This window comes from Notolepis coatsorum (assembly GCF_963971535.1).
Source record: "Notolepis coatsorum genome assembly, chromosome: 11".
Lineage (NCBI taxonomy): Eukaryota > Metazoa > Chordata > Actinopteri > Aulopiformes > Paralepididae > Notolepis > Notolepis coatsorum.
This window is the reverse complement of record NC_140175.1, coordinates 93491558-93635736: the sequence shown is the minus strand read 5'-3', so window position 1 is coordinate 93635736 and position 144179 is coordinate 93491558. Positions and strand designations below refer to the sequence as shown.

The 144179-nt window shown below is 43.8% G+C and overlaps 5 protein-coding genes across 15 annotated transcripts in view; 3 read left to right on the top strand and 2 right to left on the bottom strand.

Annotated features, from left to right (window-relative positions):
• The window catches only part of LOC311237541 (prostaglandin G/H synthase 1-like), a 34693-nt gene extending 30190 nt beyond the window's left edge, over window positions 1-4503 (top strand). Inside the window, exons 10-11 of the mRNA XM_084325483.1 lie at window positions 2952-3099; window positions 3660-4503. Of these exons, the coding sequence (XP_084181609.1) occupies window positions 2952-3099; window positions 3660-4021 (510 nt within the window). The 3' untranslated portion in view covers window positions 4022-4503. The remainder of the gene's footprint in view (window positions 1-2951; window positions 3100-3659) is intronic.
• Window positions 4504-9188: 4685 nt separating this feature from the next.
• On the top strand, window positions 9189-17056 carry pdcl (phosducin-like). The gene is made up of 4 exons (XM_084324048.1): window positions 9189-9271; window positions 11055-11242; window positions 12428-12609; window positions 15823-17056. Exons 2-4 carry the CDS (start codon window positions 11068-11070, stop codon window positions 16384-16386), a joined length of 921 nt encoding a protein of 306 aa, XP_084180174.1. The 5' UTR covers window positions 9189-9271; window positions 11055-11067; the 3' UTR covers window positions 16387-17056.
• A 9612-nt stretch (window positions 17057-26668) lies between these two features.
• rpl28 (ribosomal protein L28) lies at window positions 26669-32662 on the bottom strand. 2 transcript variants are annotated; one of them, XM_084324706.1, is made up of 5 exons: window positions 32623-32662; window positions 32044-32134; window positions 31710-31833; window positions 28031-28149; window positions 26669-26808 (listed from the first exon to the last, which is right to left on the bottom strand). In XM_084324706.1, the coding sequence occupies exons 2-5, from the start codon at window positions 32122-32124 to the stop codon at window positions 26719-26721; spliced, it is 414 nt and encodes a 137-aa protein (XP_084180832.1). In that variant the 5' UTR covers window positions 32125-32134; window positions 32623-32662; the 3' UTR covers window positions 26669-26718. The 2 variants fall into 2 exon arrangements, with proteins under 2 accessions (XP_084180832.1, XP_084180833.1); XM_084324707.1 differs by lacking the exon at window positions 32623-32662 and adding an exon at window positions 32539-32562.
• Window positions 32663-32961: 299 nt separating this feature from the next.
• LOC311237536 (uncharacterized protein) lies at window positions 32962-46607 on the top strand. Its single transcript, XM_084325478.1, has 6 exons — window positions 32962-33419; window positions 35513-35627; window positions 36449-36561; window positions 36744-36843; window positions 40212-40327; window positions 45356-46607. The coding sequence occupies exons 1-6, from the start codon at window positions 33329-33331 to the stop codon at window positions 45457-45459; spliced, it is 639 nt and encodes a 212-aa protein (XP_084181604.1). The 5' UTR covers window positions 32962-33328; the 3' UTR covers window positions 45460-46607.
• A 148-nt stretch (window positions 46608-46755) lies between these two features.
• sec16a (SEC16 homolog A, endoplasmic reticulum export factor) lies at window positions 46756-103923 on the bottom strand. Of its 10 annotated transcripts, none has more exons than XM_084325468.1 (31): window positions 103888-103923; window positions 97771-101446; window positions 97445-97593; window positions 97013-97098; window positions 96108-96348; window positions 94984-95191; window positions 90342-90525; window positions 86648-86790; window positions 85805-85866; window positions 84116-84254; window positions 81496-81738; window positions 79937-80034; window positions 79758-79839; window positions 78049-78166; window positions 71622-71733; window positions 70887-70992; window positions 70572-70712; window positions 69159-69272; window positions 67640-67841; window positions 66770-67302; window positions 66537-66584; window positions 64904-65077; window positions 63294-63377; window positions 63079-63135; window positions 61599-61707; window positions 59721-59843; window positions 58766-58854; window positions 52044-52115; window positions 51019-51078; window positions 49669-49737; window positions 46756-48173 (listed from the first exon to the last, which is right to left on the bottom strand). In XM_084325468.1, the coding sequence occupies exons 2-31, from the start codon at window positions 101371-101373 to the stop codon at window positions 48093-48095; spliced, it is 7530 nt and encodes a 2509-aa protein (XP_084181594.1). In that variant the 5' UTR covers window positions 101374-101446; window positions 103888-103923; the 3' UTR covers window positions 46756-48092. The 10 variants fall into 10 exon arrangements, with proteins under 10 accessions (XP_084181594.1, XP_084181599.1, XP_084181598.1 ...); XM_084325473.1 differs by having other exon boundaries at window positions 51040-51078; XM_084325472.1 differs by having other exon boundaries at window positions 58766-58848.
• Window positions 103924-144179: the final 40256 nt, after the last annotated feature.

Here is a 144179-nt window from a genome sequence, read left to right as displayed (position 1 = left end):
GTGGTATATGATGGAAGATACGAAAGTCAATGCTTGAAGGAAAATGGACTTCGGAAATCTGTTTTTTATTTACTGTTCTGTAAAAGTCTTGTCAAATGTAATGTTTTATGTTTTGTGTGGACCCCAGGAAGACTAGTTGTTGTCATGCAACAGCTAATGGGGATCCTAATAAACTCAGAAACATTCTAAAGCCAGCGCAGTGGTCACAATGCACAGTCGGACCTACCTGTTGTATAATGTACAATATACATCGTGTCAGTGTGTTTACCCAGGAGGAGTTTCATTTCAAACCTTTACTTCAACTTGTGAGACACTGAGGTTACCCTCATTTACAGCGGCGATGAGCTTACAAAACAAGACAATTTATCAGCAATTTCATACATATAGGCACAATAAATAAGAATAAACAATCAAAGAAATCAGCTACAACAGTTACAAGTCGACACACACAGTGGTCGGAGATCATACTTTCAAATGCAGCAAAGGAAGGAAGAAACTTCAGCTTCAGAGTCAGTTGGAGGGCGTTCCAAGTTCAAGTTTCTCAAGTTTCTTTATTAGTTGTCATACAGAAGTACAGAATACTTTTATACAAAATGCTTCTTTCTGTTACGCTCCAGAGACTGTGCTAGACACAAATAGATAAGTATAAAATAAAATAAGTATAGCAAGTAAAAAATAGAAGTCACGTACGTGGACACAAGTGTTCAGTATGTACATATGTAAAATGTTCAATGCAGAGTAGAAGTAACTGAGTTACCATACAATATACTAATATACAATATACTATATAGTGCAAAGCAGAAATGGGATGAGGTACAATTTAGGTACAATTTACAGTAAGGTGTAATGAGGTATGGGTTGTAGTGCAAATTCTTTACCAATAAATATAAAGTGTGTTTAGGTGTTGTAAAGTGGGTGCTGCAGTGAGTTGTTTTTTTAAAGTGAGTGTGTGCGTGTGGATGTGTGTGCTGTGAGTGCATTTGATGGTTGTTACATAGTGTTATTGTTCGTTGAGCATCCTGATGGCCTGGGGATAGAAGCTTCTTCTGAGTCTTTCTGTGCTTGCCATGAGGTGTTGGAAGCATCAAAGGAAAGATTTGAACAAGTAAAATAGGTTCCAAGATTCCAGGGGCACGTCGTAATTTTTTTTATCTGAATATATACTATGAATAAGAATAAAAGTAAACAGTATACACAAGGTACCCTAACTGGCATGATATACGTCATAAGTTGTAATCCGTGCAGGTTTTTGTGATTAAAGGGTGTGTTCACATCTGAAAGTCCAGGGATAGTCCGGACTTTCTAATTTGTTTACAAATTAGATCCGCACCAAATGTGAAAATGATACATTGTTTAATTTTGGTCTGCGTTCACACTACCCTGTTTGGTGCGGATCTAATTTGTAAACAAAGGACATGCTGTCGCATCTATTGGACTAGTCTATAGCACTCACAAACGTAATCAGTTGCCGGCAGCGTAATGAGAGAGATACTATTATGAGCACGGGCCGGCGCTAGTCGACTAGAGAGGAGAGGAGAGGAGAGGAGAGGAGAGGAGAGGAGAGGAGAGGAGAGGAGAGGAGTGGAGAGGAGAGGAGAGGAAGGAGAGAGAGAGAGAGAGAGAGAGAGAGAGAGAGAGAGAGAGAGAGAGAGAGAGAGACCTTTCCTTCCTGCGTAAGCTTTTTTTTTCTTTATCTGAGAGAATGTCCGCGAATGTCCTCCTCACGCAGGAGAAAGTTTGGGGGTCCGCGCGCGGCGCGAGTCTAGAGTAGAGAGAGAGAGAGGAAGAGAGAGACTGCGTCTAGAGAGGAGAGAGAGAGAGGGAGGAAGAGAGAGACTGTCCGCGTGCGGCGCCAGTCTAGAGAGGAGTAGGCTACTTTGCTTCCTGGATTAGGTACTATAGTTCGATTGAAACTAACCGAGTCCCAACTTTTCAAGAGGACCATGGTTCGGTTGTTTGGTCCTCATTATAGTTCGGTTTGCGTTCATACCTGTACAAACCAAACGGACTATCGATCTAAAGGGACCATGGTCCACTTAAAGGGACCATGGTCCACTTAAAGTGGACCAAACAGAGTAGGTGTGAACGCGCCCTAGTGGGTCAGACATTCCTAATAGTTCTCCAGCTGCTGGCAGCAGTCCATGCCCACAGTTGTGGAGCGTGATGATGGCTGCTGGCACAAAGGACTGGTCAAGGTGATTTGTGGTGGTTATTGGAGTGTCGGGGGCTATCGGTGAGGGGGTAACATGATTTCAGGGGCTAATCCTGTGTCCCACAGACAGGGGTGTAAAGTACTTGAGTAATTGTACTTCGTTACTTTTTTGGGGGATTTGTGCTTTACTCAAGTATTATTAGGTTTGTATACTTGTAATTTTACTCAATTACATTTCAGAGAAAAAATACATACTTTTTACTCCTTACATTTAAAATGCAGACCTACAAAGTACAAAGTACAAATCTTGCAGGTCCATTTATTTGAATAGTATATTTGTTTATCTGGCCGAACTAACGTTAACGCTATTAATCCTGCGGTCGCACTTTATTTTAAAACCGCCAATCAAATCCCCATCAATGGAAAATGAACCCGCCCACACCCATGCTGATTGGTCCTTGTGCAAGACTAGAAAGCAGGGATCTTTGATTAAACACCTGCTATCAGAAGAATAGACAGTCAGAGTGACAAGCTACAGAAGGTGGCCACAAACGATAGTACGAGTGATGAAGAGGACGAAACAGAACCTTTCATTGCCCCGGAATAAAAAAAAAAAAAAAAAAGTTTTTACTTTTACCTTTTGGTACTTAAGTACATTTAAAAGTAGAAACTTTTAAACTTTTACTCAAGTGTGTTTTTAGCCAGATACTCTGACTTTTACTTGAGTAAGATTTTGAGACGGTACCCCTACTTTCACTTAAGTATAATTTCTGAGTACTTTTTACACCCCTGCCCACAGATAGGCGGAGGTCGTAACATCCACGCCGTGGTGACCAAGATCGCCGTGGGGGCGATCAAGGAGTCCCGGCAGCTCCGCGTGGCGCCCTTCAACGAGTACAGGAAGCGCTTCAACCTGCAGCCGTACTCGTCGTTCAGACAGTTCACAGGTAGGAGCGGAGAGCACGCATGCTCAAACACAAGACGCGTTCAAACATCTCGTTTTGATGTTTTCAGCAGGTACATGGGAAAAACCTCAGAGTATACATTCCTGGAATGATTGGCCTCAACTCACGTTTCGGATGGTTTCGCTAAAAGGAAAAAAAAAGGACCACGCTGTATAACATCAACAGTGGGTGAAGAAATGAAAGCTACAGCAAGTGTACCGTGTCGGTCAAGATGTAGCTGATGAGGACGGTTAAACTCTATTTTCTCGCTGCGGTGTGTCGCCATGGTGACGCGGCTGACATAAGCACATTCCCAGAGGTTGTTGTAATAATGTCATCGACAGATGCAGAGCTCTACTCTTACTGTAGTTTCAACAGTTTAAAACCTTTTTTATTTTATTTATAATCAAGTCCATATGGAGAGACTCCTGCTAACAGGTCCCTGCGGTCGTGTACAGACAGTACTGTTGACACACGCTGTAGGCTGTTTACATTAGTCAGTTGCTAGGGGTCTTAGGTTACATCCGCCCCCTCCTTCTGATGCTTATCTGCTGCTGTTGCAGGTGAGGAGGAGATCGCCGGCGAACTGGAGGAGATGTACGGAGATATCGACGCTCTGGAGTTCTACCCCGCCCTGCTCCTGGAGAGGACGCGCCCGGGGGCCATATTCGGCGAGAGCATGGTGGAGATGGGCGCCCCCTTCTCACTCAAAGGCCTGCTGGGGAACCCCATATGCTCCCCGGAGTACTGGAAGCCCAGCACCTTCGGCGGCCAAGTGGGCTTCGATATAGTCAACTCTGCCACGCTGAAGAAGCTGGTCTGTCTCAACAGCAGGACGTGTCCTTACGTGGCTTTCAGTGTCCCGGCAGAGGAGCCCAACCAGAGAGGGACGGATTCCAATGAAGGCGGGAGCGACGAGCTGTGATGAGGACACATTCTCCAACAACTGGACAACCCCCCCCCCCCCCGATGATGGTGGAGTAGATTGATCTGCTGCTAATCGTTTCTATGTTTACAGAGAACCTCGTAGGGGCAGAATGTCTCGCTGCCTCTGCTTGTTGGCAGAACACTGAGGATTCACAGTTGACTGAAACATCGGTGTGAAATTGGACACACACTCACACACTCCTACACACACTCACACACATACACATGCACGCACGCACACACACACACACACGCACACTAGATGTTTTATGTTTACATAAATCACTAATCTGAGATATCTGGGAATATTATGTGCTCAACTGATAACAGGTTGGTGCATGTCATAATTTTGCATCGGACTACATTAACAATGGCAGATACAACACACTCTCTCTCTCACACACACACACACACAGTCACACACTCTCACACACACACACACACACACACACACACACACACACACAGACAGAAAGTAAACAGTAATAGGACGTATTAATGAAGACAAACATTTGATTTATTGAAATATATTACTGTATGATACTATGTGCTTGAAGACAGAGAGTCTTAAAGAGTACTAAAGTGGTGTATACACTGCTGCCCCCGTTAAAATGTCTATACTTTCTGTATTACTCACATTTCTTTATGAAGAATATGGGAAGAAGATAGCAAACAGTGATTGGAATTATTCCCTCATCTGTTTTATCCAATTAAAAAGACATAAATACAGAAAGCTTCGGGCTGTTATTGTGGAAGGGAAGTGTACGTAAGATTGGTGCCTGTTGTTCTATACATCTGATATGACTCTACTCCTTATCACAGTGTTTATCTTAGCATGAGAGAGAGAGAGAGAGAGAGAGAGAGAGAGAGAGAGAGAGAGAGAGAGAGAGGGGGGGGGAGACTCAGCAGGATGTGTAGTTTCTGAAAAGAAAAGTGGGATTCAATGTAAGATGAGAACTTGGTACTTTTCGGAAAACTACAAGAGAAAAATGCGACAATGAGGCCATGTTCACACTGCAGGCAAGATTGTCTTAAAAAATGTTGCTCATAGAATAGAAATCCTTTAATAATCCTGAGGGAAATTCGGCACTACAGATCGCTCACATTGAACAACAATAAACATTTAAGTAGTCAATAGGACTAAAATAGGAATAAGAATATAATAATATTAAAAATATGAATAAAATAGAATAAAGAATAAAATACGTTCCGGGATATACATTCTGGTATGTATATACATTCTAAAATCTTAAATATACAACTATCCAGACAAAAATATACAGAATTATACAGTAAAATGTACAGTAATAAGTGTGAAAATGTAAAGTGACAAGTGACCAGGAAGACTTTGCCAGGCTGTACTGTCACCCTGTGCTCAGTGATGAAGTGAGGCACCGTGATGCATTATTATAGGGTCTGATGGCTATCGGAATGAAGGACTTCCTGTGCCGTTCAGTGTTAGATCTAGGGAGTCTTAGTCTTAACACTGAGCGTGCTCCTTCTATCAGCCAAGTCTGTGTATAGTGGGTGGGAGGGGTTGTCCATGATGGCGTGGAGCTTAGCAAGGCTCCTCCTCTCCGCCACCACTGATAGAGAGTCCAGCTCCACCCCTACCACGTTACTGGCCTTCCTGACCAGCTTTTCCAGCCTGTTTGTGTCCCCCGCTTTCAGTCATATATGACTCAGATCTGATTTTAACAGTGTGAGCAGGACAAATTACATGGAATCTGATCTTTTCAATTCTGATTTGGGCCTCTTTCACATGTGGTCCTAAATCAGATACAGGTCTGATCTTTGCAATGTGACCTCAGTCTGAACAGACTTTTACATCACTCTAGATTGACATTTGTCACTTTTCTTTTTTACGTCCATCTTCTTTATTGTTCATTTGCGCCAGTTCGGGAGTGTGGCAAGTTCCCACTGGAATCTGATATTGGCCACATTTTTTTTTAAATAACGTGAACAGCCAAACAAAATAAATCTGATCTGAGCATTAAATCAAAATTGAGCACTCAAACGTGCAGTGTGAACATAGCCGATCTTACCTTACTGAGCAGGATTCCTGTTTTACCCAGTGAGCCAAATCATTATTTGACCTTCTTGGCTACCTCTCATTCCACATATCAGTTGTTCACTACTGCCATCTAGTGGAACATATGGGAGTTGCAGCAGATGGTAGCTAACTGTTGCCCACAGGATCACTTCCGGTTTAGCGATTTTACCCTCAAAATAAAAGGGCGAGAAAACTCCGTTTCTACAATAAAATGTGTAGAGGCAGAAACCGACTTGGTGGATTTATATATTATTATATTATTATTTATATATATATTATATTATATATATATATTAGAACCTTTAGACTGTCTTATTGTTAGAACCTTTAGACTGTTTGGCCACTAGAGGGCTCACCACCCATTGCAGCCCACTCCTATAAATGGCCAAGGTGATCAACGGAATCTTATGCACCTGCGGAGGACTTACCTTCAAACGCTGTCTCACTGTTGGAACTGTTTCACTGTTTTACTGTTGGAACTTGGAACCGACCACGGAGCAACTGACGACTGTTCTGTGTAACCTTTAATTCACTATCACTTACATTTGGACAACAATAAACCCTGTAAACCGAACCGGCGGCAACTTTGGACATTCAACTCATTTAACATCAACAACTTTGGTACAGTGTGAAAAGGCAATAGCGGGTGCATCGTGGACGCCACTACAAAATGTAAAGCAGTAATCTAACAGACGCAACAGATGAACATCAGAACACTAAGTGGAACATCAAGTTTAATATTTGAATGAAAAGTGGGCAGTAGAACAAAATACTAAGTATTGATTGATTGATTGAAAACTTTATTAACAGATTGCAGAGTGGGTACAATACAGTACAGCTCAATACACACAATTGTTAAGGGGATGCAGACCAGAGAAAGACTTTCGTCTTGTTTACATCAGGGTCCCCCATTTTCAATTCATCAGGACATATATGACATACAGATAGACAGTACTGCTACATCTATACATTTATGACATACCAGATTTGCAAATACAGCACTGTTTGTGATACAAAAAGAGTCAAGAAAAGGGAGTATATACATTTGACATAGAAACTGTACATTGGAGGAGGTTGGGTGGGTTTGTGTTGGGGGGATTGGGTACATTGGGATATTGACAACCATACTGGGTAATTTACATTGGAGGTGGTTGGGGGGTGGGGGGGAGAAACACTGTATAAACAAGCAAAACTGTACATTGGGGGGGACGGGACACTGTACAAACAAGCAAAATTGTACATTGGAATATTGACAACCATACTAGGTAAATTACTGTAGATTGGAGGGGGTTGGGTTAGGACATTTACAGGGGCCAGTTTCGAATTGCAGTCTCCCGTAGGTGTCCCTTGAGAGTGGTTTTGAAAGTGGGTAGTGATTCACATTCCTTTACAGCTTTGGGTAGGGCGTTCCACATTGATGTGGCATAATTGCTAAACGTGTTTAGTCCCTTGTTTGAGCCGAATCTGGGTTTAACATGATTTGTGGAGCTCCCTCTGGTGTTGTGATCGTGGTATTCACTGACCTTTGGGAAGTATTTTGACATGTACATGGGTACCTTGGTCGTGTAGTGTATCTTGTAGACCAGGCCCATTGCAAGTTGCTGTACTCTGTCGTCTACTCTAAGCCATCCTAGGTTGTCAAAGTGGGCAGGGGTGAGGTGGGTTCTAGGAGTAAGGTCAAGCAGTAGTCTGACCAGTTTGTTTTGAGATGTTTGTAATTTTGTTTTTAGCGCCTTTGAGGTGCTTTGGTACCATGAGGTGCAAGCATAGTCGTAGTACCCTTGAATGAGTGCTCCTGCCAGAGTCTTCAGGGTATTCTTGTTTACCAGAGAGGAGATCCGGTACAAGAATCGAGTTCGTTGGTTGACTTTTTTTTATTACATTGGATGCCATTTTGTCACAGGAGAGATTAGCCTCTAGGATGGAACCCAGGTAGGTAATTTCATCTTTCCTTGTGTGACAATATTGTCACTCACTGTAACTGAGAAGTAGATGGTTGGCATTTGGTTGGTATCAAAAACAGTACTGTATTTGTAAATCTGGTATGTCATAAATGTGTAGCAGTAGGCCTACTGTCTTATCTGTATGTCATGTATGTCATATGTTATGATGAATTGAAAATGGGGGACCCTGATGTAAACAAGACGAAAGTCTTTCTCTGGTCTGCATCCCCGGCCTTAACAATTGTGTGTATTGAGCTGTACTGTATTGTACCCATTCTGCAATCTGTTAATACAAATGTCAATCAATCAATCAATCAATCAATCAATTTCTCGTCTACAGGGCTTTTCTCGCTTTCCACATGATCACACTCAGACCAGTGAAACAGGCCAATTTCAAAGCTCTGTAAAAAATTTGTAAAAGTTGTTGATACATATATATATTTTTTTATCTCACGGGAAACTGCTGTTTAGGGCATATTCGTGGGAAATGCTGTTTAAAGAAAATACAACTGTAAGCCTATACTCCCAGTGAAATAGGCCAATTTGACCAATTATTTTTAATTAGGTGAGATACGTTCATACACCTCTAAGGTATCACCTTTAATTTGTTTCTTTGTTATTTTTCTATTGTTTCATTGTGCAAATAAATAAACAAAAGAAAAATAACAAAGAAACAAATTAAACAAAATATGCAGGTGAGACCTTCTTAGAGGTGTATATGAACGTATCTCACCTAATACACAATTCAAGCAATAATAATACAATAATCACTATTTAAATGCAGTGTGTGTGTGTGTGTGTGTGTGCGCGCGTCATCAACGCAACCTTTTTGTCCTTTACTTGACCACAAGTAAGCAATATAAAAGTAATATATAAAATACAGTAACAAATAAAATAAACATGATGCAGTATGCTAAGGTGTGGTAAAATCCATGCTAGACCCATATACAGTACTCCACTCACAAACCAATTGACCTATAACAACCGATATATAAACACATATGTATACACACATACCTAAAGTATAATGAGTATAATTAATATTGAGTATAAAAAAAAACAGGAATGGTTTTAACTTGATCTTAAATATTTGCAGATGGCAGTGGTTCACTACTGCCATCTCGTGGTGTGTATGGGAGTTGCAGCAGACTGTCGGCAACATTAGGACTGCGGAGCGGCGCTGTGGCAGTGAGTTTTAGGAAGCGCCGTGGGTTGTGAGCTCGGCAGGCAAGCTGGTGATACAACAATTAAGGTAAGAAAAACTAACGAATTTAACTATCAGAATGAATGTTGTTGAAATGCAACTATTCAAAAACAATATAGCGGTTTACATTTAATCCACGGGCACTCGATTGAAGGTTAATATGATGTGCTTGTTTTACACCATGGAGCTAACGCGAGAAGCTAACGTCAGTCGCTAGCTTGGAAATCATCATGTCAGCAGCTTGAGCTCAGCTCGGCCCAGTGAACTAACTAGCTAAGTGGATTATTGTCTTCTTCTATATCCACTTGTAGTGGAATCATCTCTAACCAGTTAGCTAACTGTTATCAATCATCTGAGGAGAAGCGAACGTTTGCTCGCTTCTTTCGCTGACGTTACTGGGGTCCGAAAGATGTTAGCGTCAAGAAGACAGTGCTGCTGCTAACGTTGTGTTCCTAGCTTACTCGTATTCCCCCAGTTCACTTCACAATGACTTCAACACTAACTTAGTAGTGAGAATACATTTAACGTTGCTAGGCCTCGGCCCTACGTTAGAACACGTTGTTTTATTAACCTTGATGTCCTTGCTGTCAGAGAGAATAACGAATATTATGATGAATAAAAAATGGGGGACCCTGATGTAAACAAGACGAACGTCTTTCTCTGGTCTGCATCCCCTTAACAATTGTATGTATTTAGCTGTACTGTACTGTACCCATTCTGCAATCTGTTAATAAAGTTTTCGATCAATCAGAGACACCACCTTAACTTGTTATTAGACAGACCAGACGTGAAGGGGAAAACGGCTCTAGGCTGTGCTCTCTCTCTCTCTGTCCCACATGAGCCCATCTTCACATGGAGCTGAGTGTCAGCCCCCCACTGACTCCCACTTTCTCCAGACCTCTCTCTCCATCTGTGCTGCTAATGGATTATGCTGCAAAAAGACTCAATGGATCCAGCTTTAGCCCTAGGCTAGAGAGCTAAAGCCTTTCTGACCTGATACACTTGCTGATGTGTAGTTCTCCCATTTTATGATAAACCCTTTTGTCCTCGTAGTATGTATGCTTGACTTGGCTAACCCGTTCTATAGGTCATTCATTATGTGGGGGAAATTGAGTTTAATCTGGGAAGATTGAATTGGTTTTAATCTACCGGATTTGCCAATTTGCTATCGATGTAGCAGGTGGCTCATTGTCTACGAATGAACTAATACAGATTTATGCAAATTATGATGTAAAGTGCTTTTGTTGTCATTTGGTTGGTTACTGTGTGTGCGTGTGTGTGTGTCAAAGGTTGGTGGTTTGCTTCTGCATGGTCATTTGTGGGATTAACAGCAGTTGATAGTATTGGGGGATTATATAACACACAGGGCCTCTTCTCAGTGTAAAAGAGGAAACAGGCTAGAGACAAAAAAGCAAACGCAATAGTGGAGCATACAGCATAACCTATATAGATGGGGCTTTGAGGTAACAACGAATATGATATTATACAGGTTTTTGCAATACGGTTGTCCATACTGTATATTTGTAAGTAAAAAAAAAATCCTTGTAGCATTATTTTTTAAATATGATTTTGAATGAAATAGCACCATGGCAGTTGTATTACAAGATGACCTAAAAAGTTAAATACTGTTATATTATCAAAACTAAGAAACATATTCTGATATCATATCTTTAATTACTCTACAGCCATACCTAGATATTTCAGTAATACCCAGTAGAGCCCTTAAGGTTGTGTGTTTGAGAGAGAGAAACTTGTGTTGTACGAGCTGCAGCAGTCCTGTGAGAGAGAGAGAGAGGTTGTTTTTGAACACTGCACTCCCATTCACCCCCAGGTGAGCAGTAGTCATGACGACACTAGACGACAAGCTCCTGGGGGAGAAGCTGCAATATTACTACAGCAGCAGTGAGGATGAGGGCAGTGACGATGAGGACGAGGAGGGGGAGACCAAGACCATTCGCGACGGTGACCTCCCCGCGCCCGAGGTGGAGTACAGCGCCGACGGCAGCGCCGTCAACACTGGTAGGTAACGTTAGTGAACACAAGTGTGTGTGTGTGTGTGTGTATAACAAACACAAAGGCCTTCATCAAACCTCACACGTTCATTTCCATACCAGCCATTATATTACTAGGTTATTATTGCCCGTGACCAAGGCACGACATCAAGCATACAAGACGATAACAGCAATACTAATATGCTGTATATACAATGCAGATGCATCTTGGACGTTAGTGCATACCTTTTCTAAAAAATATTATTACACAAACCTATAGTCACGCACCACACACACGCACACAAGGTTGTTCTGAGTCTCTCTGTGCTTGCCATGAGACTCCAGTATCACTTGCCTGACCGCAGCAGTTCAAAGAGGCAGTTGTTTGGGTGGCTGGAGTCTTTGATAATTCTCTTAGCCTTACCCATGCACCGCTTGTTGTAAATGTCCTGGAGAGTGGGAAGCCCCCCTCCAATTGTGCGTTCGGCTGAACGGGCCACTCTCTGTAGTCTGCTAACGATTGGTGACGTTACTCTGTATCAGTCGATACTCCCAAGTTCAGGACTCAGAATTGACCCATCTCAAACCGCCCCCTTTTCTTGATCCTCCAATCACAACCATTGTTTTCCCTCGGACAAGAATAGTGGAAAGCGTTTGTGATTGGTCAATGGGTATCCATCAGCTGGTAAAAGTATTTATAGTTTTCCACCACAGACGTCTTGGCAGGCGAACAGGTGACTGATCAAATGATAACAGACGATTATATCAATATGTTGCCGATGAGCCGCCGTGTGGCATCGCGGCCATCATTTGGTGCGCGTGACGCGTCAGGAGAATACCACGGACATCTGTATGCATGGTAGTTTCACTGTGAGACACTTTGACTCATTGGACTACATTATATTGATCTATTATTAAAGAGATTTGCACTACATTCATACCTCATTTGCACCTTACCTCAAAGTTTTGTACCTCATTTTCTGCATTGTGACCTCACTGTTTACTCACTGTACTTGTATTGTACCTAGGTTGTACTTTAGATTGTATATTGTACTGTATATATTGTAGTATATTGTATATTCCTCTTTACTTACTTTTTTACTGTATGAAGCACACTCTCAGGGGCTCATACAGAACCGAGCATTTCACCGTAAAGTACGCGTATTCTATTGTGATCATTAACAAACAAACTTGAACTTGGTTTTCCACGCAGGACCCAAGGGGGTGATCAATGACTGGAGGAAGTACAAGCAGCTGGAGGTGGAGCAGCGGGCGGAGCAGAAGAGGGAGATGGAGCGGCTGATCAAGAAGCTGTCCATGACCTGCCGCTCCGACCTGGACCTGGAGACGGACAAGAACAAGCAGAAGGAGCTGCAGGACAAGATCAAAGGCAAAGTGAGTGGGGGTGGGACTTAAAAAAAGACAAGACGACACTGATTTACAGGCACACGTTTGGAACGTAAATGCATTTAAAGGCCCAGTCAGTGAAACAAATGTAAACAAATGGGTGCCCCCCCCCCCTCATCGTCAGAAATGACAATGACTGAGCTCTCAATACGAGTACTAACACTAGACAATACAAGTACTAACACTAGACAATACAAGTACTAACACTAGACAATACAAGTACTAACACTAGACAATACGAGTACTAACACTAGACAATACAAGTACTAACACTAGACAATACAAGTACTAACACTAGACAATACAAGTACTAACACTAGACAATACAAGTACTAACACTAGACAATACGAGTACTAACACTAGACAATACAAGTACTAACACTAGACAATACGAGTACTAACACTAGACAATACAAGTACTAACACTAGACAATACGAGTACTAACACTAGACAATACGAGTACTAACACTAGACAATACAAGTACTAACACTAGACAATACGAGTACTAACACTAGACAATACAAGTACTAACACTAGACAATACAAGTACTAACACTAGACAATACGAGTACTAACACTAGACAATACGAGTACTAACACTAGACAATACGAGTACTAACACTAGACAATACAAGTACTAACACTAGACAATACGAGTACTAACACTAGACAATACAAGTACTAACACTAGACAATACAAGTACTAACACTAGACAATACAAGTACTAACACTAGAGACAATACAAGTACTAACACTAGACAATACAAGTACTAACACTAGACAATACAAGTACTAACACTAGACAATACGAGTACTAACACTAGACAATACAAGTACTAACACTAGACAATACGAGTACTAACACTAGACAATACAAGTACTAACACTAGACAATACAAGTACTAACACTAGACAATACAAGTACTAACACTAGAGACAATACAAGTACTAACACTAGACAATACAAATACTAACACTAGACAATACAAGTACTAACACTAGAGACAATACAAGTACTAACACTAGAGACAATACAAGTACTAACACTAGACAAATGCTAACACTAGACAAAGATACAAGTACTAACCCTAGACAAAGATACAACTACTATCACTAGACAAAGATACAAGTACTAACATCTAACATTAGACAACAGGTACTAACACTAGTGGCGGCGTGGCTCAGGGGTAGAGCGGGTCGTCCAATGATCGAAGGGTTGGTGGTTCGAATCCCGCTCAAGCCCATGTCCATCCCATTGCCGTTGTGTCCTTGGGCAAGACACTTAACCTACTTGCCTCGTATGAATGTGTATGCATGTGAATGAATGTTGGTGGTGGTCGGAGGGGCCAAAGGCGATGATTATTCGCCACGCTTCCGTGAGTCTGCCTCAGGGCAGCTCTGGCTGCAATTGTAGCTTACCACCACCGGTATGACTGTGTATGAACGAATAATGGACTCTGTAAGTGCTCTGGGGTCACTGGGGTGTCACGAATAGCGCTATATAAATCCAATCCATTATTATTATTATTACAAAGATACAAGTACTAACAGTAAAAGGGACCTATAGTCTAATGGGTATACAACAGGTTAAGGAAGTTCCAAATAGCTTATTTTCCCTCTGCAGATCACTCGTCTAGAATGCATGTGATATTGTAGAAAGAAAAGGACTTTAACAGACTGTATTTTAAAACAAATGTAATGTGGTCCACTGTTAGCCATAGTCTCCCCCCACATTTAAATGCACAACCACCGAGGAAGATTTGATATTATGTCATGCTAATGGTAAATTCTAAAGAGGTGCCCCAATACCAATTGATTCAGAAACAATAGAATTTCATTACATTTCAAAAAGAGTTACTTTATTATGTGAACCAGCTGATCTGGGAACTTCTCAAATGTAGTAATTCATGACGACTAGTTTTTGTCTATTATAAATATCGTTGGGAACAGGTTTGTCAAAAATGTGTTGACTGTCTGTAGCAAAGCTGGCAGTTTGTAATTAGTATTATCTTCATTGACATCAAAGAGTCACCACTCTGAAGATATCTTTCCAAGATTCTGCTGTCAACTCTGTATGATGTACTATAGCAGCGGTTCTCAAACTACGGGTCGTGACCCAAAGTGGGGTCGTGGGTAGGTGACAGTGGGGTCGGGTCGCTCATTGGCTAAATTGATTTATAATAATAATAATGTTCTGGCAACACATTTTGGCTAAATATGCCTTGTTTTATAAATGTGTATTGATAACATAGTGCTGTAATACAATTTTCTAATCAATATGCATGATCAAGTTCAACAACGTGTGCTTTTATTTTGATATTCCTTAATTCCACGTTGAAATTACGCAATACATTAAGTGTGGGGTCGCAAAAAAAATCCTTAATAAAATGGGGTCGTGGTATAAAAAAGTTTGAGAACCCCTGTACTATAGCATGTATTATAGTGCTGTATAGACGGTATATATCCATTTATATTTACAGCATAATATATCCATATCTGTCTGAATATACCTGCATATAATCCTTGTATATACCTACTTATACACCTGCCTATAACTATAACCCATACAACTCTGCATGATAGCATGTACAACATAATGCTCTATATACCGTGTATATATATATTTTTTATTTTTATTTTTTATTCTTACCGTACCTTTTTACATATCTGTAGATATTGTATCTGTACATATTCTTTATCTACTCTTACTAATTACGCTGCTGGCCACTGTATGACTTACTACCGTAGTGTCTTTCCTGTATCGCTACATATTAATGCTACAACTCTGTACATAAATTTGATGAGCACTCTTACTCAGTAGTACTGATTTATATAATGTTATACCCAGTTTAATCACCTGTACATTGTATATTACTATTGCACTTTACTGTTACATTTGCACTCTGGTTGGATGCCAAACTCCTTTTCGTTGTACTGTACTTGCGCTGTGTGGCGGCCCCCACTCTGCCTGCTTATTGGTGAGTCTGCTGCCTCGTCAGCCCAATTAGACTCACCTGGGCAGTGAGAGCTGCCTGTATAGATGTGTCCCTCGTTAACCTTCTCTCTCGGCTTCTCCATCTCCTATGAACAGGTTATCCACCACCCATTGAATGATAATATTCCTACTAACTTACACCACACTTAAATACATTTTAATCTAATCGTCTCCGCGTGTGCCTCCTCCTCCCGTCCTCAAGATGACCCTGCAGGAGTACAACATGCTCCAGGAGGACGAGGACGACGAGGACTTCCTCCAGCACTACCGCATGCAGCGCATCGAGGAGATGCGCCGCCAGCTGTGCCGGGGCAAGCGCTTCGAGTGCGTCTACGAGCTGAGCGGCGGCGAGGAGTTCCTGGAGGCGCTGGACTCGGAGGACCCGAGCACGCTGGTGGTGATCCACATCCACGAGCCGGACATCCCGGGCTGCGACGCCATGCGCGGCAGCCTGCTCTGCCTGGCCCAGGAGTACCCGCTGGTCAAGTTCTGCGGCGTGCGCAGCACGGCCATCAGCACCAGCGCCCTGTTCCGGGGCGGCGCCCTGCCCGCCCTGCTGGTGTACAAGGCGGGGGACCTGATCGGGAACTTTGTGCGCGTCACGGACCAGCTGGGCGAAGACTTCTTCGCCGTGGACCTGGAGGCCCTGCTGCAGGAGTACGGCCTGCTGCCCGACAAGCCCGTCCTCGTCAACAAGACCATCCGCAACGGAGCCATCGTGCAGCACACGCAGAGCGACGACGACTCTGACCTCGACATAGACTAGACACAGATATGTACTGCACTAGATATGTACTGCAGTGCACACACACTCACACACACACACAACACTCTGCATGGACTAGAGCCCCTTTTATACACATACATAGTGATGACTAATTGAACCATGACTGAATAACTGCATGTGGTTACTCACACTGCATCATACAAATGACTATAAAATAGACCCGGACACACACACACACACACTATGAGACATAAACCACCACCCCTTTGGTCTGGACCTCCACATTCCATAGTAACCACAAGTTATATATATTTAACGAATAATGTGCTTCTACATATCCCCCCCCCCTCCCTAGCTTAATTTAACTAGCAACATGAATGAACCAAGATCGAGGACCTATCATTTTGTTATGTACCATGAGGATTATGCAGACATTACCTAGTTTAGTAAGTTATGTTTGAGCTTCGTCTGTGTGTATTTATTCTTTAATTGTGTAAAAAAAGAAAAAGGAAAAAAAAAGAAACATTGTTCTGTTTCAGTGTCTGGTTTTTCATGCATGTTCACAATCGTAACTATATTCCACTCTGTAGAAGCGTACACTTCTGCCCAAACTTTGAGATAGTTTTATACCTTTTTATATGTGTTTTGACCAGTTCAAACCTGGTTCCGATAACAGCGGAGAAAATAAAGGAGCTTTGATTTGACTTATCATCTGCCTCATCTTTCTGGGGTGTGGAAGGCGGGAGTCTTGCTTCTAAGTAGGGGTGTAACAATGCATCGATCCTAAGGTGACGATTCAACTGCATCGATTTGAAAATGTTAGAATTGATTAGAATAATTTATTGAATTCCTTTTTTTAATAGGTCGATTTATTTTATTTACCTATAGTCCATTCATGCTGAGTGAGTTCCCCCAGCCACATTTGTGCATTCAACATTTTTGGGGGAATTAACTGATCGAAAATGTGTCTAATCGAATCGTGGTCAAATGAAGAGATTTCATGATTCATTGAATTGTATCGAATTGAATCATTGTGGGGTCCGTCAAATATTTACTAGTGGTGGGACTCGATTAAAAATTGTAATTGAATTAATTCAAGACTTTATAGTTAATTAATCGCATATCAATATTTTATGCGAAAAGCAAAAATGTCTATTCAAATGAATTTTGGTATACGAGTGACTCAATGAATATACATTATACATACGTTTAAGCAGCAAAATCCTGTTTTAGCTACTACACAGACTAACAATGCAATTTTTAACAGTGCAGCAATTTTAGGAATAATATATATATATAGCGCAAAGGACCTTTTGTAAACTCAAGCACTTTCGAGGTAAAAGTAAAACGCAGTACATTCCAGAACAGTTGACCATTGGGGGGAAAAAAAACTCTTCATTGATCTCGATTTCTCTTATTTAAATTTTCTTTATGAACAAACCAGACTAAGAAAAAAAGTAATTTGTGATTTATTATACTTTATACTTATAGCACATGCATGAGTCTGGTCTCCATAACATTCTTACACAAAGAAAAATCATCATGCGTTTAAATGCATCAATTTTTTTTACTTTTAATTCTTTCTGTAGTTAATTAATCGAAATTAATGTGATAAAGTCCCAGGCCTAATATTTACACCCCTACTTCTAAGGGATGGAAATTTCAAAAGGCAATGTTTGTTCGACCTTTTTAAGACTACTGGTCAAGATCAAGTAAGCATTATATATCTGTGTTGTCATGAGAGTTTGCCACATTCCTGTTTGAATTGTGCAATTCAGATTTTATTCAAAGAACACACAGTATTGCTCATGGCCGCTACAGCAGTTGGTGAGTACTGGTATTTTCAGAGAACATCATAGTTTTGCTCCTTCCTTGGTCTTACAAACTGGACCACTGGTAGTTTTTGAGATGATGAATTAATCACAACAGAAGATAATGTTACACTTTAAAATTGTCTGCCTCTTTAAGAAAATGAAAATGTCTTTCACTTGGAGAATCTCAATGGTCACAATATAAACAATCTCAATGGTCACAATATAAACAATCTCAATGGTCACAATATAAACAATCTCAATGGTCACAATAACTGGAAACGCATGCAAATTTCCCTTAGGAGTCACCAAAAATAAAACTCAATGCAAATAGAAATATGGATAATTTCTTCTCAACAATCACCATTATAGTTTTTATATGAAGAACTGTTTATCGGTGTAGTAAATCAATGAAAAAAAATCTAGCCTGCATCACCCATTTTAAAATGTCATAATTCTGTGATTCAATTCAAGTGATTCCCTGAATCGACTGAACCAAATCATAGAATGTTATTAGCTATGTTTCTTTTTTAAAGGGCAGCAGAGGTGGGCAAATCAGGGGGCTGGATCCAGGCTTCCCAGAACCTGAAAATAAGCAATAAAACTACAGTCACCACTTTCAGAAAGTATAGAACTAGCAGTCTGTACATTAACCTTTCCGATGATACATCAGTGTCGACCGGTTCCCCCGGCCCAGATGGTGAGCAGGTCAATTTGTCCAATCTAGCCCACATCAATAATCAGTGCACAGTAGCAGGGACACACAGGGCCTGTCCTAATGCTTATAAGAGGATCAAGACCTACATGCTTTGAATCGATACAGCCCAGCAGTTATCCCTATTGGTCACAATATGGCAACTTTACTTTGACTGACGGGTCGATTGACATAATAGATCATGAGTATAGCCGTAACAAGTTTGTATTCAATATTAGATTATAGCCCCGATTGGCTGTGAAGTGGACCCCAGGCTAATGTAAGCAGGCCACCAGGAGCAGGATGAGATGGGGCACCAGCGGTAATAGAAGAGCTGTCTGTTGGTGGAGGGGACGGGCTGAGCTGTGGGGGTGATGTCCACAGAGAGCCCGCTCCAACAGCAGATGAGTCTCTGCACTGACGCCTGCTGGAGGGAGAGGAAGAACAATATCAGCCTTTTATTTCCTGCTAGCGGCCTAGACAAGGGCCGGGCAATACAGAAGAAATTGTAACACAGTGATGATGAATAAGTACCTATAGGAACTAATGAGAAACAATGTTAACAAACTGTTTATTAACCAACGTTAATAGACGTCAGTCTTAAGACCTGACGACTCAGTGCAGGGAAATCCTTCCAGAATGGCTTCTACTTCGCCTCTCAATGACATGTCCAGTGAATAGAGATCCATTTGACTCAAATCCCATGTTCACTGTCGCATAAAACGGCATGGTAATGTGAAGCGCGACTTCAAAACCAACATTGTAATTATCAAACTCCCTCGGGATATTTCAATCAATTCAGTTAATGTGTTTGATATAATTAGTTTAGAACACAGAATTAAATGGCACGGCTCCCTCCTATCTGTCCGAGCTCCTGCACCGCCACACCCCCCACCGATCCCTCAGATCAGCTGACCAGATGCTATTGGTGGTACGCAGAACCAGGCTCAAGACTAGGGGAGACAGAGCTTTCTCCACCGCAGCGCCTAGACTGTGGAACAGCCTCCCCCTCAGCGTACGGGCCGCCCAGACCGTACAGGCTTTTAAATCACTCTTGAAAACCTACCTGTTCTCCTTGGCCTTCCCCCCTACTTAACCACCACTAGACCCCTGGCCCTTCTATCCTCTTTGTTTTACTGTGTCCTACCAGTTTTTATTACTTTCATTGCTTTATTATGTTTTTAATCCTATATCTTGCACCATATTGTTTTGTTTTTGTTGCTTTCATTGCTTTGCTATGTTTTTTTTCTTCTTTCTTTTAATCTTATACCTTGCCTCACACTATTTTGTTTTTATCAACTTGCTTGTGAAGCACTTTGGTGTCAGCTGCCGCTGCTTGGAAATGTGCTATACAAATAAAACTGACTTGACTTGACTTGTAGCACGACACAATCTCATCACAATACGATCCAAATGACAGACGTTAATAGTGAATTATTGCCCAGCCATAGTCCTCGTCAGAGTGAGGCTGCTGCAAATAGAGGTAGAGAGGCCTATAGCTGCTACTGCAGTGGAGTTGATGAACACAAACATTTGGTTCCCCCGGTTGTCTGGCATCAGCCCTCAGGCCCTGAACACGACCTTTACTGACCCGACTCTGACTCATGTGGGGTTTCAGATCAATGGCAGCTAATACTAGTACGGCCTCTGCTCTTTATTTCCTATGGGCTATTTATCTCATATTATTTCTATATTCAGTTAATTACATTGTTTACACTTTTTCCTTGTATTTTTATATTCAGATAAAATTGTATTGCCTATATTTATTACCCTGCCCATACCTGTACCTCCCCTCCCCCCTCCCCCATGCTGCTATGATGCCCAAATTTCCCCCCAAGGGGATCAATAAAGGAACATCTTATCTCATCTTATCAAATCAGTGTAGTCTGCTGGAAGCTACTGTAGAGTCGCATCTGGTATCTGTGTCGTGTGAATGAGTTCGATTCAATGTGTTCCACTTGCAGAGGAGGGTGGGGAGGTGAATGGAGGGCATACAGTAAGTAGAGATGGATGGATGGGTGTGTGTTCAAGTTTCATGTTTTGTTTGATTTGTCACGTAAGTGACATGCTTGGTTCTGTATGAGCCCCTGAGAATGTGCTTCATACAGTCCCAACACTATACAATATACAACTAAAGTACAATGAAGTAAAAATAAAGTAAAAATGCAGATAATGAGGTACAAAAATTCTAATTTCTTTTGTACATGCAAAATGCAAATCTTTTTGTAATAAATAGATACAATGTGCTGTTGAATGAATGAATGACTTTATTTGACAATATAAAAAATAAACATGTGACAGAAGAGCACAGTCGGGATATACTGCCATTGTGGTCCTTGTAGGGGGGTGGGGGAATGTGATGCTTAACACATGCATCATACAACACGAGACATCACAACACATCACATATACCATTTAACATTTATATACATACAGACTCATACAACATGCAAGGGTGCCTTAAGCTAAGTGTCTAGGTATAGTCCCTTTTGAGCCATGTCTTCAGGCTGGACTTGAATCTAACGGCACTGTCTATGGTTTTCAGTTCACTGGGCAGACTATTCCAATAGACAGCTGCTGAATATAAAAATGACTCCTTCCCCATACAGCTCCTGAATCTGACTGGCACAAAGTCAGTTGAGCTGCGCCTTGTTTGGTAAGCATGGGTGTCTCTGATACGGTTGAAGTAATTGTTAAAGTACACTGGCACTACCCCATGCACTATTCTGTGAACTAGGCACATCCCTATCTGGTTTACTCTGTCTTCCACCTTAAGCCATCTCATGACCTCAAAGTGAGATGGGTCAAGGTGGGTTCGAGCAGGTAGCCTTAGTATTACCCTGATTAGCTTGTTTTGTGATGTCTGTAGTTGTGTGTGTGTGTCTGTCTCCGGGTCTATTTTGTAGTCATTTATGATGCAGTGTGAGTAAAGTGTCTAAAGCGAGTGTGTGTGTGTATGTGTGTGTGTGGTGGGGGGGGGGGGGGGGGTACCCACCGAGCTCTGACCATTCCTCCCACAGGTGTTGTACCTCCTCGTTATGATGCTCATGGTGTTCATGATGATCTGGGTCTGAACAAAAAAAAACACAGAATAACTCGACTGTATCTTAGCAAGTCTTATTTTTAAGACTTCTGAATGAAATAGAACACGATTTAATTTCTTGATATTTAACAGTTGCACGTTGTCACGTCACTAAATCGGTGCATGTTAAATTAGGTGTTAGACGGGACAAGAAGGGGGGGGGACTACTGTTGGAGAGGGGAACGTTAAAGGAACACGCCAACATTTTTGTAAATTAGCTTACCGTATTCTCCAGAGAGAGACAAGAAGATAGATACCAGTTTCCTCTCTGTGCGTTCAGCCGAAAGCTATCTGGCTGCATGTTAGCCTAGCTTACCACAATGAATGGAAGCGGACATGACCGGTTAGCCTTCGGGAGAAGTGTTAGTTGGACAATGCCTAGGCTAACCGGTCATGTCCGCTTCCATTCATTGTGCTAAGCTAGGCTAACGTGCAGCCAGATAGCTTTCTACTGAACGCACAGAGAGGAAACTGGTATCTATCTTCTTGTCTCTCTCTGGAGAAGACGGTAAGCTGATTTCCCAAAATGTTGGCGTGCTCCTTTAACTAAACGGGTCCCGACAGGCGGGGAAGACACGGAATAAACATGAGTCACACGACAGCAGGGGAAGGATTATTAAGAGAAAACAGATGGAACACGAACAGGAAATGAAAGAAAATTCTTAGAAAAAAGGAGAGCAAATATTCTCCATGCATGTGACCCAGCCATGTAGTAATTATGACCCCATTGTTGTACAAAAACCACACATCATAAACACCACCGCAAAATGCTCCCATACTTGAATGTGTCAATGATTAAGTATTTGGTGAATTGAGGCCCTATTCTTCACACCAAAATTGGATAATCACACTGGATTGCATTAATTGAAAAGTAGGCGGGACTAGCGATTGGCAAATCAGGGTCTGGGTGGAGGCAAACAATTTTGCATAATCATCCCAGTTTAGTTTAGTTTTTTTTATACACCTTGTGAATGATCAGCAACCATAAGAAAACTACGTCTTTAAGAAAGGTCATTCAGAAAGGTCATTCCTACGATCCTTGCTTATTTTATAATTATAGTTGTACTCAATTCTGTGGACAAACATATTATTTTCATGACCTGGCATCCAAGGTAATAAAAAAAGTCAACCAACGAACTCGATTCTTGTACCGGATCTCCTCTCTGGTAAACAAGAATACCCTGAAGACTCTGGCAGGAGCACTCATTCAAGGGTACTACGACTATGCTTGCACCTCATAGTACCAAAGCACCTCAAAGGCGCTAAAAACTAAATTACAAACATCTCAAAACAAACTGGCCAGACTACACTACACGACCAAGGTACCCATGTACATGTCAAAATACTTCCCAAAGGTCAGTGAAGACCACGACCACAACACCAGAGGGAGCTCCACAAATCATGTTAAACCCAGATTCGGCTCAAACAAGGGACTAAACACGTTTCGCAATTATGCCACATCAATGTGGAACGCCCTACCCAAAGCTGTAAAGGAATATGAATCACTACCCACTTTCAAAACCACTCTCAAAGAACACCTACGGGAGACTGCAATTCAAAACTGGCCCCTGTAAATGTCCTAACCCAACCCCCTCCAATGTACAGTAAATTACCAAGTATGGTTTTGTCAATATTCCAATGTACAGTTTTGTACAGTGTCCCCCACCCACCCCTCCTACCCAACCCCCCCCACCCAACCACCTCCAATATACAGTCCCCCCCCCACCCCACCTACCCAACCTCCTCCAATGTACAGTTTCTACATCAAATGTATGCTCTCTTTTCTAGACTCTTTTTGTATCACAAACAGTACTGTATTTGCAAATCTGGTATGTCATAAATGTATAGATGTAGCAGTACTGTCTATCTGTATGTCGTGTTTGTCAAATATGTTATGATGAATTGAAAATGGGGGACCCTGATGTAAACAAGATGAAAGTCTTTCTCTGGTCTGCATCCCCTTGACAATTGTATGTATTGAGCTGTACTGTACTGTACCCATTCTGCAATCTGTTAATAAAGTTTTCAATCAATCAATCAAACCCCCAGGTTGAGAACATATTACAACTGTCTCCCAAATCCAAAAACGAGTGCTAATACTCAAATTTGTGATGTTGTCAGGTATAAAGACGAAAGCTGCTCCATACATAGACAATGAATTGTGAAGGATGAATGAATGAAAGATTTTTATTTTCGAACAAGTATAAAAACAAAAGTATATCTGTTAATTTGACATATACAAAAGATAATAAGAAAATACAACAAAAAGAGAAACAGATAAACAAATCAGTTTACCCTGTTCGAAAAAGGAGTAGGAACTATACTTTTTAAAATTCCTACCACTTTTTAACTATCACAAATTATAATTTTATCTATTGTTAATTATATGTATAAACGCTGTATCTATATACAATCCAATACATTTATATAAATATACCTATAAATATGTTATATATAATATATATATATACTAAATAAATACCATATAATATACATAATTTCTTCTATTTTTTAAGAATAAATAGGATAGTGTCACTGAGAACACAATATATTATATACAGATACATGTTCTGCCTCAGAACTAAGAACACTGCTGTAGAATGAAGCTCATTTGGGTATAAAAAATAATAAAAACATCAGTTTTCATTCATTGTCTATAGAGCAGCTTTCTGGCTTTGGGGGAGAGAGTTGCTCATGTTTACAAATATTGATTTAACTTTCCTAGACCATGCAAATAACATACTGCAACTTGTTAATTTGAGCGGTGTTCCCCTTTAAAGACAAATTAAGAGAGATACAAGGTTGAAAGTGTTGAGTACCGTTTGCGTGGTGCCAGAGCATCCGTTTCAGTTCCCTGAGGGCCTCGGTGAGGTTCTCCAGCTGGTCGTGGAGGTGGATGTTCTCCTCTATCAAGGCATGGATGGTATCCTGGAGCTCAAAGCCCCGGCTTCCTGTGGCCAACAGGACCAGGAGGACCAACAGCACCGGCCTGAACCCCCCCATAGCAGGCGCAGCGTATACAGCCTCAAACATGAGAAAAAAGCCACCACCACATCCTCACCGAGACCAAAACGTCAGGTACATCTGATGAATCAAATCCCTTTGTGGAAGTGCTGCCTCTCACCAAAGACATGATATATAATGGATTATTTATCAGCTTAACTGGGGGAGGGGGCTGGCAACAGCATATTTTTTTTTTAATCCGGTGGAGAGATGCCAATAGGCTACTTTAACACAAATCAATCCCATCTTTCCCCACCAGTGAGCACAGCTTGTGACCGCAGCACAGGAAATGAAGCTCGATTCATTTAGCTGTGATCTGCACCGGATAATTATATACTGTGAATTCATACAGCAGATAAACCACAAAAACTGAGATTTGCGTGCACTGTTCACATCAATGCAATAAGATTTGCAACATTTTAAGTGTCAAAACACAATTTGCGTGCAACAAGAGGGGTGTAGGTAATTATTATTAATGATCTACAACCCATTTCAGTCAAGTACTGCTGTGGAATATTCAGAGAGATAGAAACAGTCCAGTCAGGTCCCAAACAATGTATCTTGTTGTCGTTTTAAAACTATTATGAGACAGGTATGGCCAGAAGCAGGGGTGTAAAGTACTTGAGTAATTGTACTTCTTTACAATACTTAAGTACTGTTTTTGGGGATTTGTACTTTACTAGGTTTGTAGTCAATTACATTCGAGAAAAAATATATACTTTTTACTTACATTTAAAATGCAGACCTACAAAGTACAAATCTCGCAGGTCCAACCATTTTAATTAGTATATTTGTTTCTCTGGCCAAACTAACGTTAACGTTATTAATCCTGCGGCCGCTCTTTATTTAAAAACAGCCAATCAAATCCCCATCAATGGAAAATTAACCCGTCCATACACATGCTGATTGGTCCTTGTGCAAGACTAGAAAGCGGGGATCTGATTAAACACCTGCTATCAGAACAATTACTTTAGTACGATTTTGAGACGGTACCCATACTTTCACTTAAGTATAATTTCTGGGTACTTTTTACACCCCTGGCCAGAAGTGACGCCACTGGCATGTTTTAAAACTATGACAGGTATGGCCAGAAGTGACGCCACTGCCATGTTCCTGATGCCGGTGAAATGCCTTCAGCTCTCAGCAAAAACACCACTTTGGTGCATCAGCCAGGATTGTGTTTTTTTTTCTCCTCAAAAGGGCATACAGGCAGCAAAGTGAGTACAACTATCATGCCTGTTGTGGTACCTTGTGTATACCGTTTACTTTTTCTCATAGTATATTCAAAATTCTTTATTGCATATATTTATTGTAACATATAACTGATAGGGCACATATGCACTTTAGATAATTTTTCTAATAATCATATTGCCTATATTTATGTCTTTCTAGTATTACTCTGCCCATACCTGTACCTCCCCTCCCCCCACCCATGCTGCTATGACACCTGAATTTCCCCCAAGGGGATCAATAAAGGAATATCTTGAGCTCAACTTAAAGCTGATCACAATTTACATTTGATAGAAATCACTTCTACCATAGCGCAGAGAGCATTTCACGAAGTTATTATCCAGACTTGGAAAATCCTAATAACTACAGAAACCTCAGTCAGCAGTCATGACTGCAGAGTATGAGCATCGATTATCAAGTGTAATTTTACCCAATCGTTAAGACTTGCAGAGCACTCTAGAAATATTATCCAAAAATTATTAAAGACGCATAACAATGTGGTGTTATCGCAAACAAAACTGTTTATTTATTTATCATAACTATGCATCAGATTATGCCGTCTTGGCAGCCCTGGCGCGCTTCTTCCTGATCACGACGGGCTTCTGGCTCTTCAGGATGGCACTGACACGACGCAGAGCAGCCTGGGGAAACACATGGCAGTCAGTTAACTCAGTACAAAGAACATTACTGGCAGGGTTGGGTACCGTTCACATTTGACCTGATACCAGTTCCTGGAATTTGATATCGGTACCTTTTTCTCAAAGCAAAGAATGAAATTTCAGTCCAAACTTCTCAATTTCAACATTGTTATTTATTTATAACTTTGTTATAACACACTACACAAAATAAATCGCATGATCATGTATTACATTATCTGGCCATCCTCAGTAAATATCAAATTCCTCTGACCTCGTCTGTTCTTTCTAAAGACCCAAGAGATAGGACAGTAATATTATATATACACACACATTTGTGGAAAAGGTTCCCTCTTCTTGTCTACTATATTACTCTTGTACTTTATACTAAACATGTAAAGGTAGCTACATTTTGTACCAATTGATCTAGCATGAATCGGTACTCTCTTGTACCGATGTAATTCAGTTGGTACCCTTAAAAGTAGAGTTCGGTACCCAACCCTAATTACAGGGTCATAAGAATCGCCTTACGACACAGTGCCGTTAAGTCCGTAGATAGCAGAACTGGCCCAAGACATTAATTAGAGTGTATTAAAAGGACCACACAAGTCTTTTTGACTTGTAGGTTCCAAGTCATCCTCCTTGCGATACAAAAAACACATCGAGGCAAGAATGACTTCGAACCCACATGACAAAATGTCTGGTACGGTCCTTTAACACTTTGAATGCCATCCACAAGGTCTCGTATTTACCCCCCGCGTGTTGAATGACCACTGCTCACGATTTTATTTTTATTTTTTATTAGCGATCTGAAATCATATTGCATCAAGCGAGTCTACCGTTGGATATCCAGTCACCCCAGGTGCTCAGATGTGAAAAAAGCACCCCCCCATCGTCTCCCAGATGGTAAATCACCCTTTTGGATTAGACTCAATGAAAATTGGTGGAAAAAAACCCACACCGGGGTCTACCAGAGAAATAGAGTGATTTTCAAAATGCTAGAAAACGGAAATGAAGCGATAAAAAAACAATCTGCCATGACAATGTTGACTGGAAAATGAGTCTTTGATAAGCGACGGGCAGATTAGACGCAGCCATAATTTAAAACATAGATTAGGCGATATTAACGTTAACATTGGAGTGGATGTGGGCATTCAAGGGACTAATAAGAAATTACACTTGGGCAGTCAAAGTGTTAAGTACGTGTGAGAATACAGGGGCAGCTCACCATGCGCAGGTCCTTCCTGTAGTTGTTTTTGCGGATGATGTGCCTGACACTGTTCAGGGTGGCGCGGGCGTTCCTGTTGATGGTGATCTTGTTATACGCAGTGGCAGGTTTGCGCAGACCTGAAGAAACGAGAGTTAAGTGTTACAGTGTGACCTGAAGAAAGTCAAGTCAAGAGTTTTATTTACATTTACATTTAGTCATTTAGCTGACGCTTTTATCCAAAGCGACTTACAAGTTCTGAAAATTTGTCACGGCATACAAGTATACAATGAAATGCGGGGGGGGGGTCTTGCCCGCAACGATTGTGCATAATACAATAAATAATATATAATAAGAATCCAATAGAATGACATTGTGCAATAATACAAGTAATCAAAGTAGGGCATATCGGTATATGTACATGGTTATTTACAGAGCATGGTAGGACATGCTAGGTCCTGTGGTAGTGCAATACACTGTTAGCTACGGATGAGGCACTGGGTCTTTATGCACAATCTCAAGTTATACCAGCGTTTCCGTTAGCCGGTAATTACCGGTATTTGACTGGCAAAATATGTTGAAGTCCGAATATTTAAATATCTCCGGTCATAATGTCCGGTGAAAATAATTTCTCTAAGCACAATTTTATTATTTGAATTGTATTAAAATAGGCTCAAATTAAATAGCCTATGCAATGAACGAAACAATCATTACATGTTGCTTCACGCTGATAAAGCGCGGATGGCGCCGCTCGGATGTGAATCTTTTTTTCTTTCTTTTTTTGAGCCTGTCTGGCCACCATAACGACAAACAGGTATATCAGGCCCGAGTGGAAAGTTTAATTATCCTGGCTGAGGTGCGACATTATATCCACATTTTCCAGTTCACTGATCCAGCCAGGGTTACCAGTGACACAGTTCATTCTGGAACCTCAGATCCCCGCTGATCATGGAGTTCTACAGTATCGCGTTGGATCCATACACGTATCGATTTTTTCGAATGGTGATCAGGAATTGGAATATACCAGTTGGATACCATCTGATGTCAGGTAAGGACTCTATGTTATCAGTGTTAGGATAATCAGAGTAAGTTTGATGAAGTTATAAGCTGTTTTGTGAAATGTCTTCTTTCGTTTTCACTAAAAGTCCGAGAGGAAATCAACGGGGCGATTATCCGCGCGCGGCCGTAATGTGCTTGCGTGCACGTATAATATAAAAATATTGATCATCTAGCGTTTATTTGAAAACGATTCATAAAAAGGCCGACGAATATCAACGTTGTGGAATATTCCACTAAAAGACGATTTTCATAGAATGCTCCAGAATGAGCTGTTTTTTATATCAAAACGGGGGCTTTTCTAACTGCTCTGAAACGGAAACGACGCGATAAACAGCCTTGACAGCACTGACTGGAAAATAGTCTTTGATAATGCGATGGGCAGATTAGACACATAGCCATAATTTAAAACATAGATTAGGCGATATTAACGTTAACATTGGCGCCGATGGTGGCATTCAGCTGGTAAAAAGGAAAACCAGGCTGACCGGCATTTCTCGAATATGTCCGGGGATAGAAATCTTGCAGGACAAACAGACCGGCACGAATATGTTCTAACGGAAACGCTGAGTTATACTATACTATTCTTAAAGTGACCTTTCCTTTTGTAAAGTGACCATAAGTGTGAGCGTGTGCAGCATGCGAGAGTTAAGTGTTAGTGTGACCTGAAGAAATGAGTTAGTGTGACCTGAATAAACGAGTTAAGTGTTACAGTGTGACCTTAAGAAACAAGAGTTGAGTGTTAGTGTGACCTGAAGAAACGAGAGTTAACCTCTTAAGCCCTAGCCCTATTTTCTGAAAAGCCGCCTAAAAATACATACCTAAGTAAATGGAAGATTACTCCACTTCTACAAGGTCCATTTGCATGTTCTTGGTATCTAGGGACATCTATGGATCTTAGGGAATGCATTCCCAGTGTCAGACATAGTGTGTCCGTTACTAGGCTTAAGTAAATTGTAATGAACCAAAGGAGAATATCTTCTATTTTTAGCGTCTTTTTGATGGTGAATAACACCATGCTAAAAATGACCAGACATGAACAACTGCCACTGAGCTCGTTCGGCACCTTCTTGAGATCACGTGTACAAGAAATCCAAGCAAATGAATAAAGGGAAGAGGATTAAACAGGTTTTGTAGATACATTACTGAATTCTGCCATCCGTACACATGCAATTTGAAATATTATTATAGAATATAGAATATCAGGCATATAAATGACTTTATTATAGCTAAGTCGCACATCTATGGATCGGGCCAAATCTCCTCTTTCCAATGGCAGAGTTCAATCTGGATTTAGTATCACCAGGCGTGATCCACAAACCGTGAATGAAATCTACTGCAAGTACAGTTACTTTTTTTATAATGGAAATTGTGCTGCCATTTATCAGATTGCAACGCCGATTTTTGCTAAACGTTCACAGAAAGGTAGATAAACTAACTGCGTTCTAATTTATGCCAATAACGTTCAGGTTTATGGTAGATAACTACAAAAAATAAGATAAATAAAAAAGTGAATCCACAAGTCATATGATTGACTGGAGCTGGCTTGAGCTGGGTGTCGTTTTTCAAAATTCCAACGCCATTCACAGCTTTGGGTCTCCTATCCTCATATGACTACAAACAAAATGGTGGTGCGCATTACCTTCCATCGATATTCGCTAGTTTCTAAACACATTTCCAAAAATAATATTTCACTAATAACACTTTAACCTATTGGTAAACAAACGTATTGCTGAAAATACACACTATGACTGCTGTTTTGACAGGGTTAGGGTCTTTACTCTTGGCTACATTTGAGGGGAAAAAAACACAACATTAATTCATAAGTCTGTAGAGATGGATTTTTGGCATGATGTACATTTGCGGTCCGCCGAAGGACCGCTCAGTCTAAAGAGGTTAAGAGTGTTAGTGTGACCTGAAGAAATTAGAAATGTTCTCACTTTGTCAATGTTAGCATTGGTGTTATTCACAATCAAAAGATAGAAAAAAATACCTAATAATAATAATTTATATTCTCCATTGGTTCATTACAATTTACGCAAGCACAGTAACACAATATTTCTGACACTGGTAATACATTCCCTGAGGTCCATAGACGCCCCTAGATACCATGGACCTTGTAGAAGTGTAGCAATCTTCCATTTACTTGGGTATGTACTTTTAGGTGAATATTCTGAAAATATGGCTAGGGCTTAGGTTATGGGTGTTGGTGTGACCCGTCATAATACAACCCAGGCCTACGATATTTTCTCCCGACGTCATCATAATGCACTCTGGCTAAGGGCTCATTCTCATCCAATCAGACAATGTGGCACCTCGCCGCAGGTTGATGCGGTGGTGTGGATGGTGCAGTTTGTGTGACATCATGCCGTGAGCTTTTTAACTGCCTCAATCCCCCGGCTTCCATTGGCCACCGCAGTGTGGGGAGGGGCTGCGTTACGGCAAACTTTGACTCCAGTTCAACTTTCCCCTCCCGGTTACCCCGCGTGGTAACGACTGCGGGAGCCCAACATAACTACCCACATTTAAAAGGGGACAACTGCGTTTCCCCCTGCATTGTGTGATTAGATGTGAATGAGACCTAAGCCTAGACCAGGAAACACTCGAAACTTTCCCACCACACAGGATGGAGACGGATGTTTACCTCCACGCTTCTTCAGCACGACGACAACTCCCTTGCCATCAGCAGCAGGCTGTACGCCTACAGTCTTGTTGTGTACCAGTCCATTGAAACGGAATGAGTTCCTGGACTTCAGGTTGTTAGGTTCCTGATAAAAACACATTAAAGTTATCCAACTAGCATGGATTTCTCATGTCAATCAATACAAAAAAAGTATATCATGTCCAGAGTAGTCGTGTCACGACACCTATCTTGGAATACACACAGCATACATAACTTCTCGACTTTATCAAGAAATTGTGAGTGTGTTGTAGTTAAGACATTGTTGACAGAACAGGTTTGATGGTGTACTACTCACGGTGCTGTAAGACTGTCCATTCCTCTTGAGGAGGAAGCTGGAGCAGTTCCTAATGACCATCCACTGCAGATGAGCAGACATGGTGGCTAATCTGGAGAACAGGAGACAATTGTCAGGTTATCAGTTATTGACGAAGAAGAGCAGTCTTGGGACAAACTAGTATGCTGTCAATTCATCATGTGCACGTTTTGTGCCAGCAGTCTCCTCCTGACGTTTGGCCAATGGCCACCATACTTAAAGACATGTTAACGTTAAGACAACATTCACACTTTACATCCAACCAATACAGGGGTTGTTGTGGTTTGGCTAACATTTTAACAATCCATCGTTCAATCATGCAGTGATATGCGACGCTAAGCTACTAGCTAGCCAGCAGTCACAGTGAGGCCTGCAGGCTAACACATGCTGCTCAAACGTCATTCAACTACACCACTATTACGTGGCGGTTAACCCCACACGAGATAGAGAATAATGTATAAAGCAACAATGTATTACTTTTGACGATATAAACAAGACACACACGGTGTAAATGTCGACTTTAAAAGCCGTATGTGTGACCACACGACGCCACCACGTTACCTTTCAGCGGAGGAAGAGAGCGGAGAAGGACGGAAGCCCGTTTACGGTGACTATTTGATAGATCCATGCGCGTTGAAACGGCCCTTTTTTTGACGACGTCTTTAAAGTAGAATACACATCTATTAACACACGTGTAAGTATTTGTAATATATTTGTTTTAATATTGTATTGTTATTCATAAAATCTGTCATCACGTTGTGGTACTATTTATCCATGAACATGTCGGAGGGACACAACACTTAGCGGTCTTCGTGATAGGCAATCGCGTCACTACTCCGCGACCCCTGTTTACACCGGAGCGTAGGCATCTGCGTCACTACTCCGCGACCCCTGTTTACACCCGAGCGTCGCATAATGTTTAGCTTAGTGTTACAATGATGTCAATATATGTAGTCGAGAACTAAACGCGAGAAACAGGATTGCCATCGCAGAGGAAATAGTATTATTGCATATTTAATAAGTGAGATTTATAATATTTGTGATCAATGTGTGCACATCAGAGACTTGGAACAGCTCCAGGTCCTGACTCAGGAGGATGCATGATGCGATGATGGAATAGTTGCTGATGCTGTGGCAACATAGACGTTGATAATGTGGTACTGTTGGCCCCTTTGGAGCTGCAACGCTACTTATCTCATCTAACTATAGCAACAGTGGAGGAGTGTAACTTGACAGATAAACTATAACTTCAAGTGAAAGGCCAGACATGGAGGAGAGGGGAGATCTGGAGACAGTTGGTGAACAACTGTATGATCTAATATACCCCAGACATGCAGAGATGGCTGGAAAACTCACAGGTGAGGGGACCCTTGTAATATTAGATGACACGTTTGTAGGTGTCGTAGGCTTTGTATCTTCGTACATTTGTTGGTTCATACATGTTTAGTTTAATTTATTAGGATCCCCAATTAGCTACACAGCATTGCAGTAGTTTCCCTGGGGTTCTTACATTGGGACAGTGCAACATAATACTTACATCATAACATATAACATTATAAGGAAACATGACAAAGTGGTGGGGGGGGGGGGGGACTGTACATTGGAGGTGGTTGGATGGGTGGGGTGGGGGGGGGATGGTTAGGCGGGGTGGGGGTAACTGTACATTGGATTATCGACGAAAGTAACCTTACTTGGTCCCAAGAAGAGGGTCTCGTGTATTACTGGGTTAGGACATTTACTGTACATTGGAGGGGGTTGGGTTGCCTGAATACTTTAGACAACAAATGTTTGTTTCCGCGTCTCTGATTGGCCAGGTCATTTCTGGTCATGTGACATGTACGCCCAATCGTGGGACCGCAAGTGTCTACACTGGTTAAGCTTAGGCGCTCTTTCGAAGTTGGTTAAGGTTAGAGTTTGTCTTAGAGCATGGTGATAGAACGCCTGCCCTTCTTTCGATGGTTAAGCTTAGGCACTCTTTCGAAGTTGGTTAAGGTTAGAGTTTGTCTTAGAGCATGGCGATAGAACGCCAGGTAGTTTGCAGGCTGTTAGACCCGGAAATAGGCGCAGAACTTGCTGTCCCACGATTGGCGCACATGTCACATGACCTGGCCAATCATAGCGCAAAACTCGCACGTGGAAACAAACATTTGTTGTCAAAGTATTCACGTGGTTGGGTTAGGACATTTACAGGGGCCAGTTTCGAATTGCAGTCTCCCGTAGGTGCTCCTTGAGAGTGGTTTTAAAAGTGGGTAGTGATTCACATTCCTTTACAGCTGTGGGTAGGGCGTTCCACATTGATGTGGCATAATTGCGAAACGTGTTTAGTCCCTTGTTTGAGCCGAATCTGGGTTTAACATGATTTGTGGAGCTCCCTCTGGTGTTGTGGTCGTGGTATTCACTGACCTTTGGGAAGTATTTTGACATGTACATGGGTACCTGGGTGGTTTGATTGATTGATTGAAAACTTTATTAACAGATTGCAGAATGGGTACAATACAGTACAGCTCAATACACACAATTGTTAAGGGGATGCAGACCAGAGAAAGACTTTCGTCTTGTTTACATCAGGGTCCCCCATTTTCAATTCATCAGGACATATATGACATACATGACATACAGATAGTCAGTACTGCTACATCTATACATTTATGACATACCAGATTTGCAAATATAGTACTGTTTGTAGTGTATCTTGTAGACCAGGCCCATTGCAAGTTGCTGTACTCTGTCGTCTACTCTCTAAGCCATCCTAGGTTGTCAAAGTGGGCAGGGGTGAGGTGGGTTCTAGGAGTAAGGTCAAGCAGTAGTCTGACCAGTTTGTTTTGTGATGTTTGTAATTTTGTTTTTAGCGCCTTTGAGGTGCTTTGGTACCATGAGCCTGAGGTGCAAGCATAGTCGTAGTACCCTTGAATGAGTGCTCCTGCCAGAGTCTTCAGGGTATTCTTGTTTACCAGAGAGGAGATCCGGTACAAGAATCAATCTAGTTCGTTGGTTGACTTTTTTTTATTACATTGGATGCCATTTTGTCACAGGAAAGATTTGCCTCTAGGATGGAACCCAGGTAGGTAATTTCATCTTTCCTTGTGACAATATTGTCACCCACTGTAACTGAGAAGCCGTCGGTCTTGCTGAGTTTGTTATTTGAACCGAAGAGAATGGACTCTGTTTTGCCCATGTGTAATGATAGTTTGTTATCGGCGAGCCATATGCAGATTTTGCCTAGTTCCGAGCTGAGGGTTTTTTCAACCTGTAACTTGTTCTTGTCAGAGACCAGCAGGGCTGAGTCGTCCACAAACAGGAACAAGTTGCAGTCACAAGCTGACGACATGTCATTTGCATAAATTAGGAACAATAGCTAAGAATACTTAACTGTATTAAACCTTAAAATTCAAACCTTTAAAATACAATAATTGTATAATACTACCACAGAAATCATGTTCCTGTGTTTCAGGCATGCTGCTGGAGCTGCCAGGTCCTGTTCTGTCCCAGATGCTGCAGGATGAGGCCATGCTGACTGGGGCCTTGGAGAAAGCCCTCCGGGCCTTGCACCTGCCACAGCGACACAGGTATAATTTAGGATGCACCGATCCGACTTTTTTAGTCCCGATACAGATACCTGGGTTTGGGTATCGGCCAATACCGATAGTCCAATTTCTTTCTTCAAAAAAGCAAAAAAATATATAAATTATCGTTTTTTTTTTTTTAAATATATTAAAATATATTTAGTTTTTAAGAATTGTAAAGGATCACAAGTGTGTTTTTGATTTGTTGTAAACAAAGACAGAAAATAAACTTCATTCAATTAATAAACTGTATGCCTCACTGTCACTGTGTGGAAGAGACTGGGATCATTCTTTTGTGCAAGGCAACATCAGGCTTGACTTAAAACATTACTTTCCTAACTTAGTGAAACTAAATGTAACAAATTAACACATAGATATTAGATATAAATGTACTGAATGGTTATTTATTATTTTATTTATTATTATTATTTTTTTACCGATACCCGATCCAGCTATTTTACTGATATCGGCGGCCGATACCGATACCAATATCAGATCGGTGCATCCCTAGGTATAACTGGATGGATGCTGGCCCAAATGCTAGGCGGTAGCAGGGCTCTTATTATTAAACGTTTTTGGGGCTAAGCTCTCCAAGCAGAGACTTATATTTGGTGTTCAGTTATGAATAGATCTTCAACATGTAGTACTAGACACTTGTTAACATAGCTGCGTAATGATCAATACTGTGAAAAATAGAAAGTAAGGATTTCTTGACGTAAGAAGTTATTGAAACTTAGGCTGTTAGTCTTTACATCCAAGGCAGTTGCATTTTTATTAGATAAAAATGGAGCACCCTGTGTTTTTATGTATATGTTGTATATCAGTTACGAGGCCCCTAAGGATGAAGATGACGTGTCTGTGTCCTCCGACTCCCTGGGGGAGCAGCTGTTTGAGCTGGTGGACGTCTACAACACTGGCCACGCGCAGAAAATTACTGGTGAGTAGTCAGTCCACTCCATCAATTTGCAAACTCAATAATCTGCTGTAAATGTCCACCTGAAATTGATCGTTTCAGTTACATGCAATGATTAGTACGGCACGTTTAAAAAAAAAATATTATTTATAAATGAACAATGATATTTGATTGTAGAATTAGGTGCACTTTGCATTTCTCTGCAGGAATGCTGCTGGAGCAGCACAAAGAAGCAGTCTTGAACCTCCTCTCAGAGCCCACACTCCTGCAAGAGCAGGTCAATCTAGCCCTGAAGACACTAAAGGAGTAAGTGTGTTCTTACCATTTATAGCATAATATCCCTTTTCTTACCTCCATCTTAAAGTGCATTTTCCCTCTGAGCCGTTTTTCATCTATTTGTTTACACGTTTGCAGCTCAAGCCATGTCAAATGGAATAAAATGTTAATTTCCCTGGTCGTGTGGGACATACAGTGGTGTGTAAAGTACTTGAGTCACCCATAAGAAAAGCACTTGAATATAAGTCTCTTAAAAGTAGCTCACATTAAATGTACTTAAGTATCATTCAAAAGTATGTATCTGGTGTTAAAAATTAGGGATGCAACGATCCAACTTTTTCAGTCCCGATACCGATACCTGGGCTTTGGGTATCGGCCGATACGGAGTTCAATTAATAGACTGTATATGCCTCACTGTGTGGAAGAGACTGGGATCATTCAGGCTTGACTTAAAACATTACTTTCCTAACTTAGTGAAACAAAATGTAACAAATTAACAGATATAAATGTACTGAATTGTTATTTATTGGTTTTAAATGGTCTCCGATACCCGATCTAGCTATTTGTCATATCGGGCCGATATCAATATCGGATCGCCGGATCGGTGTGTCCCTATTAAAAATGTACTTAAGTATTAGTAAAAGTACAAAGAAACTAAACAGCCAGATTTTTTTTAAGGTCCGATGGAGAATTCTGTGTTCTCACACACAAGAGGCACTTCATTCTGTAGGATTATTACGTTACCATTGACTGAAGGAATGCTCGTTTGTCTTGTCAATGTAACATAATGAGGAGACGGTAGCCAAAGTAACCAACAAAAGATATTCAATTATAGTTACCATGGTTTTGTAAATCAAGGAGTAACATAAAATAATGACAAACAAAACACAGGACTGTACAAACAGGATCAGCATCTCACACAGGGAAGAACACAACATACATGAGGGAATGACGAGACAAGACACACCTGGGAGGGAAACGATAAGGACTACAAGACCAGGACAGGGAACTACAACTAGACATAACACATCACACACTGGGAACACCTGATCAGGGCACAAACACACCCCCACACGTAACAAGGATGAATCTTTGATCCATACAAAGGCAAGCACATTTAGGAGACACGACCACGGGTGTTCATCTTCCTCCAGCCCAAACTATCACTAACAGATTCAGATTCCTTTATTGTCACTTATTTCAGTACTTTACAGCAAGAAGAGTGAAATTCTATTTATTGTGCTCCCTCGACCATAGCAGCTTCCAATAATAAAAATACAATAGATGTAGCATAGAATAAAATAAAGATGACTAAAATAAAGATTACTATATATACCGTTCTAAAAAGTGTGCAGTGCAGATCAGGATGTAGATATTCTACTATATACAATTTAAATAACAAAATGGCTATGTACAGTTCCAAAAAAAGTATGTTGTGTTTGATGTGCACTGTGCACATTTTAGCAGTGTGTGAAATGCAATGTGCAATACAGTTTTTATCGGCAGCAACAGTGTTTCTCAAGTGTAGTCCGGGGGGGGTTAGGGGGGCGTCAACGGGCTCTAACAGGTGCCGGCGTGGCAGTGTCGGACCTTCGTGTGTTACGTTGGCATTCGAATTCTAAATCAACATTCGAATTTTGGGGGGGGCAGGTGGCGCACAGAGATTACGTTCGTCACCAACACCGGGAGACACTGGATTCGCCTGTTCGAATCCAGCTCCCGGCGTTGCTATCAGCTTGGCTGGCCTCTCACACTGATACAATCGGCTGTATCAGGGGGTGGGAAAGCTGAAGGGTGGGTCCTGGGCGTTGTGGACAGCGACCCCTACAGTTCGGTCGGGGCGCCTGCTCAGCAAGGGTTGGAACTAAGGAGAGATAGTGTGGCCTCCCACATGCTACACTCTCCCCGGTGAGAACCTGCGCGGCCAGGTTGGCCTGCCCCAGGCTGCACATGCGTCGGAGGAAAGCATGTGACAGTCTCCGGTCTCCCGGACCATCAGTAGGGGAAAGTACGCAACAACCAGGAAGGGTGGGATGGGAGAAAAATCGGGAAAAGGGAGGGGAAGAAAGATAAAAAAAAATAAAAAATAAAAACATTTGAATTTTGTATTTTGAATAAAAGAAAAGTTTTTAAAATCTTTTTGATCAAATCTATTTTTAGCTTATTTTTAGTTTTTTAATTAAAAACGAAGGTTCGAACGTTTGTTCGAAAAACCCTGACGAGTCCCAAAAACAGGCTTCGGGGACAGCCTTACAGTGTCGCCGATGGACGAGGCAGCTGCATTCATCGTAATGTTTCCAGAGACTGACGAATATTCACAATTGCAAACGGCTATGTTGTCTTGTGGGAGATTTGCCTCTGGTTGTCTTGACGAGAGTGCCAGTTGTTCTCCCGCAAATACACAGAGTCCGGATAACCTTATATTATATCACAATGAGATGATGGGAGGGCTTGCACGGGATATTGTGTAGGTCTTTCTTCCAGGATGGCTGCCTGTAACATACAGTAGCAACCATTATTTAAGGAACGTTTGCGCTTGCCATGTGCAAAGCAATAGTTGCTATTAGGGGTGTAACAATGCATTGATGCATCGATCCTAAGGTGACTATTCAACTGCATCGATTTGAAAATGTTAGAATCGATTTATAATTTCTTTATTATTTTTTTTTTTTGGTAGATTTTTTTATTTACCTATAGTCCATTCATGCTGAGTGAATCAGTTTCCCCAGCCACATTTGTGTATTCAAATTTTTTTGGGGAATTAACTGATCGAAAATGTATCAAATCAAATAGAATCGTGGTCAAATGAAGAGATTTCATGATGCATTGAATTGTAGAATCGTAATCGAATCTAATCATTGTGGGGTCAAATATTTACACCCCTAGTTGCTATGTATTGATTTATGAAAAAGATATATATATATATACAGTATATATAACAAAAACATAATGATTTGGTGTCTTATCACTGGATCTTGTAAATGTAGAATAGCAATAGCATGCATTTCCAGTGTTTTACCTACTCTACCACTGCACCGAAATGAGGAATTTCCTTTTTGAAAGTGGTTACCAATAGTTACAGGCAGCCATCCTGGAAGAAAGAGAATGACACAAACATTCCGTGCAAGGCCGCTGTTATATTCCCATTTTATCTTGTATAGAGTAGCGAAGGCGTCCAATGTTAATGTAGTGGAGTAAAGGTATCATTGTAGAGTAAGTAAAAGTGAAAGTCGAAATACATATAAAAACTCAAAAGTAAAGTATAGATACTCCCCAAAAAAACTCAAGTACTGTTAACAAAGTACTTTTTGCTTTGTTACTTCACACCACCGGGGGATGTGTGCTGGCCAGGAGGCATGTTTCCTTCACGTTATAATACGCACGCCATTTGCTTTCAGACAGAACGTGGAGGACATTGGCGACTCGTCGGACTGTGACGACAGAGAGAGGCTGGGGGAGGGGCTGTTCACGTTAGTGCAGCAGATGGATCCGGCTCATGCAAACGGCATAACAGGTCAGCTGGCACTCCAGGTGCAGGGGGGGGGGGCGTTCACCCACATGTCTCTCACTCCAGGTGCAGGGGGGGGCGTTCACCCACATGTCTCTCAGCTCCCGTCAGGTCTTCCTAGGGAATTTCAAGTCTTTAACCCTTTCACTACCACATGGTTAACCATTTCACTGCGACAATACAGAAGGTTAACCCTTTCACTGCCACACGACAAAGTGTTAACAGTCTGTAGTGTGGTAGTGAAAGGTTAACCTTTTGTAGTGTGGTAGTGAAAGGGTTAATGGACTTCAATAAGACTTATGTAAAGCCCAAATAGCTTTCAGCGATGTTTCTGTTTTTGAGGTATATAGGGGACCCTGCTTTTCTTTATCATAAATCGATCAATAGAGATCGTATCATATCATGGGGTATCATTGGAAAGCCACACTCATTGGCTACAACCCTGTGCAAAGATTTTCGAGATCGCCAAATGATTGACGGAGCTAGAGCCCCGGGAGTCGGGGGTGGTAATGTATACTTTTGCGTACTTTGGGGCACGCCTCACATATCGGCATGTAACTCGAGAACCGCTGAACGGCTTTTTGTCACCTGAAAGGGCAATCGACAGGCAACAAATAGGGCTTTAATTCGATCTATTATTGTATTAAAATAAATGCACACCCGAGCCACTAGAGGTCGGCAAAGAATCGTCCACATGTGGGCCCTTGGATGTTAACACTTTGATTACCACTGGTGAACATGGTAAAACCCCGTTAAATGCCACCACCGACTTCAATGATAGCGTTGTGAACGCATATTCTCTCTCTTAAATTATGGTTATGTGTCTAATCTGCCTGTTGTTTATCAATGACTTGTTTGCAGTCAACATTGTCGAAACGGATTGTTTTTTTATCGGTTCATTGCATTTAGAAAAGCCCTTGAAAATATAAAGATTCTGTGATAAAAGGCATTTACTGGAATATTCTAGAATACACACAAACGTTGTCATTTTTCGGCCTATTTATGAATCGTTTTCAAATAAACGCTAGATTATCGATAGTATATGTGTACTTATGCACGCTATAGACGCGGGCTGAAAAATCGATTATCTTATTTCCTCATCAGCGATCACAGCCACACACAGCATAGGGCAAACGCTTATATCTCCGTGAAAACAGGTCTGATTATCCTAAGACTGGTAAAATAGATTCCTTACCTGAGATCAGATGTTATCCAAAAAGATTATTCCAATTCCTGATCGCCATTCCAAATATCGATCACGCTTATTGATTAGTGTTGGTACTGTAAATCCATAATCGTCGCTGTTCTGAGGGCCGGCGATCACTTGGTCTCTTCAGATGCCTTGACGGAAAAATTAAATGAGCAAACTAACCACTCCCCCTGTATCAGTCTGAGCTGATAAGGTGCAGTTACACAGGGAGAGACGATAGGGGGCGGTATCTTCCCAATTGAGCTCAGAGAGACTCTGCAGCACTAACCCGAGGCTCGATTGATGAAATATGAATTCAAATCGCCAATAAAAAAAAATACGGCAAACAAACGACATTTGTCGTCGTCGGCACTCAATGGGGGGTCTGATAAAACGAGATATGTCGTCGCTGGCACTGAAAGGGTTAACACTTTGAGTGCCGGGACCCGTCTTTAGACGTCTTTCCTGGCCATGCTAAAGTTGCCGGGGGACGCTGTACAGCGTCCTTATATCAATATTTCAAAAATCTGCGATCGGATTCATAATCCCCCTCCGCTGGCCTGAGATCCACCAGGACCCACTGAGCTCTCTGGCGGTTCAGGAGCGCCATCTGGTGGCCGATCGGCGCAACCGCTTAACAGGAAGCGCAGTAGAGGTTTTGCTGGTCGGCCATATTACTTCCGGGCACTCGGTATAGGTTCCGGCACTCTAGCTCGTCACACTACATAGCGATCGATTGCCAATAACTCGATAAACAACATGATTTGGACGTATATACCATTATACAAGCTGGAGATGGACCGGGTAATAATATATCCCATAATGATAAAATTTCTACTCGACGATGATCGCCCAACGGCGCGCGGAGACTGGGGTGAGTTTCAGCGTGTAACGTTACCATCTTCGATACTAACTGCTTTTATCAACATTTGACCCACATTAGATGATTGGTATAACGCTGCCCACGGAATTATAAACGCCCCCTCGCCCATCTGGTCAACATCAGATGACGTGTAGTAACTTCTAGAAGTACGTCTAGTTGGAATTTTTTATATCGCGCTGATTGCCATCAAACTGTATTTCATCATCAATATAATGCATTTGGGGCTATATATCACGTTCTGGAGGAAGCTGCAGAAAGAGATGAAAACATACTTATACATTAGACCATACTTTACTATGAATATGTGAATGAAAAAGTTTAAGGTTGCTACACAATGAACAATACATATAGGACTTTGAATGGGCCCTAATAATGGCAATGTAGCAATAGAATTTAAAAAGTTATAGCCCTGCAAAGAAGGGGACTTTCTCCATAGACAAATAGCGCTGGCAATCTATGGTATATCATTAATTTAACCTTAGGCAACCAAAGTGTTAAGAGGTTAATGTTTTTAAATTTTTTAAAGACCATAACCCTATCAAAAACAGTAGTCAAAGTGTATATTTTCATTTTTACCGATGTTTTATACGATTTATCGGAAATACGAATTTATCGGAAAATGCTAATTATCGTAAAACCGCAAGGAAATGACTAAATCCAGATTCAACCCTGTCATTGGAAAGAGGAGCATTTCCCCTATCCATGGATGTATGATTTGGCCATAATAAGGTCAAGTTCAGGGGAGCTCCCGTAGCTCACCGCGTATCTCGGCGCTATTTCGGCGTCGGGGACAACCGTGCTCGTCACGGATCTGGGGTACACGAGTTCGACTCCCGGACTCGCCGTATTTTCTCAGTGTCTTCCCCTGATCTATATCCCATTCAACCTGTTTCTGTCGGTCATGCTTGACCAGAAAAAGCGATAAACGCTAAAAAATGAAGTTAAAAAAAAAAAAAAAAAAAAGTCAAGTTCAAGGTCAAATATGAATTTATAATTAAAAACGATTATCATTTATTACTGTATCTACAAATCCTTCTGTTTAATCATCTTCCCTTTATTCATTTGCTTAGATTTTTTGTACACATGATCTCAATAAGGTGGTGAATGAGCTCAGGGAGCATTTTCTCATACCCCGCAGATTTAACACTTTGGGTGCCATGGGTTAAATTCATTATCAACCGTAGGTTGCCGGCTCTATTTGTCTATGGAGAAAGTCCCCTTCTTTGCAGGGCTATAACTTTTTAAATTCTATTGCTACATTGCCATTATTAGGGCCCATTCAAAGTCCTATATGTATTGTTCATTGTGTAGCAACGTTAAACTTTTTCATTCACATATTCATAGTAAAGTATGGTCTAATGCAGGGGTTCCCAAACTTTTCAGGCCAGGGCCCAGAAAATAAGGCATCAGAGAGCCGCGGCCCAATGCACATCGTCAGGCTTTTTTTTTTTGCCATGCGACCGATTTTTTAAGCCAAATATCACTTCAATCCTATTAAGTTAGTTCAAGTTAGTTATTCATTTATATGTGCTATTTATGAGAGGGCTAACTTGTTGCAAAATAATAATGATAATAATAATAGCCTCATTAAAATACTATTGTTGCTTCGGTTGTTTTCAGCGTTTTATGTGCATAATCTGTTATTTAGTTTGAAATGTTCATTGAAATAAGTAGATTTTTCGTTTTTGTTTATTTAATATAAAACCATATAGTCACATTTTAGAATACAATAGAATAGAATTTTAGAATACAACTAGAAACACTGTCCTGGTCTGCTTCTAAGTTCAGTGGCCTGACAAAAAAAAAAAAAAAAAAAAAAAAAATAAAAAAAAAAAATTATTTTATTTTTATTTTTTTTATTTTTTTTTAAATCATCTCACGGCCCACCCGTGGCTGCTCGCGGCCCACCTTTGGGTCGCGACCCCGACTTTGGGAACCACTGGTCTAATGTATAAGTATGTTTTCATCTCTTTCTGCAGCTTTCTCCAGAACGTGATCTATAGCCCCAAATGCATTATATTGATGATGCAATACAGTTTTATGGCAATCAGCGCGATATAAAAAATTCCAACTAGACGTACTTCTAGAAGTTACTACACGTCATCTGATGTTGACCGGATGGGCTAGGGGGCGTTTATAATTCCGTGGGCAGCGTTATACCAATCATCTAATGTGGGTCAAATGTTGATAATAGCAGTTAGTATCGAAGACGGTAATTTTACACGCTAAAACTCACCCCAGTCTCCGCGCGCCGTTGGGCGATCATCGTAGAGTAGAAATTTTACCATTATGGGATGTCGATTTACCCGGTCCATCTCCAGCTTGTATAATGGTATATACGTCCAAATCATGTTGTTTATCGAGTTATTGGCAATCGATCGCTATGTAGTGTGTCGAGATCGAGTCCCGGGACCTATAGCGAGTGCCCGGAAGTAATACGGCCGACCAGCACAACCTCTACTGCACTTCCTGTTAAACGATTGCGCCGATCGGCCACCAGATGGCGCTCCTGAACCGCCAGAGAGCTCAGTGGGTCCTCCTGGTGGATCTCAGGCCAGCGGAGGGGAAATATGAATCCGATCGCAGATTTTTGAAATATTGATATAAGGACGCTGTAAAGCGTCCTGCGGCAACTTGAGCATGGCCGGGAATGACGCTTTTAAGCGTTTTCCGGCAGTCAAAGTGTTAACATGGTATTATTCACCATCAAAGATGCAAAAATAAATCATAATTTATATTCTCCTTTTCTTCATTACAATTTACTCAGCCTAGTAACGGACACAATATTTCTGATACTGGAAATACATACCACCAGGTCCCTAGATGTTCCTAGATACCAAGAACATGCAAATTGACCTTGCAGAAGTGGAGCAATCTTCCATTTACTTAGGCATGTACCTTTAGACGAAATATTCCTACAGCTTAACAGGTTAAAGGATTCTTCTTATGTGACTGTTTTCAGGGATGCTGCTGGAGATGGACCCAGCCGTCCTAAAACAGATGCTCGGTGACCGAGTCATGCTGGAGGGCGCCGTTCAGAAAGCACAAGCAATGTTGGGAACCTAAGAAAGGTCATCGGAAGTATTGGAACAGAAGAGGACGTGCGTTAAAATAAAATAAAACGTTCACATTAACGGCCGGACAGTGTGCTCAGTGAACACGGTGCAACGATACTGAACGACGATAAGGCTGCCATGTTCTCCCCCCGGACAAGTACTACGACTGTTGTGCCCTCGACAGCAATTCTCATCCATGTTATAGACGGCTTGCCTGACCCGAACCAGAATGGAAAGAGCCTAGGAAGCATCTTCCATAAAGCCAAACGCTTAAGCGAATGAAGAAGCTGATTTTGTGCAGATTTTCAGACTGAAGATACGCCCCCCCCCTTTTTTTGTATCAAATCGTTTGTTTTTGTTTTTTTCATTCAAATGTAACATTTTCTGAATAGCAATCATATATATTACCAACCAATAAGTGGTATTGCTCCAGCTTAATAATGACGGACCAATGACTGATCAAAATTATTCTTGCTAGATGTTCAGCCATGAACACCAGATAACAATTTAATTGTAGCTTTTGGTATTGTATTTATACTGCACTAATATTTTGTAAAATACAGCGAAATGTCTTTGTATATATACAGATGTTTATTATATTGGAGTTCACTTTCTGCCTGCCAGCCACCATGGGGAATGATCCACAAATAAGCCGTGTAGTTAATGGGCTAACTTTGATCAATGCTTTGCCATTTCTATGTAGAAAATATGGCAGCTACTGTACACTAGTGTTAGCACAAGCTAATTTATGACTACCAGGTAGACTTCGTCCCTGTTATATCAGAGGGTTTTTCACCCAAAATCTGTGGCTAAATTAATCATGTTTCCAATTTGATTTTAATTAAGTCATACACGTACTATTATATATTCTAAAATAGTCGATCTTGTGCTATGGATCAGATAGCTCTATCCTCAGTGAAAGTCCACGATAAAAGAAAGAAACCTATACACATCCTTCAAAGTGCTAAAGAGCGCAAAAATATCTTTTATTACTGTATTTTTGTCTTAATTTTTGTCAAGAATCTTACATGATGAACTCTAAACACTTAAAATCAAGTTTTTCTCAAACGAAAAGGGGGTACTTCGAAAATCATAATCGGGGTGGTCTCTACACAGAAACATATCAGGAACCAAGGACAAGCGAGGGATTTCGGGGAGAGAACACCAAATGACACGATAAAACAAAACCACAACAGCAAAATAAGATGAAATGGCAGTCGAGTTTGAGTAGAATCTCTCGATTAGATGACGGGATTCTTTAACGTTAATCTGCAGAAGCATCCGATAAAAATCATCTGAATGTGAATCCAAGACATTATATTATTTATTATGAATCATAAATGCATTTCATCAAAAATAATCAAAAGGGGGAAAAAAATTAGTTGCTCTCCACACGATTTTATGACTACAGCTCATAAATACAATCAATCAGATATACAAATATTTGGATAGATTTATGTTTTTTTTATGACATTTAAAAATGGGGTTATTCTTTTTCTTTAAGTCCTGAATCCTGCGGTTTTCTGAAGAGCACTCCTCGCTCCTCCTCGAGTTCTCACACTTCTCAGGAGAGCAGGAAAAGGAGCGCGAAGTCTAGCTGGGGAGTTGAGATCTTGACACCAGCAGGAGGAGGATGGGGGGGTTACAAGGTGTTAATGATGGGACAGGTCATTTCAATAAATATCTAAAAGTGAACAACATTCCAACACTCCCAAAAAAAAACTCTGGACCCTCACGCAGCCTCCTGGAGGACAGTCTTTCCTGTGTCTCTATCTGAGAACCCCGACTTCCTGTGTCTCTATCTGAGAACCCCGACTTCCTGTGTCTCTATCTGAGAACCCCGACTTCCTTCCTGAACCCATCTCCGAGAGTGGGGGAGGGGGGTGGTGGTGAAGAGGCGGGAACAACACAGCAGACATTGCACTATTGACAATCCACACACACACACACACACTCTGCCATCTCCAATCAATAGAGGGAAACACAGAGGAGGCACACACACAGAAGCGTACAAATATGATTAACAGGCAATATGTTTTGTCCCCTCCCTCACTCACACAAACAAACAAGACAGACAGACAGAGTCAACCAATCACAGACAAGTCTGGTCTGAACCCCAAAGGGATGAGATGCGACCTCGGGGGGCGGGCCAGGTCTTTCTCCGTCACAGCTAACTGTATTGAGATACGGCGGGTGGGGGGGATTTCCGCTCAAAGCCACCGAATTCAGAACAAACCACTGTACGGTGTGTGTTGTCTTGGCAATATGGATGTATGAGCAGGGAAATATGTACGGTATATGAATGTATGGAGCGTATTTTAGACGCGCCCATGCGTTGATCGCTTGCGTGCGCTTGAGATCGAGCGCTCGGTTGTGGGTCGGGGGGAAGAAGCCCTTCTATGACGACGCCTTGCCTGTTTAAAAAAAAAAAAAAAGTAAAGCAAGAGATGAGAGAGTGGTTTCAGTCACTTCCGACGACGACGACAACGGTATTGCCTCGTCTAAGAGTATGTGGGGGTGGGGGAGGAGGGTCCTTCAGAAAGAAAGCATTCTTGTCCGTGTGCTTCAGTCACTCCCAGGCCGGATATCATTCAATCCAAATCAAGTCTGTTTTCTGACGCCGTCTATTGGATGATGATTACTTCAGTACTGCCGCTGTCCGCCCAACCGGCCCGACCGCAGCCGCGCTCCTGCTCCCCCTCCTGCTCCTGACGGGGCGCTCGTCTGGAAGAGGAGAGGAGAGATGAGGGAGTGGAACGGATCAAAATGGATTAATACGTTTCAGGTCACGGAACACTTTTCCTAAACTTTTGGACACTTCCTGGTTCCTTACATGAAGGAAAACTGGAGGAACAGTTGTAATTGTGGTACCAGAACTGGGGTATGACATGCGTACAGATTATTTAAAATTATCACCCCACCCCACCATTCCAAATGGGCAATAGGGAGGTGTAGCGGTTACATCATAGTTGTTTCCGGCCTGTCCACCCCGCTTGAAATTGCAATGTATTTCCAATGGACACATTTCTAAATCGTTTAAAACAAATAAAGCATAAACATTGGCATGGTGTACCTTTCTGTGTGTATTCATCCACAATCTGTAGCTCATCATGAAACAATTCGCAATTAATCATAAAATAATTACGTATAATTTAATTTCAACCAAAAATGCTTAAACAATAATGTTAGTGATAGAAGGGAACTCATTTTGTGCAAAAATGGAAAGCTTGCCAATGTTCATGAGGCAGAATTATTACAATAGCCGATGATACATTTTCCCAATGATAAATCCCTATACGGGTGGACCGCGCGGGAAACTAAAGTGACGTATTGCGATATATTTTAATAATCGATAATAAAAATATAAAAAATAATTTAAAAGATTTTATTGTGACCTGCAACAGGGCAGCTTTAAAACCAGAGACGGTGGACAGACTTATCTTTCTTGCCTGCAACTTAAAGTAATTGCTTTGCTTGTACAAATGACAATACTGACCAAATTGAGATTTATTTTTCTCTTGTCCATTTATTTAGTTTGCTTTCTAATTTAAAATACAGTTTGAAATCGTCTGTACACAGTAGGCTATGTGTGCTAGCAGAGCTAGTCTCCAGTCGCGAGTCACGGTACATGTGTGCGGTGGTTTGTCCACCAAAAAAGCACCAAAAGATAGAAAAGAAACGAGCAGAGCCAGAACTGTTCAACTCCCCTGGAGCCACAGCCACTTTTTTTGCTACTTTCGCTTTCAAACCAGCTGCAGCCTGAGAACTGGAGTGTGAGGGGCTGTAACACTAAAGATGGCAGCAACGACAAAGAATTGCTGCAAGATAAACATACATTTGTTGTTTAAATAATAATAATAATAAAAAAATCTTTTCTTTTTATACTAATAAAAAAATATAGATAATTATCTATATCGAACGATATGAAAAATGTTATCGTGATAAAATCTTTGGCCATATCGCCCAGCCCTGACGTCAGACTACACCTCCCTATACGGGTGGACCGCGCGGGAAACTAAAGTGACGTCAGACTACACCTCCCTATACACAAAGTCCAATGGACCCATCTGGAACCCTGCTCTCTTTTCACGATCCTCTGAGGGCAACTGTTGTGATTGGAGGATCAAGAAAAGAGGGCGTGGTTTGAGATAGGTCAAGTTCACAGTTCCCATCCACAGTGCAGAGTCGCCTCCCCTTCTTCCCTTCCCTGATTCCTTACCTGTGCAAACTGGGCAGGGTTATAAAAGGTCACGCCTCCGGTGGGCGGAGCTACCTGGGCGGGAGGAGCCTGTAAAAAAGACCAGGTCAGATTACTATTGGTGACCTCAACAACACGCAAGACAAGATGGCTTTGTGTGACACCCAGTGCAGGAGTGTAAAAAGTACCCAGAAATTATACTTAAGTGAAAGTATGGGTACAGTCTCAAAATCTTACTCAAGTAAAAGTCAGAGTATCTGGCTAAAAACACAAGTAAAAGTAAAAAACGTTTCTACTTTTAAATGTTAAAAGTACTAAAAAGTTAAAACTTTTTTTCTGACTGTCTATTCTTCTGATAGCAGGTGTTTAATCAAAGATCCCCGCTTTCTAGTCTTGCACAAGGACCAATCAGCATGGGTATGGGCGGGTTAATTTTCCATTGATGGGGATTTGATTGGCTGTTTTTAAATAAAGTGCGGCCGCAGGATTAATAACGTTAACGTTAGTTCAGCCAGAGAAACAAATATACTAATTAAATTGTTGGACCTGCGAGAGCAGTAAAAAGTACGTTTTTTTTCTCTGAAATGTAATTGAGTAAAAGTACAAGTATACAAACCTAATAATACTCGAGTAAAGTACAAATCCCCAAACACAGTACTTAAGTATTGTAACAACGTACAATTACTCAAGTACACCCCTGGCCCAGTGTGCCTCTTCCACACGTTTAACCCATGGAGGTGTAGATGGGGGGGGGGGGGGGGGGGGGGACACTGAACAGAGAGTGGATGACGCCATCCCACTTCCCGGTGTGACATAATCACAACACATCATCACGGTTATGAAGAGGGAATGACGAGGCGTTTTTTAACACAGACACTGCAGGTTTCCGCTGGGTTTTAGTGAAGCATGCAAAGCGGTGTATATAGGGTTAATGTCGGCACGGGTGGCCCTGCGTTAAGTCTCCAGCATGCTTCACTCTCTCTCTGGCCGTCCCATTGCCTTTTGTGTACAGTTGCCTTTAAACACGATACCAAAAAAAGAAAAGGAAAAAAGGGACTCTTTCGTGTGGTCGGGTAATTATGAAATTGTCGGCAACCGGTGCGGCTGCGTGGTTGAATAAAAAAAACACACTGCTAAAACAGAGTCGAGTGAGTGATGCTGGAGACCAGGCAGGCAGGCAGGCAGGCTTCTGGAGCTGGATGGGTGGGGCGAGGCTGTAGGTGCGTCTGGAGAGGCGTGCCACTCATGCCATGTGATGGGCTGGGTGCTTGAGGAGGTGGGTGTTGTCAGGCGTGGCTGGCAGGTGAGTGTGAGAGGGGAGGGTGGTGGTGGTGGTGGGGGGCGGGCGCTTGTGGCCCCGGCTAGAGGTACCTGGTTTAAATGCTGACTCACTTCACGTGATAAGGAACTCATTGAGCTAGAACGTGAGAGCTAAAGACAGCAAGGGGGATGGGGGGGGGAATAAAACAAACGGACAAAAAACACAAACCACACACCCAGATTAATTCATCTCCCATGCATTTGGATTAGGCCTGCCTCTGCACCAGTTCAGAAAGTAAATGTAAAGAATCTGCAGAGATTTATGTTTCTTTTTTTCCATAAATGCACGACACACAAGGAAGATAATCAGGAATTTAACAGCCAATGGAACGGAGACTTTACATTGTGTCCTGCCCCAGGCATTTGCATGATTATGAGGAAAAGATTTGAAGTCGACATGCCATGAATACACACACAATACACAAACCTTAATTTTCACCTACTCTCTCACGCAGTCTTTTTTTATTTATTTTATATATAAATGTGGGCTTTCTGTATTTTTCACCCATCTCAATTTAGCCGTTATGCCAATCCCTTCCTGGTCGTTGCGCGCATTGCCCCACTGTCGGCCTGGGGAGGGTGTAGAACTACCACATGCCTCCTCCGATACATGTGGAGTCAGCCAGCCGCTTCTTTTCACCTGACCGCGAGGAGTTTCACTGGGGGAACGCAACGCATGTGGAGGTTCACGCTATTTCCCCCAGATCCCCTCCCTGCTGAACAGGTGCCCCGACCGACCAGTAGGAGTCGCAGTTTACAACGACCAGGAGACATACCCCACCCGCTAACACTGCCAATTGTGTTAGTAGGGACGACTGACCATGCCGGAGGTACCGCTGACAGCTGGATTCGATCCCAGAGTCTCTGCAGTGGTAGACGAGTGCTTAGTCCACTGCGCTACCCAGCCGGCCCTCACACAGTCTTAACTTGCTCACTCAAACATGTCTCTCTCTCTCTCTCACACACACACACACTGACTGTTAGGAGTGGAGCGTCATGTTTTGATGGGGGCATGAAGGGTTGATTGATGGTAGCTAGAGCAGCGGCCTATAGATGGCTGGGGGGAATGGTCTCACCTCCCCTGAATGGGAGCCATCAGGCATGGCAGGACCCTCAGGGCCAGGTGGCAGCAACGTCGGGTTGAACATCTGGAGTGATGAGAGGGGGGGCATCAGAATAGTATCCTACTCTTACTAGTTACACTGCTGGCCAGTATGACTTCCTACCTTCTACCATGGTGTCTTTATACCTGTATCACTGTACATATTGATACTACAACTCTGTACATACATCTGATCACCACTATTACTTAGTAGTACTAATTCATATATCTTATACCCAGTTGAATCACCTGTATATTAGTATATACAATTGTATATCACTATTGCACTTTACCGTTACGTTTGCACTCTGGTTGGATGCCAAACTTCTTTTTGTTGTGCTATATAATGACAATAAATTTGAATCCAATCTAATCCAATACACTACTAGTCCAAAGAATTGGACAATTGACCATATTCACACGGTGGCCATGTTGCTCTTTCTTTTTTTTTTTACTTACATTTTTATTGAGACAAACAACACAACATATACAATAACTTCAACAACACTATTAAACAGACATAAATAATAAAAAAAAAATGTAATGCCCAAAAGACGAAAAATAAAAATACTGACTTAAAAAAACATAGAACAATTGTAAAACATTAACACTTTGATTGCCGGAAGACGCTTTTAGGCGTCCTTCCCCGCCATGCTCAAGTTGCCGAAGACGCCGTAACTCGTCTTTGATATCAATATTTCAAAAATCTGTGATCGGATTCATATTTCCCATCCAAAAAGAGACCCACCAAAAAGCCCCACAGAACCCTCTAGCGGCTCAAGAGCGCCATCTGGTGGCCGATCGGCGCAATCGCCAAAGAGGATGTTACATGGACGATGTGCTATTCGCCCATATTACTTCCGGGCACTCGCTATAGGTTCCGGCACTCTAGCTCGTCACAATACATAGCGATCCGTTGCGAATAACTCGATAAACAACATGATTTGGACGTATATACTATTATACAAGCTGGAAATGGACCCGATATTTCTATATCCCATAATAGGAAAATGTCTGTTCCACGCTCATCGCCCAACGGCGTGAGGAAGATACGGTAAGATTCAGCGTTATTTTTTAACGTGTTCGATATAAACTGCTCTGATGATCATATCACCCACACTAGATGAATGATATAACGCTGCCCACGGAATTATAAACGATCCCCCGCCCATCCGGTCATCATCAGATGATACGTAGAAACTTCTAGAAGTACGTCCAATTGAAATTTTTGATCTCGCACAGATTCCTACCAAACTGTATTTCATCATCAATATAATGCATTTGGGGCTATAAATCACGTTCTGGAGAAAGCTGCAGAAAGAGATGAAAACATACTTATACTTTAGACCATATTTTACTATGAATATGTGAATGAAAAAGTTTAACGTTGCTACACAATGAACAATACATATAGGACCTTGAATGGGCCCTAATAATGGCAATCTGGCAATAGAATTTAAAAAGTTATAGCTCTGCAAAGAAGGGGAACTTATCCATGTTAAATAGAGCTGGCAACGGATGGTATATCATGAATTTAGCCTTAGGCAATCAAAGTGTTAAGTGTGTGACATGGGTTTAGAGACCCTCTTTGAACCTCTTTCCTCCTTTACCCTTCGCCCTCTTGTGATGTATTTGGTTCTTCCTCTGTGATGTCGTTTTCGTTCCCCTTGTAATCCTCCCACTTTCCCCATCTTTCTCCAAATTTCTCTTCCTGTAACCTCAGCATGTGTGTTATCCTCTCCATATCCTGTATCTCTTCCACTATTCCTACCCATTGTGCTATTGTCGGTGGGTCTTCTTTGTACCACAGTCTCGTTATTGCTTTTCTGGCCGCTATCAACATTATCTTTATTAAATATTTGTCCCCCCCTTGTATTCCCTCGTGTGTCAGGTCTCCTAAGTAAAGCACCAGTCCTGTTTGTGGTAACCCGTATCCTAATATTCTGATCATTGCCTCCCCTATCTCCTCCCAATACCCCTTCAGCTTCTGACATCCCCAGAATATGTGCGTGTGATTTGCCCCCTCCTTCCCACACATCCTCCAGCATGCTCTTTGTGTTGGTGCATATTTTCCCTTCAGCTCTGGGGTTATAAAGAATCTGATTATGTTTTTCCATCCAAACTCTTTCCATATCCTCGATCCTGTTGTTGAATGTTGCACCTCGCATATGTTCCCCCATTCCTTCCCTGTTATTTCTATCTCTAGTTCTCTCTCCCATTTCTCCCTTATGTAATCGGTCGTGTGTCCCTTGCTGTTCATTATAGCTCGGTATATTGCTGATATTACTCTTCCTTGCCCCCCTTTGTATGCCCATACTATCATCTTGATTATTCCATTCTGTTCTTCGTCTTTGGCCCCCCTTATTTCTTTGTTGTAGTAGTCTCTAACCTGTAGATATCTGAAGTGGTCCCTGTTTTCTAGTCCAAATTTCTCATTTAATTTTTGTAGTGTCTGCATTTCCCCCTTCTCTATCATTTTACATATCGCTGTTGCCCCCCCCCCCCCCCCCCTCTCCCACCTTCTGAATCCATGGTCTAACCTCCCTGGTTTGAATCTCTTGTCATGTGCTACCCATCTCAGAACCCCTGACTGCTTCTCCAATTTGTGTGTTTTTACTACTCTGTTCCATATGGTCAAGGTGCATTTGGTGATTGGATCTAATAGTCCCTCTTTTTCTTTAAATAGTTCCCTATCTCCCACCAGAGCTTGTACCTTGTATCCCTCCCCTTCTTTTTCAATGTCTTTCCATCTTGCCTCATATCTGTCGTTACACCAGCACGTCACTGCTCTCAGTTGTGCTGCATAGTAATAATCTTGTAGGCTGGGTACTGCCATCCCTCCCTCTTCCTTTGGTAGTTGTAGTGTTTTATATCTGACCCGTGGTCTTCTCCCCGCCCATATGAACCTCGATATCAGTCTGTCCCACTCCCTGAATTGATTCTGTGGTATTTGTATCGGTAGTGACTGGAACAGGTACAGTAACCTTGATAGTATGTTCATTTTAATGACCTCTATTCTTGAATTGAAGTCCAAGGGCATTACTGTCCATCTCTCTAAGTCTCTCTTGATGTTCTGATTTATCTGTGTATAGTTCGCCTCAAACAGTTTCCCCACCCCTCTCGTGATGTTCACCCCTAAGTATTTAATCTTGTCCATGTCCCATCTTATCCCGTACTGTTCCCTAATTTCCGTCGTTGGGGTATAGTTCCATGCTAAGGTCTGTGTCTTTGTCACGTTTAGTTTGTATCCTGAGTAGTGGCCATATTCCTTTAGTAGATCCATCAGTGCCGGGAAGCTCTTGTCTGGTTGCCTCATGTATACTATCACGTCGTCCGCAAATAGGCCTAGTTTATATTCCGTTCCCTTTATCCTTACTCCCTTAATGTCCTCGGTCTGTCTGATCAGTTGTGCCAGTGGTTCTATGAAAACGGCGAAGAGCGTTGGTGAGAGACAACATCCCTGTCTGGTAGCCCTCTCTAATCTGATTCTATCCGTCAGGCTGCCATTCACCTTAACCCTCGCTGTCGGTTCTTGATATAGCGCCTTGATCATCTTCATCGCCCTCCCGTTCAGTCCGAACCTCATCAATGTTTTATATAAAAATGTCCAGCTCACACTGTCGAATGCTTTTTCTGCATCTAGGCTAATCAGTACCGCGCTACCCCCTTGTTTTTGTATCTCCTCTACTATGTGTAATGTCTTTCTCACGTTGTCCTGTGTCTGTCTCCCTTTAATAAATCCAGTTTGATCTTCATCTATAATGTCTGGCATAAACGTCTCAAATCTCTTTGATATTATCGATGTATACATCTTGTAATCCACGTTGAGTATGGACACAGGTCTGAAACTACTACACAATTCTCTATCCTTCCCTTCCTTCGGTATTGTGGTGATTATGGCTTCCTTCCACGAGGGGGGCATTTTGCCCTCCTCCATCGTGTGTCTGAACGCCGCCCCTAACATGGGTGCTAATTCCGTTCTAAATGTCTTGTAGAATTCCGATGGGAATCCGTCGCTCCCCGGAGATTTGTTGTTTTTAGCTCTACTAATTGCCTCTTCCAGTTCTCGTTCCGTAATTATTTTATTTAATTCTTCATTCTGTTCTTTCCCTATCGATGGTAACTCTAGCTTCTCCAGATATGCTTCTATTTCCTCTTCTCCCGCTGCTTTTGGCTGTGTGTATAGTTTCTCATAGTATTCTCTAAATGTCCTCTCTATTTCAGCTGGGTCTCTCAATATTTCATTAGTCTTTGTATCCCTTATTGTGTGTATCGTGTTCAACTTCTGTTGCGTCCTAATTCTCCTAGCCAACAGTCTGGTCGCTTTTGGTCCCCCTTCATAGTACGTTTGTTTCATGAACCTTGTTTTTTTTCTATTTCCGTCAATAATTCCCTATTTATCCTGGCCTTTACTTCTTTGATTTCTCCGAGCGTTTCCTGTTCTTTTGATATCTGGTGTCTCCCCTCTAGCTTCTTCAGCTTCCCTATCAGATTGTGATATGTCTCCGTTCTGGCCTTCTTCAGCATTGCTGTCTTCTCCATCAATTTCCCCCTTATCACCACCTTCAGTGTGTCCCATAGAATGTTCGGATCTACCGCCCCATTGTAATTTTCTTCCTTATACCTGGCTATCTCCTCCTTGATCTGACTCACCACCCCCTTGTTATTTAATATTCCTACATTTAGTCTCCAGATCGTGTTCCTCCGTCTCCCTTCTAGATCTACTGTCAGATATATGGCACTGTGATCCGATATGTCCGCTACTCCTATTCTGCTCTCCCGTACCCTGTAACTGTCCCCCGTCGTCATCAAAAAGTAGTCTATTCTCGCATATGTCACGTGCGGGTGTGAGTAATGTGTGTATTCCCTGTCCATGGCGTGCATCCCCCTCCAAACATCTGTAATTCCCATTTCCGTCATCTGAATATTCATATATCTACTGATTGGTGCCCGTCCTTTTCTAGTACTTGTGGTGTCTAGGTCGTGATTCAGTACTACATTAAAATCTCCCACGCATATCAATATCCCTTCTAGTTCCATCACTATCATATCAAAAATGGTCTCATATAAATCCCTCTCACCCTCTGGGGGTGCATAAACATTCACTAACGTAATCATTTGACCCTCCATTTTTCCCTTCACCAGAACAAACCTTCCCTCCTCTTACTTCCTTGATCAATTCAAATTTGACTGTTTTTGATTAACGTGATGATTACTCCTCTCCTCAGGTTCCGTTTAAAGGAACTATAGTATGCATTTTCATATCCAAATCTCTTCAGTTTCTCATGATCCTGTGCTACCAAATGTGTCTCCTGCAGAAAAATCACTTCCATCTCACTTTTTTTACACTTCAACATCACTTTGCCCCTCTTTATCGTATTATTCATTCCATTAACGTTTAACGACATAATTTTTATACCTTTAACCATTGTCATCTTTCTTCTTCTTTCGTCTGTCAGTCCCCCCAATGTCACATTCATTCCCCCCTCCGGTTGTAGCCTCCGCTCTCTTCACCGAATACATATAATGATTAACATAAATAAAAAACATAAACTTTACATAAAGTGCTCCCACGGCGTTCGGGGGGTCCCTGTGTCCCCCCTGTCCCCTGCTGGTGGGTGAGGAGTAATTGCTCTCCTAGTGAGAGGCCTCCTCCTGACGGCTTGGGGGTTTGAAACCTTTACCCCCAACCGCTCATCATATTTGTCCAGCTTTCTTACTGTTTTTATTGCTGTCGAGCTCCTGGTCAAAAGCGCTCTGTCCTTCATTCTGATCAAAGATCCCCATTTCCTAGGTCCCTCTCAATGTGGTTCATTTGTTCCAATGTCCCTCCTTCCTCCCATACCCGTGTGTGGTGTCTTCTGTGTACCCCTTTTTACTTTCTTTTCCGGCCATGTTGCTCTTATGCCATGCTCAGGTTGGGTTCCTTCCTTTCCACCCTGTGTGAATATAGACCCCTACGCTCTGCATCTTCTGGCCGCCTCAGACCTACTCCTATCCAAGCTCCGGGAGGGTCATCAAAGAGAAGTCGCCTATTCTCAGTCCTTGTCCCACAATGGTGGAATGAACTACCCACCCCAGTTAGGACAGCCGAAACCCGTCCAATCTTTCGCCGTCGACTAAAGACGCACTTCTTCAACCATTATCTGAAATAAAATTTAAAAAAATCTAACCCTAACTAACCTTACTGTCATGCACTTGTCCTAACCTACACTGTAGCACGCAACACAAAGAAGAGGGAAATATGATGTGATAAATATGATAGCCTGGCTAAAACTATACATACAGGCAGTACATGCTGTAGAATACCAACTAGAAAAGCATTTTTTATGCCATAATGTATTTTCACTACTACAGTGAACATTTGAAAATAAATAGGACTGTCCAAAGCCCATTTTAGGTCTCCCAAGCTTCAGTAGTAATTATCAGTGAATAATCAAAGCTTAATTTTCCCAGCGTGCAAAGCCGTGGTGGGTAAATGAGAGCTACGTGGTAGACAGGGCGTAGGTCTGGAGTGAATTAATAAGACAGCGACTAAAACGGGAAGCATTCAAATATTGATTTCATCATCAGTTGCGAACAGCAGCGATTAAAGCTTCAAAAGCTATATTGTGTGTCGACCCTACAGATGAACCACATGGCTGAACCACACGTTCCCTCACACACCGGCTGACGGTGGAGGAGCGACAGGAGTACCTGTGGAACGGCGCTGGGGTGCGGGGCGTCCTGGTCCTGGCTTCCTGCGTCAGGAACACTACCCTCCATGGGCTGCTGGTCCTCTGGAGCTGGGAGAACACCAGAGGACTGTTTACTTCAACACACACAATTTTTTTTTTGGATCTACTTTTTCTCCCCATTTTCTATTTTTCTCCCATCCCAATTTCGTATTGTCCAATTCTACCCTCCCCTGTCTCAAACGTTGTTAGACCATGCCTCCCACTGGTCGGCTGCAATGTGGACGAAGCCTTGCATCACGTGTCCCCTCCGGTACACGAGGAGGCAGCCGTCAGCGGCGAGGAGTAACGCGTGGGAGGCTCACGCTGCCCCCGTTGCTTCCTAATTCTGCTGCGCAGGCGCACCAACCGACCTGTAGGAGTCACTGTCCACAACGTCCGATCCCCACCCACCGGCTTTCCCACCCCTAACACTGTATTAGTATGAACGACCAGCCAAGCCGGAAGCAACGCCGAGAGCTGGGCTCGAACCCAGCATCTCCTGCGTTAGTGGCGAGCGCCTTGCCCACTGCGCCACTTAGCCGCTCTAACAGACACACACACATTTGAATACTTTATTTGGTTTCACAAATTATATTACATAAACAGGGAATCAAATGTATCGGGGCCAAGCAGCACTGAACACTTCAAGGGTACACATAGCACCTCCTTCTCCACGCGGCTAAGCTGCCAATAATAGCTGAGACAGAGCAATATTTGGCAATTTGTTTGGCTTTTCTTTTAGACATTGCAGCAATTCTCAGACCGGTCATGGTGCATTTATATACATGGCCAAGACTTCCGAACACAAGTACACTATATCTACACCTGTCATCACATTGAGCAGTGGTTGATATTTTATATACTTGTCCCCAGAAGGCCTGGTCCACCCACACACACACACACACACACACACGTACTGAGAGTGACACACATACCTGCTCCGGGGACAAACAGGTTGGCCGGCATGGGCATTGGAGCCAGAGGAGCAAATATGTCGGCCGGGAACGATGCGGCAGGTTTAGTGGATCTGGGGTCCTGCACATATCTGCTCTTGGTGCCTGAGAGAGAGATTCAACGCTGTCATTAAAATGTAAAACAATTGGAGTGGGGGAGAAATTGTCTTTTGTAGTGTCTGTAATAATATAATTTAATAAAAGAAATTATATTTTTATATTCTGTATTTATTATGATTATTTCTGAGTCTATTTTAGTTAGTTATTATTGTTGAAGTACTGTCCTGTGGTGTCTTGTGTATTATTGTGTTACTGTATTGTGCTTTGTTGTGTTGTGAAATGAAAAAAGGATTTTTTTTAAAAGGGGAACTATCTTATAAATGGCCTTTTTCAGTGTTTAGCATTGTTTCCTAGCTATGTGGACTTATATTAATATGATCTATGTCTCTAATTCTCATATTGGCGCATTCTTCCAATTCTCCTCTCACAATATTCACCCTCACTGAACTGAGTCATCTGAAAATGTGCTGATTTGTGATGTCAGAGAGACTCAGCTGCATGATAATGTGGCCCCATGTGGCTGCTGAGACTCACACACTCCCAAAACGGCTTAAGATCTTGAGGTAGAAAAATGCTGTTTTTGAGGACTTGATTAGAAATACAAAACAATGAATTAAAAAAAAAGATAAAAAAATTACAGAGGTGTTCCATAAACTCAGGAATTGTGTAAAAGTGCCCAAATAGTGAAAGAAATAGTAAAATAGTTCCCCTTTAAAATAAATTTGGTAGATTTTTTTTTAACAATTCGATTTCACAAGGAGCTAGCCAGGATGAGGAGCACGTTCAGCCAGAGACACACCCCAAACCGCCTGGCCCACGGACTGTGGTGCAGCGTGTTACTACGGTTTGGACCATGTATACCATCATCACTATTACTACTGTCTGATTGAATCTTGCCAGTTGCCACCCACTACTGTTCACTACTACTACTGTTATCACTATTGTCATTATTACTTGCACTTGTTCTATTATCTATGTACCTATCCAGGCATGCGTTGGTGATTTCAAAACTGGTTGCACGCGTTTTATTGACGTCACGTGCACGCACAGTGCATAAATGTTCCCTCGCATGTGCTCAGGATGTAGCCTTCAATATATAAAGAAATTATATTGTCAACCGATATGGTGGAAAAACAAACAATGTTTTAAATGTAATTGTAGTTACATTGTTAATTTAGTTTGTATTTACTTTTCTAGTTGAAGTTAATTCAATTAAAGAAATTGTTTTACACACAAACACAAAAGCAAACTTAAAATAATCAGACAACTTGTCACATTCTGCAGTGCTGCATGGAATTACTTTTGTGCATAAGTATTTTACTGTAGTGTAGTGGTTGGAACCGTTGGATAGGATGGAATAGACAGAGCTCCCTGCCCCCTCCCCCTCAGGTTTGGTGTGAACGATGGTCTGACTCGGGCAGAGCACCGTTCACACCAAACCTGTGAATGTGAATGCCATGAAATGGATGCATTCCATGCGCTATTGTTATGCGAGGTGGCCAGGTACACGCGATGAGTCGAGTGCAGCGCGTTCATGAGCGTGCACATCCACGTGCACACGCTTCTGCTCACAAAAGCTTGATTGCACGTCGTGCAACCCCGTCCCATGAGCAACGCACCTCTGTACCTATCCTACCCCCCCCTGCTGCTATGACACTTGCATTTTCCCAAGGGGATAAATAAAGGAACATTTCACTTTACTCCAAGTTTGCTTTTCCCCCACAGCCATTAACAAATGATAGTTTTATTATGCATTTGATATGAGGCCAAACACCACATGGCATCCGTTCACATGCTCACCTGCTTTCCTAGAGAACATGTTGACAGGAGGTCCGCCACCGGGGGGCGCCCCAGGCATGGGCATGGCCATCATCGAGGAGCCGGGAGGAGGTGGGGGAGGGGGTTTGCTCTATAAGCACATGAGGAAATCACAATAGAATCAGAACGAGTTTGATCTCAAAATGCCAAAAAGGGACGTTCTTCTCAGTTCATACGAACATAAACACCTACGCCAAAAACAAAACATGTCCCACTCTCATGATGAGGGATGGGCACGAGTAATGTTTTCCCAGATCGAGTAATCGTTTAGGGAAACACTTTTTTAGAACGCATCTTAAAATGCATGGCAACAGCCATAATGAGATATTCACAGTCTCACACACAACTGATTTTATTATGTCTCGCTCCGTGGACATAACAGTGCACAGCAATAATACCCGATGCTTAACACATTGACCGCCAGCACCAGGGGGCGCTGATACCCCATTCATCGCCAGGTCTTTATTCAATGGATATAGTTTTAGACTGTGACATTTGAGAGTGCTTAAAATATATCTTATATTATATCTATGGGTCTAATAACGCTGTCGGGTCTCAGTGAGTTGCTTCTAGTCAACATGCCCGAGACAGATCGTTTTTTCATCGGTACATTTCCGTTTTATACCGTTTTGAATAGAGTATGGTTTGGGTGTTTTTCAGTAATTCCAGGAAAATGGCGAGAAAAAGGAGTTTTACTGTAATCACGTTGTAATTTTTCGGCTGATTATCTAATCATCCTGAAATCAACGCTAGATCATCATTAGTATGTCTCCTCGTCCATACATGAAATGACCGTCGTAGCCATTGCCCCGACTGCTTTGTTGTTGTTGAATCAAGTGAAATCCTAAGTAAGCGTGTATTGAACGTTGACGTGAACCTGTGGCACACTTCATAGGTTTCGTTTCGTGGTAAACAAAACGTTGACTTCATCGGACAATAAAATTGGCACTGGTCGATTTCACGTGAATCGGTACTCTGTAGTACCGACATGATTCGGTCGATTCCCTTAAAAGTAGGGATGTCCGATATTATCGGCCTACCGATATTATCGGCCGATATTGGCATTAAAATGTGATATCGGAAATTATCGGTATCGGTTTTCAAATTTTAACATTTATTTAACCTTTATTTACCCAGGCAAGCAAGTAAGAACAAATTCTGATTTTATTTATTGTCAAAAGTATGCATAATGTTGTGTTAATTCCACAACAAGAGATATGTAATGTTAATTACCTGAAATTATTCCGTTTTTTTGGGGGGGGGGGGGGGGGGGGGGGGGGACCCTGCATATATCGGTATTGGAAGTTAAGAGTTGGACAATATCAGTATATCGGTATCGGTAAAAAAGCCAATATCGAACATCCCTACTTAAAAGTACCGGATTCGGTACCCATCCCTAGCGAGTACTGGAGTAAGGGATTACTCATGTCCATCCCTACGCATGACACCATCATACACTCACCTCCTCCTCCGGCTCGTCCAGGTTGACCCACCTCTGTTTCGTCTCGTCCCACACAATCTGGAAATAAAAACCAACACACATCTTATAATCTCCTGGTGTGAATTCCAAGATGGAGAAATAGATAAGACATGCGTTTGTGGTATAGAATCAAGAAAGCACACCTAGGGGGAAAAGTGACAAGGTGTAAAAGGAGAAAGACATGTTTTGAAACTCACAGATTTGTTTTTGTCATCTGGCAGGTGAGCCTCGGGCTTGCTCTTCCTATAGATCCAGTTCAGAAACCCACCACCACCACCACCCTGGAAATGGCAAGATAGATAACCTTTAGGCATTTTCTTTTAACAAATCTCAATTCAGTATTGAATCTTCTCATTGAATCCAAATCTTTTCTTTTCTGTAAATAGTTTGGGGGGGGGGGGTCGTAAAGATGATGCAGTGCTGCCAATATTATATATAATAATATAATATTGTTCTTTCAAGATAAGATAAGATAAACTTTATTATCCCAAAGGAAATTTGTCTTGGACACATACAGTGTATGGGCTGTTAAAAAAAAAAAAAACAGTGCATGCAGACTGCCACCAACCAACAAACTGCACATCTTACGTTACAATACAACTGTTGTCACCACAATAGTGTACATACTGTATATGTGGTAGTGCAGACATTTTAGTGCAGACATGTTCTACCTGAACCCTCCATGTGTCCAGGTATCTGTTAAATCAACCTGGGATAAGTTTCTGGTCATGGATAACCACTGGTGATCGTCAGCGGTGCTGCATGTGCATTTGTTAGTGTACAGAGTGAACTGACGCACCCCCTAGGGGTCAAGGGTTCAGACGGGGTCCTGTTCACCCTGAGCTGCTGAGAAGTGGTGACGGGGTTGACATTCATCGGGTCAGTAGTGACGGGGTTGACTTTCATCGGGTCAGTAGTGACAGGGTTGACTTTCATCTGGTCAGTAGTGACAGGGTTGACTTTCATCGGGTCAGTAGTGACAGGGTTGACTTTCATCTGGTCAGTAGTGACAGGGTTGACTTTCATCGGGTCAGTAGTGACGGGGTTGACATACACTGCTGCAGTGTTTTCAGAAGAACAGGGTGTAAAAGGCTCAACTCAAATCTCCACATGACTAGCATCATGGGCCCTGTGACTGTCAGCGGTGTTGCAGGTCATGCACCAAACTCACAATACTAGTTTATCATTTAGTCGACGTGGGTTAAATCAACCACTGCCGTGGCCTGGCTGTGTAGTGAGTCGTGACATGTTCAAAGAGCATCAATACTTGCAGAGCCTATTAGAGCTTTACTTTTACTTTTTGAACTAACTTCAGTACATAATAATGGAACCCAATCCTAATAAAACACGATTGATAGTTTTGATTGATTACTATCGATGAAGAAATGTGTGTTTGTATGTATGTGTGTATATATATTAGGGCTGACCCCGATTAGTCGAATAGTCGACTAATCAATCGAAAGGAGCCGTAGTCGACTGCCAACCTCTCTTTTTTCTTTTTTAATTCTTTCCAAAAGCAAAGAGGCCTAGAAGCGTGGCTAACGCTAATGACGCGCATACCAGCAAGGCTAACTGCCTAAGAAAACGGGCACAGAGGCACTGAAAGAGGATTTCACCCATCTAATGAACACACTAGACTAGACAAATATCACGATGTATCCATCAGTGGACCAATTGCATGCTTTCGCAGAGGACAAGAAGCCTTCAGTCGACTCCTTCAGACATTAAGCACCCCCCACAGCCCAAATGGAATCGGCAAATTTCTACTATACAAATCCTTAGTCGGGGACAGCCCTAATATATATACCTTTTTAGGAGAGTCCTTCTTGGCCCTCTTGGGCTCCTCCTTGTGGTGTTGCTCCGGGATGGACGGAGGAGGGGGGGAGGAGGGCTGCATCTGCATAGCAGTGGAGTTGCTCCTCTCTCGGCCCCCGGAGTGGGTGGAGGACGTGGAGGTGGTGCGAGAGCGGCGACCGGAGGTCTGTGCGTCATGAGAGAGAGAGAAACAGGAAGACGTCAGTAAGCCGCCGTCGAGACGCGTACGGCAGAAGCCCCGCCTCACATCCCCAGAGTTCCCACAGACAGTGTAAAATGAAATTCAAGGACTTTCAAGTACTTTTCCAAAGCACTAATTTTCATTTTAAACGGGCATTTAAAAGGATACAATTCACTTTTAAATGCTGTTTTTTTTTTTATAGAAAAAAAAAACGGATCCAATATTTATGGCTTAAAAACCAATTTCCGACAATTAGTTACACTTTAAATAAAAAAAATTAATTTCTTGATTCAGAACAATTTTATCATAGATGAACAAAACGTTCAACGCGAATGGTTGATTTGAATTTCAAGGACTTTTTAAGCAATTGGCTGTTTTCAATTCCAGGCCTTGACCTTTTTGGGTAAAAAAATCAAGCACTATAAGCACTTCAAGGACCTTGTGCGAACCCTGTGAATACTCGACCTAAGAAACCGCTCAAACTGTGAGGCCAGTGAGTTGGTGAGGCTTCACACAGTGAGGAGGACAGATCAGGTACAAGTCCTCTCACTCATAAACACGGGAGACGCAGACACCAACATCAAGGCCCACTAAGCTGGTCCCATCAGGTACAAGTCCTCTCACTCATAAACACGGTGGGGGGAGACACCAACATCAAAACACCAAGGCCCACTAAGCTGGTCCCATCAGGTACAAGTCCTCTCACTCATAAACACAGAGGGGGGCAGACACCAACATCAAAACACCAAGGCCCACTAAGCTGGTCCCATCAGGTACAAGTCCTCTCACTCATAAACACGGGGGGGCCAGACACCAACATCAAGGCCCACTAAGCTGGTCCCATCAGGTACAAGTCCTCTCACTCATAAACACGGGGGGGGGGGGGGCAGACACCAACATCAAGGCCCCCTAAGCTGGTCCCATCAGGTACAAGTCCCAGGGTTCCCACAGACATTGCAAAATGAAATTCAAGGACTTTCAAGTACTTTCCTAAGCACTCTTTTTTCATTTTAAAAAGGGCATTTTTAAAGGATCCAATTCACTTTTAAATGCTGTTTTTTATAGAAAAAAATCGGATCCAATATTTATGGATTAAAAGTTAAACCAATTACCGACAATTACCGGTAGTTACAATTAAAAAAAATTAATTTCTTGATTCAGAACAATTTGATCATGGATCAACAAAACTTTCAATGCGAATGGTTGATTTGAATTTCAAGGGACTTTTTAAGCACCTTGTAATTTTTTTTGCTGCTTTCAATGAATTCCAGGCCTTGACTTAAAAAAAAATATATTTAATACAGCACTTTAAGCACTTCAAGGACCTTGTGCGAACCCTGAAATCCTCTCTCATAAACACGGGGGGAGACAGATACAGAACAGCTGGGGATCAGGACACACACACACACGTGCAGCCAGTTATGAATGAGCTAAAGAAACACACCATGCGCATTGAAGACTGTGAAGCAGTGCTCGACCTCCTTCCAGGACCCTGCAGTGACAACGCCGGTGTGGATAAGACAGAAAGAATGACAATACAGCTAAAAGATACACATGGCATTATGTCACCGCTGGTCAATCAAACTGACAATACGTATTTAAAAAAAAACAAGTCAGGCCCGGAGGGTTCAAATGAAAAAATTAGACATCCATGCAGACAAGACTACTACTACTAACCACCATTTGGTCATGGAAGTCCATCTGAGGCGTGAGGCTGTTCCTGGCCGGAGAGGCGGACATGGGGGGAGGGGGCTGCATCATCTCAAGCGGCGGCGCCTGGAACGGCTGCTCCATCCCGGGGGGCATGTGTCCCGGAGACGGAGGCATCATGTGCGGCGACATCTGGTGCGGCGACTGGTTCATGTGCGGAGGAGGCGGCTGCTGCTGCTGCTGCTGCATGGGGTGATGCATGAGAGGCGGCATCATCTGGCCCATCATGTGAGGCGGCGGGGGGCCGGGCTGCTGCTGTAGCTGCTGCTGCTGCTGGGCTCCCAGGTACATGTCCGGCTGCTGCTCGGGTTGGGGCTGGAAGGGAGGAGGAGGAGGGGCGAAGACGCCGGGGCCCCCCTGCGGAAGATGGTAGCCCGGGACCGGGATCTGACCAGGGGGGCCGGGCATGCTGGGAGGCACCGGGTAGAACTGGACGTCTGTGGGGGGCTGCATGGGCTGCTGTGGCGGGCCCATCCCGTCTTGGAGGATGGTGGGAGGAGCTATGGGAGAGAGAGAGAGAGAGAGAGGGGAGCTTTGATGCGTTCTAGAAGACGAGAGGGGGAGAGTAAGGGAGCGGCTACACTGATCCCTCACGAGAGACACGAGGGAAGGTGCCGTCCGTTGGGTTGGTTTTTTAAATTAGAAGCGAATGTAAATGTGCGTCTTCAGAAAGAGATAAGTGATATATCTGACGTGTTCTAAAAGTGAATCCTCTCTGGAAAAGTAATTTAAAACAAATGTAGACGGACAGGCACAATGGATCAACGTAGCTAAGTCCCTAAGACCTTACACACAGACGCATCTGTCCTCCACATGCGTACGCACACACACACACACCTGGAGGCATAAGCTGAACTCCTTGCGGAGGTGGCCCAGGCAGCAATGAGCTCATCAGAGGGTTGTCGGGGACGGGGCCATCCACCTCCAGCGGTGCTATGTAAGGCTCAGGTGGGCTGGACGGGTCCAAATCGGAGCTGGGGGTGCTGCACTCGTACTGTGTAGGAGTGGCTCTGTCCGTGTTGTAGGCCATCACACCCGTCTGTCGAAAGAAGAATGGCACAGCCCGGTTCGTTACGTGGTTACAGCTTCAAACAAAAGCTACTCTAGAGACTGAAACAGACTTCCATGTTGGGGATATGAGCATTCTTAGCTTTGTGCAACCTTCTTCTACACGAGAGCAATGTCTGTCCTACACATCAAGGTAAATGCTGAAATGTGTGGACCAATCGGAGCACGCTTGCTCATAGGCGCCAGCGACACCTCGAGTGCCATTTTCACGGTTCGAGTATAAATGAAGCTTTACTCCCTCGGTCATGTCACATTTCTGCACGTTAACCTAAGCCTCTAAAGCCATAGACAAAGATTTGCCTGCCCTGGACACTGTTATATTTTTACCAATTCTGAGCTTATTCTCAGTCAGTATCAAGTGTTATACCTTTTATGATTCAGGGGAACCTATACCCTTTATTTCTGGTGCAGTGTAAAGTCACCATCATACATTACCTTTGTGTGAGCATATCATATTTGACATAAAAAGAAACACGCAGTGAAAAAACCTTGTGTTTAGTTGAATAACTCCATAGAATTATTGTTTTTTCAACATGGAAAGTTGTTTTGAACCTCAATGTGGAGTTCAGTGCAAATACACCTTTTCCTCAGTGAGTGACAGCCATTTATTTGGACATTGTTCTGGGCGATTTTGCAGACAATGTGAAAATACATACGTTTTGGTGTTGCCTTCATATTTGGACCAATATCTCCCTGCAATTTAGAGGGTAAACTAGGAAAGTGCACATTCTATAATTCTTACTACTACTACAATATCGTACTTGGCATTTATAATATGAATACTAATATAAAATTATAGAGCATATGAAATTACACCTCAAATCTGCCATGAGCAGGGATATCCACAGATACAAAGGGGACTTGAGCCCCCTGACCCTTTGTCCTCTTAGAAAGTGTTTATTTCTGTATTTTCTTCCACATCGATTTAGTCTACCATCATCTCCACTTAAAATGGATATCCATCAATAAAGAGGTACGCTATTTAACCCTTTCACTACCACACTACCAAATTGTTAACCCTTTCACTGCGACAATACAGAAGGTTAACCCTTTCACTGCCATGCGACAAATGGTTAACCCTTTCACAACCACACTACAGAAGGTTAACCCTTTCACTACCACACCACAGACGGTTAACCGTCTGTAGTGTGGTAGTGAAAGGTTAACCTTCTGTAGTATGGTAGTGAAAGGGTTAAAAACAGGCGCCCACCCCCGTCCCTCCCTGTGTGGAAGTGTCCCTGTCCCTCAGCATGCTTGTTGTGCGCGGTGCCGTGTGTCGTCCCCTCACCCTGAACTGTCCGTCCAGATGTCTGAGGTGTTGGAGCCAATCCGGCTCGTTGAACAGCTCCTGCTCTGGCTTCTCCTTCAGCTGAGGGTCGAAGAATCGCAGCTTCTCGGACATCTAGTAGCCCAACGACACCAGACACACCGGTTAGTTAGGAGGATGCCCTCGAGTAAGTTATAAGATAAGATAAGATATTCCTTTATTGATGCCCTTGGGGGAAATTCAGGCATCATAGCAGCATGGGGGAGGGGGGGTACAGGTAGTAGAAGACATACAGGTACAGGTCACAGAATTATAGTACAGTGGAGAAGTAAAAATATAAATAGAATAAAAAGGCAGTGTAAACAATACACAATATAATTACGGTAACTCTGGACATGCGCATATGGGCAACAAGGTGCAAGATGAGGGTATGTATGCCCTCGGTTATTTTGCCCTACAATAAATATAGTTTCAATATATAATCTAATAATCGAAATCTAATCTAATATATATATATATATATATAAAAATGAAATGCTAAATATATAATCTAATAATCCAATAGTCTAAATCTAATCTAATAATCCAATAGTCTAAATCTAATCTAATAATCCAATAGTCAAGTCTACATCTAATATATAATCTAAAAATGCTAAATATATGAGAATTTTGATACCACGTATCAGACACATGTAGACATTAAGCAGTCCAAAAGTGTGAGTGAGTGAGTGAGTGAGTGAGTGAGTGAGTGAGAGAGATCCATGTGTAGCTTGCATGTTTCAATAGTGAGAGAGAGATACACGTGTAGCTTGCATGTTTCAATAGTGAGAGAGAGAGATACACGTGTAGCTTGCATGTTTCAATAGTGAGAGAGAGAGATACACGTGTAGCTTGCATGTTTCAATAGTGAGAGAGAGATACACGTGTAGCTTGCATGTTTCAATAGTGAGAGAGAGAGATACACGTGTAGCTTGCATGTTTCAATAGTGAGAGAGAGATACACGTGTAGCTTGCATGTTTCAATAGTGAGAGAGAGATACATATGTAGCTTGCATGTTTCAATAGTGAGAGAGAGAGATACACGTGTAGCTTGCATGTTTCAATAGTGAGAGAGAGAGAACACGTGTAGCTTGCATGTTTCAATAGTGAGAGAGAGAGATACACGTGTAGCTTGCATGTTTCAATAGTGAGAGCGACAGCAGAGCTGTGTGTGTGTGTGTGTGTGCACCTGTATGAGCTGGCTGATGAAGACAGGAGATTGATAGGCGGGCTGTGTGTGTGTGTGTGTGTGTGTGTGCACCTGTATGAGCTGGCTGATGAAGACAGGGGAGTGATAGGTGGGCTGTGTGTGTGTGTGTGTGTGTGTGTGTGTGTGTGTGTGTGTGTGTGTGTGTGTGTGTGTGTGTGTGTGTGTGTGTGTGTGTGTGTGTGCACCTGTATGAGCTGGCTGATGAAGACAGGGGAGTGATAGGCGGGCTGCATGAGGACGTTCCTAGAGATGACCTCACAGTAGTGGAAGGCCTGAGCACTCAGCCCCGACTCCGCCAGGCGACACGCGTAGATCAACTTGAACACCTGATGACAGCAGATAAAAAAATAAAAAATAAAATGTAAACATGTTCTATGGCACCGGATAATATTATGTTAATTTCTCGAGAAAATACAAATATCTGTGATATCTTTCTGTTCTCTATCCTGTTGAATGTATGAGGGGAGAGGGGGAAACCTTGTGTCAAGGAAATAACGGACCTGGAAGTTGGGCAGGGAGCAGGACTGGGAGCCCAGAGACTGGGCATACTCATAGGCCTCAGTCCTCTGGATCGCCTCGTTGGTCGCAAACTGGGAGAAGGACAAACTGAAAGAAGAAGGTGATATAGTATTGTTATGATCCGGGTAATTTTGTGCAAGTTGTATCATGTATTCATCATATGTTCACCTTCTTAATGCTTTGTACCCTTTAAAGCAATAACCACTCCTAACAACCAACTTTCTCATAACAGTTCACAACGGGGGGTCCGGTGGGGGGGGGGGGGGGGGGGAGAACGAGTAAGAGCATGTATGTGTTTTATAGTGGATTTCTACTGTAAAGGTTTGTATGTCATGTCAAAAAAAATAAAAAATAAAAAAACATTTGTTAAAAAAAATAATAAAGTTCACAACGGACCCCAGGTCCTGCTAGCAGGTGCAGCTTATCAGTATTCATCCCACACTGTTTTCTTATGAGAACTGCCTTTTTCTGTATGCAAAACCTTCATTTTTACTATAAGGCTGAAAGTATCCTTGGCCTCGTCTCTCACTTCTCAGATTGTTCTTCCGTTCTCTCTGTATTGAACCGATTGAACTCTGTATTGGATCTCAATTTCTCTTAAACTCACCGGACTTGGTAAAACAATTTTCCACAACAACTCGTCATAACGAGTCTATTACGCGCGCGTGTGTGTGCGCGTGTGTGTGTGTGTGTGTGCGCACGCATGTATGACTAACCTGTGGTTAGAGCCAACCAGAACCATCTTCGTGCTCTTCTTGGTAAACACTCCCAGTCCGACCTGGGCCATCAGGTAACAGAAGTGAGCTGCATCAGTCAGCCCCTTGGAGGCTGGAGAACAGAGAGTTACACAGGTTAGATAGCATGGGACCAAACCACTGATTCTCAACTGGTGTGCCTTGAAATTCTGCTCTAAAATGTAAAAAGTCACTGTCAAACAACAATATAATAAAATAGAATGCAATCAGCCTATACTAATACTTTCCCCAATCAAGGTTAACACTAGAAAAGAGGGCCATGTGCACTTCTGTGAACAGGGTTCCCACAGACATTGCAAAATTAAATTCAATGACTTACGTATTTTTCCAAGCACGATTTTTTATTTTAAAAGGGCATTTAAAAGGATACAATTCACTTTTAAATGCTTTTCTTTCTTTTTTTTATGGAAATAAATCGGATCCAATATTTATGGCTTAAAACCAATTTCCGACAATTAGTTACACTTGTGGCTTTAAATTAAAAAAAAATTAATTTCTTGATTCAGAACAATTTTATTATAGATGAACAAAACTTTCAATGCGAATGGTTGATTTAAATTTCAAGAACTTTTTAAGCAGCTTGTTAAAAAATTTGCTGTTTTCAAGGAATTCCAGGCCTTGGCTTTTTTTTTGTGGTAAAAAATCAAGCACTTTGAGCACTTCAAGGACCTTGTGCGAACCCTGTGTGAAACGCAGCTCGGTCAAACTACCCCACCTTCCCTCCCCTGCTATGCGTGTTCTTTTCATGCAGCCTGTAGGCCTATAGGCCACCCATACGATTTTATTGTTCTCCAACAATAAAGTTTAATCTAATCTAATATTTGTGTGATGTTCTGAAAACAAAATCAGCTTTATAGAGCAGAAAAAGTATACGCATGATGATTATTACGTGCATCTGTAATCTTTTTTAAATTAAATTTGTATGCTCACGTCTCTACTGCTAATTCAAATTGGTCCATGTTCAAGATTTAGTTTCTAAAGTCTATTATGGAACACATTCCTCAGACATAAGAATGATAAATAGCCTAAATATGAAATCTGTGGGCTGTTTTGCATGAATGTTTGTCTGATCGTTAAAACGGACACAACCATCATGTCCACTGTCAAGAGATACCTATAGTCATATATATTTCTTGATTTGGAGCAGTGGAAATATTTTTTAACAATGTGCGTCTGGAGAAAAGAGACTTTGCCTAGCTAACCCGCACAGTCCGCTTCCATTCATTGTGCTAAGCTAGGCTAATAATAATAACTGGACTTTGGAGAAGTCAGTCAGATAGCTGAGCAACGTCAGAAGGATCCGCCCCTTCCTGACAAAAGAAGCCACCCAACTCCTCGTCCAATCAACAGTCATCTCCCGCCTCGTCTACTGCAACGCACTGCTTGCTGGCCTTCCGACCACTGCCACCAAGCCTCTTAAACTCATCCAGAACGCAGCCCGCCTGATCTCAAACCTATCGAAGTCAGCCCATGTCACCCCACTTCTTAGGGACCTGCACTGGCTCCCCATTGCTGCACGAATCCGATTCAAGGCCCTTGAAGGAAAGTAAGTCACGCAATTTGCGGTTTTCCTTAATGATGCCTGTGAGTTACCAGGGACTGCATTTGTATCCGTCATACCATGACAACTTTTGAACAGATAAATTATATCTATAAATAGATCCGGCAGGGTGGCTACATGAGTAGAGCTCCGGACTCATGATCGGAAGATCAATGGTGTTGTCGGCAAGTGGTGTTGTTGTCCAGCAGCAGTGATGTACCTGAACGCGTTCAATGAACGATCGTTCATGAACGCGTTCGTGTTTTGGGCAAACGTGAACTGAATGTACTGTATTTCCGCTAGATGAACGTAATTGAGAATGCGTTCATTCTCAGTGCTGTATAACGGCGTTCAAAAGTGCGTTCATTCTCAGCACTGTATTATAACAGCGTTCAAAAGTGTGCCAGATTTCATATGCCTTTCAGCCGAAAATCCAGTTAAAACACACCGTAAACAGGCTTCAAAATCATGCGTAAAACCACCCAATCTGGCAACCGCAAGCTGCCTGTGACGTGTACGCTGCCTGTCACCCCTGGCTGTCGCATAAAAATATACGTCACAACAAGTCACAACAAGAACAATATGGAACCGCGGAACCGGGTAGTATAGCAGCAGCACTCGTTCAGTGTTAGACTCTACGGTGTCGGCGTATGAGCATTTAAAAAGAGTTTTAGTTAAAGTCAGTAAATGTTTTGCACTTTGAATATTGAACTTTGAGGTACAACCTTAGTTTCATACCTCAGCCTGGTTCCTACCTCGTGTTGTGTTAGTACAGAGTTATGTCGGCACATGTTTATATGTTATATGTTTGCACAATGACTACTTTCACTTTTGGTACTTTAAGTATATTTAGATTATTATACTTAATAAAGACCATTCAAGCAGCACGTTTTTCCTCATGTTTTTGAAAATATACTGTAGAGATGAAAGCTGCAGCTGCTACTAGTGTGGACTGAATGGGCAGCAGCAAAGCGTTATGGAAATGCCAGTATTCTGATTGCCGTCTGTGGTTCTATATGGGTTGTGGCAATACATATGACAAATAATAGCTCGCAGCAACGTATTGAAAAAAGAACTATAAACTATAAATTAGTTCATTTTTGAAACCATGAACTTTAGTTAAAAATTTTGAATTATGAACTGAACTAGTTAATTAAAAAATGTTTGAACTGTGAACTGAACTAGTTCATGTAGAAAGTGAACTTTCCCAACACTGTCCAGCAGGGAGTACTCCGTAACAATGCCCCTGTTACGGCGATAGGGACACAGTACAGCTGCAAGTGCCGTCTTTCGTATGAGACGTTAAACCGAGGTCCTGACTGAATTCGATCGTTAAAGAACCCAGGGCGCCTATTGAGAAGAGTAGGGGGTTTCCCCGATGTTCCTGGCCAAATTCCCAATCAGGTCTCTGACATCAAGGCCTTTCCTTGATGTAGGGCCCTATGAAATCCGTTTTTATCTTTTTCTGTTTTAGTTTTTTATATATTTTTTCCTTTGGATTTAAGTTTAACCAAAAAAAACGATGCAAAATTTACTTTACTCTGCCGTACAACAGTGCCAGTGCAGTTCAATGAATTTTTCAATGAAGAGAAAGAGACTCATTACGTGCTACGCTAGTCTGACTATTACAGCGTGTGCACTGCGTTCCGTTGTCCCGGAAGCATGAATACTTTGGGCAGCCGAAGAGTGCTTCCGCGTTCGAGTTTTGCGCTCTGATTGGCCAGGTCATGTGACATGTGCGCCAATCGTGGGACAGCAAGTTCTGCGCCTATTTCCGGGTCTAACAGCCTGCAAACTACCTGGCGTTCTATCGCCATGCTCTAAGACAAACTCTAACCTTAACCAACTTCGAACGAGCGCCTAAGCTTAACCAGTGTAGAAACTTGCGGTCCCACGATTGGGCGTAGGGCTGGGCGATATGGCCTAAATATGATATCACGATATTTTCTGACCTTTCGGCGATACACGATACACATCACGATGTTTTTCTTTTTTACCCCAAACAATTCATTATGAGGCTTACCAAGACAGTATTTGAGTTTGCAAGCTAACATTAAAGACAAAATAAAATACCCATGCATTTAGCATTTTTATATTAGATTTAGATTATTAGATTATATATTGCATATGAGATATTATATGATTTAGATATGAAATATGATGAATTGAAAATGGGGGACCCTGATGTAAACAAGACTAAAGTCTTTCTCTGGTCTGCATCCCCTTAACAATTGTATGTATTGAGCTGTACTGTACCCATTCTGCAATATGTTAAAGTTTTAAATCAATCAATCAATAAATAGCATTTTAATGAAACTACTGTATATATGTATGTCTCTAAATGTTTTGATGAATTGAAAATGGAGGACCCTTATGTAAAAAAGCCGAAAGTCTTTTTCTGGTCTTCATCCTCCTGTACTGTATTGTATCCATTCTGCAACCTTTTAATACAGTTTTCATTCATTCATTCTGACGGAAACATAATCATTTTGATTGACAGTCGAGTCTGCCAATGACGTCACACCGCTTGCACCCGCCCTGCTGTTCTTAGCACCAATCGGCAAGCGTTATTAGTTTTTGACTTCCTGAATGTCCCGTGTGCTGAACATCAACAAAGCTACTAACGTTAGCTCCCCGCGGCCGTCGAGTAGGAGACCAGTGCTTCACAGGATGACTAAATGAGGCATAATGATTTTACTACAACGAATGTTATAATAAAAGCCTTTCCATACATCTGTCTGATTGAAAACTTTATTAACAGACCGCGGAATGGGCATATCTCAGCACAGGCTGAGATATGAACGAGTAACGTGTGGACAGATTGACGCGACACAATCCTCTTGGGCAAAACATCACGATATCCACGATACGTTGAAAAAGTGTATCGTTAATGAACTGTACCCGATATTTATATAATATCGTCATATCGCCCAGCCCTATTTGGGCGTACATGTCACATAACCAGAAATGACCTGGCCAAAATGACCTGGCCAATCAGAGACGCGGAAACACTCTTCGGCTGCCCAAAGTATTCAGGCGTCCCGGAATGGATTTGGTAGCTGTCATTTCTGCGTCTCCGTAGACCGTGCAGTGTCATAGTGAAGATTGATTTATATGAAACCCGATTTATGTATAATTTAAGCAAATTCCACGCCATTCCGCGATAATTCAGAATTCAGTGTTAATATCTCAATTCCGTGAAATCCTCTGTGATTCCATGATCGCGGATTCCATAGGGCCCTAAACTTGATGGCAGCCTCATGGCAGCCATTGAGCCTGTGTAGCCCAAGGTTGGGTGCTACCAGTGGTGGTGAAGGAGGCTATTTCCACCCTACATTGTGGGGAGCAATTTTGAGTGTCTAGAAAAGCGCTATAAATGCAATGAATTCATTCATAAATCATATTCCTGGAATTGGCGTGTCAGTGAAGGTGTGCTCTCAGTGGAGGGAGAGAGGAGAGAGGTGAGGAGCAAACAGCTGTTTAGGCTACGTACTAATACATTTATACATATCTGCATCACAGTAACTTTGTATTGTTTTATCAATGAAGTGGGCAATCAAGAAACACTGGCTCAGTTGATTTGACACCAACAGCGCATCAGTCCTCGGAGTCGGGGGCGAGGTGGTTATTTGACACCAACAGCGCATCAGTTCTCGGAGTCGGGGGCGAGGTGGTTATTTGACACCAACAGCGCATCAGTCCTCGGAGTCGGGGGCGAGGTGGTTATTTGAAGGGATAAACAATATCATTTTTTTTTTTTTTATTAATTTTTTGGCGTTTTATCGCTTTATTTCTACTGGGCAGTCCAGTAGTGAGAGACAGAGGAGGAATGGGAGACAGAGTGGGGGGAAGACATTCGGCAAATAACGACGGGTTCGGGAGTCGAACCCGGGTCGGCCGTGTCGCGGCTGAGCGCGCTATGTGGTTCGCCACTGGGGCGCCCAGGGGATAAACAATATCTAACTTTATTTCTGCATGTTTTTTTTTTAAGTCAAGGCATTGTATATATTTTTTGGAATTATTGGAATTGGTTATTGGAATTCTAAAACAGTCATATGACCAAGCCCTGCTGTTCTAGTGTTACTGGATTTTGCTCCTTGGCCAGCAGCTGCCTGCTCCTTACCTTGCTATGACCATTCTACATTTTATAGGACATTTACAAGCAAAAATGGTTGGATATGTGTGGGAACTTTTGTTCAGTTATGTGCAGTGGTGCAGTCGTAATATGGGAACTGCCCGGACGCCACGCGCACGCATACATGTTCCCTCGCTTGCACACAGAACAGATGATTATTATGCATAACAATGTTTTAAATGTAATTGTAGTTAAAATTTCTTTAATTTAATTAACTTAAACTAGAAAAGTAAATACAAACTAAATTAACAATGTAACTTAATTTACAGAAGGACAGTTTCCTTCTGAAGCACAACTTAATGTCTCATCCTTCCAGTCGGGACCACAGATCAAGCAAACCCCCACCAATTGGTACAGGGCTTGTATTTTGGTTTGGCTCTTCTCATTCTTTGTTATGCTATCGGTATCCTATTATTATGCAAAGTCTAGGTGATAAGTGCCGGCCGGGTACTTGGCGCACGGTGCGACGAGTCCAGTGACAATTGTGAAAGCATTTTTGTGCTGCGCGAGTGCACATCTGTGCGCGATTGCGCGTACTTCTGCGTCAGTGAACTACTAGGACGGCATGGTACCCCGTCCACCCACCACTGCATCCCTGGTTATGTGTAAAAGGGTTGAGAGCCCCATGGAAACAGAAGGAAGTGGTCGATACGGTTGTTAAAACAGTTGTTCTGCTCAGTGCAGTTAGCTAGCGTCTCCGTGGGGGGGCCTACCCAGAGTGTCTCCCATGGTGGTGATGGTGCGCATGTCCAGGTCCAGAGTGTGCGTGAGGTTGGACAGTATCATGGCCAGGTGGGGGCGCCAGTCGCCCCACTTCTCCTCTCCACAGGACTAGAGACATGAGACAGTTAATTCATTAATAAATAAATTAAATGCAAAAAGAAAAGATATAGTATTATAAATTTAAATATCACATTGGAAGGGAAATAAATGCGTTTTCAGTGCAAAAAAAATAAAAAGGTGCACTCAGTAATTATCTTCGCTCGTTTTGGCATGAGGAACGTGTAGACTCAACCATGTACATTTTACGTGGAATATGAAGATAATTGAATGGCTGAGTCTACGTGGTCCTCTGGCCCATGCCGACCTGTAAACAGTAAACACCATGTAGAAGTAGTTGTATAGAGAGGCCAAGTAAGTCCCTTCCACTGGACCACCGTGGGAGCCTATTTCAGAAAACATGTGAGCGGTAGTCAACAAATAAATTTTTCTTTTCTTTTTTTAATCCTCTCTTTCTCCGATTTTTCTCTGTTTTCTCCCCGTCCCAATTTAGTCATTGTGCAAATTCCCCCCCCTCCCCTACCTGTTTGTTGTGCGCATGTTCTCCTACTGGTCGGTACAAGGGAACCCTGAAGTCATCCGCACGCTTCCTCCGACACACGCGGCGACAGCCAGTGACTATTTTTTTTCACCTGGCAGCGAGGACTGTCATTGGTGAAGTGTAACGCGTGGGAGGTCACGCTGCCTTCATTAAGTCCTGCCTCCGCTGAGCAAGCGCCCAGACCCGACCTGTAGGCGTCGCTGTCCACAACGCCAGATTCCCACCCATGACTTGCCCTCCCCCTAACCCAGCCAAACGGGTTAGTATAGCGATCAGCCCAAGCCCCAAGCAATGCTGACTCCGGGAGTCGAGACCGCAGCCTCTTGCATTGGTAACGAGCGCAATCTCCGCTACGCCACCTGACCGCCCCAACAAATACATTTCTGATCCCGTTTGAATCGTGCCATGAATTACACATGATGTCTGTCAATAGAAAAGTGCAATTGTCAGCTAGCCAACATCACGTTAAAGCATCAAAAGCTATCGCTAACGTTAGCCAACTTGCAAGTCAATCAACTTTCTTGACTTGCAAACTTTTAAATCTTTTAAATTGACAAACATACATGCAATTCATGTCACAACTCAAAACAACAAATAATTTGTCTCTCGCCGTTGACTACCATACACATTTCTTCCTGAAATATGGCCCTGTGGTGGTTAGCAGAAGGCGAGGGACTTCGCCTCTCTCTGTGGTCGAGTCTACATGCTTGTCATTCTAAACCAGGGGTTCTCAAACTTTTTTATACCACGACCCCATTTTATTTAGGATTTTCTTTGGCGACCCCACACTTAATGTATCACGTCATTTCAACGTGGAATTAAGAAATATCAAAATAAAAGCACACGTTGTTGAACTTGATCATGCATATTAGAACGTTGTATTACAGCACTATGTTATCAATACACATGTAGAAAACAAGGCATATTTTTTTTACTTGCCAATGCGCGACCCTGTCACTGTCACCTACCCACGACCCCACTTTGGGTCGCGACCCGTAGTTTGAGAACCGCTGTTCTAAACCATGCAAAGTCTTACTGAAAGCACCTTAAAGTTATCTTATCAAACACGAGTGTGAGAAGGAGCTGAGGCAGAATACACACCGTGGCTGAAGCAGGCATGCGGCCAGACATCAGCTGGTAGACCGTCTGCAGAGGGTCGTTGATCGGCAAACTGTTGGCGAACCTGAGCGGCGATGAGAACACCGGTTACAGTTTGTTTCTATAGGAAAAAATTATTTGTGGGACAAAATAACACGTCGAGTCTTAACACCGATGCATACCTAGTCATGACACGAGCGTGAGTCCGGTTGTCCATCTTACTGGCCAACAACAGTGCGTGTCCCCACAGACCTCCTTTCATGGCTGCTTCTAGCGCGTCCTACAAGACAAACCCAGTGGAGGGATTACACGCATACATTTCACAACAACCCACCAACAGTCAATTCCAGAGTTCCCACAGACATTGCAAAATGAAATTCCAGGACTTTCAAGTACTTTTCTAAACACTATTTTTTTATTTTAAAAGGGCATTTAAAAAGGATACAATTCACTTTTAAATGCCGTTTTTCCATAGAAAAAAATCAGATCCAATATTTATGGCTTAAAACCAATTTCCGACAATTAGTTACAGTTTAAATTAAAAAAAAATTATTTCTTGATTCAGATTTTTTTTTATCATGGATGAACAAAACTGTCAATGCGAATGATTGATTTGAAGGATTTTTTAAGCACCTTGTTAAAAGATTGGCTGTTTTCAAGGAATTCCAGGCCTTGAATTTCTTTGGTAAAAATAAATCAAGCACATTAACACTTTGATCGCCATGGGTTAAATTCATAATTTACCATCCCTAGCCAGCTCTATTTGTCTATGGAGAAGTTCCCCTTCTTTGCAGGGCTATAACCTTTTAAATTCTATTGCTAAATTGCCATTATTATGGCCCATTCAATGTCCTATATGTATTGTTCAGGGTGTAGCAACGTTAAACTTTTTCATTCACATATTCATACTAAAATATGGTCTAAAGTATAAGTATGTTTTTATCGTTTTCTGCAGCTTTCTCCAGAACTTGATTTATAGCTCCAAATGCATTATATTGATGATGAAATACAGTTTGATAGCAATCGGCGCGAGATAAAAAATTTCAACTGGACGTGGTTCTAGAAGTTACTACGTATCATCTGATATTGACCGGATGGGCGGGGGGTCGTTTATAATTCCGTGGGCAGCGTTAGATGATTCATCCAGTGTGGGTCATATGATCATCATAGAAGTTTATATGGAACACGTTAGAATATAACGCTGCAACTCACCGTGGCTTCCTCGCGCCGCTGGCAGATGAGCGTGGAACAGAATTTTTTCTATTATGGGATGGAGAAATGCCCGATCCATTTCCAGGTTGTATAATAGTATATACGTCCAAATCATGTTGTTTTTTCGAGTTATTTGCACCGATCGATGTTCACTGTGTCAAGACGGAGTCTCTCTAACGATAGCGAGTGCCCGGACGACATATGGATGAGCACTTCCGGTTCACGGGGTCATTTCCTGTTGGCGATCTGCCGATCGGCCACCAGATGGCGCTCTTGAACCGCTAGAGAGTTGAGTGGAGCTTTGCAGTGTATCTCAGGGCTCCGGAGGGGAAATATGATTTCGATCACAGATTTTTTAAATATTGATATCAAAGACGAGTTACGGCGTCTTCGGCAGAATGAGCATGGCTAGGAATGACGTGTAAACACGTCATCGGCGACCATAGTGTTAAGCACTTCAAGGACCTTGTGCGAACCCTGCAATTCCCTTCTCCCTAGTCTAGACAGATTTTTATTTTTTTTGTATTGCCTTCTTGCGGCCAAACAGCAGCAGTTCCCGGAAGCGTTCGGTCTCCTTGCCGACGTTTTCGGGGACGGTCATGAACGTGTCGGACAGGAGGGACAGCGGCCCCGCCCCCAGCTCCTCCTCGGCCCGCGCCAGCGGCTCGTTGTTGAAGTCGATCAGGTTGGCCTCGTTGGGGCTTTTGCCCGGCAACCACACCGAGCGATGCTCTTTCATCAGCAGGTCAGCGATGTCCGTGCCGACCACCGTCTGGAGAGAGGACGAGCGAGGAAGATCATTAACCCTTTCACTGCTGCACTACCAAACGGTTAACCCTTTCACTGCAACAATACACAGAAGGATAACCCTTTCACTGCCACACTACAGAAGGTTAACCCTTTACTATCACACTACCGACGGGTAACCGGAGGTGGCCAACCTGCTCATCGGGAGCAGTTAGGAGGGTGTGTCTTGCTCAAGGACACATCGACATACTGCTGGGGGGAGGAGCGGGAATCAAACCGGGAACCTTCCGATTACCAGACGACCGCTCTACCTCCTGAGCCACTGTGTCGTCCTGAATCACAGCACACACGGTTCACAACAAACTAGGAACTAAGGCTGAGACAATATGCCATTTGGAAGAATCGATAAATCGGGACAAAATTATCGATAAATATCGATTTGATTATTATTATAAATAAATATATATATACCGGTATATATTTAAAAAAAAATATATATATTTTTTTTAATTAAAAATATTATCACAGACACACACATGAACTAACGTTAAATAATATATATAATCTGGGTGACAGAGCTGAAGCGCGCCGTGGCGCTAACCACACTGACTGAAGTGTAACTGCATGATAACCACACTGACTGAAGTGTAACTGCATGATAACCACACTGACTGTAGTGTAACTGCATGATAACCACACTGACTGAAGTGTAACTGCATGATAACCACACTGACTGTAGTGTAACTGCATGATAACCACACTGACTGTAGTGTAACTGCATGATAACCACACTGACTGTAGTGTAACTGCATGATAACCACACTGACTGTACTGTAACTGCATGATAACCACACTGACTGAAGTGTAACTGCATGATAACCACACTGACTGTACTGTAACTGCATGATAACACTGACTGAAGTGTAACTGCATGATAACCACACTGACTGTAGTGTAACTGCATGATAACCACACTGACTGAAGTGTAACTGCATGATAACCACACTGACTGTACTGTAACTGCATGATAACACTGACTGAAGTGTAACTGCATGATAACCACACTGACTGAAGTGTAACTGCATGATAACCACACTGACTGAAGTGTAACTGCATGATAACACTGACTGAAGTGTAACTGCATGATAACCACACTGACTGAAGTGTAACTGCATGATAACCACACTGACTGAAGTGTAACTGCATGATAACCACACTGACTGAAGTGTAACTGCATGATAACCACACTGACTGTAGTGTAACTGCATGATAACCACACTGACTGAAGTGTAACTGCATGATAACCACACTGACTGTAGTGTAACTGCATGATAACCACACTGACTGTAGTGTAACTGCATGATAACCACACTGACTGTAGTGTAACTGCATGATAACCACACTGACTGTACTGTAACTGCATGATAACCACACTGACTGTACTGTAACTGCATGATTCATATGGAGCATTTCTCGAACCTTAAATGGTAAAAAAATAAAAACATTTTCTTTTCAGTTCAGTCTCAGATAACAGGAAAGCAATATGCTCATTTAGGATACCATCTCACTGGGTGAGTAGGTGGTAATAGAATGGGTACTCATTACTCAAACACCTGATGCCCGTCCCTACAACAAAACACCATCTGACAGAAAACAAGACCAACTCACAACGTCCCACAGCCCGCGGCGCCCACCCCCCTCTGGCCCGCCTTACCCCCCTCCGTCTACACTCATAACGCCCCACAGCCTGCCCCGCCCCCCTCTGTCTACACTCATAACGCCCCACAGCCTTGCCCCGCCCCCCTCTGTCTACACTCATAACGTCCCACAGTCTGCCCCGCCCCCCTCTGTCTACACTCATAACGCCCCACAGCCTTGCCCCGCCCCCCTCTGTCTACACTCATAACGCCCCACAGCCTTGCCCCGCCCCCCTCTGTCTACACTCATAACGCCCCACAGTCTGCCCCGCCCCCCTCTGTCTACACTCATAACGTCCCACAGTCTGCCCCGCCCCCCTCTGTCTACACTCATAACGTCCCACAGTCTGCCCCGCCCCCCTCTGTCTACACTCATAACGCCCCACAGTCTGCCCGCCCCCCTCTGTCTACACTCATAACGCCCCACAGTCTGCCCCGCCCCCCTCTGTCTACACTCATAACGCCCCACAGCCTGCCCCGCCCCCCTGTCTACACTCATAACGTCCCAAAGCCTGCCCGCCCCCCTCTGTCTACACTCATAACGTCCCAAAGCCTGCCCGCCCCCCTCTGTCTACACTCATAACGCCCCACAGTCTGCCCCGCCCCCCTCTGTCTACACTCATAACGTCCCACAGTCTGCCCCGCCCCCCTCTGTCTACACTCATAACGTCCCACAGCCTGCCCGCCCGCTCCGGGCCGCCTTACCCCGTTCTGCCTACACAGCAGCACGATGAAGTCCCAGATCAGGCAGGCGGAGTCCCTGTCCAAGAGGTCGTTGTCACGGGAACACTCTGTGCCTTTGTTCTGGGAAAACTTGATCACGTCCACCTTGTGGGTCTCCTCTCTGAAAAGAGACACACACACACACACACAGGAGATGAGACAAGCTATCCGGTCATAGGCGTTACATAATAATTGGGAATAATTCAATTGGAGGTCTGTTCCTTGGTTTGGAGTAGGATATGACCTCCTAGACCCTAATCAGTCTGGCTTCCGGACTGGCCACTCCACAGAAACGGCCCTCATTGCGGTCACAGAGGCACTTCACTTAGCAAAAGCGAAGGGCCTCTCCTCTGTCCTGATTCTCCTAGATCTATCGGCAGCCTTCGACACAGTCAACCATCAGATCCTCCTTGCGGCCCTCGCAGGAATGGGAGTGGTTGGCTCTGCGCTGACATGGCTGACATCATACCTCAATGACCGCTCCTACCAAGTGTCATGGAGAGAATCGAAATTAAGAATCGAAATGCAAATATATTACTAGGAACCGGTTCCTATTAGAACCGGTTCTCGGTGCCCAACCCTAATCACGTCTCATGGCTTCTCGTATCATTGTTATGCCGATGATACTCAACTCTTCCTCTCCTTCCCTCCCTCAGATATCCACGTCTCTGAGCGGATCTCCGCCTGGATGACGACCAACCACCTCAAACTGAACCTAAGCAAAACAGAATTGCTCCACCTGCCGGCCAAATCCTCCCCCCTGAGCAACCTTTCCATCACAGTAGAGAATGCAGCCGTGACCGCGTCCCCGACCGCCAAGAACCTTGGTGTTGTCCTCGACGACCAGTTGAACTTCTCTGCTCACATCGCAGCAACAACCAGAACCTGCAGGTTCCTCCTGAGCAACGTCAGAAGGATCCGCCCCTTCCTGACAAAAGAAGCCACCCAACTCCTCGTCCAATCAACAGTCATCTCCCGCCTCGACTACTGCAACGCACTGCTCGCTGGCGGCCCGCCTGATCTCAAACCTACCGAAGTCGGCCCATGTCACCCCACTTCTTAGGGACCTGCACTGGCTCCCCATTGCTGCACGAATCCGCTTCAAGGCCCTCGACCTAGCATACCGTGCGGCAAAGAGAACTGCTCCCGCCTACCTCCGGTCAATGGTCTCTAACTACACACCCTCAAGACCCCTACGCTCTGCATCTTCTGGCCGCCTCAGACCTACTCCTATCCGAGCTCCGGGAGGGTCATCAAAGAGAAGTCGCCTATTCTCAGTCCTTGCCCCACAATGGTGGAATGAACTACCCACCCCAGTTAGGACAGCCGAAACCCGTCCAATCTTTCGCCGTCGACTAAAGACACACTTCTTCAACCATTAACTGAAAAAAAAGAAGAAAAAAAAGACCTAACCCTAACTAACCTTACTGTCATGCACCTAATAAACTAACCTACACTGTATCATGCAACACTTTGATGAACATTGTTACTCAGCTGATACAGTTGTACCCTTCCTGATGACTTGTCATACAGAACTTGTAAGTCGCTTTGGATAAAAGCGTCAGCTAAATGACTAAATGTAAATGTATATGCAGAGAGCTGGTGGGATTCGTGGTGTGGAGGACTGGGGGAGGGGTCATGGGTGAGAGGTCAAAGGTAGAATGCTCTTACTTGACAAGAGGCCCGGGGAAGATTCGCAGCTGTGACTGATCAGGGGTGTCTTGCAAAATGGTCTGTGAAAAAATAGAAAAAAAAAAATAAAAAAGTGAGACATAATCTGCAACTCGCAGTCTCCATGCTATTCAGTCCCCCCTCTTACCATTCACGTACTGATCATACTTCACACCTTGTTGTCACAACACACAACATAATGTTAGATTCATGTTGTGACAACAATATAGACACTCAGGCTATGGCCCTATAGGGAGGTGTAGTGGTTATGTCATTGGTGTTTCCCGTGCGGTCCACCCCTCTTGAAATTGCAATGTATTTCCAATGTACACATTTATAAATCGTCTCGTTTAAAACAAATAAAGCATGAACATTGGCATGGTGTACCTTTCTGTGTGTATTAATCCACAATCTATAGCTCAACATGAAACATTTCGCAATTAATCATAAAGGTAGCAAAATAACAACGACTTGTTTATGTTTTCATTCACTGAGGAACTACACTCACTTTGGCACTGCGGACTGACGTCACCACAGCGTAGACTCCTGGCTGTATTAGGCAACAGCACTGAACAGGCGTTCTACTGGTAAGTGTAGTTCTTTAACTTTATTTCAACCAAAAATGCTTAAACAATAATGTTAGTGATAGAAGGGAACAGATTTTGTGCAAAAATGGAAAGCTTGCCAATGTTCATGAGGCAGAATTATTACAATAGCCGATAATAAATGTTCCCAATGATAAATCCCTATACAGGTGGACTGCGCAGGAAACTAATGTGACGTCAGACTACACCTCCCTATAGGTTTCACCCACCAGGCTGCCGGGTTTAAAAAAGGTCGTACCTCCATGCTGTGGACCTCGACCAGGGCGGGCTGTCCCGCCGAGGGGAGGTTGGGCAGCACCTGGACCAGATGGCCACCAGGCCCGAAGCGGGCACAGCGGTGAGGCATGGTATACTTCTCTGGGGTAATCGGACGAGGAGGTGCTGGGGGGGAAAAGAGGGGGGTTGGGGACAAAAGAGAGAAAAAGAAAAGAAAATCAACAGCCTGGTCATTTTTCAGACAGGGTGCAGGGTTCCCACAGACATTGCTAAATGAAATTCAGGACATTTAAGTACTTTTCCAAGCACTATTTTTCATTTTCAAGGATGTCACTCGAAGGATACAATTCACTTTTAAATGCTTCTTGGCCTGCTTGCCAGCTAGAGCAAGCTAGAGCACGAAGAAATGAGGAAAAGCAGTTGGAGCGCGCAAGACAGTGACTCGTCAGATTGTATTAAAGGTCCCATGTTTTCCTATTCCTTTCACTATTTGGGCAATGTTACACAATTCCTGTGAGTCTATGGAACACATCTGTACGTTTTTTATTTTTTAAATTGATTGTTTTGTATTTATAATCAAGTACTCTAAAGCAGCATTTTTCCACTTCAAGATTTCAAGTTGTTTTGGGCTGGGCTCCGCCCATATTCGCAAAGCGCTTTGAGTGACAAGTCACCCACAGTCTGCACTGGCAGACAGAGAGAGACATAGAGAGATTGAGGGGGATACTAATTAATTTCGCCGCGGGGGGGCATAATCCCACGGGACAATGCATTGGTAACTTGTTTCAAATGACAATATATACCCCTGTGAATATTATTGCACGGATCGGAATACGGGCACGCGCGTGGGAGCGTGCGCAATGATATTTTGCAGCAGGTTGACAGTGATATGCGAGTGCTCCGTGTGGGGTGCTCCGTGTCCCTCTCTCTCTCTCCCTCCGTCTCTGTCTTTCGCTCGTTCTCTGCTCTCTGTCGCCACCCGCGCCACGTCAACCCGTTTGAGGAAGTGTCAGTATTTCCACTCTGTTTTTTTTATTTTATTTTTTTTACTTTTTCTCCTCCTGTTTTTTTGTATTTTCCTCCCATCCCAATTTAGTCGTTATGCCAATTCCCCCCCCGCTTCCTGGTCGTTGCGCGCATGTGCCCCTCACTGGTCGGTCTAGGGAGCCCTGAAGTCTATCACATGCTTCCTCCGATACATAGGAGACAGCCAGCAGCCTCTTTTCACCTGACAGCACGGACTCTCATTGGTGAGTGTAACGCGTGGGAGGTCACACTACCTTCACCATTTCCCTCCCTCGCTGTGCAGGCGCCCTGACCGACCTGTAGGAGTCAATGTTTACAACGACCAGATTACCACCCACCGGCTTCCCTCCCGCTGACACCGCCAATTGTGTCAGTATGACGGCCGGCCAAGCCGGAGGCACCGCTGACAGCCGGATTCGATACCAGTGTCTCTGCGGTGGTAGACAGACGCTTAGTCCGCTGTGCTACCCGGCAGCCCCCCACTCGCTCTGTTGTTGAGCGAATTGTTGATTATGGGCGGTGACTACAACCAGTGCCTTATTCACGTCAGCAAAACAGTCAAATCAGAATGGCTTAGTTCAGTGAGGGAGGATCTCGTGAACTCGAGACTGGACTGATGAGCAAAAATGAGAATTAGAGACACAGACCCCATTGATACCCCACATTGCTAGAAAACAATGCTAAACACTGGAAAAGGCTATTTATAAGACATGGGACCTTTAAAAACAGAACAAAAAAATACTATTTCTTGATTCAGAACAATTTGATCATGGATGAACAAAACATTCAATGCGAATGTTTGATTTGAATTTCAAGGACTTTTTATAGTTAAGCACCTTGTTAAAAATGGGCTGTTTTCAAGGAATTCCAGGCCTTGACTTTTTTTGTAAAAAATCAAGCACTTTAAGTACTTCAAGGACATTGTGCGAACCCTGAGGGTGTAATATCCCAGATAAACCAGGGTATCTGCCGGTTTCAACAAGTTTAAGTTTAAGACTTTTTAAGACCACTGGAACACGCCAACTTTTGGGGAAATGAGCTTATTTGCCATCTATCCTGGAGTTAGACAAGCAGATACATACCCTTTTCTTCTGTGCATGTATTAGGCTTAGGGAACAGCCGCGCCGTTAGCCTAGCTTAGCGTCATTCACTGGAAGTAGGTGTGCCAGTGTAGCCTAGTTCCCAACAGTCACGAAATACACTCCAAATACAACTCCAAAACATTCCTGTAAACAAGTTGTGACCTGTGTATTTACCACGTAGAGTGACTGTTGGGAACTAGGCTACACTGGCACACCTACTTCCAGTGAATTTCACGACCATACTAGTAATAGACATAGCGACACTGAACTGGCAGCTGCACTTTAAACTCTCACGCGTTCCATACAAGCTCTCACCAGAAGGCGCACCAAGCTCCCGGTAGCCCCGTAAAAAACAACTACTTGAATAAAAAAACATTTCATATATTTAATATTATTTCATCTCCTGAAATCCGGGCTTCAACCCAAAACATTTGTATACCTGTGCAAATGAAATGTAATACTTTTTAATACCTTTTAACACATTCTGCGCCATAAACGAGTTAACTCGTTATTTGCCGCCATGCGTTGAGTGCCAGAAACAAGTTAACTCGTTATTTTCCGCCATGTGTTGAGCGCCAGAAACGAGTTAACTCGTTTTTGGGATCATTATTTAATTTATTCGCTATATCTATTCATAGCTGCAGCATCTGGTATCCTCTTCAGAGCCTGTCTGAGCTGGCAGACGGTCAACACCGCCCTCTACTGCCAGGCGGAGCTATTGCATCTCATTGAAAATGGGTTGGTGTGTTTTAGGAGGCGATCTGAGCCGGGCGGGCGGGGTTTAAATACTCTGGCGAACCAGTTCTATACAACGGTGGCATCAAGCAGTAACTCCGCCCGCCGTCATTGTGAACCGGTCGGTAGTGTGGTGCGGACCTCCTCAAGCATTATTTGGAATTGCGATCAGATATTTGGATGATCTCTTTTGCATTTCATCAGATACAAGGTAAAAAGATTATATATAAATTTGATCGTTGATCCGACATTTATTTCTACCGCGATCACAGCTATATGTGTGGACCGTGTATGGCTGTTTACCGTTGGCTGCGGTGGGGGTGGGGGGGGAGCGCCCCGCTACGACGGTCATTTCATGTATGGACGAGGAGACATAGTAATGATAATCTAGCGTTGATTTCAGGATGATTAGATAATCAGCCGAAAAATTACAATGTGATGACTGGATTACAGTAAAACGCCTTTTTCCTGGAATTACTGAAAAACACCCAAACCATACTATATTCAAAACGGTATAAAACGGAAATGTACCGATGAAAAAACAATCTGTCTCGGGCATGTTGACTAGAAGCAACTCACTGAGACCCGACGGCGTTATTAGACCCCTAGATATAATAAGATATATTTTAAGCACTCGCAAATGTCAGTCTAAAACTATATCCATTGAATAAAGACCTGGCAATGAATGGGGTATCAGCGCCCCCTGGTGCTGGCGGTCAATGTGTTAAGGCCTTAAATTGAGAATTATGAATTCAATTATTTTGAATACCCCGCAGATACCCTGTAAAAACGTTATGTTTTCATTGCTGGTTAGCTGGACTACATCTTCATTGAATGTGCACTTGCGCGCTGATGTCGCGATCGTGTCCTTACGTTGCTCAGGGGCGGCCCAGGTGCCGTCTGCCGTGTAGTCGGAGGGGTAGCCATACTGACTGTAGTTCTGGGTGGCATCCGTCTGGTCCGGGTACTGCATGTAGGAGTAGTCCACGGCCAGGGTGGACGCGGTGGTGTCATAGGCGGCCGACACCAGGTCAGGCTGGCTCCTGTACACCTGGCTCTGCACAGGTAGCACACGGTGGCGGGGGAAACGAGCGTTATGAAAGATCAAACGTCTACGATATAATTTTTTTTTTTTTTACCTACTTTTTCTCCAATTTTTTCTATTTTTCTCCCATCCGAATTTCGTATTGTCCAATTCTGCCCTCCCCTGTCTCGAACGTTGTTAGGCCATGCCTCCCACAAACCGGCTGCAATGTGGACGAAGCCTTGCATCACGTATCCCCTCCGGTACACGAGGAGGCAGCCGTCGCATCTGTTCACCTGCACAGCGCGATCTCTCAGCGGCGAGGGTCTGCGTGGGAGGGTCACGCCGCCCCTGTCGCTTCCTGATTCTGCTGCGCAGGCGCACCAACCGACCTGTAGGAGTCGCTGTCCACAACGTCCGATCCCCACCCACCAGCTTCGCACCCCTAACACTACCAATTGCGTTAGTATGAACGACCAGCCAAGCTGGTGGCAATGCCGAGAGCTGGGCTCGAACCCAGCATCTCCTGCATTAGTGGCGAGCGACTTGCCCACTGCGCCACTTAGCGGCCCTGTCTACGATATAATCTTATAGTATAACGAATACAAACTTCTTCTCACTGACCAGCATTTGTCTGGTGGCTGGTTTTCTGCCCCTTCACAAGAAAGAGTGCATCCACACCAACAACAAGCAAACCCACTAATGTACAGAAGTGATGGAAGGCTAATAACACCTACTCCCAGTTTCACACTGCAGACTTTATGCACCTGAACCACTAGCTACCTGCTGTGATCTGGAGCTGAACCGCTAGAGCTACCTGCTGTGATCTGGAGCTGAACCACTAGAGCTACCTGCTGTGATCTGGAGCTGAACCGCTAGCTACCTGCTGTGATCTGGAGCTGAACCGCTAGAGCTACCTGCTGTGATCTGGAGCTGAACCACTAGAGCTACCTGCTGTGATCTGGAGCTGAACCACTAGAGCTACCTGCTGTGATCTGGAGCTGAACCACTAGAGCTACCTGCTGTGATCTGGAGCTGAACCGCTAGCTACCTGCTGTGATCTGGAGCTGAACCGCTAGAGCTACCTGCTGTGATCTGGAGCTGAACCACTAGAGCTACCTGCTGTGATCTGGAGCTGAACCACTAGAGCTACCTGCTGTGATCTGGAGCTGAACCACTAGAGCTACCTGCTGTGATCTGGAGCTGAACCGCTAGAGCTACCTGCTGTGATCTGGAGCTGAACCACTAGCTACCTGCTGTGATCTGGAGCTGAACCGCTAGCTACCTGCTGTGATCTGGAGCTGAAGCACTAGAGCTACCTGCTGTGATCTGGAGCTGAACCGCTAGAGCTACCTGCTGTGATCTGGAGCTGAACCGCTAGCTACCTGCTGTGATCTGGAGCTGAAGCACTAGAGCTACCTGCTGTGATCTGGAGCTGAACCGCTAGAGCTACCTGCTGTGATCTGGAGCTGAACCGCTAGAGCTACCTGCTGTGATCTGGAGCTGAACCGCTAGCTACCTGCTGTGATCTGGAGCTGAAGCACTAGAGCTACCTGCTGTGATCTGGAGCTGAACCGCTAGAGCTACCTGCTGTGATCTGGAGCTGAACCGCTAGCTACCTGCTGTGATCTGGAGCTGAACCGCTAGCTACCTGCTGTGATCTGGAGCTGAACCACTAGAGCAGGGGTGTCAAACTCATTTTCACAGAGGGCCACATCAGCATTATGGTTGCCCTCAAAGGGCCAAAGACCATATAAATGTTAATGTAATGTAAAATAAATGTAGCTACACATTTACATATTGTTAAACATGGTGTTTCTGTATTTATTACTTATTCAAGTTATACATATTGCATATTAATTTGCATAAATGTAAAAATATATGTTAGCTTATGTTATTTTAACAAATAATTTTAGTTTATCAGAACCCCATATTACTCCACCAATCAATGATCAAACCATTCAAGTAAATAACAAAGAAGAATATCATCAAATACAAGCTATGACATTAAGTTTGTTCAAAACCTTTTTGTCACAGTCAAGAGGGGCAGAACTAACAACTGTGAGCTGCAAAGAACACGTGGGACAGATGTAGCAGATGTTACAAAAACAAATGGCTGCACACAACCTTGCAGAGGCCATACATCCAACTAATGGAAGATAGTTTAATTAACTTTAATTAACAGATTGCAGAATGGGTACAGTACAGTACAGCTCAATACACACAATTGTTAAGGGGATGCAGACCAGAGAAAGACTTTCGACTTGTTTACATCAGGGTCCCCCATTTTCAATTCGTAATGAAATTGCTATTATGTGTCTGCATGAACACACAACTGTAACTGTACTCAAAAATAACAAAATAAGGGTTGTCTCAGTTCACAACTATATTGGTCAAGTTTTGGGTGGGACTTGTTTGCGTCCCTACAGCTTCTTATTCAATTGAGCGAGATGCTCGGTTATGTCACACAGCCAGTTTGCATCTGACAGTTCAGACAATATTTCTTCAACCCTTTGTTACCTATTCCGCCAGGATCTTTTTTGTATTTTGGGCTTTAAAATTGTCAAAGAATGTCTGAGGAGTAAGTGCTTTTGGCTTTTTTCCTTTGTTACCTCAGATGTTCAACATACATGTATGTGTAAGAATGTGTAATAACTAAGGCTGTCAAAGTTAAAGCTTTATTAACGCATTAACCCACAATTATTTTAACACTGCTATTTTTTAACCCAATATTAATGTAAAAAAAAAAAAAATTTAACCTGAGCTCTTGGGGGGCCACATCAAATGACGTGGCGGGCCGGATTTGGCCCGCGGGCCGTGAGTTTGACACCTATGCACTAGAGCTACCTGCTGTGATCTGGAGCTGAACCGCTAGAGCTACCTGCTGTGATCTGGAGCTGAACCACTAGAGCTACCTGCTGTGATCTGGAGCTGAACCACTAGAGCTACCTGCTGTGATCTGGAGCTGAACCACTAGAGCTACCTGCTGTGATCTGGAGATGAACCGCTAGAGCTACCTGCTGTGATCTGGAGCTGAACCGCTAGAGCTACCTGCTGTGATCTGGAGCTGAACCACTAGAGCTACCTGCTGTGATCTGGAGCTGAACCGCTAGCTACCTGCTGTGATCTGGAGCTGAACCGCTAGAGCTACCTGCTGTGATCTGGAGCTGAACCGCTAGAGCTACCTGCTGTGATCTGGAGCTGAACCACTAGAGCTACCTGCTGTGATCTGGAGCTGAACCACTAGAGCTACCTGCTGTGATCTGGAGCTGAACCGCTAGAGCTACCTGCTGTGATCTGGAGCTGAACCACTAGAGCTACCTGCTGTGATCTGGAGCTGAACCGCTAGAGCTACCAGCTGTGATCTGGAGCTGAACCACTAGAGATACCAGCTGTGATCTGGAGCTGAACCACTAGAGCTACCTGCTGTGATCTGGAGCTGAACCACTAGAGCTACCAGCTGTGATCTGGAGCTGAACCGCTAGCTACCTGCTGTGATCTGGAGCTGAACCGCTAGAGATACCAGCTGTGATCTGGAGCTGAACCGCTAGAGCTACCTGCTGTGATCTGGAGCTGAACCACTAGAGCTACCTGCTGTGATCTGGAGCTGAACCGCTAGAGCTACCTGCTGTGATCTGGAGCTGAACCGCTAAAGCTACCTGCTGTGATCTGGAGCTGAACCACTAGAGCTACCTGCTGTGATCTGGAGCTGAACCACTAGCTACCAGCTGTGATCTGGAGCTGAACCACTAGCTACCTGCTGTGATCTGGAGCTGAACCACTAGCTACCAGCTGTGATCTGGAGCTGAACCGCTAGAGCTACCTGCTGTGATCTGGAGCTGAACCACTAGCTACCAGCTGTGATCTGGAGCTGAACCACTAGCTACCTGCTGTGATCTGGAGCTGAACCACTAACTACCTGCTGTGATCTGGAGCTGAACCACTAGCTACCTGCTGTGATCTGGAGCTGAACCGCTAGAGCTACCTGCTGTGATCTGGAGCTGAACCGCTAGAGCTACCTGCTGTGATCTGGAGCTGAACCGCTAGAGCTACCTGCTGTGATCTGGAGCTGAACCGCTAGAGCTACCTGCTGTGATCTGGAGCTGAACCGCTAGAGCTACCTGCTGTGATCTGGAGCTGAACCGCTAGAGCTACCTGCTGTGATCTGGAGCTGAACCACTAGAGCTACCTGCTGTGATCTGGAGCTGAACCACTAGAGCTACCTGCTGTGATCTGGAGCTGAACCACTAGCTACCAGCTGTGATCTGGAGCTGAACCACTAGAGCTACCTGCTGTGATCTGGAGCTGAACCACTAGAGCTACCTGCTGTGATCTGGAGCTGAACCACTAGAGCTACCTGCTGTGATCTGGAGCTGAACCACTAGAGCTACCTGCTGTGATCTGGAGCTGAACCACTAGAGCTACCAGCTGTGATCTGGAGCTGAACCACTAGCTACCTTCTGTGATCTGGAGCTGAACCGCTAGAGCTACCTGCTGTGATCTGGAGCTGAAGCTGCTGCGTCTGCTGTGCTGGCTCTGTGAGCTGTGCAGGCTGTGGGCCGACTGCTCGCTGTGGACACTCTGGACGCTGCGCCGGTCGAACTCGTCGCCGTACGGGTCGGCGCGCCGGCGGTAGTCGTCGTCGAAGCTGGCGTCGTAGCCGGGGTAGTAGCGGAACTGCTCGTCGTAGCCCTCTCTACTGCGAGCGGGAAGGGGGGGGAGGCAAATGGGAGTCCGATTATACAGCGTGAAGCGGAAGGTTTCAGACGCTACGACCCACTGGTGGAAAAGGGAAATCTACAGGGTTCCCACAGACATTGCCAAATTAAATTCAAGGTCTTTCAAGTACTTTCCTAAGCACTATTTTTCATTTTAAAAGGATACAATTCACTTTTAAATGCAGGTTTTAATAGAAATAAAATCGGATCCAATATTTATGGCTTAAAACCAATTTCCGACAATTAGTTTAAATAAACACTTTAAATAAAATAAATCTATTTCTTGATTCAGAACAATTCTATCATGAACAAAACTTTCAATGTGATTTGAATTCCAAGGACTTTTTAAGCACCTTGTTAAAAAATTGGCTGTTTTCAAGGAATTCCAGGCCTCGACTTTTTTTTTTTTTAATCAATATTATGTTATATGTCGAGACACAAGCTAAAACTAGGACCGGGAATAAATTATTCAGGGGGGGAAATCAATGTTCAATCGTTTAATTTGAATCGATTCTTAAAATCCCAAGATGGATCTTTTGATCCATGTGTGTGTGAAGCTCTTTGCTGAAGGTTATTTCTAGTGCGCCTCCCATCCTGCAGAGGTCTCCAGTTTCTGCTGAACTACTACGGGAACTCTGTTTGACCACGTTACTCGACAACAATGGCAGGCCCCCTGGAACCAGCATCATCAAGCAGCCTCACTGAATCTAAATCAAATCGGCACCCTATGAATCAAAATTGAATCATAATCAATGCCGATAACCCAGCCCTAGCTAAAACAGCGTCTTATCACATCGGGTCGTGGGTCATTCAGAATACATAATCATTGAGAGAGGGCTTTTTAGGGCTTTGGCTGAGGAGACATAACTGTAGGGACAAACCGGTCCCTTTGCACACCTGGCAGGATACTGTTGCTGCTGCTGCTGCTGCTGTTGTTGCTGCTGCTGCTGCTGCTGCTGCTGTTGTGGTGGTGGTGGTGTTGGTGTTGGTGTTGGTTGTGGTTGTGGTTGTTGCTGTTGGTTGTAGTAGGGGGCTCTGGCTCTGTACGCCTCATCATAGTTATACCAGGATTGGTCATAGTAGCCTCTGTAACGAGGGTCGTACGCCGCGGCATTGTAGGCGTCCCACCTACTCCGATCTGAACAGAGGAGAGAGAGAGAGAGGAGCACAAAAAGGAACAGCGTCAAATTCAGGTCATGTACACAGTCAGTCATATGAAATCCAGTGATAAGACCAGACGGGGTCAGAGGAGTTTGATATAATTACTGAGGATGGCCAGATAATGTTGATATTTAAAACATATTTAAAAACATAACACAATCATGCGATTTATATTGTGTGGTGTGTTACAACAATAAATAATAAAGGAACTGGTACTGGTATAGGTTCAAATGTGAACAGTACCCAAAACCCTATTGACTAGGGATGCACCGATCCGACTCGTTCAGTCCTGATACCGACACCTGGGGCTTTGGGTATCGGCCGATACAGAGTACCGATCCGATACTCATTGTTCAATTAATAAACTGTATGCCTCACTGTGTGGAAGAGACTGGGATCATTATTTTGTGCAAGGCAACATCAGGCTCGACTTAAAACATTACTTTCCTAACTTAGTGAAACAAAATGTAACAAATGTAACTGAATTGCTATTTATTACTAAAAAATACATTTAAAAATTATTTTTTGTCATATCGGGGCCAATATCAATATCGGATGGGTGCATCCCTACTATTGACATCATTATGTTACACCGTTTAAAATGTTGCAAAGTCGCGGTTGGCTATCAATGTGTCTCTTACCCTCGTACTGTTTCTTGTAGTACTCTGCATAATATTCATCATAGGCACTTTGGGTAGCTCTCTGGTAGTCTTCAGGATAGCCTTGCCTAATGGGCAAAAACAAACAGCGGTTGAAATCTGCCAGTCAAATATACAAGGAACTCTTGTGCTTGTGCCTTGAGAATAATCTACACATGGCTTGATACTAAAAAAAGAGTGGAAATGGTTGAATATTTTAGCATTATTATTGCATTTTCCCCCAAATTTCAAATGTTCATACTTCTCTCCTCGACTGCATCCCACGGTACCTCAACTCACACTCAAACAATCAACTGAGAAAATGAGACGACTAAACAAATGGTGAATAACTGTAGAAAGAATATGACACCCAGTCGAGGTAAATCCCCCCCCCCCCCCCCCCAGTTTGGTGAGATAATAAGAGACGTCTCTGACCTGGAGGAGGACCTGTCCGAGTACTGGCTGCTCCTGGAGCTGGGCCTCTCTGGCTGGGGCTCCCTATACTGGTAGTTGGGGTCTCGGTAGGCTGGGTTAGGTCCTTCATATCTGGCATACCGGGGGTCCGCTCTCCTGTACGGGTCATCCTGAGAGGACAGAATGATCATCTGCTACTTTGGCCACAGTTAGACCGATAACACTTGAAAATTATATATGATGGTCCTCTGGTTCCCAAATAAGATTATCCATCCATTTATACCTGATGCAACATTAAAAAACACACAAACACATTAGCTGAGAGAAGAAACAGAGTGTTGACATACGGGATAGTACTGCGGAGCTCTGGGATCCCCGGCGGGAGGGGGTGGGTACTGTCCAGCGGGGTAGGGGGTTCTGCCGTCTGCCGGGTACTCTCCATAGGCACCTCCGTAGTAGCCTCCATACACCTGGCCGGGCACCGGAGGAGGAGGGGGGCCGTACCCTTGCTGGCTGCCCAGAGAGGAGGGCGGTCGAGAGGTCTCTGAAGGAGCCGGCTGAGGGGCGGGCTGAGGGGCTTCCGGAAGCACCGGCCCCCGAGGCCCGGGAGGGTAAGCAGCGATGGCGGAGGCGGGGGGGACGTTCCCCGCGGGAGGGCCCTGTGCTGGAGGTGGATACTGGCCGCCGGCGGGAGGCTGCGCTCCGCTGACTGGGACCAAAGGGACGTCGGCGCGCCCCTGCAGCAGCCCGGGCTGAGGTTCTGGCGCCCTGGGAGGCTCCGGAGGTGGCTGGGTGTTAGGAGCTGCTGCTGGGGGGGGTACTGGCGCAGCTGCCTGTGGGGCAACGGGAGGAGCCGGAGCCTGGACAGGGAGATCCACTTCCGCTCGGGCTCCCTGTTGAGCATCTTTGGTGACCTGCAGGTAAAAGCCAGGGGCGTTACTGGCCTGTGGTGGCCCCTGTAGAGAGAGAGGCGGGCCAGAGGCGTGGTTTTGGTTCAGTGATTGGTGCATAGAAAAATCAAGCAGCTCGTAATTTGATGGTTGATTGTGATTGGAGGGTGGGGCGACGACGACGGCGGCAGCAGCTGCGGGAGGCATCTGCAAATCAACAGGTAGAGCAGAGTGACTGTCTCCACCCACTGATTGGCCCCTGGACAGAGGGGGGCGGGCTGGCGGAGACAGCAGCAGAGGAGCAGTGGTCTCTGGTTTAACCCCTTCCCTGTTGTCCTGAGCCAGATTGAGCGGGCTCTGACCAGAGGCAGAACCGAAGCTCATTGGTCCAGGGGTAAAGAGCGGGCTCTGACCAGAGGCAGAACCGAAGCTCATTGGTCCAGGGGTAAAGAGCGGGCTCTGACCAGAGGCAGAACCGAAGCTCATTGGTCCAGGGGTAAAGAGCGGGTTCTGATAGGAAGTCAGAGGAGCCCCTGGCTGGGAGGAGACATGAGCCCCTTGGGCCAGAGAGGGTGGTCTCACGGGAGGGGCGGCCTCCCTAAGGCTGCTCTGATTGGCTGCTTGGACAAGGCCGCTGGGGGGAATCACACTGTAATTGGACGCCGGCGGGGCTATCAACACCGGCTGGTGGAGCGATTCCGACACCAGCAGGGAGGCGTAGCCCAGGTTGCCTTGAGAGTCCGACGGCTCCCCCCCACTCACCTTGGGTGGGTTCTCTAGGTTCTCAGAGGGGTGCTGGGAGGTCGCCTGGGCTCGCTGTGGGGGCTGCAGGTCCAAAGGCCCGTCCTCTGGGGGCTGGATGACCTCCAGGCTGGGCTCTCGGAGAGGGGCGAGCACCGGGGGAGCGGCGGGGGCTAAAAGGATGTTGGCCCCCAGGCTGGCCGGGTCGTTCTGAGCCCACAAGGTGGTGGCAGGGCTCTCGCACGGACGATAGGCCCCGTGGGCGCGGGACGAGGGCCGAGAGTGGGGATGAACCACAGGATGAACGAGGTGGAGGACTCCCACTCCGGCGCCCATGGGCAGGGGGGGTTGTCCGGCACCATAGATGTTCTCCAGATTATCTGGAGGCTGTTCAAGATTACCAGGTATAGAATCCGTGCGCCCTTCGACTACCATTCTGGCCCGGTCCACCTCGACAGGACGCACGCCGACACTGTGCGAACGCACCGGCTCAAAGGAACTGTTAGCGCTGGCCTGAAAGATTCCCGTGGGTTTGGGAGGGCTGGGTGTGGGGAGCTGGCTGTGGCACATCCGCTCCTGTGGGCCCTGGTGGTGGGCACCCATATCCCCCGCAGCTGGAGAAGTGTCTATCTGCTCAAAGTAGCCCCCGGCGGCGGGGGAGAGGTGGGGGTCGTCGGACGGCCGAGGGCTCTCCTGCTGGATGAAAGTACCCACCACTCCCTGGTGCCGGCGGGTGCCCGTTCCACTACTGTGGCTCACGTTGCTGTAGCTTGAAGATACACTGGCAGATCTCATGGGTCTGGGGAGAATAGAGTCTGGAGTCTCCAAGTTAGGCGCATATCGGTCTCCTCCGTGGGCTGAAGCGGCGGCGGCAGGGCTGCCCTGGGGCTCACTGGGTAACACCTCCTGGTTGGGCACACACTCCAGGTTCTCCACGTGGTCGAAGTGGGGCTCAGCTGCCTTGTGGCTGTTTCCCGGTAATGCCGCGTAATGCCCGTCATTCATGTAGGGTATGGGCGGGTTGCTTTGCAGAGGGGCCCCTGGGTAGCCTTGAGGGGCCTCGGCGTGGCCCGCGGCATGGGCACCGTGGGCTTGTTGTGGAGGTGGTTGTTGGTGGTGGTTGAGAGGCCGGAAGGGATCTTGCATACCGTTCACAGCCTTGTTACCCTCGCCAGCCAGGGTCTCCTCATTCTCCACATCGTTGCCTTTGAAGAACATGGAGAGAGAGCCCGACTCCTGCGGGTACGAACCTGGGGCCGGGCCAGGTACGGGACCGGGGGTGGTTCTATGGTGAGAGCCAGCGGAGTCGGGTCTGGCCTGGGCGTGACTTGGGCCCGGGCCGGCCCCCATCTGGTGATAGCCTGGGTCCTGTGGGGGGTGGTTGAACCAGGAGTCCTGGGGCGAACTCTGACTGAAGTAGCTCTGAGCCTGGAAATGGGAGTTGTGTTGCGGGGGTGCATTCTGATCAGACCACTGAGAGCTGGGGGACCTGTCGGGGTTCTGAGGAGGTGGTGGCTGAGCGTGGTAATGGCCAGGGTGCGATGGAGGGGTGGGTGTGTTGTGATGGGGCGAAGGTGTGTGGGGAGGATATGTCTGGGGCTGGGGAGGGATGTTGAACGGCTGCGGGTCACTAGTGGGCTGGAAATAGTTCTGGACCGAGGGAGGGCGGCTGCCATGATCAGGAGCCCACTGGGAGGAGGAAGAGGTGGGAGGTACCGGCTGGAAGGGCATGGCCTGGGGAGGAGGCTCCCCTCGGGGGTCATGGCCGAAAGGTGGTTGAAAAGGCATGGGTGATGGGGCCATAGGAGGGGGGCCTGGGGTCAGAGGTGGTGGTGCCTGTTCTCTTGAATGGAAATAGCCCTGTTCTGCATTGGGGGGTGCATGTACTGGGGGCCCCGGTTGGAACTGTCCTGGGAAAGGGACAGGAGACGCTGTACTGTGAGGGGTGAAAAGGCTCACCCCCGGGGTGGAAGAGGGCGGTGGACCAAGCGGAGCGGCCTGTGCACCCTCCAGCAGCTGCGGTTGTGGAGGCAGCCCAGGACCAGACTGTGAGTACATGCTAGTGGGCGGGGCCTGTAAGGGTGGAGGGTTGCTATTGAGTGCAGGTGGGTGTCCGCCTGCAGCCATGGGCAGAGGGGGGTGTCTGCCAAAAGCAAAAGGGTCCGTCATAGGGTGGGCAGGAGGTGGAGGGCCCATCATGGCAGTGGCCGCTGCCGCTGTATGCTTGTGGGGCCTCGTCCTGCGGAAAGCGTTGGGGCCTGCTCCAGAGGGAGGGGGGCCGGAGCCTCCTGGGGGTCCAGACCGAGGAGGAGGCTGCATGGCTGCAGGTCTGACAGGTCCAAGGGCCAAGCCACTCTGGTGATGTCACTGAAGAGATTGAACTCAGATATAGCTGGAGAGAGAGATAGAGAGAAAAAGAGAGATAGACACCAAGAGACAGAGAGAGAGAGAAACAGAGATAGACACCAAGAGACACAGAGAGAGAGAGGGATAGAGAGAGAGATAGAGAGAAAGAGAGAGAGAGAGAGAGAACAGATCATAGAGCAGCCAGATACATGCACTTCAGTAGACTTCACCACACCTTTATTTGTGCTTAAGTGTGTTCCTTCCTATTTAACAAACTGTAATCTACGACGTGGCAATTTCAGCATGAACTCCTTTCAATGCGAATGGACAGGAGTTACAGCATAGCAGAACATTCTCCTAGTGCTGATATGTATTGTATATCTTGATATGATATGTGCCAATTTGGTCAGTATAGACCTTTTCAAACATCAAACACAAGTTTGAACATAAAACATACATTGGTCCACGTGTATTTCCTGTTGCAGTGTTTTCTAATACAATAGACGTTGGGAAATAAATAAACTTGGACCAAAGCTGTTCCCTAGCAACGCAATTCCACTGAAAGGGTCATGGTCTTAAAATATGTGAGAGACATTACCTTCCATGATGTCACTGCACAATGAGGAGATGATCATCTTTACATTTAAATGATTTCTGTGATGCAAATAAATACCCCCTGCCCTAAGGGATGGAGGACCCTTATGTAAACAAGACAAAGGTATTTGTCTGGTCTTCATCCTCTTAGCAGTTGTTAGTATTGAGCTGTACTGTATTACCTGTATAGTACCCATTCTGCAATCTGTTAATAAAGTTTTCAATCAATCCCTAGGTAGTGGGTTATTTCTATCAGGGTGCAGGAAAAGCAGAATGTCATAAGTAGCTTAGGGATTTATTCGACAAAACCTTTTCTAACTGCATCGACAGGACTCTTTGCACAAGGACAATATTGTACTTTCTCAAATAACTTTCTTAACTACACACAACATACAGTAACCATTGCAATTACAAAAAAAAAAGCTATTCGACACGTGAGAACTGCCAATCAGAAGCAAGCGTCATAGAGAGACAGCTGGCTAATATCGCATTCGAACTTTGGAGCTCGAGAGAGTATTTTCAAACCAGGAAACCACGAGACAAAACACAAATATCAAACCCATCTCTTTCTTCCAATAGTTTGTGTGCAGGATATCTTGTCCATACAAGTAACTTTAAATCATTCCCATTTGCTCAACAGCTTATGACGACATGGAGCTTTTGAAAATGCCTACGAAAGAAGTCAAGTCTGCGAAGGGGTAAAGTGAGCAACCAGTGCTGCAGCAGCTGAGGTTATGACCGCTTATCAGTCAAACAACAACCCAGGGAGCGTGACGGGTGAACGGCCATAGGCTAAGCAGATGAAATTACAGTATGTGAGAGGATTAACAAACACCGCTCTGTTGACCAGATGCATCTTCACATGATGACGACCCATTACAAATCCAAACCACAGCTCTGTCTCTCAGCGCCAGCCATGGTTATTAATAAAAGACTAATCGAACACTGCGATTGTCCACTTGATTGATTGAAAACTGTATTAACAGATTGCAGAATGGGTACAGTAGTACAGTACAGCTCAATACACACAATTGTTAAGGGGATGCAGACCAGAGAAAGACGTTCGTCTTGTTTACATCAGGGTCCCCCATTTTCAATTCATTCATCATAACATATATGACACACGACATACAGATAGATAGACAGCACTGCTACATCTAGACATTTATGACATATATATATGACTTGCTGTCTACTGCCAATTCGCCAGGTGTCAGGTTAGATAGAAGAAGCTAATCTAGCTGGCTAACTTTACATGGTTAACTCTTCGTTTTGTCCCAACACTTGAAACCATTTCAAGCCGACTTCCTTTGGTCAAGCAACGTTATACATTAATAACAGTGAGTTAAGGGGGGATCATGATGCCTGGACCCCCCTGGCAGCTCGACACACAGCTAACGGTACATGTCGTGACAGAGGTTTAATGGAAGCTACCGTTAGAGCAGGTTGGCATGCCGACAGATGTCCCGACACCTTACTACCAGCCGGTCGGCTAACAAGCAAAACACGGCTAAGTTAGTGGACTAAAGACAGCGCTGATCCAGACAAGATATGGTTGTTAAGAGAATGGCAGTGTTGGTAGTATTTCTCGTGCATTTCAAATACGAGAAAGAAGACACACGTCTTCTCGGTTAATAACACTGGACGTTGTTAACCTCTCGCCGGACATATCCTCCTCCTGACGGGGTAACACTGGTCAGCTAACGTTAGCTTGGTTAGCACAGCTAGCTAGCTAATGCTAACTAAAATGGTTAACAGTTCATTATTGTCACCAATACTCACAATAACACAATGGTCACAATAATAACCCCCTGTAAATGATGATGTACCTGTGCTGTTTCCGGAGTAAGGACATTATAAACAATGAAGGTATTATAAATAAGAAACCCTTACAAATGTGCAGGACAGTGAGGCTGACATCCAGCCGCCATCTTCAACGAACACATCCTACTAGGCTACGTGTACAAGCGACGTGACGTCACGACCCCAAACAACTGTTGCGTCACGACTGGGTTGGGTGGCAGGTGGATGTAAAAAAAAAAAACGTCACGACTGTAATACAGAACTTGCAAAAGCCCCCAAAAATATAAACAGTAAAAAATAAAAAATAAAATAAAAAATATTTAAATATTAAAAAAAAATTCAAATATTATCTAGTTTACAATCATTAAAAAATATCATTATTTTTCATCTCTGTGTTATAATAATTTTCTCCCTCCTGGAGAAATGTTCTATTTTTTATTTTATTTTTTAATTTCTCCCTCTTCTCCTTACTCTCTCTCTCTAACACTCTGTCACTTTGACCCACTGAGGCTGGCAGTCACTGTCTACTCAGGCTCAGCATTCTTTTGATTGACATTGAGAATTTGAGAATATTAGGGCGGTTGTCTTTTTCTCGCGTCCACATTGTGGTTGGTTGTGGACTCCACAACCAATTATTAGCCAATAAGATTCAAGCTTAATAAAGGGGTTGGCGGTTGGGTTATTAAAGGCTATGTGGTTATTTCGTCACATATTTGGCAGTCGACTGATCCCGACTGATTGACCCTAATTGTTAATGGAACAGTGATGCCCCTTGTGTCAAGCAAACTAAGTATTCTGACGAATTAATTATTTATTTCAAATAGATCTTTCTGGAAATAATTTGTATTACATTGTTTAAATCTATGAAGCAATGTCAATCAGTGAACAACTAATGATAGCACAAGATGAAGCTGCCTTTGAGGTTTAGATAACATCTCACACATTCACAGTCTCTTCTCAGTCAATAGGCAATCAGTCTCTATTAGAGATAACTAAACCATGGGAGGACGGACTGTCCACTCTCCTTATAAATTAAACAAAATGTTGTTTATTTACACAAAACAAAAAATATATCCACAATGCAGTCTAAGGTTTCACACAGATCTGATAAAAATCTATATCTAAAACCATGGAGACGTCAGCTAATTGAAAACTCTGCAGCATAGGCTATTAAACTAGAACCAAGAAGAGAGAGCACATTAGTCCAGTCTTACTCTGCACTGGCTTCCGGTAACATTTAGAATTGATTTTAAGGTCCTCCTCCTTATATACAAAGCCCTAAATGGAACAGGGCCAAGCTAAATTGCCAATACTCTTGTCAATCACTAGCCCCCATGAACACTATAATCATCTACTACTGGTTTATTGAAGGTATGAATGAATGAATGAATGAATGAATGAATGAATGAATGAATGAATGAATGAATGAATGAATGAATGAATGAATGCATGACTGAATTAACGAATTCAGCAGCAGTCCTCTATTGAAGTGTGGTTGGCCTGGTCGTTTGACCCTGACCGTAGGCCACGCAGGACATCACAGATACAGTCCACAGAGGACTCATTTCTTTTCTCTCTTTCAGGTCCATTCAGGGCTCTCGTCGCCCTGTAACTTGGGTCCAGGCCGATGTCTCTCTGTCTCCATGTCACAGGATATGCAGGCATAATATCCCCTGTTTCATCGCCTGCCCATTCTCCTTCACCTTCGTCGGAGACGTCCTCCAATCCTGAGCTCCAGGAAAGCTTTCAGAGAAGGCCCCTTGCTGATAGGTCTCAGTTTGGCCGGTTTAGCTCTCTTGTTCCGAGGTCTAGGAGGTTCGTCCCTTGGGTACCGAACTCTCTCCCTAGATCTTGACCTAGATGAGGACCTTGAGGATGCTCTGGAGCTTGACCTATCCCGGTCTTCCTCCATTTCTGAGTTCTGATCTGGATCAGTATACTCCTGTTTGCTACTTGCTGCGTCGTCCACCGACTCCGGGGGACAGCCCCCTCGTCTAAGAATGCTCCTGTTAGCACTGGCTAGTTAGCCTGCTATTAGCTCCTGTTAGCAATGGCTAGTTAGCCTGCTATTAGCTCCTGTTAGCAATGGCTAGTTAGCCTGCTATTAGCTCCTGTAAGCAATGGCTAGTTAGCCTGCTATTAGCTCCTGTTAGCAATGGCTAGTTAGCCAGCTATTAGCTCCTGTTAGCAATGGCTCGTTAGCCTGCTGTCATCATCTGTTAGCACTGGCTCGTTAGCCTGCTGTCATCATCTGTTAGCACTGGCTCATTAGCCTGCTGTCATCATCTGTTAGCACTGGCTCATTAGCCTGCTGTCATCATCTGTTAGCACTGGCTCATTAGCCTGCTGTCATCATCTGTTAGCACTGGCTCATTAGCCTGCTGTCATCATCTGTTAGCACTGGCTCATTAGCCTGCTGTTATGATCTGTTAGCACTGGCTCGTTAGCCTGCTGTCATCATCTGTTAGCACTGGCTCATTAGCCTGTTGTCATCATCTGTTAGCACTGGCTAGTTAGCCTGCCGTTATCATCCGTTAGCACTGGCTCGTTAGCCTCCTGTTATGATCTGTTAGCACTGGCTCATTAGCCTGCTGTCATCATCTGTTAGCACTGGCTCGTTAGCCTGCTGTTATCATCTGTTAGCACTGGCTAGTTAGCCTGCCGTTATCATCCGTTAGCACTGGCTCGTTAGCCTGCTGTTATGATCTGTTAGCACTGGCTCGTTAGCCTGCTGTCATCATCTGTTAGCACTGGCTCATTAGCCTGCTGTTATGATCTGTTAGCACTGGCTCATTAGCCTGCTGTCATCATCTGTTAGCACTGGCTAGTTAGCCTGCTGTAGACTCGTAGAGTTTTCTACTTAAGTTCTGACTTTAAGTAATCATTTGGTTACTTCAAGTTCAAGTGACTTTAAGGCTCCCTAGACCTGTTAGTCGCGAGTAAACGCCACTTCAAGTGGTTTCCTATCAACCCTCTCTTGTTCCTGATAGATTCTTTACCTCTTAGGCTGTCTGCCACGCTTTGCAGACCTCTACGTCACTCATTGTTCCAGATCTCGAGCATTTAGGAGGAGTCTTGGTTGGAGAGGTTTGCTTGCTGATAAGACCAATCTTGAGTAAGGTTTTAACTCAAATCTGTAATAAATTTTACTCCAGAGGCACCTGACAGCAGTCAATTAAGTTCATATTCTCTTGGCTGTTATTACCTATTCAATTAGTATAAAGCCCAACTCACGGATGTTCTAAGCCCCAGAACCTCCGATCCGTTTTGACAGACCTATAAACCAGTGACTTGGCCGCCTAAGCACCACAGCGTCCTGTATGCTGAAGCTTCCAAGTCCCCACAAATCTGATAGGCCCGTCGGATACAGAGACCCTGATGCTCGCTCTGTCCCCCCGCGTCAAGGTGCTAAACTTGATGAGAGTTTGCAGAGTCTCAATTTTTATCCATAGGCGCTGGTGAGTGTACATCTCATGCAGCTGATATGGTTGGTACGGGTGTAACCTACCAAATAGTTACTGTCAGGAAATCCCCTTTGCCTTGAATGAAATAGATTACAAATTCTTTCGTCCTCTTTACTCTGGTTTAGAGAAAAGACAGACATCTTTACATAGTATACTTAAAATGTATACAAAATGAATGTAGTATTCTATGTCATGTTTCTTCCTAAATGACAATAACACTATATATTATTCCTCTCGACAGATGAGCTGAATCTGAATGTCAAGTGCAGTTTGCACTTGCTCGAGTGTCATGTGTCAGGGCCCCAGAAGGTAAGGATACTATTGATGTTTTTCCTTCCGGGCTTTTAGGAACCCGTCGTCCCAGGTAGTGTGTTGAATTGTCCTTGAGCAAGACACATAACCCCTGACTGCTCCCGTCAAGCAGGTTGGCACCTTGCATGTATGTTTCCGCCATCTGTGTTTTTTAAGCTCTTTCTTTCTCCTGAAGCTCATGTAACACTGGTCACAGTAGTACGGTTTCTCTCCTGTGTGTATCATGTGGTGTCGTTTAAATTCTGACTTTCTCTTGAAGCTCTTCCCACACGGGTCACAGCAGTACGGTCTCTCTTCTGTGTGTACCATGTGGTGTTGTTTAAGGTATGCCTTCTCCGTGAAGGTCTTTCCGCACTGGTCACAGCAGTAAGGTTTCTCTCCTGTTCAAGGTTTAGGGAGTTCTTTGGGTGTAAATCCCCACATTTCGTGTCCAGAGGGAACTCTCATTGAGGGCGGTGCCCTCTTATCCATATACATTGGAGTGGGAGCAGGCAGTGCTCGGCCTGTTTCCTCATATATCCTCCCTTGTCCTGACCGGGGCCACGTAATTTGAGCCCTCTGGTCTGAGTGACTCACTGCTTCCCTTGGTATTTCCGAGGGACCAAACCATGTCTGGTTTCTGTACGCCAGTTTCTTCTGAGCTACCTGTGCCAGCTTCTTTTGAGCTAGCATCTGTTGCGCCAGCTTCTCCTGAGCTAGCGTCTGTTGCACTAGCATCTGCTGTGCTAGCATCTTCTGCGCCAGCTTCTTTTGAGCTAGCATCTGTTGCGCCAGCTTCTCCTGAGCTAGCCTCTGTTGCACTAGCATCTGCTGTGCTAGCATCTTCTGCGCCAGCTTCTTTTGAGCTAGCATCTGTTGCGCCAGCTTCTCCTGAGCTAGCGTCTGTTGCACTAGTATCTGCTGTGCTAGCATCTTCTGCGCCAGCTTCTTTTGAGCTAGCATCTGTTGCGCCAGCTTCTCCTGAGCTAGCGTCTGTTGCACTAGCATCTGCTGTGCTAGCTTCTCCTGAGCTAGCATCTCTTGTGCTAGCTTCTCTTGAGCTAGCGTCTGATGCGCTAGCATCTGCTGTGCTAGCGTCTCCTGTGCTAGCTTCTCCTGAGCTAGCGTCTCATGTGCCAGCTTCTCATGAGCTAGCGTCTTCTGCGCCAGCTCCTCCTGAGCTAGCGTCTGTTGTTAGCTCGTGTCTGGCTAGGGCCAGTTCACATCCTGTTAGCTCTGGCTTGTTAGCCGGTTGTGAGCTTTTGTTAGCTCTGGCTTGGTAGCCAGCTGTTAGCTTCTGTTAGCTCTGGCTTGGTAGCCAGCTGTTAGCTTCTGTTAGCTCTGGCTTGGTAGCCAGCTGTTAGCTTCTGTTAGCTCTGGCTTGGTAGCCAGCTGTTAGCTTCTGTTAGCTCTGGCTTGGTAGCCAGCTGTTAGCTTGTGTCTGGCTAGGGCCAGTTCACATCCTGTTAGCTCTGGCTTGTTAGCCGGTTGTGAGCTTTTGTTAGCTCTGGCTTGGTAGCCAGCTGTTAGCTTCTGTTAGCTCTGGCTTGGTAGCCAGCTGTTAGCTTCTGTTAGCTCTGGCTTGGTAGCCAGCAGTTAGCTTCTGTTAGCTCTGGCTTGGTAGCCAGCTGTTAGCTTCTGTTAGCTCTGGCTTGGTAGCCAGCTGTTAGCTTCTGTTAGCTCTGGCTTGGTAGCCAGCTGTTAGCTTCCAATTGGGTATGTAGCCTCCTGTAGACTCGGGCTATGTAGCCTCCTGTAGACTCGGGCTATGTAGCCTCCTGTAGACTCGGGCTATGTAGCCTCCTGTAGTCAAATCAAATCAAATCAAATTTATTTATAGGGCCCGACAACACACGTTAATGTCCCCATGGGCCGTACAGGTCTTCTTTAAACAAGTCAAGAAGACAACATAACAATAAGTCAAGAACAGAACAAGAATACCATAGGGTCCAAACATTTTTTAGATGAATGCAAATAAATGAAAGAATGCAAGCACTCCCAGACATACCCCACGCGAAGGTAAGGAAAAACTCACTAAAACCTAACAATAGGGAAAAAAGCTCCACAGGCAATGTGGAGGAGAGAAACCTTAGAAGGGCCGTTCAAGGGGGGATCTCCCTTCTTAGATGTCGGTGATAGTAGTGTTGCAGACGGACAGTTGGTAAGCATGCACTCATGTGTGTGATGAAACACAGATGAGTGCATGCAATAGCAACTGTACATTTTGAAAAATTAAAGATAGAGTTGATAGCGGATCTATTTGAAGCACAGGGGCGGCGCAAGAGGGTCACGTCCTCCCCGTCTTAGTCACGGGACATTCAACACTCCGGTCGTTGCTCAGGGACAGCCGGAGACAGGGGGAAGGGGGGGGTGGCACAGAGAGGGTCGCGAACTCCCCGACATCATCGCGGGACATCCGGCACTCCGGTCACCACTACGAAACCTCCGAAGACAGGGGGGCACGCAGAGGGGGTCGCAATCTCCCGGCCTTCGTCACGGGACGTCCAACACTCCGGTCAACACTCCAGGACAGCAAGTCATAGGAAGACAGGGAGACGGGACAGGCGTTAGACAGCTCATGAGATTGTAGTAGGCGGACATAGCAATAGATATAAGTGGTAGGCATATATGTGAATGGAGTAGATATATGAAGTAAGCGTATTATGTGAATAGAATAGAAGTACTTAACCCAGCAATGAAACCGCGTTGACTGTTAATCTGTTAACAGTCTGTTAATCAGTTGACAGGACCACGGACAGACGGCGGTGAATAACTGATCCAATGCCTCGGAGGTGCATGTAGAGCAGTCACTACAAGCTTGGCCAAGACCCCGAGGCATCCATCACCTTGGTCAGCGCCAGGAGACGGGTACTCAGAGAGAAGGGGGAGGGAGAGGGGGGGGGGGGGAGAGGGGGGGGGGGGGGAAGAGTTAGAGAGTTCCCATGTTTGTGGTGCTGCAAAGGAGCAGACATGTAGTACCCTGTAGTGCCATGTAGTACCCCGTAGTGCCATGTAGTACCCTATAGTACCCCATAGTGCCATGTAGTACCCCGTAGTATCCTGTAGTACCCTGTAGTGCCATGTAGTACCCTGTGGTGCCATGTAGTACCCTGTAGTGCCATGTAGAGCTGTGTAAGCCATGTAGTACCCTGTAATGCCATGCAGTACCAAGTAGTACTCTGTGGTACCATGTAGTACCCTGTACCCTAACTAAACTACCCTATAGTAAACTACCCAGTGGTACCATGTAGTACCCTGTACCATAACTAAACTACACAGATTAATCTAAAGGTCAGTCCCCGACCAGGTGAGATCAAGGTAGGTTGAAGGAGAGAGAGAAAAGATGAGTCTTAAGCAGGGATTTAAAAGCTTCGACAGAGCAGGCGCCCCTGATGACGGCAGGTAATTTGTTCCACAGGTAGGGAGCGCGGTAGACAAAGGCTCTGTGGCCGGCGGATTCGGGCTATGTAGCCTCCTGTGGTCTCCGGCTAGGTAGCCTCCTGTAGACTCGGGCTATGTAGCCTCCTGTAGTCTCGGGCTATGTAGCCTCCTGTAGACTCGGGCTAGGTAGCCTCCTGTAGTCTCCGGCTATGTAGCCTCCTGTAGACTCGGGCTATGTAGCCTCCTGTAGACTCAGGCTATGTAGCCTCCTGTAGTCTCGGGCTATGTAGCCTCCTGTAGACTCGGGCTAGGTAGCCTCCTGTAGTCTCCGGCTAGGTAGCCTCCTGTAGACTCGGGCTATGTAGCCTCTTGTAGTCTCCGGCTAGGTAGCCGACAATGCCAGCCTGTATGGCTGCGCTGATGTCTCTCTAAACTGCCAGACATTTAGAGAGGGGGTTTTCTTTACTTTCTCTTTCTTTAATCCAACTTTGCGGCCTCAACCGCTCCACCAGCAATGCCCACAAAAACGTAGATGCCTTTTAATTTGCCACTGCTTTCCACTGAGGGCCTTACAGATCAATATCCTTTGTCTGGCGCATTCTAAAGCGGAATGTTATGGCTTCCTAGTGCTGATAAGAGCACATTCAAGTAAGGCTTAAACTCACTTTTGTAACCTGTTCATTTCAGGGTTCTCCGTTATCAATATTCTAGTTTATTTTATTTGGCTGTATCTCATACCGATCTCAGCCCGAACTCAGGGACGCCATGTTGAATGCCGATGGGTTGTCTCTATCTATCTCAGGTCACTTACTCGAGATATAACCCTGTGGCCGCCCGATATCCCCCAGTGAGGTGCTAAACTCGCTAAGTTCTCGGGTCAATTACTATTTCTATCACGCTTACTTCATAGTCACTAGTTAGTTATATCCAGTTGATATGAAATATAAGCATAGAAGAGTTGTTAACCTCTTCTTTGTTTGTAATAAACCGAATGTATGTCTGGGAGAACTCTTTTGCCTATAATAATAATAATATTATTATCATCATTATTATCATCATTTTAGGAAAGGCCGGTAATGCTAATCATTTGTAAGCCTGATGATATTACTACTCTTTTAATAAGTACTATTACTGCTAATAGTGTAATATTAGCGTACTAACACTAACAATCATTTGCAAGCCCCATAACCCCTTATCAGTTTGACAGGTCCATCAATCTGTGGCCACAGATCGTCCGGCCCTGCAGTGGCGAGACTCTCAGTTTCCCACAAACCCAATGGAGCCCGTCGAACACAGTGGCTACCGGCGCTTGCAAACAACAAACAGTGAAACTAAGCATTACTACTGTCAATAGTATACATATATATAATATCCTTTATATAACTTTAGCTGAAAAGCAGTAACCAGCAATTGATTCAATCTGCATGGCTTCCAGAATATAGCTATACCGTTTTACCTCAGACGAGAGCAGGGCGAGGCCAGCGTCGCGGCACATTGTGATAGAACGGCACGGAGGAAAGCAGTCCACGAATTCAATAAGTATTTAAACAAAGTTATTTTAATTAGAAAAAGCAAGTTACAAAGATTCTGTCTTGAAAATGTCCAATCCAGTTAAAATTTGTATAAAACAAAATATCTCTCTCTTAGCATAGCAAAAACTCTCTTTGTCATTTAAAAGATTTAGAGCATCTAAAAAAACAGAGTCTTGTCATAGGGACGCCACTCTGAAAAATAGACAGATTCTGTTCCAATACATCGCTCAACAGTATCTGACGCTATAAGAATGGTGTCTGAAGTCTAAAAATGAAAATCTGCTCGACGAGACTGAAGCTGTCACTTATATACACAGGTCCGTAGCGTCATATAGTAGGCACAGTAAAACACTCCTCCTTCCAACTAGTATCTTTGCCATTGGCTCCTGTCTACTCCACCAGCCAATCAACACACAATTCAGCAAGGATGAACTCTCCTCCCCTTCTAGTTGTTACAGTAACTGGGGAAGTAACAGATTACTTCTTTTGGGAAAAACCCCATTATGTCACTAAACATGTATGCATGTCTGCAATGATCCAAATTCTACAGAAAGCAGATATAGCATATATATACATGTACAATTCAACACTCATATACTTAAACACTGATCGATATGCCCACACATCATACATGTATCCCGTAGTCCAAAGTGTATAATAGTTCTCTGCCTCATAACTGCAAGGGCCAACTCTGCAGGCAGCGACCCTCTGTCAAGGTCACATTCCTGGCTTCACAGAACAGTAAGTCTGTGAGTAAGTCTTTCCATTCTGCAGGACTACACAAGATATTGTAGTTTGCACAAATTACTGTTTTAGAGTCTATAGTTTATAGTTCTTACAGTTTTACACAAGTGGGAGGAAGAATACACAGACATTCTTCATAATCACTGACGCTTAAGTTATCTCTTAACATATGCTTAGATTTAAAACAGATAAATACAATAAACATATGCTTAATCCTTTACATCCTACAAGTAACAGAGAGAACAGGATGTCATAATAAAAAGTGTCACTAGTTGCTTGTGGCACTTCAACACTTTCCTATCCCCAAACTAAAATTTTTCCTATTTCTTTCCTTCAAACTCTCACACCCCTCAAGAACCACCCACGTCCTCTCAAATTGTTATGTTTTTTCCCTTTTGTATGTAGGATAGCTTTTCCATTGCCAAATTCTCTGACACTTCCTTTAACCATTGTTTAGATCCTGGTCTCTATCTCCTTCCAGTTTAGAGCAACCACTCTTTTGGCTTGTAACAGACAAAAATGTATCAATTTCCTCTTTCTAGTGTTAGCTGGAAAGTTCTCTGGGTACATGTGTAGTATACATAACTTGGGGTCGATCGGGACTTCTATCTCCGTCAGCTCGGAGCCGGAGATGAGCTCCAGAATCTCTTTCCAATACTCCTGCATCTTGTCACATTCCCACATACAGTGGTACAGGGTCCCACTCCCTACCTCTACCCCACACATAGTACATTCATATATCATGGGATAAAACTTGTGTAATTTCTCTGGTGTCATGTATACTCTATGGGCCCATTTGTATTGTAAAAGTTGTAAAAAATTTACTGAAAGGGTCTGTGACATTTCACATACTTGTTCCCAATCCTCTTCTGTTATGTCCACCTGCATGTCTCTCTCCCATGCCTGCATACTGCTCAAAGAGCTCTCTTCCGATCCTGATAACAACACATCATAATGGAGGGGATCTTTAACACATTCCCGGGCCATTAGATTAGACGGGCCCCACTCTAGGACGCCAGCTTTTCATTACAACTTTTCACTGTGCGTCACGTTGTTTGTAGAGCTAAATCTATATTTTATATTATAGCTATGTATCCATTGTCATTGTCAATTGACAGTATAAACCTTCCCTTTAATATGCCATAAAGAAGAAAAAGAATTCATCAATACGTTCCCGTTTTATAGCGTAATGAATATGAGCATTATATGGAATGATCTGGGATAATTCCTGCAAAGCTAGTTATAAGGCGCTAAGCTAATAACGTTAAATCGATTGGCGTTTTGTCCTACACAAGCTAGAGTTAAAAATCCAAATGCATTTGATCGGTATCATGTTCCACCATGAATGCATGAAAGGGGGGGGGGGGGGGCGGGGGAAGTCGTTTCTGATTATTGATTACCAATAACGGCATTCGTTATTACAACAACATACGCTGATCAGGGGGATGGCTATGAGAACAAGGCCCGATCAGGCTGAAATTTACGCCAAATCGCTCTTACCTGTGGCCGGTTGGATTCCAAAAAGAAGTTCCCAGTTATTTGATCGCCATCTGGTAGATCGATATGTCCATTGGCTGATGCTATATTCATTTACTGCATACTGAATTTGGTGTCGCAAAAAGTATTCCAGGCGATCGGGTGAAGCCCTCCCTTCAGGCTAACAGAAAAGAAAGTCCGCCCGGAGCGAAAAAAATGTGACACCAAGTCTGCAACAAGGATTACTGCATTCTTGAGACAGCGCCACTACCAGGATCTGGCCGGTACTGTACTTTCCAAGTCTCAATATGCCTTTTCCAGCCAAAATACAGCTCTGTGACAGTGAATAGGATATTAAAATCGAATAAAAGAAAAATCGAGTATCAAGCGCTGGCTCCCAATCACGTTTATATACGTGGATGGCCGGGAATGTGTTAAGTAAAAGGGCCCATTTATATTTATGTATTTTACTATTTTTATATATGTGGCTAAACGGGAATGACTGAAACAAATACCAGTACTCACTGACCTTAGTTTTGAGAATTAACCTCAAAAATGAACTTTCTTTAATCTTTGCTTCAAAATAAAAGACCAACCCCATTTTCAGATGCAATGTCCAAGTAGGCCTCTAGGGAGCGACAAATGTTCATCTGTGCACCTGTGCCCCGCGGGAGGGAAAACTCAGCATGCCATCTGCTTTATTGAGAAACATTATTTTCACCTCTAGTAACAGTCGACCACATCTAGAGACTCAGAAATGCTGAGTCATTGTTGTGTGTGTGAGTGTCTGTGTGTGTGTTGTGTGCCAGGATTGATTAGATCTAACAAGAAAAATATGAATACAACTCAGCCTCAAACCAGGGACGGAGTACACTACAAGATTATCATCCAAACACTAGTAATTCCTAGTAATGCCCCCCCCCCACACATATACACAATAATCACACTCCATCAAATGATGTTGTGTTTTTTTACTCTACACTGGATTTTGACATTTTATAAAAAAAATAGTCATGAATCTCAATATACAGTACAACAGTACACAGTACCTCAAGTAGCCTATCGCAGGACATAATTCTCTCTCTCTCTCTCTCTTTCTCTCCCTCTCTCTCCCTCCCTCACTCTCTCTGCTCTCTGTCTGTCTCTCTCTCCGTCTGTCTCTCTCCCTCCCTCTGTCTCCCTCTATTCTCTATTTCTTCCTATCTCTCCCTCCTCCCCTCTCTACCTCTATCTGTCTCTCCCCCCCCCCCTCTGTCTCTCTCTCTGTCTCTCTCTCTCATTCACACGATCTCCCTCGCCCTGACTCTCGCTCGCTCAGACTTGTCAACCGAAACCGGCCCTTGTAGAGTGGGCCTGCAGCCTGTGCGCCATGGGGCATTGGGGCAGGCTGGAACAGACCTCCTGACTAACACTTGCAGTTCCTTGGCCCTGGTGCGGAAACCCATCCTCTTGGTCCACATATTTGCTTCTCTCTCTCTCTCACCATACACCTCTGTCTCTCTCTCTTTTCCTTGAATTTTATAGTAGAATATATGATGAAGATATGAAGATATAACGCATGAAAAATTCAATGTGCATGCTTTTTTTTTTTTTTTTTTTTTTTTACAATTCAGCACAAGCACAAATTGCATTTTATTTTATTTTTATTAATCTTTATTTTATTATTTTCTTTGATCCCCTTTTTAATTGAGGACCATTTCTTTTCAAATTACGTTTTTAAGCTCCCTAAAATGCCTAAAAATCGAATTCTCCAGAATAATTGGAGGACACAAAATGGTTAAATTCATTATACATGTAACACATTATGGTCATGGACAGTTTGAGTACAGACATCACTTTGTATTGGACCAAAATATGATATGATAGTCAAAACTAAAGGATTGTGAAGTAAAGCCTGAGAATTACATTTCTCCAAGGCACTCAAAGGCTTTTCATCATGTCAACCTGACTCACACAAAAACAGTTTGACCTGACAACGACTGCAGACGAAATTTGCCCAGATCGGATTTCTTTGCTCAGTGACTCAGATCAGATTTGATTCACAACAGTGTGAACAACATAAATCACATGGAATCTGATCTTTTCAATTCAGATTTTGGCCACTTTCACATGTGCTCCTAAATCAGATACAGGTCTGATTTTTTTCAATGCGACCTCAGTCTGAACAATCATGCAACTTTTACGTCACTCTAGTCTAGACTGACATTTGTCGCAATTTTTACATCCTTTATTGTTCATTTGCACATGTGGGTCAGTTCAGGAGTGTGACCAGTTCACAATGGAATCTGATATTGGCACATTTATAATAATAATGTGAACAACCAAACCAAAGAAATCTGATCTGAGCAATACATCAGAATTGAGCACTAAGGCCTGCTGTGTGAACATAGCCTTAGGGTTTGAAATAAACAGTTGTGTCGGAGCCAGGGCCGTTTCTAGCTTTTTGGGAGCCTTATGCGAAATGTTGTTTGGGGGCCCCTATTTTTTCATAATTTTTTTGGGCATTTTAGGGGGTGGCTTTGGGGGGCGTGAATATTAAAGGCAACCAACTTGTGTCTAACCACGCCCAACTTGCGTCTAGCCACGCCCCCGCGGCGACGCAGCAGCAGCAGAGCGGAGCGGCATCTCCACTCTGCCGCGGAGCGTGCGGAGCTCCGTCGCGGCAGCATTATGTAGCAGTAATCCGCCCTTTTTTATTATCCAGAACTAGCTCAATTGGCAGCGCTGCATTGCTGTGGATCCTACGGCCTGTTGCTGGCAAGTTTGATTCCCTTCAATTTTTTTTTTCTTTTTTAACGTGCATTCGCATTCTTTCGCCGTTAAGTTTAGGCATAACTTTAAGCATTGTTTCGGAGTTGGTTAAGGTTAGGCATTGTTTCGGAGTTGCTTAAGGTTAGAAGGGTTAAGTTTAGGCGCTGTTAAGGAGCTGGTTAAGGTTAGAGTTTGTCTTAGAGAATGGCAATAGACAGCCTATTTCCGCGCTGCAGCGCGAGGCAATAGACAGCCTATTTCCGCGCTGCAGCTCTCTCGCGCTGCCGTGGTCACATGGGCGTATTGGCCAATCAGAGAAACGCTAAACACAAGTTGGTTGCCTAAAATATTCACGCCTTCGGGGGCCCTATGCAACCGCATTGTCCGCATTATGGCAAGAAACGGGCCTGGTCGGAGCAATTGAGTCTGCAGGCTTGGAAAGTCAAATTAATATTTGAGAACAAGAACAACTCTCTTCTAAAGTCAGAAAAACAGACACTCAAACTTGTAACGTTATTGTCTTGAGATGTAAAATCTGGAACTACTCCATGGTCAATGAATGGGAAACAGATTTTGTGGAACTGGAGAGTGTTTGTTTGTTTGTTTAGTTTAGTTTAGTTTAGTTTAAACTTTATTTGAACAGGGACCGCACACATTAATGAACATAAATGTAAGTGAGACGGTGTTAGCCAAGCAAATTTTCTACTGTTGTCCCTGGGCCTGGTGTTAAAAAGACTCTAAAAAATAAAGCATAACATATATGGCATACAGTTAATTAACAACAGGTTAAAAACACATCATGCTAAATATATACAGCAGACATGTACAGACAATGTACAAACAATAACACGACATATTAGGTACATACGATCATACATGTACATGTGGGCAAGCAAGCAGACAGGATTAGGGTTCTGAGGGGCTATTGTGTTCACATGTGTAGTTATTTCTTAACCATGTTTTGAGATTGTGTTTGAATGATCTGTGTGTTTCAATATTGCGGATGTAAATTGGTATGGAGTTCCAGGTCTTAGCAGCTCTCACCGTTTGAGGTTTAATAGTAGTGTTTATCCATTCTAAACAAGGAAATGTACCCATTTGTGGAAAACTATTTTACCAAGTGCACAGTGAGTTTACAGAAATTGAGATTGAGTCAATGGATAGGAAACAAAAGAAGGTAGTTTATTCTGTGCACATGGTCTCAGTTTGACAGAGAGAGCGGAAGACAATCTGCGAAGTTGAGCCCCGATCCCAAGGATACTTTCAGCCATATAGTGAAAGAAATCAAGGTTTTGCATACAGGGGGGGGGGGAGTTAGGCAGTTCTCATAACAGCTTTGGATGAACACTGATAAGCTGCACCTGGCCCTAGAGCAGATATTTTGTTGTGAGAGAATTGCTCGTTAAAATGGTTCCAAACAAAAACATGCTGTCTGTATACTAGAGAAATTAGGCCCAGTAGGCTGGAATTGTAATAGGATGAAACATATGATATTTTCTATAACAACCCTTATCCCTACCCTCCTTCAAAACCGCTCTCAAAGAGCACCTACGGGTGGCTGCAATTAGAAACTGGCCCCTGTAAATGTCAAAATCCCCCCCCCACCCTAATGTACAGTTTATTCCCCTTCGGATTTAAATTGTTTTATGATGTTCTCTCTTTCTTACACAGTACCGTATATTTGTATGTCTTGTATGTCATAAATGTCTTGATGAATTGAAAATGGAGGACCCTTGTGTAAACAAGACGAAAGTCTTTTTCTGGTTTTCATCCTCTTAGCAGTTGTTTGTATTGAGCTGTATTGTATTGTACCCATTCTGCAATCTGTTAATAAAGTTTTCAATCAATCAATCAATCAATCAATCAATCAATCAATCAATCAATCAATCAATCAATCAATCAATCCTTATAAACTACACTGCATTTTCTCAGTAATTTTTACCATCTTCACAAATGTATGAGTGGAGGAGCCTTTACATTTTAGACTATGATGACATCACAGGTTGAAGTCTAAGTTCTCTGGTATCTGGTTTTGGGAGAGGAGGGTTGTTCATGTTGACAAACAGACCATAGAAATAATTATTGAATTGACCGATCTCAAACCCAGCCCTCTTTTCTTAATAAACCTCCAATCACAACTGTTGCTTCCCTTCCGAAAGTTTGTCTGAGGGAAAGAATCAGTTGTGATTGGAAGAGCAAAATAAGACGGTGGAGCTTGAAATAGGTCAATTGAGTGTTAGTCTTGTTCCCTTTAAAAAAAAATGATCTTGCAAACTTTCTAAACCAGACTATGACAGATAGATCAAGGACAGTTGAACCTAAAATGTTTTAGCTGACAATGCCCAACTCTTTAACTTAAAGGCACAACGATTTCCTGAAAAACAATGTATTGACTCATACGAAAAGAATCCCTCTCAATCATCACTTATGACCCACCAGAGGTGTCTATCTGCAGAGACCCCTCCTTCTGCCTGTATTCTCTTATGTTTCTGTGTTTATTTGGGATGTTTCTTGGGGCGTCAACGTTTGGGCAGTGTATAGTAAATGGTGTTGGACCTCTGCATATGGGTGACCCTTGACTTGTGTGTTTGTAAACCTCTTTTTCCACCTAAAAGGTTATTATTAGTTCACTAAAATAATGCTTCTGACAACATTTAGGAGAGAAATAGGATATGCAATTGCTGCGTTGGTTGACTTTTTTTTATTACCTTGGATGCCATTTTGTCACAGGAAAGATTTGCCTCTAGGATGGAACCTAGGTATGTAATGTGGTTGGGGGGGTTCATATTTAGGTTTAGAGGTGTGAGTTTGTATGCATTTTAATTAGCTCACACACACACACACACACACACACACACACACACACACACACACACACACACACACACACACACTCACTCACTCACTCACTCACTCACTCACTCACTCACTCACTCACTCACTCACTCACTCACTCACTCACTCACTCACTCACTCACTCACTCACTCACTCACTCACTCACTCACTCACTCACTCACTCACTCACATTCACATGCATTCACACACACAAACAAACAAACACGATTGTGGGGACATTGAATCCTTGTGTTGTGTTAATTACAGCTTAATGCAATGATAAGGTAGCAGCCTTATGGTGAAGTGCCCCTTTAACCCTTTCACTACCCCACACTACCAAAGGGTTAACCCTTTCACTGCGACAATACAGAAGGTTAACCCTTTCACTGCCACACGACAACGGGTTAACCCTTTCACTACCACACTACCAAAGGTTAACTTGTGTGTGTTTGTAAACCTCTTTTTCCACCTAAAAGGTTATTATTAGTTCACTAAAATATGCTTCTGACAACATTTAGGAGAGAAATAGGATATGCAATTGCTGGATCTTAATTCATATGTGATCTCCAACACTTGGTTTGACTGTTTGATCTGAATTCCGTGAGCTAAGCTTGTAAACTTGTAAAAAGTCCTGCAGGATTCCTATATTACAGAATATTACAATCCTGCAGAATTTTAAGATTTCACCCTGCAGGACTCCTGTAGGTATATTATAATCGGATTTCAAGGACTCCTACAGGAATCCTACAGGAAATCCTTAAATTCCTGCAGGACTTTTTTGTAAGGGATTTTAGGCGAGAAATAGGACATGCTGGATCTTTAATTCACGTTTGATCTGCAATGTCTAGTTTGACAGTTTGATCTGAATTCTGTACCGTGCCAACTTTGAATGTCGTGTTTACTACAACAACATGCTGATGTTACTCATTGTGCCTTTAAACAACAAACGATTTATGAATTTAAAAACATCATTACCTCAAAAAATGCCATCCTTGTCTAACCAACAATATGCTCTGTCTTCACTTCCCGCAGATATAACTGCACAGAGTGCATTTGTCCTCCAGAGAGTCTATCTCTGTCTCCCTATCATTAAGGCTTTGTTTAAGGGGAAGCCAGGAGAGTGGTGGGTGTTTGGTTTAACCACTGTCTAAACTCCCGATAAGCCCCTGAATATTGACTTAAGCCTGGCTGTTTGTTCATGGGCCGGGTCTCTGTGAACAATAGCAGTGGGATATAGTTTGTGTTTAGCATGTCTTCCTTGCCGGGACATGTAGACTATGATTGTGCACAGCTGTCAAGTCAGGCAGATGTTTGATGGCTGAGATAGCAGCACAGCCAAATTTCCCTCAGGATGAATAAAGTATTTCTATTCTATTCTATTCTATTCTATTCTATTCTATTCTATTCTATTCTATTCTATTCTATTCTATTCTATAATTTTTTGCACAGACAGACAAGAGAGGAAGCATGTTCGGGGGGGGTGGTTGGGGGGGTTCATATTTAGGTTTAGAGGTGTGAGTTTGTATGCATTTTAATTAGCTCACACACACACTCACTCACTCACTCACTCACTCACTCACTCACTCACTCACTCACTCACTCACTCACTCACTCACTCACTCTCACTCACTCACTCACTCACTCACTCACTCACTCACTCACTCACTCACTCACTCACTCACTCACTCACTCACTCACTCACTCACTCACTCACTCACTCATGGAACCTGCTCACAACTCAGTGAACCATGTAACCTTTCAATTCACCTAAAACATGGAAATCACCAACATTGGAGATAGACAAGGTTTTCACCCAATAGCAGCGACATTGTTCACGGCCATGACGTACAGCTCCAGCTCCAGTTCCAGCTCCAGCTCTGTCCCCCACTCCTCCCTAGTCTCTCCTCGTGTGTCTCTCCACCCAGGTCCTGCAGGTGTCCTCATGTGTCTCCACCCAGGTCCTGCAGGTGTCCTCGTGTGTCTCCACCCAGGTCCTGCAGGTGTCCTCATGTGTCTCCGCCCAGGTCCTGCAGGTGTCCTCGTGTGTCTCCGCCCAGGTCCTGCAGGTGTCCTCATGTGTCTCCGCCCAGGTCCTGCAGGTGTCCTCATGTGTCTCCGCCCAGGTCCTGCAGGTGTCCTCGTGTGTCTCCACCCAGGTCCTGCAGGTGTCCTCGTGTCTCTCCACCCAGGTCCTGCAGGTGTCCTCGTGTGTCTCCACCCAGGTCCTGCAGGTGTCCTCGTGTGTCTCCACCCAGGTCCTGCAGGTGTCCTCGTGTGTCTCCACCCAGGTCCTGCAGGTGTCCTCGTGTGTCTCCACCCAGGTCCTGCAGGTGTCCTTGTGTGTCTCCACCCAGGTCCTGCAGGTGTCCTCGTGTGTCTCCACCCAGGTCCTGCAGGTGTCCTCGTGTGTCTCCACCCAGGTCCTGCAGGTGTCCTCGTGTGTCTCCACCCAGGTCCTGCAGGTGTCCTCGTGTGTCTCCCACAAGCTCATCTCTACCCCTCTACCTGCCACCCAGCCACCTCACAGCCCGACTACTCCCCAAGAGCCCAGCTTACCTCCACCTGAGTGGTACCATGGTGATCCAAATCGAACATTTCCCCAAGTCCTTTAGTGGGGCCACTCATCCAACCTTGCCTGTCACGAGGTATCAGTCGCATCCCTGTCATTTCTACACCAGCAGTTCTTCATCACAGCTTGATCCCTTTGTGCTCAGAACAAGACCCCTTCATCATGCCCCCTCTGGTCTCCTTCAGCCCCCTCTGGTCTCCTTCAGCCCCCTGCCAGTCCCTCATCATGCCCCCTCTGGTCTCCTTCAGCCCCCTGCCGGTCCCTCAGCATGCCCCCTCTGGTCTCCTTCAGCCCCCTGCCGGTCCCTCATCATGCCCCTCTGGTCTCCTTCAGCCCCCTGCCGGTCCCTCATCATGCCCCCTCTGGTCTCCTTCAGCCCCTTGCCGGTCCCTCAGCATGCCCCCTCTGGTCTCCTTCAGCCCCTTGCCGGTCCCTCATCATGCCCCCTCTGGTCTCCTTCAGCCCCCTGCCGGTCCCTCAGCATGCCTCCTCTGGTCTCCTTCAGCCCCCTGCCGGTCCCTCAGCATGCCCCCTCTGGTCTCCTTCAGCCCCATGCCGGTCCCTCAGCATGCCTCCTCTGGTCTCCTTCAGCCCCCTGCCGGTCCCTCAGCATGCCCCCTCTGGTCTCCTTCAGCCCCTTGCCGGTCCCTCAGCATGCCTCCTCTGGTCTCCTTCAGCCCCTTGCCGGTCCCTCATCATGCCCCCTCTGGTCTCCTTCAGCCCCTTGCCGGTCCCTCAGCATGCCTCCTCTGGTCTCCTTCAGCCCCATGCCGGTCCCTCAGCATGCCTCCTCTGGTCTCCTTCAGCCCCCTGCCGGTCCCTCAGCATGCCCCCTCTGGTCTCCTTCAGCCCCCTGCCAGTCCCTCATCATGCCCCCTCTGGTCTCCTTCAGCCCCCTCTGGTCTCCTTCAGCCCCATGCCGGTCCCTCATCATGCCCCCTCTGGTCTCCTTCAGCCCCCTCTGGTCTCCTTCAGCCCCCTGCCGGTCCTTCATCATGCCCCCTCTGGTCTCCTTCAGCCCCCTGCCGGTCCTTCATCATGCCCCCTCTGGTCTCCTTCAGCCCCCTGCCGGTCCTTCATCATGCCCCCTCTGGTCTCCTTCAGCCCCCTGCCGGTCCCTCATCATGCCCCCTCTGGTCTCCTTCAGCCCCCTGCCGGTCCCTCATCATGCCCCCTCTGGTCTCCTTCAGCCCCCTGCCGGTCCCTCTCATGGTAAACACCACCATCTTCACTGTTGTCGACCGCGAAATGAGTCAGCTCATTTCACCCCTCTGCCCAAGTTGCTGTCTGCCGAGGAGATGGCCCAGTTCATGGTGCTGTGCGTCTCCTGGCTCCCTGGTCTCCCTGCTGACATTATTTCTGACCGGGGCCCCCAGTTTTTGGAGAGCCTTCTGCTCCTTCACCAGTCCAGCCTGTTTCTACTCCCAGACCAATGGCCAGAGCGGACCAACCAGGATTTGGAGACCTCCCCCTGTGTTGTCTTGATTCCTCAAACCCTACCACTTGGAGCCAGCAGTTGGTCTGGTTGGAGTACTCCCATAATACAATCCCCTGCTCTGCTACCAGTCTGCCCCCCTTCCAGTGCAACCTTATCTGTGGCAGGCTGACCGCCACTGTGTTCCTGCCCCTTGATACTGTCCTGGTCAAAAAGTCTCACTCTTCACCTATGACCTGCCCCTCAGAGCAGAGTTCCAAAAACTGTCCCTCAAGTTAATCAGCCCCTTCCCTATCAAGTTCTCAAGTTGTTTAATAGTTGTCATACAGAAGTACAGAATACTTTCATACAAAATGCTTCTTACTGTTACGCTCCAGAGACTGTGCTAGACAAGATAGTATCAAATAACATAATAACATAATATAGCATGAATTTAGAAGAAGAAAATGAGGTCACAGTTGTTCGGTATAGACATATGTACAATGTTCTGAGTTACCATATAATATACAATACACAATACTATGCAGTGTACTAATGTACAGTACTATCTAGTGCAAAGCAGAAATGGGATGAGGTACAATTTTAGGTACAATTTACAGTAAGGTGTACGAGTTGTAGTGCAATCCTTCATCCATAAATATAAAGTGTGGGGAGTGGGTGCTACAGTGTGTTTGTTTAAAGTGGGTGTGTGCTATAAAGTGTGTGTAGTGGGTGCTACAGTGTGTTTGTTTAAAGTGAGTGTGTGCGTGTGGATGTGTGTGCTATGTGTGTTTGGTGGTTGTTGTTGTGTAGTGTTCATTCATTGTTCGTTTAGCAGCCTGATGGCCTGGGGATAGAAGCTACTTCTGAGTCTTTCTGTGCTCGCCTTGAGACTCCTGTATCGCTTGCCTGACGGCAGCAGTTCAAAGAGGCAGTTGTTCGGGTGGCTCGAGTCCTTAATAATTCTCTTAGCCTTCCCCTTGCAACGCTTGTAGTAAATGTTCTGGAGGGTGGGGAGCCCCCCTCCAATTGTGCGTTCGGCTGAACGTGTCACTCTTTGTAGTCTGCTTTGGTCTTTTGCAGTGCTATTCCCAAACCAGGAGGTGATGTTGCCGGTCAAGATGCTCTCTATTGTACATGAGTAGAAGTTCTTAAGGATCTTCTGGCTGACTTGGAACTTCCTTAGGCGCCTGAGGAAGTAGAGGCGTTGTCGTGCCTTCTTCACCACACTGTTAATGTGTATGGTCCATGTCAAGTCCTCGGATATGTGGGCTCCGAGGTACTTGAAGCTGTTGACTCTCTCAACCGGTGCCCCGTCGATGCTGAGGGGGCTGTAGTCCTTGACCCCCGACCTCCTGAAGTCCACAATCATCTCCTTTGTTTTGCTGACGTTCAGGGAGAGGCTGTTTTCCTGGCACCATCCCGCCAGGACCTTGACCTCTTCCAGGTAGGCCCTCTCGTCGTTGGCAGAGATCAGGCCCACCACCACTGTGTCGTCAGCAAATTTGACGATTGTATTGCTACTCCGCTGAGCCACACAGTCGTGTGTGTACAGGGAGTAGAGGAGGGGACTCAGAACACAGCCCTGGGGGGCCCCTATGTTGAGGGTGATGGATGAGGAGGTGCAGTTGCCTGCTCTCACCACCTGGGGTCTGCCAGTCAGGAAGTCCAAGACCCACTGGCAGAGGTCATAGCCCAAGCCCAGGTCCCTGAGCTTGGCTATGAGTATGGAGGGGACTATGGTATTGAATGCCGAGCTGTAGTCGATGAATAGCATTCTCACATAGTTCCCCTGCCTCTTGTCCAGGTGTGATGCTGCTGTGTGCAGCACATGGGATATGGCGTCCTCCGTGGACCTGTTGGGGCGGTATGCAAATTGCAGGGGGTCCATGTTGATGGGGAGGGAGGAGCAGATGTAGCCCTTTACTAGCTTCTCAAAGCACTTCATGGCTATGGAGGTGAGAGCTACAGGGCGGTAGTCGTTGAGGCAAGCAGGCTTGGATTTTTTGGGTACAGGGATAATAGTGGACTTCTTCAGGCAGGTGGGGATGACAGCCTGTTCTAAGGACAGGTTAAATATGTCAGTGAATACTGGGGCCAGTTGGTCGGCACAGACTTTTAGGACGCGGCCGGGGATGCCGTCCGGACCTGCTGCCTTCCTGATATTCACTTTTTTAAAGGTCCGCCTCACCTCATGCTCTGTTACCCTGAACACTGCGCCTCCATCAGCAGCCGACCCCCCCCCCCCCATTGCCGAGGCTTGTGAGCTGGTGTTGTTATTACCAGCATCAAACCTCGCATAGAAGGTATTGAGGTCGTTTGCTAAGGAGATGTCACTGTTCAGTTTGAGGGAGGCGCCTTTGTAGTCTGTCATCGTTTTGAGCCCCTGCCACATAGCTCTAGAGTCAGCTTGTTCAAACTGGAGTTCAATTTTATCCCTGTAGCGCCGTTTGGCCTCTGACACTGTCCTCCTTACGTTGTGTTGCGCCACCTTGTGGTCATTCATGTTGCCTGCCACTAGGCCGTCATTGTATGCTTTGGTGCGCTCTCTCAGAGCTTCACGGACGGATTTGTCTACCCAGGGTTTTTGATTTGGGTAAACTTTCATTTTGGTAGTGGGGATTGTTTCTTTCACCCTAGTACAGACATAGTCCAGCACTGTCTCCGTGTAGGCATTAATGTTATCTGTGTCGCGGAATACAATCCAGTCTGTGTTGTGAAACACTGACCGGATCGTATCCTCTGACGTCACATCCCATTTCTGCACCTCTCGCGAGACTACGGGAGTACTTTTAATTCTTTGTCTGTACTTTGGTGTAAGGAAAATGGATGCGTGATCTGACTTGCCAAAGCCACTATCAGAATGAGCCTTGTAGCCACCTTTAAATTGCGTGTAACAGTGATCTAGGATGTTACCGCCTCTGGTGTTGCAAGTCACATGCTGGTAGAAATCAGGCAATACCTTTCTCAGATTGGCGCTATTGAAATCTCCCAGTACTAAAATGGCGGCGTTAACGTTCGTCGCTTGTATACTATTTACCTCGTCGTGGAGTCTGGAGAGCGCGGCGTTGTTGTTGGCTTGCGGTGGAATATACACTCCGACCAGGACGATCGCCGTTAACTCCCTCGGGAGGAAGAAAGGACGACACTTGATGGTTATATATTCCAGTTCTGGGGAGCAGTGGTTGGATAATTCCTTCACATTCGTTGGATCACTCCAATTTTTGTTAAACATGAAGGCAATACCTCCACCACGTTGTTTACCGGACTCTGATTGTGTCCGATCCTTCCTATGGATAAAGAAGTGATCCGCTGGTTGAATCGCGTGATCTGGAACCTCCGGTGTTAGCCATGTTTCGGTGAAGCAAAGGACATTGCAGTCCCTAACGTCTCTTTGATATTGAATCCTTGCTCGGATGTCATCCAGTTTATTGTCTATTGATTGTACATTGGCTAGCAATATACTGGGAAGTGGTGTACGGTGTCGTCTGGATCTCAGCCTGTTTCGGATCCCAGCCCTTTTTCCTCAACGTCTTTTCCTGGGCTCTGGGAACAAAGGATCTGGTCCTAGTCTCCGGAGGATTTCTTCCGGCCATTGATGTGGTTCGGAAAGTTGATCCAGGATCATCGACCGCTCTGCAGTCTGCCTCCGGTTCCCCCGGCTGTCTCTGTGTTCATCCCACCTTCCAGGTCTCCAGGATGAAGCCATCTCATTCAGCCCCATGGTCCCTGCTCCTCAGCCTCTGCTGCCTCCCAGTGTAAGATAATATAAGATAAGATATTCCTTTATTGGTCCCCTTGGGGAAATTCAGGCATCATAGCAGCATGGGGGAGGGGAGAGGGGAGGTACAGGTAGTAAAAAAGCAGTGTAAACAATATAACAAATCAATCTAATTACCTCTGGACATGTGCATATTATGGGCAACAAGGTGCGAGATGAGGGTATGTATGCCCTCTGTTATATTTGCCCTACAATAAATAGTTACAATATATAATCTAATAATCCAATCATCTAAATCTAATATATAATCTAAAAAACTAAATGCTAAAAATGCTAAATGCTAAATATATGCAATATATAATATAATAATCCAATAATCTAAATCTAATCTAATATATAATCAAAAAATGCTAAAATGCTAAATGCTAAATATATGATCTGATGTATACAGTATTCATTCACATAAGGTATGGTATGCATGAGGTAGTATATTGTCCTTTTAAGTTCCTATAGTTGGATGTCTGGCAGCAGTCCCTGCAGTGTCATTGAGGACTCTGATGCCTGCACAGTTAGGAGGCTGCTGCTGGACGTGTGGCGCTGTGGCAGCAGGGTCCTCCAGTACTTTGTTGACTGGGAGGGCTATGGTCCAGACTGTGCTGGTTTCCTGACAGGGCCTCGTCAAGGACTTCCACCAACGTCATCCAGGTCAGCCTGGTTGAGACGTCAGGAGCCGTCCCTAGAGGGGTCCTGTCACGGCTGTGACGTCCAGCTCCAGTTCTAACTTGGTCTCCCCCTCTCCCTAGTCTCACAGCCCTGCCGGTCTCTGGCAAGAACAAGTTACAGGTTGAAAAAACCCTCAGCTCGGAACTAGGCAGAATCTGCACCTGGCTCGCTGATAACAAACTATCATTACACCTGGGGAAAACAGAGTCCATTGTCTTCGGTTCAATTTTAATTACCTACCTGGGTTCCATCCTAGAGGCAAATCTTTCCTGTGACAAAATGGCATCCAATGTAATCAAAAAACGTCAACCAACGAACTAGATTCTTGTACCGGATCTCCTCTCTGGTAAACAAGAATACCCTGAAGACTCTGGCAGGAGCACTCATTTAAGGGTACTACGACTATGCCTGCACTTCATGGTACCAAAGCACCTCAAAGGCGCTAAAAACTAAATTACAAACATCACAAAACAAACTGGTCAGACTACTGCTTGACCTGACTCCTAGAACCCACCTCACCCCTGCCCACTTTGACAAACTAGGATGGCTTAGAGTAGACGACAGAGTACAGCAACTTGCAATGGGCCTGGTCTACAAGATACACTACACCACCCAGGTACCCATGTACATGTCAAAATACTTCCCAAAGGTCAGTGAATACCACGACCACAACACCAGAGGGAGCTCCACAAATCATGTTAAACCCAGATTCGGCTCAAACAAGGGACTAAACACATTTAGCAATTATGCCACATCAATGTGGAACGCCCTACCCAAAGCTGTAAAGGAATGTGAATCACTACCCACTTTCAAAAACACTCTCAAAGAACACCTACGGGAGACAGCAATTCGAAACTGGACCCTGTAAATGTCCAAACCCAACCCCCTCCAATGTACAGTCCTCCCCCACCCCACCCACCCAACCACCTCCCACCCCACCTCCTCCAATGTACAGTTTCTTCCCCCTCAAATGTATATACTCTCTTTTTAGACTCTTTTTGTACTCTGGTATGTCATAAATGTCTAAATGTAGCAGTACTGTCTATCTGTATGTCATGTATGTCATATATGTTATGATGAATTGAAAATGGGGGACCCTGATGTAAACAAGACAAAAGTCTTTCTCTGGTCTGCATCCCCTTAACAATGGTGTGTATTGAGCTGTACTGTATTGTACCCATTCTGCAATCTGTTAATACAATTTTCAATCAATCAATCAATCAATCAACAAATCAATCAATCAACCAATCAATCAATCAATCAATCAATCAATCACCTCTTGTGTTTCCTCCCATTACTGCATTACTGTCCCACACCAGTCCCACACCAGCTATTCGTCATCTGTCATCACTCCCAATCAATCAATCAATCAATCAATCAATCAATCAAATTTATTTATATAGCACGTTTAAACATGACGCTTGTCAACCAAAGTGCTTCACATAGCTAAGCTAAGAACAAAGAAAAGTATAAAATGAACAGATTTTTTTTTTAAATATATATCAACGGATAGACAAAGGAAAAACAGAACAACACGTCAACAAGTACGGCAAGAGTCAAAGTGAGTCAGGGAAGGCCAGGCGATACAGGTGGGTTTACAGCTGTTGTCTATATAGTCATTACTCGCCTGTATATCTTTGTTCCATTCCCCCAGTCAGTCGGTGCCCAGTATGTCAGTCTTTTTTATGTAGTCTGTTTAGTGTCTAGCTGCTACTTGTTAGTACTTCTGTTTTGTCTGCCTGTATCCTGGCTGCCTAACCTCATTAAATATATAACTCTCATCTGTCTCCTGTCTCCTGCCTGCGCTTCGGTCCATGTCTCCCAGTCCGGCTCTGAAATGTATGAAATGTGAAATGTTGATGAAAGGCACATTTCAAAATAAGTTCTATCCTGCCAACGCCGAGAGGAAGTAATCAGAGCCGGCATAACTGGACCATCAGAGCATAACGCATGAATGATTAGCCTAAAAACATTCCCATATAGAATAACATATTTAATAGAATAATATGCTATTTACTTGTGTCACTTATGTACATTCAAATGCAAATGTTTTTTTTAATGGAAACACTTTGCAGAGTAGTACTCCCTTAGTGTATTGGTATTTTTACTCAAGTAAATATGTTGTTTCCATCTCTGTCCCTGGCACCGGGGAGAGTTATGTTCATAATGAAACTTGAGACATACTACATGTTAATACTGGGAGAGGTCTATAGACGTTCACTTGACTCGGTGGTATTCTATACATAGTGACAAGATGATGGGCATCTCAGTGGAGCTATATGAGAAGTCTAGTCAGACACAAGGCTCTGTAGGCGCCGGTAGGGTCTCTCTTTTTCCCAGGTCTTTTTCCATGGGAACTCTGAGCTTGAGCGACTGCTACACTCTGTTGCCTACTACTTCATCCAAGAAGTCGAGAGAAAGAAGAAAAAAAAGAGCAGTGAATCACCGGCATGTTCATAATCTAAATAGAAAACAATTAGCAGTGATGCATTGGTATATCTCGAGCCAAAGCAAATAGCAGAGAGTTTCGGGATGAGTGTGCCACATGAATGAGACACTGATATCTTAGCACTGGGAGTGGGCTTCCAACTACCAACAATATCCCCCAGGCTCTAGAGAACACTACCAGATGGGGGCAGTGTCGCCTGGGTGAGCAATCATGAAGAAACAAGTGTGCAGTGTGATAATGTACTGTATGTCGCCTAGTAGTATATCAATTATTTAAAATAATTTGGAATTAAGGGTAAATTCATCCTTGATTATAAATTCTTGGAACAAAAATTAAGTCACACAATTGTTTACCATAACTGAGAAAGGTGGTGGTTATATGTTGCCAATTCAGCTTCCATTGTGATGGTACAATGTGTATTAAATGTATATTAACCTTTGTGTGGTGTTCGCGTTTTTTACTCCCCCAATATTTGCTGGTCTGTAGTGGTAGACCCACAACATTATTGGGATTTTAAAACAATAAACCAAAACAATTAACGTACTACTTAACAGGTCTTACCTTTATCTCAATTACAAGCAATATAGACAGCATATATGGGTGATATTTGCCAAATAGTTTTTGATAACATATGATAAAATAAAAATAAAGAAAATACATTATATTCAAGAGTTTTATTTGTTACATAGTTTGTAACATGCAGTGAAATGTAGGTGGCCATGCCCGCCCAGATTGTGCAAAAATACAAATAATAAAATAGAATAATAAAATAGAATAGATAATAAAATAGATAAAAAAAGTAATAACAATAAAAATACAATGCTAAGCTTAAGAAATAAAGGCAATGAGTAATATATACAATAATATACAAATATACAGTTCTGTTTTTAAAGCGACCTTTTAGTCAAGTGATCAAGTTAGTGATCAAGACATGAATGGAATAAATTCTATCATTTCTCGTTTGCTAATCATTGAAAACGAGTGCCACAGACCTGAACACAGGGGTTAACCTCCACATGAACCCACATACCTGAAGGGTTAACCTCCACATGAACCCACATACCTGAAGGGTTAACCTCCACATGAACCCACAGACCTGAAGGGTTAACCTCCACATGAACCCACAGACCTGAAGGGTTAACCTCCACATGAACCCACAGACCTGAAGGGTTAAACTCCACATGAACCCACAGACCTGAAGGGTTAAACTCCACATGAACCCACAGACCTGAAGGGTTAACCTCCACATGAACCCACAGACCTGAAGGGTTAAACTCCACATGAATCCACAGACCTGAAGGGTTACCCTCCACATGAACCCACAGACCTGAAGGGTTAAACTCCACATGAACCCACAGACCTGAAGGGTTAACCTCCACATGAACCCACAGACCTGAAGGGTTAAACTCCACAGGAACCCACAGAAGGTGTTTACAGTTTTTCTCAATTGCTTTGGTGCATTTCTCTGATCAGAATTAAAGTTCTCATAACTGTTAGTTCAACCTCCACAACATTTTGTCATTTGTGCACGTCATCATAGTAGCAGTTTCTCATTCCTCCGAACAAATTGTAAATGCTTTTGGACATGCATCAATTGCTTTCATACAATTCTCTGCTGTTTTATGACATTATCATTTGCTTATGTCATGTCAGTCAAAATTTACTATACTTATGACTGCTGAATAGTCATTCCCTATAAAACTAATAGTCCTCATTTCATTGCTTGAGTCATTACATACAAACATTTTGAACTAGTTGTCAAAATCTGTCAATTACGGCCTCACAATGGCTGAGGCTGGTCGAAGGGTGCAGCCAAATGTTGAGAGAACCACTGTAAATAAAATTACTGTATTCAAACATTTCATCGGGAGAGCAGGTGTTTATACTGGACAGTAATTCAGCACTAAACAATCTGCACTGCACTACTGCCATTGTGTCATACATGAAGCTTGCAGTGGGACAAGAACTTGTCACTTTTTACATTTTACATTTAGACAGCTTTACTGCAGCACAGATTTACTGTATTGTAGTGTAAAGTAGTGTTACAGTAAAGATTTGCCATATTTACAGTATGGTACTATACTGCAGCATTTTACAAGTGGGAAGCACTGTTATTGTACACTACAGTAATATGGGTTACTGTAAAGCAGTATATCTCATGTTTGCTGTACATTACTGTAATTTTACTCTGCACCACATAGGATTGCAAGACAACCTCGCAGAAGTGGACGAGGACCCCTTTTTACTCCGCAACAAGAGGAAGGCATTTGTGCAATGGTGATTGCAAACAATGCCATAAGGTTGAGAGAGATACAAAGCGCTGTTATAGAGGATAACAATATCTTTGGGAATATTGAATCTGTTTCAATCGCTACAATTGACAGAGTGCTCAGGGGAAATTAAATGTGCATGAAACAATTGTAGTACAATGTGCCATTTGACCGGAACAGCGACAGAGTGAAGGAGATCCGCCACCAGTATGTACAAGTAAAACATTTATGTGTTCTATGCATACTCTAATGTTCAGTGCTGTAAACTGGTTACTTTGTATAGTGCCATGCAGTACACTTACATGACAGTTCATACTGTACAATATGTTGTCCAAAATGCATTATGTTACACAGGAAAAGTTTATAGTTTTTCTCTCTCTCTCTTCTGGGATAAAGCGTGTACCAGGGAACCGCTGCACACATTATACGTTGATGAGGCGGGTTTCAATCTGGCAAAAGGTAGAAGGCGTGGAAGAAATCACATTGGACAGAGAGCAACCATTGATGTCCCAAACCAACAAGGAGGGAATATTACAATGTGTACAGTGTGTACAGTAATGTGTAACTGTAGATGTCAAATGGCTGTGCAAATAGTGTTTAGGGCTGTCTTGAGCATTTTCAGGTAGTGTCACCAAGATCTGACTTTTTTGCATTGGAAAACACTTACAGAGTGATCTGTCATAATGAAAACATGAGAAAGCCATTTGACTATCTTGTTCATAAACAATGGTGTCAGGACTTTTCATTTTGATGACACTGACACTTTCATTGACATGAATACTTGCTTTTGAAGAAGGAACTATCCATTTTGAGCAAGTGACACGCTTTTGCAGGTTATCAACTAGGTTTTGCAGTTTGTACAAATTGTTTTGAGAAATGCATTAAACTGTTGTGCAAATGTAAATAGTGATGTGAGAAATGCACCAAAGCAACTGAGAAAAACAAGGCGGCTGGGTGGCGCAGCGGACATTGCGCTCGTCACCAACGCAAGAGACACCAGGTTCGAATCCGGCTGTCGGTGTTGCCTCTGGGTTGGGCCGGCCGTCATACTAACTCAATTGGCAGAGTTAGCGGGTGGGAAGTCGAAGGGTGGTAGTCTGGTCATTGTGAACAGCGACTCCTACAGGTCGGTTGGGGCGCCTGCACAGAAAAGTCAGGAAAAATGGCGGGGGCAGTGTGAGCCTCCTACACGTTACACCTAGCCAAATGAGAGTCCACGCTGGCAGGTGAAAAGATGTCACAGGCTGCCTCCACATGTGCCGGAGGGAACACGTGATGCAAGGCATCTATCCTCCCTACAACCGGCCAGTGGGGGACATATGCGAGCAACGATCAGGACAGGGGATGGAGAATTGGCACGAGAGGTAAAAATTGGGATGGGGAGAAAAATCACAGAAAAAAGGAGGAGAAAAAAATAGATAAAAAAAAAGTGTTTAACACACTGAAAGCCAATGGCAGTGGTTAATTTAATAGGCAACAAATAACTACCAACCTTTTCAGTAATGGTGATATTATCACCATTGCCATATGTCAAAAACACTGGCATGGTCCTTTAATAGGTCTTTGAGGTACATTCATTTTCATGAAAAGTTAAAGTTTTGCTCTATTGTGCCTTAATATGTTTTTAAAAAAGGAGGAAGAGGAATTCTTCCTCAGATACTGTATTATATCACAATGGTAAAACCTTTCAGGAAAAAAATTACACATAGGATTTCAATGAAATGTGGTGACTTTCTTCAGTTTATGTGGTGTTTGAGACACATTTTCAGATCCACTGGAAGCCAATGGCAGCAGTGGTGAATCGGGAGAGAAAATGACTAAATCGTTCAGTAATGGGAATCGTTTATGAAAAAAGGACATCTTGATTTTTTTTGTATCAAGGCAGGAATGAATTGTAACTCACTTGTCAAAAAGACTGGTATGGTCCTTTTTATTTATTTAGTTTTATTGAGGCTTGATAAATATTTTAAAATGACCTCAGAAAGCAATAACAATAAATCCCTTTTTTCACTTAGCATAAAATAACATTGTATTATCGTGAGCATGTGTTCTCCCACTGAAACATAATGCTTCTCACTAAGACAATGCTGTTAAAACAATACAAGCTAAAAAAAACATTATTTAACTGGGACAATGGGGTGAGCAGGTCAAGCCTCAGTGTGGCCTTGTGTGGCCTGTGTGTGTGTGTGTGTGTGTGTGTGTGTGTGTGTGTGTGTGTGTGTGTGTGTGTGTGTGTGTGTGTGTGTGTGTGTGTGTGTGTGTGCGTGCGTGCGTGCGTGCGTGCGTGCGTGCGTGCGTGCGTGCGTGCGTGCGTGCGTGTGTGTGTGATGGTGAGAAAGAGAGAGAGGTCGAGGTCACAATGCAGGGAATGATGCACTTAACGGATTATCCTTAACGGTTCTCTAACACACTTTAACATTAATTAGGACTAGATGTAATTATCTAATCACAAAAACAGGAGGAGTGTTTCCAGAGGATCAAAACACGTGGAGAGAGAGAGTGAGAGATAGAGATAGATAGAGAGAAGGAGAGAGAGATAGAGGGCGAGAGAGAGCGTGAGAGTGAGAGAGAGATAGAGAGAGAGTGAGATAGAGAGAAGGAGAGAGAGAGAGATAGAGAGAAGGAGAGAGAGAGAGGGCGAGAGAGGGGGCGAGACAGAGAGAGAGAATGACAGTGGTATGGGTAAGGAGAGAGGGAAGACAGGAGTGGAAAGCAGTGTTTTTACAAGTGGAGGATGGATTGTTTTACAAGTGTAGGAGGAGGGGAGAGGGATGGAGGGAGGGATGGAGGGAGTGGCAGAGGGAGGGGTGTAGACGTCACATCTGTTCCTGCCACTCCCCTGGGGACCTGGGGGCCTGGGAACCCACGAAGGCTCCAGTGAGCTGCAATCGGCTCCTTACCAGTGTTATCAATTAACCATTTCAGTTTTTTTTTTTTTTTTTTTTTTTATGTTCCTTCATAGTTGTATCTTGGAATTATATTAGAACTCTATGGGTTGTTTTCACTTGCGCAATTCTGTGTCCCCCCCCAACCTTCAAACTGAACACAAAATGGCTGCTGTGAAACAAGGGGGGGGGGGGCATTGGTCACATAAAGGGAAAACAAAGCATAGATTTCAATGACCAGCCATTATTACGTCATTAGTACATCATCAATAGAATGCTCATTTCTCCAAATTCTAATCAGGCTAAACGCTAGGGCCAGAGAGAACTGATGGCTGAGTTGAGAATAATGAAGAACGATACAAACCTGTAGTTTGGCAGCGTGCGTGTGCAGCTCACAACCGCACAGCTGACATGCCTGATAAAAGAGTACAGAGCTTCCTTTTCTAACCATAGCTTCAGTGTTTTAGACTTCGCTCTTTTATTTTTAAATCTCTTGACCGGAAGTATTATTGTTGTTTTCGCTAGCGGAACAACTTGTGTCGTCCGGTTCTGTGTTTTTGAGCTAACGCTAATACAACTGTTGAGATTGTTGGTGAACAAGCGACTAATTGCAGCTATGTTGTATCATGTTTCTTTTTTTTGTTGGCTGGGTTTGCGCATGGGGGATTAAGGGAGAGGTGGGCTATTGCGTCATCGGTTCAGGAAAGATGCGTACTGGCTTGTAAAGACGGGAACGCAAGGGTGGCGTCTTCAGATTTGTTCACTCTGGGATCCGTTTTCAGAAAGTAGCGTATTCAAAACTAAACGTGCATATAATCAAATACTTTTGGATACACCCAAAATCATCTCCGTTTGGACATGACCTCAGTCATAAGATACTAGTTACGCTGCTGGCCAGTACGACTTACTGCACCTGTATCACTGTACATATTAACCTGTTCCACCCGTGGAATATTTTCGCCTAAAATATATACCTAGGTAAATGGAATATTGCTCCACTTCTACAAGGCCATTTGCATATTCTTGGTATCTAGGTACATCTATGGACCTCAGGGAATGTATTCACAGTGTCAGAAATATTGTGTCTATTCCTAGGCTTGCTTAAATTGTGATGAAACAAAGGAGAATATTAACTATGATTTTTCTTTGAATCTTTGACAGTGAATAACACCATGATAATAATGACCAAACTTAAAAAACTGCCACTGACCTCGTTCAGTACCCTCTTGAGATCATGTGTACAAAACATCTAAGGAAATTAATAAAGGGAAGATGATAAAACCATGCAATTTGAAATATTATTATAGAATATAGAATATGATGCTTATAAATTACCTTATTATAGCCAATTCGCACATTTATATATATATATATATATATATATATATATATATATATATATATATATATATATATATACATATATTATCTTTCAAATGCCTGAGTTCAATTTGGATTTAGTATCACCAGGCGTGCATAAGAACAGATAATGATATCTACTGTAATTTACTGTACCTTTTTATTTTCACCACAGTGCAACCATTTTGAAACTAATTTCAGATCTAATTGTTGCTACATGCTAACAATAGGGAGGAGAAACTAACTGCGTTTCAATATTTGTCAAAAACGTTACCTTTTGTGGCTTATTTTCCAGAATAATAACAGTTATTGAAATAATTCATTCAGAACGCTAAACTTTTAACCCCCACAGTATATGCCAGGAAGTGTAGTTCGGAATAATTCCAACGCTGATCCACAGCTATGCATCCCCTCGACAAAATGGCCGCAAAAAACTACAATTCCCATGATTAGAATTTTCCAAAATGGTCGCCGTCTTGGAATAGACTTCAGCAAATCGAGAAGTTAAAACGGGGTCATCCCTATGTTCCCCGGGTCCTATGTTCCCCGATTGATTGATTGATTGAAAATGTTATACATTTTTATTATTTTATTAATTATTAATGTCCGCCTTGTTTCGAACTGGTTAAGCTTAGGCCCTCTTTCGAAGTTGGTTAAGGTTAGAGTTTGGAATCAGGGCTGGTCGGCTGACTATCAATCGCTACCGGGGACCATAGGACCCGGGGAACATAGACATGCTCCCGTTAAAACTATCTAATGGCACTTTTAACCTATTGCTAAACTAACGTATTGATGATAATATACATTCTACATGCTTTTGTGACATGTTAGTGATGTTAATACTTGAAAACGTTTGATTAAAAAAATCGCAAAAAATATGCAACACTCTGAAAAATATTGATTTATGACCATATGCCATTTTGGGGTCGGTACCGACCCCGTCGGGTGGAACAGGTTTGCCTCTGTACATACATCTGATTAGCACTATTACTCAGTAGTACTAATAGTAGCACTATACCCAGTTTAATCACCTGTACATTGTATACTATTGCACTTTACTGTTACACTTGCACACTGGCACACTGGTTGGATGCCAAACAGATTTTCGTTGTACTGTACTGTATAATAACAATACATTTGAATAGAATCTAATCTGATCTAAACAAAATGACATATGTGTACTCTGCGCGGTCAATAAAGGGATTGGAAAAGGAAAATAAAAGTCTGCTCTGTATTTAATTGATATAAAGCGTGTGTTCTGTTTGTGAAGAATACCTCTTCCTCGTTTTTTAAAAACATATTAATGCTTTCACTACCACACTACAGAAGGTTAACCTTTCACTACCACCGTCTGTAGTGTGGTAGTGAAATGGTTAACCTTATGTAGTGTGGTAGTGAAAGGGTTAACCATTTAGTAGTGTGGTAGTGAAAGGGTTAAGCTGGTTTAAAGTTGGTATACATTTTAACTTTTCATGAAAACTATGCCAGTGCTTTTGACATAATTATAGCAATAGTGATCAAGGAAAATAAAAGTCTGCTCGGTATTCAATTGATATAAGGCGTGTGTTCTGTTGGTGTAAATAAAAGTGAATACCCCCCCTGGTCTCGGGGTGCCTGCGTGCGACATGAGGTCTGCTCACTGCTCAATTTATGTCAGAAAGGGTGTCGAGTTCCCGTCGCCAGCCGCCCTCCCCGGCCCCCCAGGATTCCGACCACCACCCTCTAATAGGCCATTTCACAGGGGTCGATTCTCCTTTCTCCACGGCGTCAGCTGGGTCGCCCCTCTCGCCCTCTGCACCCTTCCTCACCCGCCGGCTCCCCTCGTTGGCATGTGCTCAGGCCCAGCGGTGTTTACCGGGCCTGAGCGTTTAGTGGGGTTAGCGTTTCACCACGGCAGCTGTTGGCACCAAGTGCCTCCCCCCCCCCAGGGCGGCTGGCCGACGGCATGCAGACCGCTGCTCTGCACACACACACCCCTGGCCCCCCAAGGACCCTCCCTCCCTCCCTCCCTCCCTCACCTCGCTCCCTGGCTCGACCCCGGTCAGACACACTACCATGTGGTCTTTATTAAGGATCAGATATCAGCCTTAATGTGAAGACACAGCGTAGGCTTTCATCAAGAGCTCCTGTTTTGCCACTCGGAGCCCTTGGACAATGCGGCTTGATCTGGAAGATGCTGATTGCCAATAAGGACGCAGGCGCTTAACTATGTACACGGTATCTGTTCTGACGAGTGGCTTCATGGCAGGCTAGCTAGCTCAGGGTGCTGGTGATGCCTGTCTGTCATCAGGGGGATTAGGGCCCCTGTTCTCAGCAGCTTCCCAGGTCACCTCCCTCACTGATGGGCTTTACAACTGTACTAACCCACAGCCAGTGGTGCAGTGGTGGTAGGACGGGGTAAGACGCCGTCCTAGTAGTTCACTGAGAAGAAGTACGCGCAATCGCCAAAATGCCAAAAATGCTTTCACAATTGTCACTGGACTCGTCGCGCCGTGCGCCAAGTACCCGGCCGGCACTTATCACCTAGACTTTGCATAATAATAATAGGATACCGATAGCATAACAAAGAGAAGAGCCAAACCAAAATACAAGCCCTGTACCAATTGGTGGGGGTTTGCTTGATCTGTGGTCCCGACTGGAAGGATGAGACATTAAGTTGTGCTTCAGTCTGAAGGAAACTGTCCTTCTGTAAACTAAGTTACATTGTTAATTTAGTTTGTATTTACTTTTCTAGTTTAAGTTAATTCAATTAAAGAAATTGTAACTACAATTACATTTAAAACATTGTTATGCATAATAATCATCTGTTCTGTGCGCAAGCGAGGGAACATGTATGAACGTGCGCGGGAGCGCGCGTGCACGTGGCGTCTGGGCAGTTCCCATATTACGACTGCACCACTGCCCACAGCACACATCAAGAATATATTTACGTTTGAACCCTTTCACTACCACACTACCAAAGGGTTAACCCTTTCACTGTGACAATACAGAAGGTTAACCCTTTCACTGCCACATGACAAAGGGTTAACCCTTTCACTGTGACAATACAGAAGGTTAACCCTTTCACTGTCACGCGACAAAGGGTTAACCCTTTCACTACCACACTACAGAAGGTTAACCTTTCACTACGGTTCTGTAGTGTGGTAGTGAAAGGTTAACCTTCTGTAGTGTGGTAGTGAAAGGGTTAAGAATAGCACATATCCCGAGGTTGTCCGTCACCTGAACTCAAGCCCTAATGCACAGGCACTTTGTACTATAACGGCTGGCACTAGCCGACAGGCACTTTATAAGGCAATATGCACTTTAAATGGAGCACTGAGGGCGGGATCCACAAAGGGTTTGCGCTGCTTTTTCCGACGCAAAGCCAGTGCATATCACTCTGAAACTCTGTTTGGTATCCACAGAGGACGAGCAACGGGTGAAATGAGGAGGCAACTGCGTTCCGTCAGCATTGCCTCCGGTGCAATTGGCGCTTATTTAAATTAGATAATATGGACGGAACATGTCCCCTTTCTATGCAAATGAGCCTCGTCGAAATCAGCTCGGTATCCACAAAGGCCGGTGCCAATTGCACCGACTAGTTTATGCTACGCACTACCTACCGTCTTCACAGACATGGTGGTAAATAAGGGCAAATCCCTAAGTGCTATAAAGAGGCATCATGCCAGCGTCACTGCCAGCGTCACAGGTGATCATGGCAGCAGTAATTATTGCCAGACACAGGCATCGTAATGCCAGGCTTGACCGTGAAAGAATATTTCGAAGGAGAATATCACTCTGGATGAAAATCAAGGATGATATTGAGCCAGCCACCCAGAGATCCTGCATGCAATCGTATTTATTATTTAAATATTGTTATTTAACGTTGTCGGCTTTCCCAATGTTGTCGGCGTTATTGATTGATTGATTTAGATTTTGCATCATGATGCAACTTTTATTTGCTACTTGTTTTATTATGTATTCATTATATAAAGCACGTTGAACTGCAATCTGTGTATGAAAGGTGCTATATAAATATGTTTATTATTATTATCATTATTGACTGCACTCATGTTCCAATTGTACCATCGCACACTTATGCACTTATGCTCCAGAATAAACTTTTCATTTATAGCGTGTCGTCGGGTCCATGCGGATTAGATGCTGGAAGCAGGCCAATGAAACGTTTATTCTGGAGTATATGATAATGCAGGTTCTATTATCCTAACTAAACATTAAATACTTGCTCACTCAAAATATTTGTCAATTATAAAAATATCTTCACTGGCACAGTGCCTAAATTGTCAAGAGGGGTGTGTTGTCGCGGGAAAGGTTACAGTAGTATAAGGATGCTCCCTTACATTTAGTCCTGTACAGCCAGAATCTATCGACGGATTTAGTTGATTGAGGTTTCGTGGAACAGCAGAAAATAGGTCTTATAAACAGTATATGATTTGTTTGAGAAATATGCAGCCGCAGGCGAAGATAGCCTTCGCAAAGTGGCATGGTTTGCTCCAAGTCTGGCAGTGAACACTATATAAATAAGGCTATAAGCATAAAGCCAGGTAATTTCAAATGCTTGGTTCTGAGATTATCATACAGTAAACATTTATTTCTGATAGGCGTGCTGATCAGCAGTAATGCAACGTCATGATTATTATTATTATGAAGTTATTATTATTATTATTATTATTATTATTATTATTATTATTATTATTATTATTATTATTATTATTATTATTATTATTATTATTATTATTATTATTATTATTATTATTATTATTATTATTATTATTATTTATTATTATTATTAAATATGAAATGAAAGATAACTCCTCTCCTTCACTCCTTTGGGTGCTGCAGGGTTAGGTTATAGTCACAATAAAGAGGTGGTGTAATATAAAATGAAATATGAACTAAGAATAGCACAATAGAATAGAATATAATTATGAAATCAAATATAGGCCAGGGCTGTACAACTTAATAAAGAGATTGAATACAATTAAATGGGATATAAACTAAATTAAACATAGCACAATAGAATACAATTATAAGTGACAAATGTAATTGGAATAGGACAATATCTATCTATCTATCTATCTATCTATCTATCTATCTATCTATCTATCTATCTATCTATCTATCTATCTATCTATCTATCTATCTATCTATCTATCTATCTATCTATCTATCTATCTATCTATCTATCTATCTATCTATCTATCTATCTATCTATCTATCTATCTATCTATCTATCTATCTATCTATCTATCTATCTATCTATCTATCTATCTATCTATCTATCTATCTATCTATCTATCTATCTATCTATCTATCTATCTATCTATCTATCTATCTATCTATCTATCTATCTATCTATCTATCTATCTATCTATCTATCTATCTATCTATCTATCTATCTATCTATCTATCTATCTATCTATCTATCTATCTATCTATCTATCTATCTATCTATCTATCTATCTATCTATCTATCTATCTATCTATCTATCTATCTATCTATCTATCTATCTATCTATCTATCTATCTATCTATCTATCTATCTATCTATCTATCTATCTATCTATCTATCTATCTATCTATCTATCTATCTATCTATCTATCTATCTATCTATCTATCTATCTATCTATCTATCTATCTATCTATCTATCTATCTATCTATCTATCTATCTATCTATCTATCTATCTATCTATCTATCTATCTATCTATCTATCTATCTATCTATCTATCTATCTATCTATCTATCTATCTATCTATCTATCTATCTATCTATCTATCAGAGTCCATGTCAAACTGAGTCCAGGCCAAACTGACCAGGCTATTACAACTTGACACAAATTAGCCTTTCATTCAACCTAATTGTAAATTCTGACATAGGAAGACTTTGTTGGAAACTTTTAATATCGTTTTTTTTTTATAGATTTTTTTTGCAGTTGCATTTTAAGCCTGTAAATCATCTCATCTCACTAAATCGTTGAAACAACTCTTCAGACAACATTGGCCTACAAACCAATGTTTTCCAAAGTGTTTGCTGCATGAATCAGCAGACAGCGAGGCAAAGCTTCATCAGCAGGTTCTGGCTTCAACACCGCTGGTTGTTCCTCCCATTTTCCACTGACCAGGGAAAAAGACAAGATCTCATCTACACCCGGAGAGATGAGAGGAGAGAAAAACAGGACAACTCATCACCTAATTGGTATATTTCCAAAAAGGTATCAAGGTATTTCCATCGTTTTTTTGGTCACTACAATTTCATTTCAAATCTTTAAACTCTAAAGGCAACTGAGGTTTCCCACATTTACAGTCACGTCGAGTGTACATACAGAAATTAGCCAAAAGAAAACATATAAAGCATATAAAACCATGACCAATAAGACAACAAGACGAGGCAAAAAGCAAGGATAAGAAAACAATTAAAACATGATAAAGGTTGGAAATCAAGGTTTTTAACTCTGCAATAGAGGGGAGAATCTCAAGCTGTCCATTCCATGGCATTCCATGAGCTAGAGGCATCA

Excerpts from the sequence above, each read along its gene's own strand:
- pdcl (XM_084324048.1), top strand. The coding sequence starts at position 11,068 with ATGACGACACTAGACGACAAGCTCCTGGGGGAGAAGCTGCAATATTAC. Across the intron at positions 11,243-12,427 it reads CGGCAGCGCCGTCAACACTG|GACCCAAGGGGGTGATCAAT; the intron begins GTAGGTAACGTT and ends TTTTCCACGCAG. Across the intron at positions 12,610-15,822 it reads AGGACAAGATCAAAGGCAAA|ATGACCCTGCAGGAGTACAA; the intron begins GTGAGTGGGGGT and ends CCCGTCCTCAAG.
- LOC311237536 (XM_084325478.1), top strand. The coding sequence starts at position 33,329 with ATGGAGGAGAGGGGAGATCTGGAGACAGTTGGTGAACAACTGTATGAT. Across the intron at positions 33,420-35,512 it reads GATGGCTGGAAAACTCACAG|GCATGCTGCTGGAGCTGCCA; the intron begins GTGAGGGGACCC and ends CCTGTGTTTCAG. Across the intron at positions 36,844-40,211 it reads GCCCTGAAGACACTAAAGGA|ACAGAACGTGGAGGACATTG; the intron begins GTAAGTGTGTTC and ends ATTTGCTTTCAG.
- rpl28 (XM_084324706.1), bottom strand. The coding sequence starts at position 32,124 with ATGTCTGCTCATCTGCAGTGGATGGTCATTAGGAACTGCTCCAGCTTC. Across the intron at positions 28,150-31,709 it reads CGTGCTGAAGAAGCGTGGAG|GTCTGCGCAAACCTGCCACT; the intron begins GTAAACATCCGT and ends TCGTTTCTTCAG. Across the intron at positions 26,809-28,030 it reads ACAGGAAGGACCTGCGCATG|GCTGCTCTGCGTCGTGTCAG; the intron begins GTGAGCTGCCCC and ends GTGTTTCCCCAG.
- sec16a (XM_084325468.1), bottom strand. The coding sequence starts at position 101,373 with ATGCAGCCTCCTCCTCGGTCTGGACCCCCAGGAGGCTCCGGCCCCCCT. Across the intron at positions 86,791-90,341 it reads CTGGGCCGCCCCTGAGCAAC|CACCTCCTCGTCCGATTACC; the intron begins GTAAGGACACGA and ends TTTCCCCCCCAG. Across the intron at positions 71,734-78,048 it reads CACCATGGGAGACACTCTGG|CCTCCAAGGGGCTGACTGAT; the intron begins GTAGGCCCCCCC and ends TCTGTTCTCCAG.